At 31.0% G+C, this 129,982-nt stretch overlaps 2 protein-coding genes across 5 annotated transcripts; one reads left to right on the plus strand and one right to left on the minus strand.

The window, feature by feature from the left end:
- Positions 1 to 23,569: 23,569 nt before the first annotated feature.
- LOC142321243 (DNA mismatch repair protein Mlh3-like) lies at positions 23,570 to 36,759 on the minus strand. Its single transcript, XM_075359241.1, has 4 exons — positions 36,670 to 36,759; positions 32,774 to 32,901; positions 26,160 to 26,313; positions 23,570 to 23,785 (listed from the first exon to the last, which is right to left on the minus strand). Exons 1-4 carry the CDS (start codon positions 36,757 to 36,759, stop codon positions 23,570 to 23,572), a joined length of 588 nt encoding a protein of 195 aa, XP_075215356.1.
- Positions 36,760 to 37,841: 1,082 nt separating this feature from the next.
- Positions 37,842 to 117,670, plus strand: LOC142322166 (solute carrier family 12 member 8). 4 transcript variants are annotated; one of them, XM_075360931.1, is made up of 14 exons: positions 37,842 to 38,049; positions 39,467 to 39,700; positions 41,756 to 41,936; positions 43,706 to 43,851; positions 47,161 to 47,395; positions 57,655 to 57,856; positions 71,057 to 71,157; positions 78,220 to 78,353; positions 95,923 to 96,122; positions 96,813 to 96,927; positions 97,484 to 97,615; positions 102,149 to 102,327; positions 107,394 to 107,594; positions 108,650 to 117,670. In XM_075360931.1, exons 2-13 carry the CDS (start codon positions 39,515 to 39,517, stop codon positions 107,578 to 107,580), a joined length of 1,998 nt encoding a protein of 665 aa, XP_075217046.1. In that variant the 5' UTR covers positions 37,842 to 38,049; positions 39,467 to 39,514; the 3' UTR covers positions 107,581 to 107,594; positions 108,650 to 117,670. The 4 variants fall into 4 exon arrangements, with proteins under 4 accessions (XP_075217046.1, XP_075217047.1, XP_075217044.1 ...); XM_075360932.1 differs by having other exon boundaries at positions 107,394 to 107,588; XM_075360929.1 differs by having other exon boundaries at positions 107,394 to 107,562.
- The last annotated feature ends 12,312 nt before the right edge of the window (positions 117,671 to 129,982 follow it).

Consider the following 129,982-nt stretch of genomic DNA (forward strand, 5'->3'; position numbering starts at 1 on the left):
GTGAAAATAGGAGGAGAAAAGATTATGGAGGTAGAAGAATTTTGTTATTTGGGAAGTAAAATTACTAACGATGGACGAAGCAGGAGCGATATAAAATGCCGAATAGCACAAGCTAAACGAGCCTTCAGTAAGAAATATAATTTGTTTACATCAAAAATTAATTTAAATCTCAGGAAAAGATTTTTGAAAGTGTATGTTTGGAGTGTCGCTTTATATGGAAGTGAAGCTTGGACAATCGGAGTATCTGAGAAGAAAAGATTAGAAGCTTTTGAAATGTGGTGCTATAGGAGAATGTTAAAAATCAGATGGGTGGATAAAGTGACAAATGAAGAGGTATTGCGGCAAATAAATGAAGAAAGAAGCATTTGGAAAAATATAGTTAAAAGAAGAGACAGACTTGTAGGCCACATACTAAGGCATCCTGGAATAGTCGCTTTAATATTGGAAGGACAGGTAGAAGGGAAAAATTGTGTAGGCAGGCCACGTTTGGAGTATGTAAAACAAATTGTTGGGGATGTAGGATGTAGAGGGTATACTGAAATGAAACGACTAGCACTAGATAGGGAATCTTGGAGAGCTGCATCAAACCAGTCAAATGACTGAAGACAAAAAAAAAAAAAAATCTGTTCTTTATATTATATTTATAATCTAAATTCATTTTGATTCTAAGTATTTTATCTATTATTTTGGAGATGATGTAAGAAAGGGCAGTTGTGAAATTAATTAAAGGTCGCATAGGTATATCACCAGGTTTATGTATTTTCAGAAGTCCAGTTAATACAGGTGCATTTGGTTCAAAAGGATACAATCTAGAGTGACATGTTAAATTATTATCTTAATTAAAAGTATTCCGGTATTTTGTTATTAGACTTTTAGTTATTCTTAAAACTTTTTGGTGGGGATCATTTATTTCTTTAAAATTATTTTCTACATATATTGTTCCATTAAATTTTTAAACTTTTCAGAGTACATGATGACAGGCAAGTTTGATTTATCTGATTTTAAAATACTATTATTGTTATTCAAATTGTGTATTACTTTTTTATTAAAAACAGGTTTGTAAGTTAAATTTTTATATTTGATATCATGAATTCTATTACTAATGTTATTATGTAAAATTTCTTTATCAGTTTGATTTACTTTATTGATATTTATTTCAAAGTCCACAAAAATATTCTTAATAATACATTCTTATCAACATTATTCAGATTAAATTTAAACATATTAGCTAATATAGACTGTTCCTTACTATCAAGGACAACATTTGTTAAATTTATCAAATCAAGACAAGTGTCAGTAAAGGAACCTGAATTCACCTGTATATCCCCAAATTGCAAATTATCATAGACATTATTCCCCAGCAAATCCCCTTGTATTGTATAATAACCCAAACCCTTATTGTATATTATATTATTTATTAACATAATTATTTTTACTTTTATTATTATAGTTATTATTTGTTTGTATCAAATTATCAATCTTTTTACATTTTGAATCATTAAGTTTGTATTTATACACATCCATATTAGTCCTAATTAAATCAAATATAAAATTTACAAAAATTTTAATAAGTGAAGATGTGCATTAGATAATTCAATATTTACCAAATTTCTTTTATAATATGCAAGTTTTATTTTTTATTTTACCCTAAACTTTTCAGCAAATTCTTTTGTTTTTCATATACATTTATTAGACTGGTAATTTTTTTGTATTGGTTTTAGCATATTTAGGTATTACATTTAATTTAAAGCAAGTTTCATTAAAGCTTATTGAATGTATTATATTGTTAAGTTTAATATGTAATTTGTAGAATTTGATTAGTCATTTTGCCTGGTTGGCATTTGCAATTATTTTTCTAAAATCGATCATTTTGGGAAACATATTCCGCTGCACTACATAAATTATATTAATCTGATCAACCCAAATACAGAATTAATAAAATAAAATAAAATAGGATGATACCTATCTTATTCCATAATCCAAGTAAGAGCGCATTCGCGAGTACCTCACATCATCAGTTGCTCTATATAAGTTTTGATTTAACTGAAAGGGATCTTTTAACTATTTTAAATCTCATTTATAGTATAGGGTTTTTAATTTTAATGTGTAATTTGGAAAAATTATATAGAGCAACTGATGTTGCAAGGTACTCACGAAAGCACTCTTGCTTGGATTATGGAGTAAGGTTGGAGTCATCCTATTTTATTTTATTTTATTAATTCTGTACTTTGGTTGATCAAACTAATATATATATATATATTTATATATAAAGCTTATATATTTATGAACACTAATATTTACAAAAAAAATCAATTTTTTAATAAATTGACCAAATAAGTGTAATTAATAAAATTAAAAAGAGACAGTGACTAAGCATTAGCTATAAGCTAGGGAAATCGGGAGTACAGGAATAAGTATTACTTTTTTGCTGTGCTTTAATAAAATTAAATTAAGTAAACTCAAAATTGCCTTTGCAGACAGCGTTATATAAATATTTCATTTTATTTAGACAAATTCTGATCAAGTTAACTGAAAAAGTTTATAATGAGACCAACGGAGGAGCTTCCACAACAAAATATAATAAAAATAAATTCATTTGTGGAAGAATACGGTTTTTAACACATAAAAAATAGGAATAGATATGAGAACCTCCTCTACTGTTTAGTAAAATCAGTTGAAAAGGCAGCACAAGTCATTATGAAGAGCTTAATGATTAGCTCTTTTTAAGCTGAATGACCTTTTTAAATGATCTCCCCAACAATTCATTTAAAAGAAATGATTTTGTTTTGCAGAAAAAATATTATTCTATCAAAAAAAAATTGAATTTTCTTCATCTTCATTTATTGTGTACAAATAAAACATGCTAAATAACTCATACATGACATATATATATATATATATATATATATACTTACAAACAGTGTCCCATGAACAAACAGAGAAACTTTCAAGAGATGTTCTACTGGTGAAAATAATGAAAAAAAATTCATATAAACATAGGTCTGGAAATGCTTTGTTTTTAAATTACCACTAGCGAATGATTTCGTCCGGGTTTCAGCTCTTCTAATAAAAGGGCCCTACTGCAATTTTTGGGACCCAAATTAAATAGTAAAGTTGGTGGTTTCTTATGTAATTTTAACCGGGAAATAGGGATAAATATAAACTTTTAAAAATCAGTTTTTTATTGAAGTTAAACAGACGAAAAATAGACAGAAAATCATGTTATTCTTTCCACCTAATAAACATTATTGTTAATATTGCAAAACAAAAAAATAAAATACATGAAATGATAACTGATAACAGAATAACAAACCTCAGTTAGAGTACTTGTTCAAAATTTCCTCTATTACAATGTACACTGCACTCTGCCTGACGTAAAATATTTCCAGTGGTTTCCCGTATCATCTCAGGATTGTTTTGCATAAACAATAGCATTTCATATTTAATAAGTAATTCTTCTTTAGTAATAACATTTTGTTGGTATACTTTCTGTTGGTGGGATTATAAACCCAAATCAAGTAATCTTCAAATGGCCTCAAATGAAGTAATCTAGTGGTGTTAAGTCATATGAACATGGTGGCCAATTGATTAATTCACCGTGTCCAAACCAATTTAAGAAATTAATATTGAAGTGATTTCTAGTTGCTAAAGAAAAATGTGTTGTTGCACCACTGAGCTGGAAAATCATTTGCAATCCTGTTTGTAAAGGTACATCCTCCAAAAGAGCCAGGAAATTATTTTTTCAAGAACTGAATGTATGCATCTCCCATAAGGTTTTCATTGAAAACAGATGGTCCCAGAATTTTGTCATAAATAATGCCACACCAAACATTAATGTGAAATCTATGTTGGAAACAAGTTTCCACAGTACCATGTGGATTGTCTTCACAAATGACTATTTTTAGAATTGGAGACTACGTTCTCAAAAAAGTGGCATCATCAGTAAATATAATTGAATTTACCTTATCAGCATTGTTTAGTAACCAATGAAATAAGTTTAACCGTTGGGGGCAATCTGTATCTCCCATAAGGTTTTCATTGAAAACAGATGGTCCCAGAATTTTGTCATAAATAATGGCACACCAAACATTAATGTGAAATCTATGTTGGAAACAAGTTTCCACAGTACCATGTGGATTGTCTTCACAAATGACTATTTTTAGAATTGGAGACTACGTTCTCAAAAAAGTGGCATCATCAGTAAATAAAATTGAATTTACCTTATCAGCATTGTTTAGTAACCAATGAAATAAGTTTAACCGTTGGGGGCAATCTGTGGATCGCAAATTTTGAATCTTCTACGGGGGAAAGGATAAAGATTTTCTTTCTGTAGGATGCACCATACTTTGTTTTTTGGCAAACCAATACAATATGAAATTCATCTTGTACTAGTGCCTGGACTACACTGAATTTGATGATCACACAGTGTTCATCAACACAATGATTTACTTTGGCGTTCAACAGAAAACAATCACATTGGAAATGACCTTTTCATTTGTAAATGCTGATACACCGAAGAATGTTTAAAAACAATGTTTTTAGGTACAGAATGAAAAATACGATTCTGTCTATTTTTCGTCTGTTTTGCTTCAAAATCGATTTTTAAAAGTTTTTATTTACTTTTTATCGGCTGTATTTACATTAATTTTCTCAAAATTAAATTCTCTATAAGTTTTGTTATTAAATCTTCTGCATTATTTTAACAAAGCATTTGTACTATACTCTGTATATATATATATATATATATATATATATATATATATATATATATATAAAATTAATGAAGGTAACATGGACTTTGTGTACCACCTCTGATTAAGATTTAACTACAATTTTTTTATTTGTGGAACAGCACACTTATATATCTGATGTTATCTATGCAATGTATTAATATGTACTGGTCAGAATAAATTATTTATTTACGTACTAACTTAGAACTAAAATATTAACTTTATTTTACAAACAAAATGTTGTGTAATAGAGTAGAAAAAAATCAACTTGAGATTATTAGGTACATGGTAATCACACTTATCTCTTAGAAATTTACCAATAGTCTGAACCATGATTTTTTGACAGTAAGGTATTAAACTAATAAATTATAGTTGATTTCTAATGAACCTTGATGATTGTATTAATTAATGTCTGGAAGAGACTATCTACTAAGAAGCATTTACTAAACAAAAGAAATGAAATAATGATCTTTAATTAATCCATCTTCTATTGTTTTATTCTAATTTTGAATTAAAAAATCTTATTTATTGCTTAAAATGAATAAAAACAAATTACTTTGTTTTGATGTAAATTCTTAGAAATTAGGAATCACTGCTAGTGAATTTATTAAGACTCAATTTTTTAATAAATTAAAAAATGTTGAAATTAAATATATTATTTTTTTTACTGCTATATTAATACAAAAAATAATTTTATAATATTCATTTCTTGGAATTTGTTTTTGCATTCAATGTATAATAATAAAAAAATTGGAACACAATAAAACATCGTAACTTGGAGATTATTTACAAAATATCCACTAAGTAAAATGCTAAACACCAACACTATAAACATCTAGTGTTTACATCAGTAAACACTAAACATCCATAAAATAAATAGAAGATGGTACATGAGAAACTCAAAGACCAAGCCAGATTAGGATTTACCACCAAAGTGAATAATTATACCAAAAACTAAATTAAGAATCTTATGATATATTTTATGACTGACATAATCAATGTAATCTATCATCAAAGCAAATGATTGCATTTAAAGTTGAATATATATTTGTACCTTATTACTTACACAACATATGTAACTTTTTTTTATGATCTCAGATATATTCAACACATGTTCTAACTGGGATGAAATGATCTTGGATTTGATCCTTTTTGTCAAAAATCAATCTCGAGAGAGCTTATTGAAAAGTCAATTATTTACAAATCAGTTTAATAGAACTTTTAATGCATAATATACTTGTTAGTAGATAATACTTAAGACCATTATACTAATTTTATATTAATAATAAAACAAATTTAGACATTGTTTTCCATCAGGTTGCTTCTGCAACTGAATGTAGAAGTAAATTTTAATTTAAAATAAGAGTAAATGATCTAAGAATTGAATGACATTTCTCAACTGATGAATTATTTTTTATAACTCCATTTGATAATTCATTAATTAACATCAGTAATCTATAAAATACACTAGATCTTACAAATTTTTAGAAAAATCTTAAAAAATATTTGTTTTTAATTCATATTAGAATAAAACCCTATAGAATACAGATACAGATCTGAATTTTAAGATCATAACATTCTAAAAGAATTACCTCTGCATGCTTCATAAGATATTACTGAATTGAGAGTATCAGGCACTGACATTCCTATACCACCGGTTTTTATTATATATTCAGTTTGTTCATCCATCAATTTATTAACTAAACACAATAATTTGTTAATAGCTTCGCCAGAATTCTGCAGTAAAAAGAAAAATTAATTATTTTGATATAAAATGAGAATTGAGTAATATACAAATTTAAATATAATCTTTTTAAAAATTATTAATAATATATTAATATTTTACATTCATACATAAAAAAAAAGATAATTACAGTTGTCTCTGTGTGCATCATTCAAAGACCAATGGACTGATTTCAACAAAACCTTGCAGATTTATATCTTAGTGACTTGTTCATTATCTCCAATTAGAATTTTTACTATATTCCTAATGGGGGTAAGATACTAAAGATATTCATTAAAAAAAAAAAAATTAATCCTTTTACTTCTGTAAAATATGATAATATTTTTGTTAATATAATTTAATATTTTATTACTATATTTTTATATAAATATATTTAGTATTTTATTAGTTTTTTATTATTAATTTTTTTGAATTAGTTTTCAAGTCCTTCAATTTAAAAAAAAAAAAGAAAAATGACTTTGATAATTGTTATTTTTATTTTTTTCATGGGCAATATATGTGAATGACTTTGAACAGTCAATCTTTCAGTTGATGAGTTAAATTCATCTACTTTATCTAGTTCTTCATTTATTGGTATTGATAATAAACAAAATTGAGTAACACTATGTTTAAATTATTTTTTTTAAATCTTTTGAATTAATCTAAACTTATAAAATAAATCATTACCTCTTTTTCAGCTCTATTGTATAAACAAGTAGGCACTGAATTGACAATCACTTTTTTATTACTAATTGTAAATTTTAAACCAATCTTATAAAATGTTTCAATAAATTCATTGATTATTTCAAGTTTAGTTTCATTAACAGAAAAAAGTAATGGTGGGTTGATAGGTACACAGCAAAAGCTACCGTCATCATTATTTTTATAACCTGTAATAAGAAACATCAATAATTAGAGAGCAGAAAATTAAAATATTTAACAAACTATGTTGAATTTAATACAGATAAGAAGTATCATAAACTTCATTTTTAATAATTTAGTTCTATATTATATGTTAATGAACTATTTTGAGAAAAATACCTAAATTATGAATAAAAGTTTTGCTCACAAGTAAGTTGTCATATAGCTAAGGGCTGGTAGAGAAAGGAATTTTTTTAGTAGCACCTCTTATAAGCTATCAATCTTGAAGTTTTTCTAGATCATGTCTTGTTCACTACATCCTATTTGATTATCACAGTCACCTAATTACAACTGAGTGTGATCGCGCATATCACCACCTCCTCCTTGTTTCCAAACCTGGTAAGTGTAACACCGTCACCTTGACGACCCAAAGCTACTGCCTGTTACCTACACATCATTATGAATTACAAAATAAAATCAAAGTCTATCATGCTCATCTAACTAGACATGCAAATCAACCCTCCCCACTTGCAGGGGGGCTAAGTAACAGATTTTTGTCAGGGTATCTTAACCAGCCCACCGAGCTGGTCTAGTGGTTAACCCATCATCACAAATCAGCTTATTTCGAAGTCAAGAGTTCTAAGGCTCAAATCCTAGTAAAAGCAGTTACTTTGATATGGATTTGAATGCTGAATCATGGATACCGGTGTTCCATGATTCCGTGGTTGGATTTCAATTAACCACACTTCTCAGGAGTTGTCGACCTGTGACTGTACAAGACTGCACTTCATCCACATTCATACACATCATCGTCATTCTTCCTCTAAAGTAATACCTTACAGTGATTCCGAAGGCTAAACAGAAAAAGAAAGAACAGGTACCTCATCCAGGCCTGTGATACCTAGGTTACATGGCCTAAGCTACTTTGTTGCTGTCAACTCCAGCCATCTCATTGGATTAGCCAAAACTACTCCATTGATGACAAAAGGAATAAACCCGGCTTGTGATACTCCACTATCCGGCAAGGTAGCCCGATCTAACCTTGGGCAGAGGCCAGAATCAGCGCAACACAGTACATAACATGAGCAGTTCAGTTAGAATTTGAAAGGTAGCCTTAATATCTGCTATAAATGACAAAGGGCTACCGCAACACCTATGAATCCAAAATTCAATCTGTTAACAAAGTGAATATTTTACTGTTATCTCTATATAGGAACCCTGCGGTACCATGTTCTGGTGCCAAACACAGCCAGAAACTCTGGTCACTTTTTGTAACTAGTTAAATAGTGAGTCATACAGCCTGAAGCATACTCTTCAAATTTAGTCCCTGTTACATATCATGGTTCCAGTTGGACTAAGGTAGTTAAGAAGTGTATACAAACGAGTATATGCTTCCAAAAATTACAACCAGAGAAAAACCAAAGTAATAAAACCATCAAAGATTAAACTGAACAAAATCTGAAAAATGGCAATAGTTTAACTAAATATGCCTTCTATTAAAAAACTAAAGAAAACATTTTTTTAATGCGATAGATTTTCATAACCAAATTTTAAGAAAAAATTGTCTTTTTCAGTGATAATGCAATATATTTTTTTTAATAGTAGTAATAAATAAATATAAAATAAGGTTTAATAATTAATTTTATAAATTAAAATAAAATTAATGAAACATTTCATAAGAATAAAATAAATCAATGGTCATTACTCCTAAAAAGATGTTCATAACGTATTCGTTCATCAACTGCATGCTGATCAAATATAACAATCAATTTTTCTTCTGAACAACTCATTACTGTTGCAATAAACTTTTTATCTAACAAACCAACAACCTAGAAAGAAAAATTATACTCAAGTTACAAATTTGTTTACACAAAATATTTTATTTTATAATAGATAATTACTCCGTTACTATTATGTGAACGGAGTAGATGTTTGTTAAAAAAATAATAATATGTAAGTAGCCAGACAATCTTTCTGAAGAAACAAGACTGAACTTTATTTCACTCATTATAACTTTGCATCAATACATGCATAGAAGAGTTCTTTTGTGATAAACATGATCTGTAAATAAAGTAATGAGACTGGTTCAGAAAAACTTCTTATCTACAATCCTATACATAGACTCTATTACCTTCGAAATAGTTTCCTTGGGAAGCCACGCAACGCTTAAAATGGTTTTCACATTCTTCATAGCAATGTTGGAACTCAGAAACCAAAATATCCTTCAGATGGTTAATTACATTTTTTTATGCTTGCTACTGTTCCAAAATAGTGTCCTTTGAGGTATTTTTTTATAGTCAGGAACAGGAAAACATCGCAGGGACTCAAGTCAGGTGAATAAGGTGGTTGAGGAACTACAGGGATATTATTCTTTGCCAAAACTCATTAATTGAGAGTACAGTATGATAAGGTCATTGTTATGATGCAGCATCCACTTGACTTTGATGGCTGGCCTCATGCAGGCAACTCTTTTATGCAGTCTTTCAAGAATTTCTCGACAAACAAATTGATTTACAGTCTGTCCTGTAGGCAAAAACTCCTTATGCCATTACTATCAAAGAAACAAATTAATATGGTTCTGATTTTTGATTTGCTCATTTTTTTTTTTTTGGGACATGGTAAGTTGGAAGTCTACCACTCCTTGCTCTGGTGTTTAGTTTCTGGGTCGCATTCAAATACCCAAGATTCATCACCAGTAATGAAATTTTTTAGAAAATCAGGATCAGCTTCAATTCACCCTAAGAGATCACAGCACATTTCCACCCTGTTGTTTTTCTGTTTAACAGCGAGGTATTTTGGGACCAATTTTGCACAAACTTTTTTCATGTCCAATTTGTTTGTCAAAATTTGATGGACTGTGGTATGGTTCAAGTTCAACTGTTCTGCAATCATTTTGACAGTTAATTGCCGGTCGTATTGTAACAAGTCTCTGATATGCTCAACATTGTCATCACCTTTTGATGTTAATGGTCTTCCAGAGTGTGGATCATTCACAATTGATTCCTGGCCATCTGAAAATGCTTTAAACAACCTAAAAACTTGGGCTCGTGACAAAGCATCATCTCCATACGCCCTTTTCAATTTTTAAAAAGTTTCATTAGCATTCTCATTGAGTTTAACATAAAACTTGATTACACAACATTGCTCATAATTAGTATCACTCATTTTTGTAAAGTACAACAAAAACTTGTTTCACAAAAAGTTTATTTACGTCACACGTGGCAACAATAGACACAAATATTAATACCTAATATAAATCAGCTGTTCATATACTAGTAACTTTTCAGTGTTGCCACTTTGGCTGGCAAAAAAAACTAGTCTCATTACTTTATTTACAGTCCTCGAACATACTTGTTATGCGAGTATGTTTTAAAAGAATTAATCAGTATAAAAACTTTTCTGCTAGAAATTTATTTCAAGCCTCAGTGAATATGTTATACTTTGAAACACATCTTTTTGCAACCATGCACAGAGGATTAAGAAGTATTTAATTTTATCATATACTTTTTTTACCTGTTTTTTGCTGCCAATAATATTTATATACAAACTCACACTGAAACATTTTTCTGCAGTTTTAGCTCTGCCACTAGCATTACAATTCATAAACTAGACTTACAAAATTTACTTACTTGTAACTTAACTAGTTGAACAAAATCTATTATGTAAAATATATTTAAACTTTGTCATAATACAAAATAACATACGTTAAAATCAGGCATTTTAAGTTATCCATCATTGAATTTAACAAACATTGGATCAAACTGTTATTTTATTAAAGTAATTAAAAGTCTATTAGATACATTACTTTCGCATTATTGAGATCTTCCTTTGAGAATGAGTATGTTTTAAACAGTGGCACAGCACGTTTGATTGATGTTTTATTAAAAAATGAATCAAAATTGGTGGGGCCATCGTAACCTAGAAAAAAAAGTATTTACTACAATGTATTTCAAAGAAAATGGTTATTGTAAAGTAACAATTGTTAAGTTGCCCCTCAAAAGATTAAACTTTGTAAAATAGAAGAACCTTGGATGATACTACAGTATGCAGTCTACCACAATCATAAAGTCTAAACTGTCCCACCTAATTTATTTTAAATAATAAACTAATATTATAAATTATTTACATTTATGTACCCAATTAATTTTTTTAGTTCGCATACAATTCATTTCCATGAACTGAACTTCATATGACATCAACATAACCTTTTATTTCCCTGTTTAGCCTCCGAGAATTACCATTCAGGTATTACTTCAGAGGACGAATGAGGATGATATGTGTGAGTGTACATAAGTGTAGTCTTGCACAATCTCAGTTTGACCATTCCTGAGATGTGTGGTTAGTTGAAACCCAACCACCAAAGAACACCGGTATCCACGATCTTGTATTCAAATCCAAATAAAAGTAATTGCCTTTACTAGGATTTGAACGTTGGAACTCTCGACTTTGAAATCAACTGATTTGCAAAGACGCATTCACCACTAGACCGACCCGGTGAGTTTATCAACATAATCCTTTCTTTTTTTTTTGAGGATGAGATGAATGATTTGTAGTATGTGTGAAAATGCCATGCCTGACTGGGATTCGAACCTGGGAACTCAGGATGAAAGGTCAAGACGCTAAATACAAAATTATATACATAGTGGTATGGTAAACCGCATGTTCTACAGTGGTAAACCACTACATGGTGATGGTAAACCACATACTAAAGCAGCATCAAACCTTGTCCATGGTTTCCTTAATCATTCGACTAATATAATTAAAAATGCATTGTCGGTTGTAGTATAGTACTGAGAGGTAGTACTAAATATTGTATAAAATATTTTCATAGAAAAAAATGAAGTAGGATGTTACATATTTATATAAACTGGGTTTCAATTGACCACAACACAGGAAGCTGCCAAGGGATTATAACTTACAACCATTCCTTCAATTTTTATTTATTTAGTCATTCGTTGTTAAATTCATTTTTTTTCAAAACTAACTCTGAAATACAAACAACATCCTAGATAGGAATAACTTTTTTGTACAGTAATATCAGATAACAGGCTCAAAATTTTTGGAATGAAGCCATGTTGTTTGGTTGATCATTACTTTCAAAGCTCCTTAAAGTTCATTCAAAAAATTATAGTTAAAATTATCTAATATAACTACTCACTTTCAGATTAATGGAACTTAATCTTCTAAAGGCATTTAAAGATAATTATCAACACTTTCTTCAGTGAAATATCCATTACCAATATTGTTAATGGCACCCATCTGTTAATATGCTGAAACCTCTTGAGTAAGTAATCAAAGAATTATTTTATCTACATTGTATTTGTTCATTTAATAATTTGTTTTTTTATCAGATTTAATGTTTCCAAATTTTATGTTTTTTTAAAAACTAAGATTTTGGTTTTTTATGTGCTATATGTAAAATTTACTTGAGTTTAATGTCCTTACAAATGTCCCTCCTCAATTTCTATGAGGTTAATAGCAAAATTTTATTCTGTTGTGTGTACTAGCACCTGCTGCATTCCTTATACTGTGGATGAATATGCATCCATGTTCAATATAGCTCATTGTGCAATTTAAATTTTAGCCTATACGCCTTAGTTATTGTTTTAGTGTGTGTTTTGTTTTTTCTGTGCAATATATATTTTTTTATCATTTCAAAAGCAACATTTTCCTGAAGATGTTAGTAATTTTGGATAGCTGTTTGTTGATGTAAATCAGTGTTATGTACTTTCTGACCCTAAGTATGTTTTTGATTTTGTTCTGTATTTTATATAGCATGTATAAATGTGTGTGGGAATGACAAACTTACACCAGTTGTTTAATTGTGTTGAGTTCTTCAGTGTAGTGGTCGGCTGACATACATCTGTGATGTATTAAATGATGTAGCATGTATAAGAAAGTTGTATAGTTATGATGTATGGGATGCTATATGTGTGTTTATATAAATTTTAAAGATATACTTGTTATCTATCTTGAATAAAGTAAGGTCAAGAAAGCTAACTGTTTTCTTGTTTTCATATTCTAAGTGAAATGTAAAGTGGGGTGTAATTTATTGACAGATGTTAGAAATACCTTACATTGCCTATTATTTTTTTTCTTGAGGAATGTCATTAACATAGTATATTTTTCCTGTGTTTCTTGCTGAGTCATATGTGTGTCATAAGTGTTATAAAAATACTTCAGCCAGAAGACTAGAATGGATAAATCATTTATTGGCCTCGTTGAATACAATATTTGCTGTTATATATGAAGTACTTTTGTTCTATTATGGATTGTGTTACGATTATTATTTCATTTATGTATTCTGGTGCTGTGTTGTTTATTTGTGACTTAAACACTATTTTAATGAGTTCTTGTACATCTATGTCACATCAAATGAGGTAAATGTGAAATTATGTAAAATGTGTCTATCCTTGATTTTTTTTTTAATTTTCTTTCTGAACAAATTCTTTTCAATTGGTGACAAGATGTAATAGATGTAATGAATCTGTTGATGAGTCAAGGTAGTTTAGGTCTGCAATTAATGACAGACAAGTGTGTGTATTTTGAATTCTGCTTTTTACATAGGTGATAAGGATTGCATTTGTTATAGCGGACATTTAGTTTTATTTAAATTATGTGTTTTGAATTAACTGCTTTATTTTTATTTTTTTTAATTATGTTATAGGACAAATTTTGGTTAAAATATGTTGTTATTTTTGCTAATGGCTTTATGATTTTGTTATGCAGATGTCATCATGTATTATTATTTTTTAGTTTCCTTTGTCAGCATTTTTGAAGGTTAGGTTAATTGAAATTGCTTTTTAATTAATTGTTCATTTTATTATTGTTGATTCTCAACTCATTATATTTATGAGATTGTGTGTGTTGTGTGTAAATTTGGCTGTCTGTAAAAAGGAATCTGCCTTCAGTATTATCTTCTCTGTATCAAGGATGAGTTTAATGTAAGCTCTGCTGTTATTTAGATTGCATTTTAGACCTTTTCCAGGAAACTACGTTTAACTATTGTAAATGCTTTGTTCAATTAAATCACATGGATGACATGTGTACCAGCTTCTATGCGTGGATATTTTTGTTGTAGGAGTCATTTGAGATGAGTACTTCTTAATATGTGTGTGTTACATTTTTTTATTACCAAGAGTTTTTTTGTTATAACAGTTTATTTTTATCTAGGAGTCCATATAATCATGAATATATGATGAAAATTGGTATAGGAAGTACTCAAAGTCTAAAGATGTAAATTGTACAACTGTTTGTTTAGTTTGTCTTTTATTTTATTTTTATTTTAGTTGCATATTTTAGATAAAATATCAATGTAAATTAAATTCTTTTTTCTTTCTTTTTTAATTTTGAACAATTGATTGTGCTTTGAGTGAAAGTTTAGCATATGTAAGTATAAGAATTTGTTATATATATATATCTGTGTGTGTGTGTTAAATTTAATGTGTAAATTCCAACTTAAACTAAATTTATTTAAATTGCAGACATATCTGGGAATGAAGGTACAACTTTTAAAATAAAAAATACACTGGATCATACAATGAAATAATAAAATACACATTGGAAAATACAGCAACCCTGGAATATAGACTACAAATTAAACTGCAATGATTACATTGGAAGCGACACTGGTCAAATTGGAAGTACATTCACCCACAAATTCAAGAAAACATACAGGTACTACATACAACAGATCAACACTAACCACCTTTGCAGATAATCTCATAGAAACAGTGCATACCTTCAAAGACATTATTTACAACATGCACGTTTTACACATACCTCAACCGAAACCAAGATAAACGAAAGATAAGCACAAGTGTGTTTCCCACTTGAACAACATGAAACTTAGGAAAACACTAAATTACTAAATAAACTGAGTAACCTTTTATCAATGAGCCATAAAACATTGCCATTAGTTATTCTATTGAATAAGAACGGTTTACCTCAAAAGATTTTTGAAAGAAACAATTTTATTTGAAACTGTATTTTTTTTTGTTTCGTAGTGTTAAAGCTCTCAAAAAATTTAATGCATTAATATCACTTATGTTAAAGGTGAAGAAATAAATTTTTTTCTAGCCTACTATAACATCCTTGATGATAATGCAGTAACCATGCAAATTAATTAGAACATTCAATTAAAAAAAAAAAAAATTATTTTTTCTTGAAACACAATTTAATATCAATAGAGAATACAGACTTATATTTTAATAGTTGATTAGTCCTACCTTGTACTTTATTATCTTCTGATAATGTTTAGGCATTGATTTTTCATATGTTTTCTTCTCAGTTCATCATCATGAAATTTTATCTTGATTTATTGTTGAAGAAATCACAAAAATGTTTGTTGTACAGTCTTCTTTGGCAAATAGCGTCTTCTTTGGTTTAAGTCTAGTGAGTTGCCAGGCCAAGGAAAATATTTACATCATTTTCCATGAAGAAGTTTTTTCCATTTTTTAAATGTATGGTAAGGTAATTTTGCTGGAAAATTCCATCATCGGCTGGAAACAATCTTTATAATAGTGGAACCTCTTTTCTCTAATTAAAGATATGTATTTTTTCCCCTGTTTAGCATTTAGGAATTATCGTCAGGTATTACTTCAGAGGATGAATGAGGATGATATGTATGAGTGTAAGTGAAGTGTAGTCTTATACAGTCGCAGGTTGACCATTTCTGAGATGTGTGGTTAATTGAAAGCCAACTACCAAAGAACACCAGTATCCATGATCTAGTATTCAAATCCATATAAAAGTGCCTTTACTAGAATTTGAACATTGGAACTCTCGACTTCGAAATCAGCTGATTTGCAAAGGCACGTTCACCTCTAGACCAGCTCGGTGGGTTAAATAAATGTATTTATCAGAATTCATCATTCCTTCTACTGGAACCAATGGTCCTGGTTCATGAAACAGCACCAAAACATTTCCTTTGGAGGATGTTTCAGTGTTTGCAGGAGATGAGAAGTTGATGTAACCTCATTTGAACTTTTGCGTACAAACATTATTTTATCTCCCTGGATTTCAGAATGTGATTAATAAAAAAAGAGAACCATTTTCTAATGTCATACTGCATACTCTTTACAGGTTTTAGCCCATTGCAGATGTTTATGTGCATTATTGCAATAAGCAGTTGATTTTCATTGATAGGTGTGCTCTCTAACCAACTTCCCAGAGACTTCATTTAACAGTACTCACATGGTTATCAACACCATTTTTCTCATTTCTCTAGTTAAATCTACAGCGAATAACTTAAGACAACTCACATGTGCACTGTCTCAAGAAGTGTAACAAAAACGACTGATACAAGAAGCTGCAGTATTGCCAGTTGTCAATTACAAAATTATAGCAAAATTCCCATAGTGTTCCAATTAATTTGATTGGTACTGTACAATCTAGATAATATTCTCACTGAATTGCCTTTTTTTTATATTTTGTATTACAATTCATGTATTACTAGAGAATAGATATATTATAAAATGTTAACAATTACACATTGTAAATTTTATTGTATTGTCTGTTTAATTTACTCTTTAGTATTGTGTTGATTACTGTTAATAAGATGTATATACATGTATTTATCTAGTAACATAAATATAACAACCCTTATATGCCTTTGGTCTGGAAATACCTCAATTAAAAAAAACAGATTGACTAAATAATATAATTATAAATTAAATAATCCTAATTTAAAAATATTTTAATTGTCAATCTCAAAATTATTTAAAACAGCAAAGATAGTGAAAATGCTTCAATTAATTACTAAAGGGAAGAACATCTAAAATAGCGAAAAAAAATGATTATGTAATTAATCGTGAAAAACTAAAAAAAAAAAAAAAAAAAAAAAAAAAACTGATGAATTAATTAAATTAATGATAATTCAAGTTTGAGTGAAGCAAAGCGAAACATGAATTACCATACTTACCAATATGTTTGTGATCTTTCCATTTCAAAAAAGGTGAACCATTTTCTTCTAAATATTTATCATCATTTTTTTTAATTATGTTTATCATTTCTTTTTTCTCTTCTTCTTGTAAACAGTAATTAATTTTATTACTAATATAATTTAAATAACTATTTTGTAAAGGTGAAATACCTTTAGGCAAAAATGAACACCTTGAACTGATATTATGTTTCATAATTTCTTTTGGTGGTGAATAAAAAGACATACCTGAATCAGTATGGATGTAAATATATTTGCCAGATGGTAATTTATGTTCTTTTAAACATATTACTTCATCTTGTAACTGTAAACCAGTCATAATATCATCAGATTTTTTATTAGTACATTCAGATTGAACAGATGAATTTTTATGTGAATTAATATCTACACAATTATTAGGCAAACTCTTACTGATGAAATTTTCATGAACACATATTTTTTTATTATTATTACTACCAGAATTGATTTCATTATCAATTTCAAATAAACATTTTCGTTTAGATGACAGGCTGGACAAATCACAAAGATTTTGTTTTGCATTTCTATCCATTTTTGAAGAAAAATTACAATTTGTATTATCTTCATATACTATCTGTTCACCATAATTATTATTTACAACATTGTCATTGATAATATTATTAGCAGACCGGGCTTCAACAGAATTATTTCTACTTTTTTCTTTAGAAGCAACATGTTTAATATTAAATCCAAAATTTCCAAATAAGAAATCAGTATTACCATAACCACAAAAATTATTAAAACCATTTGATGAATCTTTATCTATATTGATAACTTTTCTTTTTTCAATAGAAGCAATGATAGTTTTATCATTCGTAACTTCTTCATACAACAGTTTTTTGTCATTTTCAGTAACTGTAATTTCATCTCTAATATGACTAAAAACTGGTAAACTTCTATGATCGGGTCCACTCTGTATCATAGAACAATCTTCATCAATTTTATCACAGCAAAATAGATAGTGCATACTAGGGTCTGCTACATAATCTTCATTTTTAAATTGTTCAAATTCTCTCTTTCTATCTGAGTCCTCTTTACATGGAGATTGTATTCTAGGATTAGTAAAAAAATTATTTTGTGTACATATCATTTTAATATCATCATTTTTGTCATTATCAATTTTTAACTTTTCAAAACATTTACTGAGATCATTTAAAATAGAATTAAATAGATCAGAGTCAACTACACTTTGCTTTGCAAAACATTCTTCAGTTGTTTTCTGAGAATGATCAGAACAGTTATTTTTACTTGGAGATTTAAATTTATGTTTCTTCATAAAATCATTTCCATCATCATTATTACTTTCACCATTTGCTGTCTCCATTAACAGTAAATTTTCTCTGGAATTATGGTTAAAAAAATTATTTGTTTGATCTCTACTACTGTAATTGTTTACTGAGACATTTTTATACAAATTGCTGATATCAAAATGTAATAACTTTTTTTTAAATCTTATATTATTATTTATCACAGTAGAGTCATCATGTGAAGAGTGAAGAAAATCTGTTTGCAGAAATGCTTTATTCTCATTTAGTTTTGAAATCATTTTATTGCTGTTACTGAAGTCTTTTGAATTTATTATACATTTGTTTGCATTTGTATTATACAACTTTATTTCATTGTCTTTTGATTTACCATTTACCTCAACGTCAGCATAATTACTGATTTCGACTTGATCAATAGGTAGATCTTTGCAACTTGTTTGAGTGTAGTCATCTACTAATATTTTATTATAAAAGTTTGTATGTGATTTTATATCTTTTGTTTTAATACATGGTGTACTTTCTCTATTATTAATTTCAGTTACATCTGATGAGACTACCAAATTACATTTATAACATTTTACATCACACGGTAATTTATTTTTATATAGGAAAATGTCTGTACTTTTATCTAAAAATTTTTGGTTTGTTATACAGTTGCAAAAACTGTCTACATAACTAGTTTTTGGTGCTGTGTTAAATTTATGATATGTACAATTATCACTTTCATTTAAGTTATTGTATTCCTTGAAATTCTTTTTATTGTTTTCATAAGATTTAGCACAGGACGTTTGACTTTTATTCCCATAATTATTAATGAAATTATTAGTCGATACATTATAACCATCACAATGTATTCTTTTTTTCATATGTTTATACTTAACATCATTTGAATGTATTCTATATGAAGGTTTGAAAAAACCTTTTTGGTGAGTTAAGTTTTCAGAAGATTTATGAGGTACCCCATTGTAAATAGTATTTTCTTTTTTATGACATTTGATATTTTTTTTCAAATAATTGTCATTAGTCTTTTTAATAAACACAATGTTATTATTAAAACGTACCTTTTTATTTTTACTACCTTTTAGTCTGATAACAGTTCTGTTAGTACTACAACTATTATCATATCTTCCATTTTTTCGCAGTTCTTTAACAGAAATATTTTTATGGTAATTTGAGATTATATTCATTGGAGTAACATAAGACATTCGATTATCTGATGTTTTATTAATAAGTTGAAAATTGTGTTTTAACAACAGCAAATTATTTTCATAAAAATCTTTACATACAACTGGAATAATTGATTGATTATTATCACCTGCTGCATTACTTTCCATAACAACATTATTACTCCCCTTCAATAAATAAGGAGTCTTACATTCATCGCATTCTGTTAGTATATGTTCTGAATGTGCAATACTTTTTTTACTCCCAGAAAACATAACATCATTCTGGAAATCTTTTTTGAAAACTGTGACACTTTGTACAGCTGAAGTGTTGCAGTTTGCATCATTTAAATTTAATGAGTCATGACTTATACCCCCATTATTCACATTTATCTTTCTTTCATGAACTACCTTTTTTTTATCAGTATCTTCATCAACAATTTTTACTTGTTCATCTTGATTACTAAAATCATGTAAATCATCTTCCATTTGTAAATATTTACTGACACATTTTTCAATACAAGAAAATAAAAGATCCCAGTCTTTAAATTCAATAAGCTGTTTTTTAGGATCCAAACATATATCATATTCTGAATATGGACATTCAATATTAATAATAAAGATAGCACAATCATCTTTACAATCGGCTGAATCAAAATCTATGCCAGACAGATTTCCTGATGAACATATATGTTTAAATTTACAAGAGACTGTTTTTAAATAAAAGCTCTTCTTTAACTGCTTGTTAACAAATGAATAAAGTTTATTTTTTTTTACATATCTTTTATTTACATAAATAAACTGTAATTTTTTTGTTTTTGCAGTCTCTCTACTTATATATGCAGAAATAACAAAATTATGTTCATTAACAGAAACATAAATTAATTCTTTCTCAGCCTCTTCATTTTCAAAAATCTGATGAAAATTTTGTATTATATCTGTACACTTATCTGTATGTAGAATCACAGATTTTGTAACATCATTGCGTAAAGTAAATGATACCTATAAAGAAAAAGGTAACTGCATTAATTTTTTTTTTTTAAATATATATTTACTAGTTTATTATACAAATCTGGCAAAGTAGTGATCAGAATTTCAATATCATACCTCAGAAATAACATTTTTATATTGTTTTAAGCTCCACTAACAAAGATTTTCATGCAACTTGGAAATTAAATGAATAACTAACTATATTTCATAGCTGACAACAGATTTCAATACCTAGCATAAAGACAGCATAATGGAATTTTAACTGTAAATTTTACTTTTAGTACGATGTTCTAGAAGAATAGAATACAAGTAGAATGTAGATCTGTTTTTCTAAAAAATTTCCTAAAATTTTCAACATACATGAAAAATTAATTTCTTATTTTTTTTTATAGACTTGTTCCAAGAGTAAAATTTCAGACAAGATCTCATTTGGATATACATTAAATTTACCATGCAATTTAATACTAGAAAAACTACATGGCTAGAGATACAGCAATTTTAAAAATGGTTGCATTTTCAGATTAATGTTATATTCAAAGAAAAAGTGTGATATAAAAATAAATTGAAGATGAAATTACTTAAAAGATACATTTCATTTGATCATTCCATAATCAAAATGTTTTGGTAAAAATGGGATTAAACAGGACAAAAACTTTGATGGAAAGGAAAAGTAGTAATTTTTTCATTGAAAAAAATAAAATAAAAAAAACGAATTTTACTTTTACAATTCCATTTCTCTGTTGCAAATATAGACACAGCAGAGGGTGAGCCATGTACTATCAACTCCAAGCTTCAATATTGTTCCTGAAGAAGTGAATAGGTGTAGTATATAAGTCAAGACATACTGCCAATAACAGTACCAAACACACATAAAAATTAGTCAATTTTTACAAATTAGTGCATTTCAATTGGTTCCCCAATTAGCCTACTTAGTTGAATTAATATCAATCACTACAAAGACTACACTTAACAATAACAACAAACACTCCACCACTATTGAAATGACTCACTGCATTTCTGCCTACTACTCAGAGCTCAAAAAGTGATGTCCACAAGAAAACAGACCTTAACTTCCAGAGCAAATTTTAGAGAAGAAGAAAAAATACGAAATATGATAAAATTTTCACAATTTAAAATTTTTTATGATCTTTATTTAATAATGTTTAACATCATTGTTTAGTAACGGTATTTTATATGAGTGAGGATAAGGTATGTTTTAATACAAAGGGGTTGTGTGTATATTATCAATAATAATTTCTTAATAAAAAGAAAATTAAAAATAGAAATTCTTTTATAATTTTATGTTGGTTACTAATGGCATTTTTGTATCAGCTGACATTAGATCTTCATGTATTGATGCATCAGAATCAATTCACGTTTTCAAATGTTCTAAACGCTATTATTAGTTAGTTACTTGGACTTTTACTTTAAATAATTTGGTCTCGATGAAAAATACTTATTCCTCCACGCATATAAATTATTGAAGATTCAATACCGGAGTCCAAACTAAATGTATCAGTATTGTCTGGCGATGAGGCCAGTAAATTATTTGTAAAAAAATTACGACTAGCAGAATTCTTTTTTCAAAAGAAATGGAAAACTGTTCCAAATATAACCAGTTACAGCCACTTTAAACTCTCTGCTGAAAAACTTGTAGTAGATTGCCAACAAACATCAGAAGTAATTTATAATGGCATCAGTAGTGATGAAAAAATTCAGCAAGACTTCCTCAAGATCTGAAGATAACAAGGAAGTATTTATAAATATGCGATAATGAATAGTAAGAGAGCGAAATGGCAGGAGCTGTGTGACCGGCTTGACAGTGACGTTTAGGGCATTTGGGGTGATGTCTACAAAATTGTTAGTGGCAGGTTTGGCAGGCCGTTACCTGCATTGTCAATGAGGTTACTGGAGGACCATGTTGCCCTGTTATTTCCTAGAATGCCCCCTTTGTGGAGGATGAGACAGCCGTGGTTAACATCCCACTCTTCACTCATGAGGAGTTAATCCACGCAGTCTGGTAAACAGGAAGGAAGAAGCGTCTAGGGCTGGATGGGATCCCAGACAAGTTTGTGGTGACTGTTTCTGGGCAGGTCTTTCATGCCTTCAACAGGATCTTGCTGAGTGGAGTGTTTCCTGCTGGTTGGAAAAGGGCCAAGCTCATCCTCTTGAAGAAAGGCAATAAGGAGGTGGATGACCCAGCTGGGTACCAGCCCGTTTGTATTCTCAGCTGCATGGGGAAATTCTTCGAACGGATGATGGTGGAGCGACTAATAGAAGAGGTCGATCATGGTGAAGGTCTCAGCTACAACCAGTTTGGCTTTCACTGTGTCTTCATCACAGTCATGGCTATTAATCGAGTAATGCGGCTGGTGGATGAGATCCATCCTGGCAGTAGTGTTGTTGGACGTTAGCAATGGATTCAACTCACTGCCACTTGGGTGGGTCATTTAGGAATTCAGGCGATGAAACATACAGCCCTACCTGGTCAGGCTGATACAGGACTACCTTAGCAGAAGAATCGTAGTGGGATCCAGAGGCCGTTACTGTTGAGGTTGTTATGCAGGCTGGAATACCACAGGATTCAGTCCTAGGACGGCTGTTCTGGAATGTGGCATATATGGCCTCCTTAGATTTATTATTGGATATCCATAAAGTAAATATCCAACACTATATAAAGTAAAGAAAATATTGGATAAAGTAAAAATATCCAACACTGTGAATTGTTTTTTACTATTTCATCACAGTCACTAGAATCAGTATTTTTTAGCTAAACAGATGTAAACTAATAAGATCATTTAATTTTCTAATTTAATATAAAAAAAGGAGCAGACACAAGTTACGGAAGTAAACTTTATGTAAAAGATATTTTATATTTTCTACAATGAAAATAGACATTTTACCTGGGGTTGTATAAGAGCAATAGTTTGTAACTCATTTTTTACTTGTTCAATTTCGAGCGAATGTTGCAACTGTTTTTGCCTGACAGGAAAATTACTGAAGACATTAATAACTACAACTGTTGTTCCATGACCAGGACGATCTAATTTTGCCTCCACTGCTTTGTAATTTCCATCCTCATTGGGTTTTAAAACCTAAATCATTACATTCACAAAACATTTTCATAAATTTTAAAAATAATTTAGAATAAACTATGTTAGCTTAGCTGCTAATATTAAAAATTTATGGGAGTCACCCTGTAAATAAAGATCCAACTGTTTAACAGGAAGAATATTAAATAATTTTCACTTTTTAGTGAATTTTAAGCACTTATTAAAATATTTTTTGTCGGCCAAGTGTAAAGAAATTAAACCATTTTACTGTTGCTTGATAGTTGAGTGTGTTCTTTAATATTTTTTGAAGCATGTTCTGTATGCAGGAAGAGATTGTTAGCAGAGGAAGTTAATCATCAAATTTAATGCTAGTACACTATGGAAAGGTGTGTTTTGTCGCTGAATGGTTTCGACTGTACGTGGCACTTAACCTTGTAGTAGCCCTGGTATGTTGTTATCACCCGTCCGTGTAGTAGAAGGTCTATTGTTATCATCAATTGGCTTTGATGGATCGTTGTAACTGATAACCTTATGGTAGCCCTGAAAAGGGGTATTTTTGTCATTAGCTCTGAGAAGAGCTGTTGGGTCCAGAAGCTGGTCTCCGGCAAAGTCGGGAAGTTGCAGCTCGTCCATTGAAATCAGACTGGGCTTCCCCTCAACAATAGTTGGGTCCCCACTACAGTGTGGCAGTGGTGGCCCCCAGAGCCCCGCAGTGTCTGGTCGGTGTCCTTTGTCCTTCACCGGTGCAGCCAAGGCGGTTATCCCGAGCGATCCCAGCAAGTGGATTCCTGCTGCTGAGTCCACCAGCGAGCTGGAGCGGGAAGATAGCATCCACATCCAGCAGGCCACAGCAGAGGAACTGTAACATGATAACCTGCCCACCACACAAGGAGTATCTTCAAGGTTCAATGTCTCTCTAAACGGATGGTTACATCTCATCCACAACCCCTTGAGAAATTAAGACATTTTGAACCAGCCTTCATTGCACCAGATTAAACATATGTTGCAATAAGAACTGTTTTTCCTTTACACTATCTTAAAAAATCTGATAACAGGCTCAGCCTTAAAGGGAACACCCTCACTCATCCTCAGAATTGTGAAGCATCCAGAAATATTTTAACTTCTTTCTATAAAACAAATCCCCAGAACTCCAAAGAAGCATAGGAAAAGTAAAAGAAAAACTTACAGCAGTAGTATTACAAAAATATAAAATTATATTTTATTACCACATATATAACAAACTACATTTATGTAACTATTGTTAAAAATATACAATATATTTTAATTCTTCTACTTCTACTGCTATTACTAACAGCAGTAGTAGTTGTAGGAAAAACTTAATGATATAGACAGAAAATGGAAAATTATAACAATGCCTTCTTCCTCCATATGAACAGTAGAGATTAATTTTTACCAAATCATATAACTTTTAGGAAGAGCACCTTTCATATTTTTGTCAATTTGTATTAATGATAAATTAAAAATTGAAATTATTTATTACAAATAATATCATTTAACCAAGGTACTTACAAGGTATGCAAGAGAGAAAAATCATATTTGTTAACTAGTAGCAATTATAATTGGAAAAGAAATAATAGAAGAAAAAACAATATTATAGTTTCTGTAGTAGCAACTGTAATTTTTAACTCAAGAGTAACTGTGGTTGTCTTTAGTTGCTAACTAGTTTAGCTGCCTAATTATTCCCATTTACAGTAAACAGTACACAGTTACACAGCATAAAGCATACAGTACAGTTAAGCATATTTTATTTTACTACATATACGGTCAATTTAGTTGTTAGATTTACATCCAAACTTGTAATGTACAGCCTAATAGGCCACAGCCTATTAGGCTGTATATTACAAGTTTGATGATATGTATCTCCTAACCTATTTTATACTCATACTTCAACATAATATAAATGTTAAATTAAATAATGCCATTAAGTAACCAAGATAGGAGGTGGCCAGTTAACCTAATACCAATAACCAATGTACTGAGTAAACAACAATAATAAGAGTAAGCAATATTGAGCATTATTGTAATGCACTGTCTAAGCATTCAGACCTGCAACTCTCATAGGCCTCAAGTGAACAGAGTGAAAGTCTAATTTGCAAAGCTGAATATTACTTGCATGTCTGTGTGCCTAACACACTTATCTAGAATACTCAGCTCAATGAAGAAGAAAACAAGAAAACACTTTACGCTTCATTTTCCTTAGTAATCATGGCGTATAATGTTTACTCTTGGGAATGGCTAAAAAAACAAATTATTTCAATTACAAGTTATTTCTGGAGAGAATAGCGACTCATGTCATGATCCAACAGTTACGATTAATATGAGATTTAACATACATTCATTACATCAACACTTCAAAATCTAAAAATAAAAGTAAGGATTTGTATTATTTTCTGACCTTAGAATAGGTAACATTTTCTCCTTTTGGTTTTGAAATTATAATTAATGAATCGCACACTTGTTTTATACTTGCTATCGCTTCACCTCGATATCCATAATATTTTAAATTCCCTTGCAAATCAGCTAACGTATTACATTTACTTGTCATGTACCTAAAATCATGTAATTAAAAAATTATATTAAATTTATGAAAAATAGAAATTTGAAAATACACTCAAAACAAACTTTCTCTTGTTATGAGGTACTGCAGGATGTGGGTTAAATTAAAATTTGTTAAAAAGTACAGATACTTTTAATTACAAGTAATCCATTATATAACTCATAATGTCTTTTTGTCATCAGAATACAGTTATCAATATTGTCTCAGAGTTGATAAGTCAGACTGAACATATCAACTACTAAATTACAATTAAGCTTACACCCTGTTTCTAGGTTACATAGCCTTGCCAGTCTCTATGGCGCAAGTGGTAGCGTCTCGGTCTTTCATCGGATAGTCTGATGTTCGAATCCTGGTCAGACATAGCATTTTCACGTGCACAAAATTTGTCATGCATCTCATCCTCTGAAGCAATATTTAAACAGTGGTCCCAGAGGTAAAAAAAAGTTAAATAACATCAAAATAAAATTGAATAAAGAAATAAATTATATAAATCTAATCACAAAATAAATATAAAAAATATAAAATAAAATTATTTTATAATTTTTTTTTTTTAAATAGATTTATTACATTTTCCAAACAAATTTATTACCAGAAAAATATTACAAAATATTAGTTCAGATTCTTTTATTTTCTTTAAATTAGATTTGATCTGATAGGGAATAGGAAGACCTGACTATATCCAGAAAACACCTTAGCCATTATGTTTTGCTTGTTGTACAACCTCAGTTAGGAAACAGAATCCTTAGGCAGCTCTGATTAACAGAGAGACTATAAGATAGATTAAGATAGTTTTCTGTTTTTCCCTGGACCTATAACTTCTTTAACTTAAGTTAGAACTAGCTTTCCTAGTTCTGAGTAAATTTGCAAACTGCAATCATTTACAATCTGCTGGCAAACTCCTGGCCTGTTTTGGTGAATACACCCTGGAAAATTGAACAGTGTGAAGTAATAATGCTGTAATTTGATGTGTAGGTAATGATGATGATAAAAATGTCTAGTTTTCGATATCTTATTTAATAACCTGATTCCTGCAGAACAATAAGGTCGTACAACAATGTGTTGTGTAATATGTCTCTACCATTTATTAGCAGTTAACAGCTATAAATGGCATTTAAGAATAAAATTACTTTTCCAGTAGAATACATATTTTAGCCAAGTATCTGAGAAACAAAATATTATAATACTAAGTGAAGGTCCTTATGTAAGACCAATTAATTGCAACTCTTTAAAAGTTGACCGCTATTTCTGCACAACTGAAAAATCTAAGTAAGTAACAATCTGAAAATTGAACTATGTAAAACTAGGGTAAATGCAACATCTTATGTCTCATTTAATGAATTAGTTCTGGTTCTGGCAGATTCATAAATTCCAACTGTTGAATTTAAGAAAATTCAGCACCATTTCACTATTTACTTTGGAAATTTATCAGTAGCTACCAGTCCCATTAAAACTGATACCACCTAAAATTTATTTTTAAAAAACCCAAGAAAGATTTTTTTCTCAGTAATATTAAATACTACAAACTTAAATTTAAATTAATTTTCTGATACATTAATAAATATCTATTTAGACCATAAAATGTTTTGCGTAATTTTTTGTTGAATTTATCAAATAAACTTTTAGAAAAGATTAATATTTAACAGAATTATGCAACTTTCATTTTACAGTGCAATTTTTGATTTCATCTTCTTAATATTTAATTCATTACCTTTCTTTTTATAATAATTCATTACCTTTGTTCACTTTATTTTCAAATGGAATTTTGTTACTAAAAATATATTTATGTCAAACAGAATTTCTTTCAATTCATCTTTTGTTTCTACCAATTAAATGTTATCATCAGCGGATCCTAACACCATCTCTTGCTGGATAGCTACATTTCAAAAGTAACAGAGGTAGACTACATTTTTAATTTACTTATGTTTGAATCAGAGCAAGCTTTAATCTTCTACTCTAGGTTTTCATCATTGCAAACCTAATTCTTCTACAATTGTAGTGAGCATAATTTTCCACCTTAAAATTCAATCCTACTTAACAAAAACTGTTTAATATCTTGTTCCATTTTGTCTTCTCCAGCATCTACAAATGTAGATTTTATTCTTCTTAAGCCTGTCTTTTGAGATCAGTGTGCGAGTTAAATTGGTTTCTATACCCACCCCTATTCATCAAGGAGGGTGGGTGCAGGTGGCGGATAGTGGACACTCCATCAGATATGGTGAACAGCTGTGAATAAGGGGTGACCTAACTATGCAATCTCAGATCAAGGTGACAGAACCATGAGGAGAGGGGAGGGTGACCTATGGCGGGACATGCCCTTCCAATACTACATAACCTACTGATGGGGCTGCGGTACGGTGAGTATATGCCACCATCAAATAAGCACAGCTTGTACTGCCTTAAACAACTCAAATCAAAGGCATAGGGAGAAAATCCCTAACAGTAAATAAGTAGCAAAAGTCTCATATTGAGTGGTTACAAACAGCATCTGACCCACAGTGGGCAGCTGAGTAGGCTAGACACCTCTACCTGTGGAAAGCAACAGGAAACTACCACACTATGGTAGAATGGTAGAATGTAAGAGAAGGAAGGAAACTCTTAGAATGGGAACTTGAAATGACTAACCTTTCTATAGCGGGGTAAACTAGAAAATGTTAAACAGGATAAAAAAATAAACTTGATATATTAGCAAGTGTAAAGGACAATATGCGGTAAGAATACTAATAAATAACAAACTAAAGATTAAAGTGATGAAGGTTGAATATGTGAATGTAAGAATGATATCACGCTCAGATAAAAAGGTGAACAAAAGGATTTTGTAATAATACAAGTGTGTATGCCAACCAGTCAGCAATCAGAAGAGTTAGAAGAATGCTATGAATAAGTAGAAGAAATAAGTGGAAGAGAAAAAGAAAACGCTTGTATTTTGGTGACGAGGGACTACAATGCTGTGATAGAAGGAAGTGAGTATAAAATAGTAGGAAAATATGGACTTAAAGTTAAAAGCGAGAGAGAACAATTTCTTGTTGACTTCCACAAAGGAACTGCTTGGCAGCAAGCAATATTCTGTTTAAGATCAATAAAAGATGCAAGTACACTTGGAAATCTAGAATAAATGAAGAACATTACCAGACTATATACTAATACAACAAAGGTCATAGAATAGTCTTAAGGGTGCAAAGAGTTACCCAGGATCTGACACATGCTCCTACTCATTGTAGAGTTGTGTGTAGTTTTAAAGAGACTATAAAAGAGTAAGAGAAAAGAAGAATTATGTATAGAAAAACTAAAAGAAAATGGGAGACAGAGAGATTGAGTAAAGATTATCAGAGAAGTTAACTAATGGGAATAGTACAGGAAGCACAGTGAATGAGGGGAGGGAGGAGAACTTCAAAAGTAATTTAAAATAATCAGCTATAGAAGTGTTGGGAACAGAAAGAAGAAGAAAAATAAGAAATGGATAACAGTTGAAATGCTTGATAAAAAGGGAGAAAGGAGGAAGTGGAAAATTACAAATACAAATACAACAAAAGGGGACAAAACTTATAGAAGATTAGAAAACAAACTAAAGAGGCAGGCTGAGCGTATTAACAAAAAGTGGGTCAGAGAAACGTATAGTGAGATAGGAAGACTAAAGAAAACTGAATTTATTGAATGCCTTTATGACTTCAAAACAGACCAGATGAAAATAGCATAAATTTAAAAAATGAATAGGAGGTGGAACAGAACAGAATCATATTTAGCATCTTAGAAGAAGAAATAGAAGCAGCTATTAAAGATTACACTTGGAAAGACACGTTTTCACTTACACCACATAACTACTTCAGCAATGTGAAATAAAATTAAATTATAAACTAATATAAAATGCTGATATGGACACCACAAAAAAATGTGATGCAATGTGGTGTCTACCACAATGCAATTGTGTAACTGTTCACTTTATTAAAGAATTGGAGGATCATATCTCACTTTCAAATGAATTAAGTTTAAATGAAGTGCAGTAATAAATGTCTGTATGTAATTTAATAGGCATACAAAGAAGTCGTATGGTGTCCACATCAGATTTTTTTTTGGGGGGCAAAAACACCTTCACATTATCACCGCCCGTATTAAAATAATAACAAGAGGCTTCTTCTCACATATTAAAATATTAGCAAAATATGATTAAAACTAAGATAATAATAGGAATAACATTGAAACAGGGTAAAAGGAAAGCAGCAATTAGGATAACATCAAAATTTTGACAGATTAAATCTTATTAAGTATATTAATTCTTTTTAGAAGTAATATTACCCATTCTAGTACATTCTTGTCATTCTTGATGCCCTGTATGTCTCTCACCAACTTAAATTGGCGACATAAGGCTGCATAGCATATGCAGTCCACAAGGATGTAGTGCACAGTCAAGCAGCACTCGCATCGGGCGCACAGTGGTGTACTCTCCACTGACATCAGGTGTCTGAGTAGCTTTGGTATGTCCTAATCGCAAACGACACAGGACCACTTCCTCTCGGCAAATTTTCCTACACAAAGAGTCTAGCTATGCACATTGCGTATGAGAGAGATAGACTGATAGGACAGGTGGAACAGTTAGATAGTCATTCCTTTACGAAAATATCTTGTGTAGCTCCTTATACTTACATAGTATGCAGTAGTTGTCAGAGTTTTCAGGATAGTTAATAGCACAGTAAGCCAGCCATCAGCCTATGTGCACAGCAATACACCGCCCACTATAACACTGTCTTTTATGTGTGTGAGTTTATTTTCTGCTGTTGCAGTCCTGTCATCTTGCCACCTTCTTCAAAGTGTATGTTTAATGGAATTGATGAAACTGAAAGTTGTAACTCGAGTGGAAAAAGATGGTTAGCAACATACATCTTTAGCAGAATAATCCGCATGTTCGTTACTCAGGATTCCCACATGGCTAAGGATCCAGTAGTAATTCACCTGTGTACTATGATTATTTAATTCAGCAATTGTATTATGTATTTCAGTGACAATAGGATATCTGGAATACAAATCCTCTAAAGCTCTCTGCAGAGTATTATACGAATCGCTACAGATAAAAATGTTACAATATTTTGTTCTAATGACATTCAAGGCCATTTTGGTGGCGTACAATTCAGCATTGTAGGTACTTGTAATACCAGATAGACCATACACATAAGTTCTGTCATTTACAACAATGGCACATCCTACAGTATCATTCTGCTTCAACCCATTTGTGTATTCTACTGCATCAGTGTTTGTCTCTGATATAAAATAGTAAAATGTTTGCGGAAAGACAAGAGGAGTGAATTTTTCATAATAAACCATGAGATCGTAATTAAAATTAATGTGGTCAAGTCTCCACAGATGATATGTAAAGGGATAGGTTGGGAAAATAGATGGTGGGTCAAAATGTATTATGTAAATTATTTGCCAGTTATGGACATCCGTTGGTGCTGTATTACGTGGATGGTTTTTGTACCACTGGAAATGAGGATTTGCAAGAACTGCTTTAAGAACCGTTTGATTTGGTTATCCTTTAAGACTGGTAGAGTAATATACTAGTAGCTGGTCCTGCCTATCCCAGAGTGATGGCTTGTCGCAGTCAACAAGTATACTTGCAACAGGACTTGACCTAAACTCACCAGTGGCAAGACGAAGAAAAGAGTGGAGTACAGCATCCAGCATCTTAAGCACGGTATGATGTGCTGAAGAGTAGACAATACAACCACAATTTAATCAGGATCAGACTAAAAAATAATAAAAATAAAACGTAACATACAATAATAAAATGAAATATAATTTAAAATAATGTATAAAAAATACATTGATAAATTTAATAAATATTTATTTATTTATATAGCAACAACAGGCTTACACCCACTTACAGTTGCAGATGGATGATAAATGAATTTTGTAGTGGGTGAAAAATGCCATGCCTGACCAGGATTCAAACTTGGGACCTCTGGATAAAAGGCCAAGATGCTACCTCTCCACCATAAAGATTGACATTTATATTAAAAAAAAATTATTATATATTAATAAAAATAATATATATTAAAATATATTATATTAATAATATAAAATATTATATTTATTATTTTATTTTTGTATATTATATTTATTATTAAAAAAAAATAATATAAGTTTTGACTACAAATGACATCAATAATCTTTTGCAATAAACATAGTTTACCAACTTAGTTTCTTAATAAGATTTTCTCACAAACGTCTTCCTTTTTTATTCATCTTAAAATTTAACTTTAAATTTGATCAAATGATATAACTCTCACAATCTTCCTGTAATACACATTTCTAAAGACTTCTATCTATTTCTCTCTGCTTTTATTATTTAAATTTAATCACCTTTAAACTTTTAAAATACATTATTTATCTGTTAAATACCTATACCTACAAAAGCTTACATTGCAATATAATATAAGAGAGCAACAACAGCAGTAGCATACCTGTTACCAATTAGATTCAGCTGTTCCAAATTTAGGCCATACCCATCATCTACCACTTGTAATTCATATTTGCTAAGATCAATTCTAACACCAACACGTGATGCACCTGCATCTAGTGAATTAAGTACCTGTTTACAATTTAATGGTAATGGAAAAATTCATAGTTAGTGATAATTTTGCAAACATAGTAAGTAATAACTAACAAAACACAGTAACAGTCACATAATTAGTTTGGGGAAGGAGAATTTATTTGTATTTTATATACCACTTCTAAACAATGAGAAAAGGAGCTTTTATTGGCTTTAGCCTTTATATTTAAAACTGGTTTCAATATGTCTACAATAATGTTTTATTCTGATGAAGGGATGTGATAAACCCATAACCAGTATTCTTTGAATACTAAACTAAGCCTCAGGTTATGTAGGACTGGCTGTTTATAACAACAAGCATTCCAGATAGTAGTTTGTTATCAATAACACAGATTAGTGTAGTTAATTTATTACTAGCCACAAGTTACCATAAAACTCAGCCTGCTCCATGCTTTAGTTACTGAGAGTGCAAATCAATGACCTGCTAAGGTTGTAAAGTGATTTGAAGAAAAATAGAAAAGCCTCAAAATAGGGAGTGGATTAATTGACAAACATAAACTTGAGAAGAAACTTAAAATAAGACTTAGAATATGAAACACTAGAAGAGGTAAAACTGGTTGAAGAGATACAAGAAATTTAAGTGCATGAAACAAACATGTATGGAGAAGCTCAGAAATACCAGAGTGAAAAGTTGGAATAAAATAAGAAAGATATGCAGAAAGAGAAATGTTTAGAGAAAAGAGACTCAGGCTCTAAGCCTAATACTGACAGAAAGAAGGATAAAATAGGGAAGAAAAAGTAAGATTTGGTGCTAGCGACAACTCTGTCTAATTATCAAATGAATACAAATTTATTAAGTATCTTGTGTCTTCATTACCCAAACATTGTGGTATACTAAGGGTATTATTGTTTGATAAAGTAGACTTATAACTTTATAAAGTCATAAGACTCCTACCACTTCTAAACTTCAATTGAAATTTATAATAACAAAAAATCTAAACATACAAGACAACAACAACTAAAACAGTCACCAGATATTAATAAACCTCATAAAAGAACATCTTTTATTAATGAAGAAAGAGCAATTAAATAGAAATTGATCTTTCCCTGAAAAAAGTAAACTTCCAGTCTTAATGTTATTACCTCTAATCGGCATACACAAATACAAGCACAATGCTTCTTCATCACAATATAGCATCAAGCATAAGCATTAGCATGCCCTTATTTTCTTACTTTGAATGTTTGTAAATCTAAAGTGAATAACATACAAATTGTCTAAAGTAAGCCTTCTCATATGAACTTAATTAATTTCCTCAACCTCATCACAACCAAAACTTTTAGATTTGGAAAACCCAGTACAGTAAAACACCAGGAATGGAATTATTAACCTGATGTGATTAATCTACTCATATTTATCAACATCATAAATACGCATAAAACCAAGAAAAAATCAAAAACATACCAAGTGACATGTGAAAATGCACATCATTATCATTCAAACAACAGTCACACAAATTGTTAACATTATCAGGTTATAGTAACACCTTCCAAACAGCAAAAAAAAAAATCACACACATTACCAATAGAACACATACTAACAAACATAGCATCCCAGGGGTATCAAATTAAACTGCAGTAATTGCTTCTACATTACAGTACAGCTTCGCATTCACCCATAGATACAAGAAGCACATACAAAATTTACATACAACAACATTAAATTTTGCAGATCCACCTTATAAAAACAGGATGTACATACAAAGACCTTAATCACAGCATACAAATTTACATATAACACATAAAATCAATACAACTCACTTGAATAGCATGATGTTTCACACAAAACACACACACACATGTTGTAAAATTCAATATATAAATATATATATATTGGATTTTACTAAATAACATATTAAACAGACTAACAACATAGATTCAATTTATTATTTATTATTCAGTTACATACTAAAGATTTTTTTTTAATATGCACATTATAGAAACAGTGCTAGCAATTATTTCCATTAAGAGTCATTTATATTAGTAAACTTTAATAATTTTAAAGTGCAATCACATTTTCTTAGCATGTTCAACAAATAACTATGGTAAATGATTTTTTTCAAATATCAGATAAGATTACACTTAAATACACGAACAATTTGCTTTGTTTAAAGTGATCTGCAGCAAATAAAAACAGCCAAAAAAACATATTCTCAACTTTCTTATCTGCTTGAAATGGAACTTCTCCAACATGTGTATACTTTTATCTGATTGTTGATAGTAACTAACTCAAATAACCTGAAGCAACCTTTGTAGGTTAAAGAAAATTTTTTTTAGCAAAAAATAAATCACAGCCTACTTTTTAAAAATGAAATTTAGTAACTTTACTTAACCATTTGTTTAAAATTTTTACCTTATACTTAAAAATTAGGTGATGTTAAACTTAGCCTATATTATTTTCCATTCAAAATAAAGACTATATCATCAGAATTCAATCAAAAAATTTCATCTTTTAACAGGAACTGTTCCATATACAAGAATATTAACCTATTCATAAACTTTTTCAAAAGAAAGATTTTCTAAGAAAATATCCCCTTTAACAGGGAATATCATGGAAAATTTCCCTATTTTAAGGATAAACAGGGTTTTGTTTTGGGGATAAACAGGGTTAAAACAGGGCAAAACAGAATTTAACTCTTGTTAAATTCTTCTTTTTAAACAAGCATAATCATCTTTTGATTAATTTTGGTTGATCATCCCAAGATATTTTCCTCAAAACAACATTTATGGAAACCTTACATTATTTTTTCATTTATAAAATTACTATGATTTAAAAATAACTTTAGTATATCTAAGTTAAAGTCAAGTATGCATATTTATTTCACAAGAGATAATAAATCATTTTTATTTCAGCAGAAAATTGCTTATCAAAAACCACTTATATATAAAGTTGTTGAAATTTCATATTCTAATAAATTATAAAGTTGTGAAATTTCATATTTTAATAAATTTCACCTGCACACAAAACTGCAATAGAAACTTATTCAAAATTAAAATTTGAATTAAAAAAAATTACTTACTATTGCTTGAAGAATTTCTAAGCAGCTTTAAGTATGAGCAATTACTCATACTTAAAGCAATGTGTAATTTATATGTATATTTTTTCTTTATGTATCGGTGAGTGTGATTTCTTATTTCATTTTATATCAAATAAATTCCAAGTACAGGAACATCTTTTGCCAGCTAATACCAGTATTATTTAAGATTTAAAATAAAATAAGTTTTTTATTCATAATTCTTTATTCATCATTGTTTCATTACTTATAACATATCTTCATAAGTGTAATTTCATTCCCTTGTTTATTTTTTTTTTTTTAGATTTGATATATTTAACAAACAGAACTAATCTAATAATAATATTATTAATTTTATAATTTGTATAAAATTCATTAAGAAGGGCATGTAAAGTAATGAAGGAAACAAAATTTTGTCAGGAATTGAACCTATGACTAAGTGGACTAGAAGTCAGCATACTTACCATATCACCACTTATTTCTGATAATTGTCTGTGATGGCCAGCATGGAAATAAATTTTTTTTTTAAGTGAATGAGTTTCATTATCTTAATAAAAGATTATGATTAAATAATTAAATGATGAGACTTACTAGACAACTGTAAGTTCACTTATAACTCACTAGCTTTTCAAATGTTAAAATGTACAATATTCAACCTGACTATTAAAAATGATTAGTTAATGACTAACCAACATTAATTTAAAAAATTAAAATAATTTGGTATTCCAAAACCTACCAGTTCAACCACACATTGTGATATACTTGTGATTGTCACACCAGTTCTAATAAATGACTGAACATCTTCAGGTAGTTTAGCAATTTGCATTTTTTTTAAAAAGTCCACAAATAAAAGCGTTTACAACTTAAATAAAACTCATCAATATATTAGCTTGTCAGAAATTGTGTAGTAATTGTTTATTTTAATTTTTTGTGTAGCTTTTTTATAACTGAAAATAAAAATTATTTCTTTATAAAAATTACACTTCCCGCCTTCTAACCTCAACACTACTGACGTAATCTCAACATGATCAGATGCGCGAATCTGAATCATGTCAAAATGCGCGATTCAAATGTTAGATTTGGTTTGAAAGAGATGTATGAATGAACGCCTAAATTACATTTCCTTTGTAAAAGAAATACTTCGTAAGAGTTTAAAAAACAAAAACTAAAAACGGCTTAATATAAAACCAACGACTATCCTGAAAAAAAAGAAATTCTTGTTTGAAAGTAGTGAATTAAACAGAAACGTACATACTGGTATTTAATGATGATATCTAATATGTATTACAGGTAAGTTTCAAAATTTCAGACACAAAATCGACATATATTTACCTATTCTCATAGTAACTATAGGCTGACAATTACAATTAACTTTTTTTATGATGTTAATTCAATTTCTGCAGTGTGAAAACCGCAAACCTGATCGGGATCGAACCCAAACCTTTCAGAAGAATCCAGTACAATGTAAATTAATTTTTTTTTATATTACTGGTAAAATCCCAAATTTTTAAATTCATGCAAGTTAATATTAGTGGACATTTTTAAATACACTTCTTGAATATATTAAATTTTTTTGTTATGTAATTTAAATGAAAATGCAAATAAATGGTGTTTTAATTTATCAAGCGTATATTTAGGGAAGAGAAGTAATTTTTTTTTAATTTACTAAAAAAATTGATCATAACGATTAATCATTTGCATATTTAAAATGTATGGTGATGATAATGTAACAATGCCTTCAACACAAAGTTTAAAAAATATTATGAAACCTACATACTGTGATAGACGAAAGAGCATATAGAACATTGTGTGGGTGTGTGTGTGTGTTAGACCGCTTGACACGGATGGGAAAGGTATGACTCATAAGGTCCTTACACTTTTAAAAACCGAACTACTCGTTCATGAAGACCAATTCTATGAGTTGTGGTGGGGGTCGCAAGCTTGTGGGGTGTTATGACGAATCAAACGTCGTTTTTGTTACATAGTTAATCATTGTTTACGTATGCTTTAATTATCTCAGTAAAGTATTTAAAAAAGAAATTTATCTACTTTTACCTCACCAGTTAGTTTGTAAGATATATCCATAACTACTTCGTTTATCTGAAAGCAATTTGAGGTTAGTAACGACATTTGTCACAGAATTGAATATGCATACATATTGTAAATTAAATTATATCCTTTATTTTAGAATGAGGTATTTTAATCTCGCCATTGATAAAACTTTAAGAGTTCTATATTAATCAATTTTTTTTTTAATTAGTAAATTGAATTAAAAAAATTGTTTGGAAATTCATTTCAGAGGTCTGCAATTCAGCATAGTTGATTAATTTTATTCAGTCTAAAAACGTTTTATTTTTGAATTCTCTTAATTGCTTTTTGATGAAGCCAGAACAAAATTAATTTTATGTTATAAATAAAATCTTTCATCATGATGATTATGGGTTTGATCATGATCAGAGTTTGCGTTCTTCTCACAACATGAAATTCATTTCTCAGGTTAAAAATTTTAATTTCTTAAATGTTGTAAGATAGCCAGAATTGGACATTAGCCTGAAGTTGAAGTAGTAAAATAAATTGTGTTTATTTGTTTAATTATAGTCTTATTTATTGGTTTATTTTATTTTGTCATTATGACAATGATATAACTTCTAGAATATTAGCAATTATTATGATTGATTCATTTTCAAATGCACAAATTGATTTTTCCAAAATTTTTTTATTGTAAATTTCATATCATTGGAACCTGTTCAGATGTTTGTTTAATGTGCTGTGTGAGAAGAAGTTTCATGTTATGATTAATATCTTTGTATGTCAGTTCTATTTTTTAGAACACATTCTCATATAATAATATACTTGTACATTTATGTTGATAACATCTTGTCAGACCAAGGCTGTGCAAGACATTAAACAATTGTTAGCCTAATATAATTTAAACATAAACCAAATGTGTTACAAATTAAACCTTACGAATAAACACTAATATTGTTAATAAATAAATATTTTTAATCTCACAATGTCAAAAACACACCCAATGATACACCAAATCAATAGACACAGTTGAAACTGAAACAGACTTTCAATCATATTTGAAATTTATGTCTTCTTAACTCAAGAACCAGCCACCATAATATCAGGATTACAACAGCAACATAAATTATTGAAATTGGCTGAACAACATTATAACATATATCTTTAAAATGCTATATTTAATAAATTTGATTTGATTTAATTTGTTAAAAAATTGATAGTTTATACAACTTCTACATATGCTCCAGTGACCCCGCTTTTGCCTGCTGCATTAATTTTTTTATATTTGAAATTGTTATTTATCAATTAAGGAATTTTTTAATCAATTTAGATACATTATGTTAAGAACTTTTACATGCAAAGTAATATCCTTTATACTACAAGAGAAGCAAATTTTATGTAACAACTTATTTATTATTTGAATAATATTGTGTATATCAAAATATAGTTTTTCCATTGTACTTGGCATTTATTTGTGGCTATATAATTGTTTTCTATTTGTGTAGTTTTATTTTAGTTCTGACGAATCATCAGTTTACACATATGGAGAAGGAATGGATCAGCGTCCAGATACATTATTGAATGGCAAACAGAAGCCTGCTGTAGATTGGTCTAGATATGGATTATATAATGAACAGCAACAGGATCCAACTTGGAGAAACTTATCTGGAGTCGGAGGTGATTATGGCACTGGTGGCCACCAACCAGCCGATGTTAGTGAACTGTTTGCAGGTGAACAGGTAATAAATATTTATTTATATTAACTGCATGCAATAGTAACCCTAATTTTTAATCTTTATTGTTGTAGAGTTACACTATTTATATTTTTTCTGCTGAAGTTTTTTCATTAGAAAAACTTTAGTTTTGAAAAAGAGAATATCATATATAAAAAAAAGGCAGAATATAGACAAATAAAAGAAATTTTATTAATTATATGCATGGTTATCACTACCGCTTTATTGTTTAATGAAATTCAAATCAGTGAACGCACTTAAGCAGTTAGAAGGCATTCTATATTTTTTATGTTTTTAAAGGTACAACATATACTACCAATATTTGTTATAAACAGCAGGTAGTAATTAATTTTTGTTATCCCTTCTCTTTTAATTTAAATAAGGTGTCCCCCTGGTAGATTCTACCTCCAAATTCAGAAACTTATGTTTATTTTTTTATTTTGTGTAGTAATACTTTTCAGTAGTACTATTATTGGTAATTATATACAATTAGGGACTGATATCCAATTTTGATGAAATTTGGGATATACCTTATTTAGGACTTAAATTATTCATCAGGATTGCTTTCCACCCAAGTTATGTCGCTCGTAAGTTACACAGTACTGTCATCAAAAATGTCATAATTCAGCACTGTGCAAGTATTCTGACTAAATATTTTGGTTAAGTTTATTAATTAAGTTAAAAATGAGATTAGATTCATTTATGACTAAATTAAGTACAATATTACAGTATTTATGTTGTAAAAAACTTTAACTGAAATTTAATTAAGTTTAGGCTAGGTTAGGTAACTAACGATATCTTGTACTGAACTTCATATGATATCAACATAACCTAACATTCGCTTCGGTCGCTAACCTCACCTAATTAACCATAAATATTAAGTTTGCAGATTGTTAGGCTGAGTTTATAATTATATTCAATAATCAATTATTTAGTCTGAAAATTATATATATTACACTTGTATGTAAATAGTAGTTAAATAGTCGGTTTGAAATCGTTTGTCAGTTGCAAAGGCAGTACTAGAGGTTTTTGACCTTCAATTGCTGGAATCTTTATGTACTGTAATATTATTTATTGGTTTCCTACATGCACTGGCTGTTGTTTGATTAATTGTATTTTTATATCTAGGAAGTTAGTAGTTCTATTATTTTATAGTAAATTATACCATAAGTAAATTTTAGTTTTTCATTAAAAAAAAAATTTCATTTATTTAATATTCTGTTAATAAAACTAACATAATTTAGGAGGTATAAAGGAGTTGTAAAATATCAGAATTTAATTTACATATATAACTCTTTAATAGGAAATTGTGATTTGTCCTTTGTTTTATTACTTTTCATTGATTTTTATTTACTCAAAGTTCTGTATTTATGAATTGGAGAACAAGATTATGCTGTAAAACACAATTTACAAAAATTTGCATACTTAAAATTTACACGTAGTTGGCCACTCATCAACATCACTAGATACTGTGGAAAAAGTAGAAACAAAAATAAATTAAAAGGCCTTTACTAACCTACTTTATATTTTCCGAAATAAAAACTAGGTCAATGGGTCATTTATTAAAACACCCGGTGATTAATCTTTAGAAAGAAATATCTAAGGTAAAAACTAAAGGGGAGAAAAGTTAAAATTATGTATGAAGCAATAATTAGAGAGTAGAGTATAGGAAAAAAAAATATTACTTCAGTACAGAAAGCATTGTAGATACAGATCAAACCATCTAGTCATTTTTCACTGATGATAAAAACCATCGTTATTAATAACTGCATCATCTCCACTTTGTTTATGTTAAAATATTATTAGTGTGCATAGTAGAAAACTGTAAACTTTCAAATCAGTTATTTTTCTTGTTGAAATGCTTTTACTATTGATAAATCTTGAAGAAATTTCTTAAACAGATTAACTTAGTCGCTTTACTGATTTTTAGTTTTATTAATTCAAGATAGATTGACATAACTACTTGTGATTTCTTTTGTGAAATAATGTTTAAGTATTTGTTATGTAATTATTTTGAGATTAGCAAATAAATTTGTTGTTTTTTGGCGTGTTTTTTTCCAGAATACTCAACCTTGGTGGAAATCACAGTTCTTCATATCTCAGCCAATTCTGTTTGGTGTATGGGATGGAGTGTTTACATCATGTCTGATCAATGTTTTTGGAGTTATAGTTTTTCTGAGATCAGGTTGGATTGTAGCAGAAGCCGGTGTACTAAATGCTGTACTTATGGTACTTGCTACAGGTTCGTCTTCACATTTTTAATAAGTTTATTATGAGCATTGTAGTTCTATTATTGCTTAAGATTTTCTTACCTATTTTTTCCACAATAGTTTTCTGCTAAAGAATATTGCCTTTGAATATTATCAGTAAATATGTTTTTTTATTTTCTCTTCTTGGGTTGTTGCTCAGATTTTTTGTTTATTTTTTTTGTCTTTTATTTACAACTTATAAAACAAAAAGATAAACTTTGTGCATGTTTCAGTACATTCTGAATTAGAGCCACCTAATTCTTGTACATTATTGTAATAACTCATTTTTTCTACATGTAAACCCCTTTCTTCATTTGTATTTACCTTTATTCTTCTTTCAATTTAACTAAGTTTACCAAATCTAAAAAAATGTTTCAACTCAGACGTTTTTGCATTTTACAGTAATTTTCCCAGAAACCTCTCAAGATACAATCCTAAAATCTTTTTTTAATTGGTCAATTGGTTAATTAGTCAACTGGTATACAGTTGACTAATTTTGCCATATAAACTTTGTCCCAAAAATTTTAGTGTAGCACTTTTCATTTTAGAATATAGGTTAAAATGTTTTATTAACTGTAACTGAACAGAAAAGCAATTTTGTGTGAAAACATAAGTCCTATTCTTATATGAAATGTTGTCTTTATTTTTACCAGTAGAATGAATTCCTTAGTTATCTATTTTCTCATGAGACCCTGTAGTATGTGCTCAGATCCTGTAGAGAAGAATGAAGTAAGTAAGCACTTGTTGGGTAAGCATTGCCTGATCAATTTTGTGGTGTAATATTATTCAATAACATGTTAATCTCAGTAAAGGAGGTAATGAACCATATCAATGTTCACTTTCCTTTCACCAGTAGTATAAAATGCTTGTTATTCTTTAGATTGGATTAGCAATTTTCAGAAGAACTTATGTTAAATCAATTACAACCAATTAATTGCCATCTAATAGATAATTATTTAATCTTATTGTCTGCACCTAACAGACAGTATTGGGAAGACAGAATTGAGAATTGGTGTCATTTTCTGAAATCATTTCCACATTTTATGAAAATGTATATTTTTTCCTTCTAAGAAATAGATTGATTAATATTCCAACCCTTCAATGTCGAAAATGATTCAAATCAAATTAACCGTTTCTTAGCTACTTTTAGCAGTGGAGGTTGATCTTACATAAAACAGAAGGCACATCTGAAAATTAAACATCTTTCTTTTTTTCTATGTTGCAGGAAAAAATTATTCTTTCAGATTCAGCTGCATCTTAGTAATAGTAATGTTCTAAAATAATGAGGTCTTTATCATGCATGTTTATCAGTTACTCATGATAATTAACGGTCTCATTATATATGTAATTGAAGTAACCTTGTGTATGATTTACAATAATAAACAGTTTAGTAGTTTAGAAAGAATTTTTTTTTTTTCATTTTGAAGCAGTATTTAAAAACTTGCTCTTGTAAAACTTTATTCTTTTACTTATTAAAAAAGTTTTCTGAGTATTGTAGATTACAAGAAAAGTTCTTTGCCCATCCCTCTTTTCTATAGCATTTCAATAATTTAAATTACAGATCACCTTTTTCAGTTTTAGTACATTTGTCTTATTATATGTATCCAGTACTTGTTATGTTAAACGTTACTGTTATTTGATCACGGGTTATTATTTTTTAACATCATAAAATTACATTAAGTGAATAAGAAGGTACATAAGAAAATTAGGATAGTATTAATTTTATATTATCATAATTTTTAATTTCTTGTATTCTTAACAGTGGGAATCGCATTGATCTCTGTACTATCTGCAGTTGGCATTTGTGAGAGATGTAGAATGGAAAGTGGAGGAGTTTACTTTTTGCTTGCTCATGTCCTTGGCTCACGTCTTGGTGCAGCTGTTGGACTTCTATATGTCTTCGGACAGGTATCTATATATTTTCAAAGAACTTCAATTTTTGAATATTTTCATATAATAAATATTAACATGAAGGTGGAGAAATACATGAGAATGTGTGAAAGAATTAATTGACCGTAAACAGTGAAAGTCTTCATGAGTGTAAACCCTTTAATTTTAAACAAATATTTTATTAAGTGTGAAGAAACTTATACAAGCAAGGTAGTTAAATCAAAACATACTCAGTTAACAGTTGAACAAACACATGCAAAAAGTTTAATTATACTCTGCCATGTATTTGCGACTCGACCGGGATATTGAGAGACTAACAATTAAAAATGTTTATATAAATATGATTTATTATTCTAAGAACATAGGAAATAAATAATAATATAATAGTGAATAAATTGCATACAAAATACTATTTTAAATAAGGACAGGATTTGTTTAAAGGTAATTAAATCATGAAAACCAGAATACAGTTCAGTTGACTAAAGATGTTATATAACCATTAATATTATGTAAGGTATTGTAGTGACTGCTAATGTTAACTCCTAATATTGCATTAACAACAAGATAAGGTTAGACAAGTCTAAAGTTTATTCAGTTCTATTCTCCGTACATATCTTTGCTGTTTACAATGAAACTACCTTACACTTTAATTTATTTACTGTCACTTTCACTATTGTCTTCCAATAACTCACTGAACAACTTTCTGCATTCACCCACTGTCCACTCTGAAACGCTTGTGACGTACATTTCACTCGTTTTATTATACGCAGACTGATAACACTGTCTCACAATCGTATCGAACACAGTCGTCTCACAGCACTTGCTTATCTTGATTAATATTGACTTGATGGTTCTGAAGTATTTATATCCTCGACCTGCAAAACCAGAACCCTATTGAAGCGTGAGAATTCTAATCATCCACACCATTAGATTTTTCAATGAATCCTATTCCAATCTGGTTACTTCTTATCGAACAACAGCTGTTGGAGGTGTGTCATTGACATTATTACAAAGAACAGATTATTAAATGGACCTGTTAGCCTTAGAAAAGGATCCCTTTTAGTTCCTTTCTGGATTCCTTTCATTGTTATTTTCTCATACTTTCTTCTTAATTAGAAGTAATCCATTACCCAGGTCCGTTATACTGGTCTTGTAACAATACATTCACTGCATCATTTCTTATGTCTTAGGGTCATTTAATAATTTAATTCTTTTTACAATAAAACTTGTGTAGAATCAAATTTTAACCAATTTTATATCTTTCAATTTAGATAAAATTAATTCAAAAGCAATTGATTGTTAGATGGAAGAAAAGTTTTGTAAGGTTAACTTTATTTAGTTAATGGTAATGATAAGTAAATTAAGAGATACGTGAAGAAACTCACATATAAATAAATCTATATAAAGTATTTATCAACTTTATTTTTAGAAAATATCTAATCTTTATGAATGTTATTAATTTGATTTTTAATTTGTAAACACAATTTAATTAATAGATTTTATTGTTAAAATTTTGTTCATTGTATTATTTACAGATTTAAAATAAATTTAATTTGATTTTCATACGTATACATATAAATACAGTGTTAATATTCATGCACAAGCACATGTTCATATTTTCATTTGTAAAATGTTTCATGTGATTTTCTTGGAAGGACAATAATCTGATTGATTACATCTGCAATCATCATGAATGAGAGGTTTTACTTCTTTTTTTTTAAATTGAACATTGTATACCTTTCTTTTTATACTTTTTCTTGTATTCTGATTCTACTGTGTATTTCTAGTTATTCTGATTATATATACTTGTGTATTCATGTGCGCACACACACACACACACACAGTGAAACTTATATAAATGAATTCCTCCCAACTTAAAACCATGAAAGTTTTACAATTCTCACCTTCTTGTAATAAGATCTTATATTAGAATATTTCAAACTGTCAGCAATGTGAGCAACTAATAGGAAAACAAGTCAGTAAAAATAATTTGTTTTTTTTAACAACGATTATAAAATTACACTGTATTGAAATCAGACTGTTTCTAGTTTTTGTTTTTGCTTTATGTTTTTGGGTCTCACATTTCTATATATTCAGATGGGTTTCTGTTGTTGATTTATAGAAGACTAAGTGGCTTACTGCATTAGTCATATGCACATCAGATTTAAATATTAGTTTATTTTACTATAAAAGGATTGAGATTTCATGCATATTAAAAATCAGAACATTTTTGTAAAAGAAATATGATTTCTATCATAAACCAAAAAATGACATGAATTATTAAATGCAGTACATTAATTGGTAGCACATCAGAGAAGCAAAGAAATATACTAAAATTGATAAAAAAATGTGTGTTGTGTATGAACTTTTAATTTATTTTTGAAAATAGTGACAAGGCAGTGATAGTATTTGATAACAAGTATTGTTAAGAATTTGGACAAGTTTCATTCAGCAACAGACATCCATCTAGGATTATAATAGTGTATTGAATCAGTCAAAGATGGCTTAGTTGTTAAGGAACTATTGGTATAAAAAAAAAAGATAATCAAGTTTTCAGATTGTAAAGTGTTTGAATTTTCATTTAGAAAATTAATCTTGTTTAATAAAAAAAATATGTCAAAAACTAACCACAAATTTCATTCTGTTAGTTTATTTTATAAAATTTTTTTTTAATTTTCAGTTTCTTTAATGGTTTGTTGAGTGTGTATAATGCACCAAAATAGTGACTGAACCAAACTTTTACACCACTAAATAGATATTGATCAGAATTCACTGAATGAAATATATACAAAATATTCAAAACGAAGAAAATATTTTTTATTTGTTTAAATAAACTCCTTAAGTTGATATTGAACAAATAAAACATTTTTTATTTATTTTTTCATAAAACCCTGATTTTTAGGGGAAAAAACACTATTTTCTTCCTTCGCTATAATTACTGGAGTCTTGATCATACAAGGAATTCATTTATTCTTAAGAGACTAAATGAAATGAATATATGGGCCAATTTTTGTTGCTCCATACTTATTGCTCTTTATTAGACTATTTGATCCAAAGATAAAACTCTCCCATTTAACCAGGTCTCATATTGTTTTAGTATGTCAATGATACGCATCATTTTTTCATTCTCATTATTCTGGTCATCACATTTAATAGGCAAAGAAGAAAATGGAAATAAAGAAAGCAGTACATGTCTTGTTACTTGCCATGTTTCTTTTAGGATCAATCTAGTACTTTTATAATTATTTTTCCACTTATAATATAAATTTATTAATAGTGTTGTAATGCCTTATATGATCAACTTTATTGTTTTTTTTTTCTTTATAGGCTGTTGGTTGTGCACTGTTTGTTCTTGGATTTGGTGAATCAGTAGCTGAACTTTTCAACTTAGGTTCAAACCGTTGGGTGCAACGAGCTTTTGGCAGTGCAGCTATTCTGTTATTGGGAATTATCAATGTGGCAGGAGTTAAGTGGGTGGTTAAATTACAGTTTATATTGCTGTTAATTTTGCTTCTTGCTGGGCTTGATTTTGCAGTCGGATCATTTATACATACAGAAAGAAGTGAGTGTTATATGAAAATTGATGATATTTGAATTATTATTTATTTTGTCTTGGCCTCATACTATTTTCCAGATGTATTAGTTATTTGAAGCCAGGGAGTACTTTATTTGCTTACGATTGGCCTACTTCAACAAACTGAACATTTTTATTACACACATATAATTTCATTTTAATTAATTACACTTTCACATCTCTTGCACCATTCTATGGAAGATTATCAAAGTACTTAAAATATTGTTTTCAAATATTAATTAACCTAGGTATTTTACTGTTGCAGGACTGTTTATTTTTTAAACAGAGAATACAATAACAACTTTTTTTTTTAATTTATGAAAATTTCATGGGCTTTGATGGCTTATAATTAAGAGAAACTTATATTTTTTTTCAAAGATGAGGTTAGCTTCCATTACTGAAAAAATATAAAATTATTCTGTAAATACTGTTGTTTATTTTTGTTTTTGAAAATTGAAAAAGAGGAAGAAAGACTCGCCAGATTTTTAGCTAGTGTAGAAAGAGAGGAACATTTTGCAATTGTATCTAGGCCCACTGGGAGTTTTACTCGTGCATTATTTCCTGAAGAAATGTAGAAGGTACGACTTTGGACTCCGGTGATGAAAGCGAAGAGGTAAATGAAGGAGTACATGAATTACCAGGTGAGCAAGATGACTTTGTCAATATCAATATTGGTATTACATATGAAGATGATTTTGATGACATAGAATGTATTCCGTTAAAAGAACAGCAATCTGCAATTATTGTAACCAGGCAAAACGAAAATGCTCTGGGACTTGTACCCAAATCAAAGTGCGCAGGCTCAAATGCCCAATAGAAATATTTTGTGGATGTGTGGCCCAAAGTGAAGAAGCCAAGTCTCCTGTTGAGGCATGGAACCTTTTTTCCCTGATGAAACAATCAAAGACATAAAGGCTACACAAATATTGATATAAACGCAAACAAACAAAAGTTTACTAGAGAACGAGACCGCAAAACAACAAATCCAATTGAGATAAGAGCTGTTATTGGTATCCTGCATATGGTAGGGGTAATGCATAGCAGGAATCTAATTCTAGAACTATGGGCCACTGATGGGACCGGTGTAGAATTTTTCAGATGCGTCATGTCACTAAGCCGATTCAAACTTTTATTGAGATGTATCAGGTTTGACGACATCACGACGCAAGAAGATAGAAAGTTAATTGATAAATTGGCTCCTATTAGAGATTTGATTAATGACTTTGTCGAGTTATGTAAGAAACATTTCATTGTAAGTGAATTTGTAACTTTCGATGAAATACTGGAATCGTTCCGCAGTCGATGCTCTTTCAGGCAGTATATGAGAAAGAAGCCCGCCAAGTACGGGATCAAAGTTTATGCAATAGCTTGTGCAAAAACATTTTATACCGCCAATTTAGAGGTATATATAGGGAAACAACTTGAAGGACCTTTTATTGTAGATAACTCAGGCAAAGAAGTTGTTCTGAGAATGACTGAACCGGTTTCCGGTTCGGGTAGAAATGCGACTGTTGACAACTTTTTCACATCCATACCTCTTTGTGAAGAACTTTTGAAAGATCATCGCTTGACACTCGTTGGAACAGTAAGGAAAAACAAACGTGAAATACCAATCGCTTTCATCGATACCAAACAACGTCCTGTAGGAAGTTCATGTTTTGCTTTTAAGAAGGACTACACAACGGTTTCATTTAAAGCAAAGAACAAAGATCTAATCCTGCTGTCATCAATGCATATCACCAATACTGTAGATACAACTGAGAATTCTTGCTCTTATAGAAAGCCAGAAATTAATTTGTTCTACAATTCAAGCAAAGAAGGAGTGGACACAGTGACAAATATAAGGAAAGCTATTCAACTGCCAGAGTCTGTAATCGATGGTCGATGAGGCTGTTTTATACCCTTCTCGATATTGGATGTTTGAATGGTTACATCGTTCTGAAAAAGAATGTAAACCAGACTATCTTTAGAAGAAAATTTATTCAAGAGCTGCCTTTCGCCTTGTGCAGAAACTGAAACTAAAAAATGAAACTACGGATGTGTGAGATTCTGGGTATCAGCAAACAAGTAGATCAACAACGTGAACCACCACCAGATGTAGTCACTTCGGGGCGATGCTTCCTTTGCAGCTATAAGAAAAATCAGCCGTCGAAGACAAGGTGTGTTCAGTGCAAACTTTTCATTTGCCAAGAGCATTCTGCAGTACAGTGTACCAAGTGTGCTGATTCCAGAGATGAAGATGAAGAAATACCGGTAGACAGTGATTCATCTGTCTAAGCTTTTGTAAGGCTTTGCTTTTGGCCAACCTAGCCACAAATGACAATCAAAACAATTAATTGAGGCTGGCTTTATTTATGTTTTTAAGTATTTTCCTTTTACAATATATTTTACCTGTAGTTTTTCCACAATGATATTTCCATGTGTAAGCAATGTTCTTGAATGTACGCCTTAACTTTTTTTTATATCAAGTATATTTCAACTTTTAGCAACATTTACAATTACAAATTTTGTATTTCCTGATAATTATTATTTTTGAATAATTGTTTTAAATCATATAATTTACACTTGCATTTGTAATAAATAAGATTTCTTATACTATTTTCGTACGTAGTGTTTACATACTTTTGTATAAAATATGTTTATTTCATATAATAATTGTAAACATAATTTTTCACAATAACTAAATAATATATACATTTTATAATATAAAAAACCTTTTTTTATGTTATACTGTTTGTGTTAAACATATATCTGGATTTTTATAAAAGTTTGATTATAAAAATAAACATTTTCTTTACATTTTGTACATTATTGCGTAACCCGGACGAAACCTCCGTTGAGCGAGAGTTGGCGATTCAAATTTTAAGCGACCGATAGAGGGTTAAAGCCATATTCTTCATGATTTTTTTTATATTTTGTAGAAAAAGTTCCTTTGTTGGTCCCAAGATTTTTTTAAACAAAAAAATACATTGTCTGTTAAAATGATTTAATTTTTTTTTTATCATTACGTAGAATTGAATTATTATAGCCAATATATATTTACATTAAAATCCTAGAAAATTATTTGGAAAACTTAGGATAAAAAATATTTTTATTCTGCATTTAAATAACCTTAAGCCATGCTTGGTAATGAGTAATGGTAATAACAATTACCATGCTTGGTAATGAGTCTCTTTGCATCATTTTCTCCATTCTTTTTCTTATTTTTATCAAGACCAGGTTTTTCATCTTTGCATTTCTTCTCAATAATAATTTATTCATTCAGGTAATGGTTTTCTGAAAGAATGGTTTGTTTTAAATGAATTGGTTCTTTTAATTTAGCATCAACTTCTAAAAGTCAAAATTTGAAGAATAAAAAAAGTTTTTCAAGTCTGTTATATATTTTTTTTTTACATTATTTTATAATCCATTATTTATTTTTTAATGGTTATTCATATTAAAGTAGTCATATTTTTATATAAAACAAAGTATGTTAAAAAAAAATTCAAATTTTTACAGCTATAAAGTAAAATGTTTATTGGATTAACTGTTGTATAAAGCATGTTCTTTAAAAGTTGCGGGCTAATAACAATCTTCAGAATTACAGTACCATTTGCTGTAGCAGGTTATTATTTGTAATCATTAAGCTTCGACAGCTGGAGTAAATATACGAGGTCTGTAAATAAAGTAATGAGACTGGTTAAGAAAAACTTTTTATTTACAATCCAATTATACAGGACTCTATCACCTTCTAAATAGTTCCCTTGTGAAGCCATGCAATGCTTCAGATGGTTTTCCCACTCTTCATAGCAGTGTTGGAACTTAGAAACCGGGATATCGTTCAGATGGTCAGTTACATTTTTTTTTTTATGTTTTCTATTGTTCCAAAATGGTGTCCTCCAAAGTGGTGAATTGGAAGTGTGCTACTCCTTGCTCTGGCGTTTTGTTTCTGGTCGTACTCAAATATCCAAGACTCATTACCAATAATAACATTTCTAGAAAATCAGGACAGTTTCAATTCACCCTAGATCACAGCACACTTCCACAAAATGTTGTTTTTCTGTTCAACAGAGGTATTTTGGGACCAATTTTCCCCATTTTTTTTTTTTTTTCATTCTAATTCGTTTGTCAAAATTTGATGGACTGTGGTATGGTTCAAATTCAATTGTTCTGCAATCATTCTGACAGTTAATTGCCAGTCATACCTTATCAAGTCTCTGATTCGCTCAACATTGTCATCACTTTTTGACGTTAGCAGACTTCCAGAGCGTGGATCATCTGCAACTGATCCCCGGCCATCTGAAAATGCTTTAAACAACCTGAAAACTTGGCTCATGACAGGGCATTATCTCCATATGCCCTTTTCAATTTTGAAAACGTTTCAGTAGCATTGTCAACAAGTTTAACACAAAACTTGATTGCACAGCATTGCTCGTAATCTGTATTACTCATTTTTGTAGCGCACAACAAAAACTCGTTTCACGAAAAGTTTGTTTACATCTCACATGGCAACAATAAACAAAAATATTAATACCTAATATAAATCAGATCTGCATATATTTACTATTAACTTTACAGTGTTGCTACTTTAGCTGCCAACAAAATAAGCTAGTCTCATTTTTTTTTTTATTTACAGTCCTTGTAAGTAACGATCTGTTATTGGATTTTTAATATAATGAGAATAAGATATTTTTCTGAAAAACATAATGTAGAATGGATTTATGGCTATGATGTTGAAACAAAGCTACAATCATTTTAGTAGTTGACATAAGGATCACTTCGGCCAAAAGAAGTTCATGTGAATTAAGTCAGACTTTAAAGTGGTTTTTAAAATACTTTATTATAGAGGAGAAAAGAAAATTATGATTATAGAGCTGCATGCCTTCCTGAAAACATATTTCAGAAATTAAGAAAGTGGAATCTTTATATTGCCAGTGAAGGGAAAATCAGGAAAAAAAATTAAATTAATATTTTTAATTTGTAGACAGTTTCATATAGTATGGTATTAAGTCAATGGTATGATTTTCAACAAAAAAAAAAAATTTGCCAAGAAATTAAAAAAAGTGTGTATTTGTTCTAGAAAGGCAATAAATTTTAATAATTAATCCATAAGATAATAATCAGTAATTCATTAAAAAACTTTCCTTGTTTGTTACAATCTTTAAATTATAATATTTGACTGTAATTTCAAAACAAATAATGCAGAATTTTATAATTTATATGTGGAGATAGAAATGATCATTGGTTAAATAAACAGAGCATACAAGAAAGTTAAGGAGAATTTTGTGGTAGATAAATTAAAATCTAATAATGTGTTAAACAAAGATGGTACACCAATTTATAATTCAGAAGAAAAGGTCAATAGGTGGCTGGAACATATTGAAGCGTTATACGGATGAAATGAATTAGAAACTGGTGAAGAGGAGGTCGAAGAGGATAAAAAGGGAGAAACAATACTGAGATCTGATTTAAGAGAGCATTAAAAGATTTGAATGGCAAAAGGCTCCTGGGATAGACAAGATACCTGCAGAATTATTGTGCAATGCAAGTGAGGAAGCAATAGATGGATTATACAACTGATGTGTAATGTTTATAAAAAAAGGATATTTCCATCAGACTTCAAAAAGAGTGTTATTGTCATGATACCAAAGAAAGCAGGAACAGATAAATGTGAAGAATACAGAACAATTAGCTTAACTACTAGTGCATAAAAAATCTTAATTACAATTCTGTACAGAATAACTGAGAGAAGAATGGAAGAAGTGTTAGGAGAAGACCAATTTGGTTTCAGGAAAAGTATAGGGTCAAGGGAAGCAATTTTTGGCCTCAGATTAATAGTAGAAAGAAGATTAAAGAAAAACAAATCAACATACTTGGCATTTATAGACTTAGAAAAGGCATTTGATAACATAGACTGGAATAAAATGTTGAGCATTTTAATAAATGTAGGGTTCAAGTATAGAGATAGAAGAACAATTGCTAACATTTACAGGAACCAAACTGCAGTAGTAATAATCGAAAAACATAAGAAGGAAGCTGTAATAAAAAAGGGAGTCCGACAAAGATGTTCCCTATCCCCATTACTTTTTAATCTTTACATAGAACTAGCAGTTAATAATGTTAAAGAACAATTTAGATTTGGAGTAACGGTGCAAGGTAAAAAGATAATGATGTTACGATGATATAGTAATTCTTACTGAGAGTAAAAAAGATTTAGAAGAAACATTGAATGACATGGATGAAGTCCTACGTAAGAACTACCATATGAAAATAAACAACAACAAAACGAAAATAATGAAATGTACTACAAATAATGTAGATTGACCACTGATTATGAAAATAGGAAGAGAAAAGATTACGAAGGTAGAAGAATTTTGTTATTTGGGAAGTAGAATTATTAAAGATGGACAAAGTAGGAGTGTTATAAAATGCCGAATAGCACAGGCGAAACAAGCTTTCAGTCAGAAATATAATTTGCTTACATCAAAAATTAATTTAAATGTCAGGAAAACATTTTTGAAAATATATGTTTGGAGTGTAGCTTTATATGAAAGTGAAAATTGGACGATCGGAGTACTTAAGAAGAAATGATGAGAAGCTTTTGAAATGTGGTGCCATACAAGAATGTTAAAAATCAGATGGGTGGATAAAGTGACAAATGAAGAGGTGTTGCAGCAAATTGAAGAAAGAAGCATTTAGAAAATTTTAGTTAAAAGAAGAAACAGACTTATAGGCCACGTATTAAGGCATCCTGGAACAGTCACTTTAATATTGGATGGACAGGTAGAAGGAAAAAATTGTGCAGACAGGCAACATTTGGAATATGTAATACAAATTGTTACGGATGTAGGATGTAGAGGGTATACTGAAATGAATAGACTAGCAAGAGATAGGGAATCTTGGAGAGTTGCATCAAACCAGTCAAATGACTGAAGAAAAAAAGGGAATTAAATTTTTTTTCTTTTTCTGAATTCCTTTATTTACTTACTATCACCTTCTACAATGAAGCTATAAGCATGTCGTATGACTGACCATCACGTGAAAGGGGACCACCCTATGGTAATGCTCAATTAATACAAAAACAGTAGCATAACATAACAAACATAGTGATGACATAAATAATATAACTTTGATAGTGCCTTTGAATGTCCATTCAAATATCCAGTCAACATTGACATTAAAACAACAAAATAATAACAACTTTAAATAGAAACAGTAAACAAAACAGTAACTTTGAAATAGCCAAGAAACAATAATTGTAAGCACCAAGTCGCCAAACCGGATCATTTTCAACAAGGTCAAGCACACAGACCCTTTTTAGTCTCCTAACATCCATGCTGTTGTCTAGCAGATTCAAAGCGACTTGATTTATATGCTTATCCAATCTGGACACATCTTGAAACTAGATGTCTAACTTCGGAACGTATGGAACACCATTTCTTATCACAGTCGCAGTAACCCCATGCACTCTTCCATCAGGGTGGTTGGTTGTGTATACTGAACAGCCCCTAATTCTCAAATAGTTCCTATCAGTAAAATGAGTTGCCGAAATAAGAATGACATCTAGCAGCTCACAGAAAATCAGTGTCTACAGTTTCTCCCTGCGATTCATTACACCATTGATGCTCCATACAGCAAGTTTCAGGTAATTCCTTATCAACAAAATTTAGAAATCATTGTTAGCAGACCCAGGAGGTTCCCAATCTGTTGAACCAACAACTTAATGTTACTCGCTAGCTTCTCAAATCTATCCAGTGCAACAAAGCCTTATCGATTCCCGCCACTGCCTCAGCAGAGGATCTGGGATGCAAACTCCAATAAATATTGCCAGTGTCACAGTTACTGTTATTTGCATTACTATTGGCCCGTTGACCTAAACTCTGGAAATCATGGCCTAGGTCGTACAACTTGTTGCTTGGACCTCACAGAAGATGCTTTAGAGCATAACTCATCCTCCTCTTCTCTTTCCTTTCAAGGATCTCCTTATAAACCCTGCAACCTTTATAATTTGCAGGATGATCCTGATAGCATAAAGCACAAATTGCCAGTGTGCTGCTCCTATCTACAGGCAATTAGTGGTACTGTGTCTCCCTGCACACTTCACAGAGCGATACGGCCTCATGCAGTTATTTTTGTCTGACCATGCACCAACCCTGAAGTTCCCTTTGGTGTTTCAAACCTAACGCAACAGTTTGCTCTGTACTTTATCCTGAACACCTCCTATTATTCTTAGGTTACAGATTTATGAAAAAGTCACTAGTGGCTCCTTTGTTACTTGGTGGTGTGCATTTACGATGCTCCAAACCTTGTACCCCTGAATCTCAGTCTCATGTTGTATCTCCTGCTGCAACTGGGATCGAAGATTCTTGAGCATAACCCGAAACGCCCTCTCATCACACCTCATGAAGGTATGCCCTATCAGATTATTTTTGCGAATAACACAAATTATTTTTTTGTAGCTTTCAATACCCTTCAACAGCAGCCAAAGTTGTTTATTGTTTATTATTCTCACAGTGCATTCTGCTTTGTTAACCATCAATTCCAACAACTTGTATAGCTTCATGATATCCGAAATACCATACAATACTATTGGAGGTGGCTTAACCTCTTCCTTTTGTGGAGCAGCACCGACAGTCTCCTCCACCGGCAAACCTCAAATCTATTCAAGAGAGGTATGTCAACCCCAGGAGTTGTGTCAGCTACTGGCAATGTGCGTAAAACCGGCACCATTTACCATGCCGGAGGGACTGGATTCAAGTTCATAATATCAGAGTCACTGCTATTACCCAAAGAAAGATATATTTTCAACGATCTCATCCCTTATTAATTTTCCCTGCGACAACTTCCATGGATCCCAGTTGGAGTAATTGAATGGGCCACGTTTTCTATTCATCAACATGTTGTTGTCTACCACCTCGAAGCTGCTGTCCACTGAGTGGTTGCTATATGAAACAGCTGAAAACTGGTCCATAGCAACGCCGTGACTGCTAGGTTATGTAGCCTAGCCTTGGCCTATAATAAAAATAACTAAAATAAAGACTTGTAAATAAAGAAAAACGAAAACCTGAGGAAAACAAACACTTTACACAACTGACAGAATAAAGTAAACTCAAACACACAACAGAAAAAAAAATAACTTGAGCGACTTATAGATCCAAACATTAAAAAAAAATTAAACATAATTTTTAATTATTTGCTTTTTTTATTTTATTACTAATAGTAATTTAAAAATGAAAGGGTGAAGTTCAACACCATATACTACAAAGTTCAAGGTGAAGTTCATAATATCAAGTGCATTATGAAATATATCTTCTTTAAGAAAAGATTCAATTCAATTATCTACATTAAATTTTAACTTTGAAATTAAAATAAAATTAAACGAAATCCTTTGATTGAAATTTTTAATGCTATTTGCTTGAATCAAATTAATGATTTAAATTTATTATGGATAACATAAGTTCCATTTTTTATACATGGTAGAATTATGGCCTTCCATATTTAAGCCTTCGTAATATTCAGGTTAAATATAACAAAAAGAAAATGTAAATTACTGTATAATAATCAAAGAGGAGTTACATGATGTTTGTTGTAACATCCTCTAGAAGAAATAGGAGCAATTAATGACTAAAAAATATAATTTATTACTTAATTTTTTCTTAAATAAGTTGCACAAACATTGATGATTCTGAATGAACCAGGCAACTGTTAATTTTTAACCAATTATTATGTTATTTTATAAAATTATTATTATTATGTTACAGTTTAATTTTAACACATCTACTTCATAATCGTCTCTTCTTAATCAGACTTCAGTACTCAGTGATTTCAATTAGTTCTGATTAGTCCAGGCCACTCATTTAGTAATAGGGTATTTTTTACAATTATTGGAAAAAATATCAAAATTTAAGTATAAAAATAACTTTCTTTTGAATCATTTATACCTGCTTTTTAAAAACCAGTGTTTTGGTACCCCATAACACTAAAACTTACTCATTTACTGAAAATGAATTGAGGAATTATTCATTTTCTATAAATAATTCATTTACTTTGCAAAAAATGTTGCATTTTTATCTGTGGAGTCTTGTATCACTATTGAAAGAATAAAAAACGTAAGTTTCAATTTCATTTTTGTTAAATTGAATATTGTGGTCCCTTCAAATCTAGATTAATTTTTAAAAACAATTGAAAAATAATTTAACATCAAAGTAATATTATAATTTTATCGTAGTACATTAGTAAAATAAATTCATATCTTATTTTACTTTCAGAATTTGGTTTTGATGGCTGGTTTACTGGAAAGTTGGTAGAGAATGCTTTGCCTTCTTATTCTGATGGTAATAATTGGTTTACAGTATTTGGTGTATTTTTCCCTACAATTACTGGTATAATGGCTGGTATTAACATGAGTGGTGATTTACATCATCCTGCTACTGATATACCAAATGGGACTCTCATCGCTGTTGCTACAGCGTAAGTAACACATCTTACATAATGTTAAAATTATGTTAAATCTTTTTTTTTTTACACTATATTTTTTAATGGAAAGTAAATTATAATCTAAAGATAACATAAGTTCCATTTTTAAATAACTATTTTTTTATTTTTTTTTAATAAGAATTGCTTGAATTTTAACAATAAATTTCTTTTATAAGGGCTGGCTGAAATGTAATGGACAGTCACTCATAACTCAGAATGAAAAGAGATAGTCAAATGAAACAAATGTGGCATTTAAAGTGCATTTTATTTGCTACAGAAAATTACATTTATTTTTCCACATATTCACTATTTACAACTATACATTTCTCGCCATAGTGAACCAGTTTTTCTTATTCTACTAATGAAGAATGCTGACAGTTTTTCCTTGATCCATGTTCTTACTGTGCCCTTCATTTGATCATCTGTGGTGAAATAGGTACCATTAATATTACTCTTTTAAGTGCGGAAGTCATCTCCTTTGACACAATGATATTTCAGAAGAGATAATTATCAATTATTTATGTAGTATAGAAAGGAATTTTCTTAACATTCCTTTCATTGTTTTTTTTTTCTATGAGTTTACTTGCACACATCACAAACAGATTTTATAGTAGCCCAGCTGTGCAATAATGTGTCCTACATGTTATTTCATTATGCCTATCTGGGTGGCAATGTGTTGTGGAAATGACTGTAGTATGTGTTGTCTAAATGACTGTAGTATTACAGTCATTTTGAATCAATTCTTCACTTTCTTTAGATGCTTCTCATTAGTCATAGTAACTGGTCTATTTCACTGCAGAGTTCATTCTGTATATTCACTTTACCAGCTATGCATGAAATTCTGTTGCCCACCTTGTCTCAGTACATCAATCAACAGTTTTATTACCATAAACGGCTTTTGAACAATGATGACTGTTAACTAGTGTTCATTTTTCCTCTTTTAAAAATGCTGTGTTTTACATTTTGTTCTCATTTCGTTTCATTGTGTATTACAATTCAGCGTCTCTTGTATGTTATTATTTATTTATTTATATATCTTTCAATAATTAATCTTTTAATTTTAAAATTGTATTTTATTGAATATTATATTGTGTATATTTAGAACTTTACCATTTTATTTTATTATTCTTAATGAGAAAAGTAAAAACAATGTAGTATCATTTAAATTTAAGGTCCTGATTATTGTACTCCTAACATGCTTTCTAGATATAATTTTATGAAATATTAAAGAAGTTTCTCTTCAAGTTGAACTTTTTTAAGCACCGAAAACATTTTTTTTATTTCTGGAAACACTTTGAAAAATATTGCAAAATTATCTTAAATAAGAGACAGAGTCTACTTATGTACTTCAATTTAATATGTAAATTAAGTGAAAAATTATTACTTTATATCTTAAATGTTATAACAAAGATAGTGTTAAAAGTTGCTGTATAGAATCTTCTGTGTTTAAAATGATAAAGGTTTTTTTATATGTATATTTCTTTTCTTTAACCCAGATTTGGTCAACCTTACTTTAGCCCTGCAAGCAATCAACTGTATAGGATAAATCTAACACTTCATAAGCTGTTGTTATTTGCCTTTTAATGTCACTTTTAATTGGAAAATTACCTAATTATTAATTGTTCTTTGTTTGAAAGTTGTTTAACTACAGTTTACTTAATTTTGTATTTTTAATAATAAAATTAAAAAATTGGATTTATGAGTTTTTTATGATTATGTATTTTAATTACCAAAACTACCCTTTTATACTTTCTATGCATATTTCTACACTCCATTCGACTGCATTTCTCGTCAAATCTAGTGCCTCTTGTTAGCTGGTGAAATCTTCTTTTGGGTATCCCAGCACTAGTAATACTCTAGTATTACTAGTGTGATACTAGTGTATACTAGTAATAGTAATACTCTAGTACTGCACCATCATTTTTCCACATTTCAGCAGTGTTCAAATGGTTGGCTTACTTCACGCGTAACTTGTGCAGGACTCCAAAAAATACTAAGATTTCCTCAAAACTTGTAGCTTGGCAATGTAAGATTCCATAAGAGTGATTGGTTAGCTCTCATTTGTAAACTGGACAGTCTTTCTTATAGTGTGGTCAGGAAAAAATATTTTCCAACATTTAAAAATCTGAGTAAAATTTTTGGCAGGAAGTTTTACTCGCTGGAGTTTTGTAAAAATATTTTGTTTTGGTATTTTTTTTTTAGCAGAAACCCATTTATCCACTTGCCATTTAGTAATTCCATCCTTTCCGATGTTCTGCAGTCCAGATTGCACTGGTCTTTTTATACGAACAGCAGTTCCTATTGGTGAAGAAAAACAAATGCCGCTGTGTAATTATTTTCTTGTTCATCCTTACTGTTCTTTCTTATAGTGTGGTCAGGAAAAAATATTTTCCAACATTTAAAAATCTGAGTAAAATTTTTGGCAGGAAGTTTTACTCGCTGGAGTTTTGTAAAAATATTTTGTTTTGGTATTTTTTTTTTAGCAGAAACCCATTTATCCACTTGCCATTTAGTAATTCCATCCTTTCCGATGTTCTGCAGTCCAGATTGCACTGGTCTTTTTATACGAACAGCAGTTCCTATTGGTGAAGAAAAACAAATGCCGCTGTGTAATTATTTTCTTGTTCATCCTTACTGTTTGATTGTTCTCTATCTGAGTTATGACTTGAATATTTAGATAAAGAATCAGTTTCACCATCAGTTTCATTTTCAAGCAGTGCAGCATTTTCTGATTCCATAATCAGGTTTTCTTGCCACAATAACTTTGATTCACTTCACTGATGTAAGTAGTTATAAAAAGTACAAATAATGAATCAACACTAAATAAATTATAAAAAATAATTAATTAAAGGAAAACATCTGAAAAAATACAAACACAATCAGTCAACCGTGTTGAACAACTCAACAGTAGGAGTGACATGATTGGTCAACTGTGTAGGTTGCTTCTAACTACACTGAGATGGGGCACCTTTGTTTCGCCTAACATTGATGCCTGCCAATGTATTGTCATGCAAATATGAAGGTAAAATAGTCATTTAGTCATAGCTGGGGTTTGGGGCCTGTCAAACGCAAAATAAAAAATTTTTTTCAGATTAACTTTTTTCGTTAGGGTAAATTTAACAGGTTGACCGATCGTGGGTTAAAGAAAATCCTGGATCTGCCCCTGAAGACAAAAACAATGGATCCTGTCAAAAACAGTATTAACCTCCTAGTTCTTGACTATTAACAAACTATTGTTTAAAGTTAAATTCGTATACATAAAGTGAGAACATATTGTAGTTGAGAGACTTACCTATCCCTTCATCTTACCTGTTTTTCTCTAAAAATCAAAGACAAAACATTTTTTAAAAATATTATAAAGAATAAGTTTTTGAAATCAGATTTTATTAATTGGACTGCAAACAAAAATAGATGTTTGGATAATAAAGTAATCTGTTGCAAATTCATTACAATTATCTCAAAATTTGTTTTTCAGTTCCTGTGTAGCCTGTAATTTTATCATATATTTATGAATAAATATGTTTTAAAATCTAAATTAATATTTTTTTCAAATGTGTTATAATCTTTTGATAATTTACAGCATACAAAAAAGTAATGATGTATTTATTTCATTGATTTAAATAATACAGAAACCAAAACTGATAAAAAAGTTTAATAAAGATTTTCGTTTATTCTGCTAAAAACAGTTTTTAATTATACAGGTTTTTAATTCTAAAGAAAACAAACTGTAAGAAAAAATTGAAAAACTTCCAGTTTTACCTGTTTCATTATATTCAGATATTTTTATACCTAATTAAAAATATATAGGTAAATTTAGAAAAAGATTTCTTGTATTAAATGATATACGCACTATTTCACCAACCTTAATAAAGAATGAATAGTAGAAGCTCAGCCTTTAATACAGAAGGTTCTGGGTTTAAATCCTGGTCAGGTTAACAGTTTTCACATTCTATACACGTCATCTCTCATCAATGGTAACTGTAATTTGGACTGGAACCAGAAGTTATTAATAAATAGAAAAATTTCAGAACTAATCAAACTTGTGTATATTACTTAAAGCAAATTTAACGTGATAGTAATATGAATTGAACTACAAGATATGTGAACTAAGAATTTTCTATAATGTTGACAGCCAAAAATTAAATCTATGGCTATGAAATTTGCTGACTTTTTTAAATAGTTAGATCCCGCAAAAATACTTCCATTAAAAATTAAGGTAAGATATGACTTACTTCAGTATTCTGTACTTTGAAGTTTTTTTAATAGAATTTAGATATGATTTAACAATGCAGAGGATTAATATGAATCTTAGAAAGATTAATTTCAATAAAATAGTTTTATATATAAATGTGTATATTAATTTAAATTTAATAGATCAACCCAAGTACAGAAAAATTGAAATAGGATGAATTTACCTTATTCCATTACATAAGCAGAAGCGCTTTCGCAAACTTAATTCACATCATTAGCTACATTATATTTATTTATGTATTTCAAAAACCATCAAAAACTCGTTATACATAATATCATATCACTTATTCATTTATATTTTATGTTAAAATTTTTTTTTTTTAATTTACTGTTCCGTTCCACGTTGAGCCATCCGGTGCTGTGATCTAGTGGGTACTAACGCTCACCAGCGAGTTAAGCTCATACAACTATTCTACGTCAGAATCCTGTGCAGTGCACTTGTGTTTTCATTTCAGTCCAAGGGGACTCATAGTTCCTTGATAATGTTCAAGTTCAAGTTCGCTATTCAAATATAACGATTCAAGAAGAACATAGAATTGCTTCATTTCATCATCTACCATCTCATCAAAAATATAGTCCACACCAGCTGTACATTCTACCTACCATTTACTTTATCATACTTTAAAAGCTTATACAAAAATTTAAAAAACTTTAAATTAAAAATTTTTAATTATAATCAAAATAAGATATAAAATGTAAAATTGTTTAAAAATTATAAAGATTAATTAATTTTACATCTTATTTTGATTATAATTTAAATAAAAGTTTTTTAATTTTTGTATAATCTTTTAAAGTATGATAAACTAAATTTAAATTTAATTTAAAAGTTTTTAATAAAATTTAGTTACTTTAAAAAATTTTAACATAAAGTGTAAATGAATGAGTTGATATGATATTTGTGTTGTGAGTTTGTGATTTTTTTTTTAAATATTTAGATAAATATAATGCAGCTGATGATGCGGATTAAGTTCACTAAAGCACTTCTGCTTATGTAATGAAATAAGGTAAGTCATCCTATTTCAATTATTCTGTACTTGGGTTGACATATTAAATATAAATTAATTTGTATTGGTCCAGTTGAGTATGGTTATTAAAGGAACTGATTTAAAAAAAAAAAAATATATATATATATATTGTTATCACAAATTTGCCTAATTTAATATGCAGACAAACAACGTTCAGCAACTCAGATGTGAACTGACACACAGTATATGGATGCACTGATACCAGCATCACTACTGCCACGCAGATGACTGCGCAGTTCTCCCACCTTAGCGGCGCTGCAGTCCTGCCATTCTCAGGCTCCAATAAAAGAGCATGCTTAAGAGTGAATTTTCAATTCATCATCAACCACCACCTGGAGAAGACCAAGAAGAAAATATGGAAAAAGACAGAAGAAGTTTCCTGGCTGGCTCAACGAGGGACCTCCTGGCGGATGCCAACATCCCCACCAGAGCAGCAGGCCTGGCCGACCTCCCAAGAGAGCCACTGGATGCAGACACTACTTTCCTGCTCCAGCTTGCTGGACTTCAAACGCCCTGTCCAGCAGACTTGGCAGCAGTAACCAGCATGGGATTGCTCAGAGACAACCGCCTCAGCCACACCGGCAAAGGACGGCCGATACTGACCCAATACTGCAGGGCTCTGGGGGCCACCACTGCCATGCTGTAGTGGGGACCCAACTGCTGCTGAGGGAAAGCCCAGTCTGACTTCAATGGATGAGCTACAACTCCCCGACATCGCCAAAGACCAGCTTCTGGACCCAACAGCTCTTCTCAGAGCTAACACAAAAAACAGCCTTTTCAGGGCCACCAAAGGTTATGAATTACGAGTCGTCAAAGCTATTCGACGACAACAGCCCTTCTCAGAGCTACTATAAGTTTAGTGAGTGCCATTTGGTGACAATATATACAAAAATAATTTGTGTGTATATATATATATATATATGTACACACACACACATAAATAATCCAAACAGTATTTTGAAAAGAAAAAATCTTTAATATCTTACTTAAATCAAACTTCTCAAATTTAATTGTTTGTGTGTGCTCTTTTGTCTTTGATTTTCTCATTTCCTCTTTGGCATTGATTCCACTAAGGTAGAAGAATGATTTTTGATTTCTTCATTTTAAAACCAAACCTGAATCACTGAACTAATATGGTCAGTTTTTGTGCTAAAATTCATTTTCCCAAGTCTTCTTTTTAGTATGGCCCATGTTTATGCCCATGCGCAAAGTTGCGTTATTTCCTATGAATTCAAAGTTAGGGTTGGGTCTTCCTGTTGCTTCAGGCTTGGTAAATTTATTGCTCTCGTTCGTATGGGCTTGTCATTTGTATACTTCTATAATAGGCTTGTTTTGGTTTTTGTTTTCGTATTCGACATTTCTGGCGCCCCCCCAGACTGTCTGTTTCTGTCATCTTTAGTGACCGAGTGTTTCATTTCTCGCTTTATTTATTGTTGCCTTCACACACCCTTTTTTCTTTTTTTCCCATACTAATACATGCACACATCTCTTGTTTTTTACACACACTCTCCTGTCCACTGCCTAGGCTTGGTTTCCCCCTCTTTTCATTCACGCCTTTTTTTCGGCAGAGTAGATCAGACATTCACCATGTGCAGTCGACTGTGACTTTCTCTCTCAAACTTTGTGATAATTACTTTCATCGTGTTCATACTTATAAACGTCGTGGTCATTCTCTCTTGCTCTTCTCGTCAGCTTTAGTGAATTTTCACAGATTTCTATGTTTCATCTAGCCTGGTCTCTTTGATAAGTTAATTGTCATATTCAGTATATTACATCTCTGATGAAAGTGGTTCAATTACTACAAACCAGCCAATTCCATCGACTCCGAATCTTCTCCAGCTACTTACTACAATTTCATCGATGCAGAATTTCTCCAAACTCATTGCTACAAAGCTGAGACGCCACGTCTCACCTCTCAACCTCTAAACCACATTTTACCTCTATATTCCTGATACACCATTGCAGACTACGCCTAGGATTACTGTATGTATGCATATGTACTTGCACTCACGAGTTCATCCTCTGTTAATATTCATGTGTGATATAGGCAAGTTCAAGTTGTTCATTATTATTTATATTAAACGGTTATGTTATCATTTTTTCATGTGTAGCACATTCTATGTGTTATTAAATGCCAATGCCAATGTTCTTATCAAATCTACTTGTAATTTAAACTACTTCAGAATTATAAAACATATGTGCGATATATTTCATGCATTATTATTGATAACTATTATTATATTTCGGGTTGTTCATCAAAAGTTTGTGTTCAAACATCAGTTACTCAGAGTAAATTACCTTTACTTGAAATGTTTATTGCAATTAACTCTATCATTTAATCTAATGTAATTTTTTGTTAATCGCCGAGATTAATTCTTATTTATTCATGAACTGAATTCATATTTACTTCTTATATTAATCTAAAATTACTCCTGATGTGAATTTATGCTTTTTGACTTTGTAATTTCATCATGTTTTCAAGAAAACTTATTTTCTAATGAACTCTATTTATATGTTTACTATTTCAATTTGATTATTGTAATTAACTCTTTTTGTACTAGAATATTATTGTGGCCTTTTTTCTACACTAAACTAGAATTACATGTTTTAATTATTTAATGCTAAGTTTGATGTTCATAAATTAGAAAAGGCCAGTGCCAATAATAAGATTTACTGTAGTTTATTTTTCTAAGTTAATGACATTTGTTCATTGCTAATTTTTCAATATTACAGCATATGTCAGTAATGCAATAGTTTTCCAGTCATACTATGTTTATTGATGTTATGTTTTTCTAAGTATATAATTGTAAATAAGGTGTTTTATGTTCTCTTGTTTTCAGGCTTTGTTAAATTGTAGATTTTCAAAATGTGTATTTGAAAAATGCATATTCATGTATTTTCTCATTTAATATCATTATTCATTTGTTGATTCAGCTTTCTTATATAGAATTAAGTTATGTTTATTTCATAATTTCTTTTAATTTTTTAAGGTTATGATTTAACATAAGTTCAGTTGTTTTCTTTCTAATTAAAGTCCAATTTCTTTTGGTAAATGCGAGCTGTGTGTTCTTTTATTTTTGTTAACTTTACCCAACAGCCCATAAATTTTCAATGCGATTCAGGTTGGGGGAGTTCTCTGGCCACAAGAACACTGAAATTTTTTTGGTTTTTGAAGAACTCTTTTGCTTTCTTTGACATGCGACATGGTGCAAGGTCCTGTTGGAAAATGAGTTCTTGGTTCTTTTGCATAAGTGGGACTGTTTTTCTTTGGCATACTCATATCTTAATGCATTGGTCCAATTTCATCATTCCATCCACTGACATAAATGCTCCTGGCCCTTCTTCTGTCCCCAAAAAGATGTTTTTGGGAGCTTGTTGCAGGTGTGCTGACTTATGAATGTAGGTTACTCTTTCCCCTTGGACAAAGAAAAGAGTCTCGTCTGAAAAAATACTTTTTTCCACATCTCAATAGTCCAATCTTTATGTTCCTTTGCCCATTGAAGTCTTTTTGTCTTCATAATCTGTGTCAGTAACTACTTTTCAGGTTTCCAAGCAATCCTTCCCACCGCCAACAATCTTCAATGAGCTGAGCTGTCTTATCAGAAACATCAGTTCCACTGGCTCTCTCAAGTCTCTAATAAGGTTTACAGCTGACAATCATGGATTAATTTTGCTTTTTCTTATTAGTAATTGATCCTGTATGGGTATGGTTTTCTTTTTCCATCCACATTTTCCTTTTCTCTTTGGAGTGATGAAACTTATTTCCTTAAACCTTTTCATGATTTCGTTTACAGTACCTCTCTCCCCCTTTTTTCCTGTTTAGCCTCCGGTAACTACCATTTAGATAATTCTTCAGAGGATGATATATATGAGTGTAGTAAATGAAGTGTAGTCTTGTACATTCTCAGTTCGACCATTCCTGAGATATGTGGTTAATTGAAACCCAACCACCAAAGAACACCGGTATCCATGATCTAGTATTCAAATCCGTAAAAATAACTGGCTTTACTAGGACTTCAACACTGTAACTCTCGACTTTCCAAATCAGCTGATTTAGGAACACGCGTTAACCACTAGACCAACCCGATGGGTTACCGTTTACAGTACCTAAACCCATACTACATTCACTGGCAATCTGTCTTCAAGTCATTTGTGTATGTTAGGGCAGAGCAACAATTTTTGACTGCTGTTGTGGGGGTTATATTCATTGTATTGACTAGAAATGAATAACAAACTTATAAAAGAAACTCACGAGGTCACCAAAAATTAATTGACAATTTTAAAAGCACAAAAACCAGTAATTCTGTTTGTATATTAACTAACAACATAACCTGAAACACCAAACAGTCTGCCACAGAATGAAAATTCCCTTCAACAGAACAAAAGTTCCCTTTGTTCGAATTAATTTGTTCACTACTGTATATTATTAACTTTTTGAAAATGCATTAAGATATTAACCACTGTGTTAATAAAATTAAATTGTAAATGAAATTTAAACTACCAAAACACAGTAAATAGATAAGTAATACAGTAACATTAACTTATCTTTTTACTGTGTTTTAGTGATTTAAATTTAATTTAATATTAAATATTGATTATTATATAGATAAGATATATATGGGGTGGGCAGGAAGACTCTTTATGTTGGTTATGAAATTATCAGGATACTTACCTTCTATGGATCTAAAACATCTGTGTGGGTATCACTGTATTCAAAGCATAGTTGTAAACACCTCCATGTCTGGTTGTTCATCTGCAACAACATGTCAGAGGTGATCATTTCAAATGGTGATCAAACAGCATCTTTGAGCTGCTCATTGTTGACGTATTTACATTTTCGGATCTCTTCTTTTACAAAACCCGAGGTCAGGGCTTGTTGCTGGCCAAGGGAATTGAGTGGGTAACTCTTCTGATCCAGCGATTCAGAAAAATTTCATTGAAGTGACTGCAGACATTCAAAGCAAAATCTGCTCAAGCCCTGTCACTAGCATAGTTGTTGAGTGCAGTGAACCATCACTTTGGGATAGACATGACCAACTTTCAGCATCTTACTTTGCCTGTCTTAAAGGGCAACCGAATCACCCGACTTTCACTGTAGTTCTTGTGAATCCTAATTTACAAAGATATGAAAACCATCCACGTTTCACTGCACCTATGGGTGTGTGTACCTAGCGGTTACTACAGCTTTTAAACGTAGACATACCTCCTATTTTTCCAACATATCCCTGCTTATATCCTCCATGGAGAATCAACCATATAAATTTTATTTTTGATCTTACCACAAGAAACAATCAAGACCACCTCTCGTCTTTCAGCAAAGTTTACACCATATTCTCCAAAAGAAACCCAGACGCAATAGTAGACACAGACAGATCGAAACAGAATGACAGCTTTGAATGCACATTTATTCTTAATAGCAGAATCTATATGTTTGGTCTACCTAATATTAGAAGTCATATTTACTGCAGAACTGTACGCCATCAATTTTTTTTTTAATATTGTTAACCCAAAATATGTCTTATCCTTATTTGTAGCAACTCGTGTAGTGCACTCCAAGCTTTAGAAGATTTTTATGCTAGACAGATTTTGTTCACCAAAATCGATAACACAGTCGCTGAGTTGAACCATCATAACACACAAGTGAGTTTCTGCTGGATCCCTAGCCACATAAGAATTGTGAGCAATGAACGCGCAGATTCTGCTGCTAAAGATGTATGTAGGCAACCTTCTTTCACCAATCGTGTTACTACATGCGATTTTATCAATTGTGTAAAACATGCTCTTCAAGCAAAGGTGACTGGACTGCCTAAGTGGATAATAAACATTGATACATTAGAAACACTGTGTTGCATGGGATTTGTCTTTCAGAAAACTCCATCGAAAGGAAGTAGTCCTTTGTAAATTGCGGTTAGGCCATACCAGAGTCACACATGGATATCTAATGTCAAAAGTAAATGCACCAATATGCATATGATGCAACTGCCGTTTGACTGTGCACCACACCCTTGTGGATTGCATTTGATATGCGGATTTGCATCGTAAATTTAAATTGCCCAGGAATATTCATCAAATCCTGGGCAATGATAAAGAAGTTTTGAACCAGATGTTTTTATTTCTTAGAACTATTAGTATTTTACATATTATGTGTTTTTCTACTGTTATATGTTTCATTTTAAGTTTTTATTTTCTTCTATTATCCAAGAAGGAGCCTTTTACACTCCTCTTGGCGTTCTTTAAATTTACTTTAGTTTTATATATATAGTTTTTATTTATTTTTAAGTTTTTTATCTATGATAGTAGTTATATTTAATATTTTTAGTGATATTTTATCTGTGTTTTTGGTTAAGTTTTAACTTTTTAATATTTTAGTTTATAACCTAGGTTTAGTTTTTAAATTAATTTTTTAATCTCATTATCCGAGTTGGGGCCCTTTACACCCTTCTTGGACTTATTAAATTCTTTTTTTTTTTAGTTTTACACTTATTTTTAGTTTTTTTTTTTAAAGAAATTTTAGCTTTGATATTATTTGTACGTTTTTGTTTAATTTTTTTAGTTTTTAAGGTAGTTCTAGTTTATTTTTACGTATTTTTTTTTCTTCTATAAAAATTTTATTTTGGGCAATGATAATACCAAAGTGTTTTTCGCCTACAAAAAAAAAAGAAAAAAGAGCAAAATCTGCTGGAGCACCAACTTGCTGAAGCATACTGATGTCAGCAATCCTTTTTGCTATAAATTCTGGAAGCAACCACTCCTCGATCATTCTTAGATAACTGTGTCAGTTAATTGTGCCATCAAAAAGTAAGTATCAAGGAGATGTTCAGCTTTCATTCCACCCCAAATCATAACATGAGGTAGATGTTCAATTTCCTCCTAAAAGGAGGAAACTGTCTTTTGCCCAGAAAATAATTTCAGTTGCAAGAGCTTTAATAAATCGAACACTCATTTGAGAACATAATGTTCTTTTTATCATTTGTTCAGAAAGAGTTTAAGCAATCACTGACACGTGTAAACATGTTGATCAAAGTCATTGTCACACAACTCATTAACTGTGGTTGAACGAAAACATTTAACTTTCAAGTTTTTTCGCAAATGGTCTTGCATTATCGACCTTGGAATGACTAATTCTGCAGAACATTTGGGTGTTTATTTCATCAGTGATTGTTTAGTTGATGCCTCCACAGCAGCACATGTCTCTGCTCGAGTGCTCAGCCACCCACGCATGGTGCATCAAAAACACTTCTTGTTGCAAAAGCCTTTTTCTTCCACATCAGTAACGTTTGCTATGATGGTCACCATGATTTCCCAAAATGCACAAAGAAGTCATTCATAATGTTCTCCAATGTTTTACCAGTGTGTGGACATTCATGGACTCACACACAAGCTACAAACATTCTTTGACAGCGAATGCACCTGTATTTGCCATCTTTCCACATTTGATGACTTAGGTCATCCCACAATGAATAAACACACTGGATGGTTCCCACTATGGCTTAACCTTCCCACCTTTTTCAGCAGCAGTAGAGCCCAATTAAGCAGGATTTATTACAATGTAAAGAGACTTCTTGTTCACCTCTTAGATATAGATTTTTAAAAACAAGGTTACTTACCATGAACTTCAATTACTCAAGCTCTTTCATTCTTTTCTGTATGTGTCTGTACTTGTTACCACTTTTGTCATAGTGAATGAAGACATGTCTGAATCTTTAATATTATCATTAATCAAATTCTAAATTGTACTTCTCTTAAAACTAATATTAACAGAAATTTCTTTCATCTAAGCATCATACAACAATGAAAGAAAATTTTTGTTAACTACTATTTATAACAAGTAGAAAATTTTTGTGTTTCCTTATATAATGATTTTATTTAATAGATTTTTACAATAAATGTTATAGGTATAATTTATCTTTGTTTACAGAACAGGCATGTACCTAATGTTTGTCCTATTTCTTGGATCAACTTGCACACGACAAGCTTTAAGAACTGATTTTATGATTGCTGCAAAGGTTTCTGCCATACGTTAGTTACAGTTTTTTTATTTTATTAATTTTTTTTTAGTTTACATACATTAGTAGTTTTTTATAGTTCATCATTAGATGTTACAGTCATTGCAATGCAATGAAGTGCTGTTTTATTATACATTGAGAACCAGTATCATTGCATACAGTATAGTGTGATTGATGTGGTGTCAATTACCACATGATGTTTTATAAATTTATTGGTAGTTTTTTGGTTCATAAGTTAATAAGAAACAACTTATTCCTCACTTTTCCTAGTAAACGTAGCATGGGATGTTACACACTTGGGAATGCCTGTGCAATTTTTTCAACTATCTTTACACCCATGTTAGGTTGCCTACAACCTGTTATTTAGTTGTTACTGTGTAAAAATGATAGTATCTTTAAAAACAGAACTCTTATTAGTCATTGTGGAGGAATGAATTATTACTATTTATCAACTTTTATACAATATTCTCTTTTTAAATCAAGTGTTCTGCATATTTTCTTTTCTTTGTTTAGTTTACTACCTAGGAATTTAAAGAACTATTGTAACATTATATATATATATATATTTTTTTTTTTAATGTTGCTCTACTGAAAGAGAGATGTAGCTGGGTTAGCTGAAAGAATGTCACATAAGACATAGTATTTATCTTTCCATAGTTGAATATAGATATTTTTACTATAGATGTGTCACCATCTTAGTAAAGTATTACATGATGTACATTGCAGTTTGTTACACGACGTCTGTAAATAAAGTAATGAGACTGGTTCAAAAAAACCTTTTATTTACAATCCAATTATACATGGACTCTTATCACCTTCGAAATAGTTCCCTTGGGAAGCCACGCAATGCTTCAAATGGTTTTCCCACTCTTGATAGCAGTATTGGAACTCAGAAACCAAAATATCCTTCAGATCGTCAGTTACATTTTTTAAAAATGTTTTCTACTGTTCCAAAATGGTGTCCTTTGAGGTGTTTTTTTAAAATCAGGAACAGGAAAAAATCGCAGGGATTCAAGTCGGTGAATAAGTAGGTTGAGGAACTACAGGAATGTTTTTCTTTGCCAAAAACTCATTAAATGAGAGTACAGTGTGACAAAGTGCATTGTCATGATATAGTATCCAGTAGTCTTTGATGGCTGGTCTCATGGGGGCAGCTCTTTTCCACAGTTTTTCAAGAATTTCTCGGTAAACATATTTACAGTCTGTCCTGTAGCCCTATGGACAAAAACTCCTTATGGACAATGACATTACTATTGAAGAAAGAAATTTGCATGGTTTTGATTTTTGATTTGCTCATTTCAGCTTTTTTTATGACTTGGTGAGTTTGAAGTGTGCTGCTCCTTGCTGTGGCATTTTGTTTCTGGGTTGTACTCAAATGTCCAAGATTCATCACCAGTAATAACATTTTTTTAGAAAATCAGGATCAGTTTCAATTTGCCGTAGAAGATCATGGCACAATTCCACTCTGTTGTTTTTCTGTTCAGCAGTGAGGTTTTTTGGGACCAATTTACACAGAACGTTTTCATGTCCAATTCGTTTGTCAAAATTTGATGAACTGTGGTATGGTTCAAATTCAATTGTTCTGTAATCATTCTGACAGTTAATCGCCGGTTGTACCGTATCAAGTCTCTGATTCGCTTAACATTGTCATCACTTTTTGACGTTAGTGGTCTTCCAGAGCGTGGATCATCTGCAACTGATGGCTGGTCATCTGAAAATGCTTTAAACAACCTAAAAACTTGGGCTCATGACAGAGCATCTCCATACGCCCTTTTCAATTTTGAAAACGTTTCAGTAGCATTGTCACCAAGTTTAACACAAAACTTGATTGCACAACATTGCTCGTAATTAGAATCACTCATTTTTGTAACGCACAACAAAAACTCGTTTCACAAAAAGTTTGTTTATATTTCACATGGCAACAATATTAAAAATATTAATACCTAATATAAATCAGCTGTTCATATAACCATATGTTTACTAGTAACTTTACGGTGTTGCCACTTTGACTGCCAAAAAAACCTAGTCTCATTACTTTATTTACAGACCTTGTAGATCAGAATAGTTCAGAAATTAGTCTTAACTCAGTAATGAAGAATTTAAAATACTTAATAGTATTTGATTCTGTAGTAATCTTCCATTTTATGCCTTTTAATATTCCCTTTTACATATTAAATTTTTCTAAAAGTAAAATATTTTTAATAACCATTTTTTTCCATAGAGAGAGAGAGAAGAAGGAATTTTTATAATCTTGTAATTAGAAGTTAAAAGGAAACCGTCTTTATTACTTCAGTTAATTTTTATTTATTATGTTTGATGACCAAGAAAAAACCATTGAAATCTTAACTGCTAGTTTTTCTGCTTTAATTATTCTCCAATTTTCATATAGAGTATTTCATTTCATTCCACTCTAAGAAGTCTTTAAGAAAATCTTTGAAATTCTTAGATCCATATTTGATACTGGCAGAAAAGCTCTTTTTTTCCTCTCCCATTCTTCTTTTAATCTTGTTCTTTATCTTATCCATAAATCTTTTATAATTTTGCCACCTAAATAAAAGAATTCTCTTACTTCTGTTAACTGTGTTCTATCTTAGTATTTAATTCCTCTTTATCCTCTTTTCTGTCACATTTTATTATTTCTGTTTTAGTTCTATTTGTTGTAAATTAAATTACTATTTTTGCAAAAAATTTGTACCTTTCAGTATACCTTCTAACTCTTCTGTGATTTGTGCAAAATAACTTAACATCAGCTTAACATAATTTTTTCTCTTGGAGTAGTTACTAGATTCTGAAAATTGTTCCTTCAATACCTGTGCTTTTCTAAACAAGTTGAAAAAACATGGACAAACGTTTTAAATTTTTAAATCAGAGGTAGTCTCTACAGCTTTTATAATTGCTACCTGATTCTTTTATACGTATTATGATCTCTATGTTTAAGTCAAAGTTTTCAGAAAATGCTATTCATTTTATTCCATTTTACAAGAATAAAGTCCTTCTTTGGATCTGCAACTTCCATTACATTGCTTTATTGTTGTTAATCATACATCTCAAAAGTAGTGTGAGGATCAGAATTGCCTAAATGTCTTTTCTGAAACCAAACTGTTCTTTATCTATACACTTTCTGTCTTGTGTTTTATTTATCTGTAAACTATTCTAGTGGGGGTTTTATGCATGAGGTGTTAAACTGATAGTGCAATACATAGTTCATAACATTTGTTTGCTACTATTATATTCTTTTTTTTATTCTTGCATTGCTATCTTTTTTAAAATCTCTTGGTATTTCTCCAGTCTCATAAATTCTGAATTCACATGCCCAAAGCTTATTCAGTCATACTTCAACCTTACAGCATAGTATCAAAGATTGAATTTCATCATTTCCTATAGGTTTTTAAGATTTGTATTATAGTTCTTTGAAGTCAATTTTTTCCTTTTCTAAAATTTTACCTGATAATTCTCCCCTAAGTATAGTCAATCTACATACTCCTAATACCCATTAGCTCTTCTTTTCCCTCTGGCAGTAGCTTTCCCATCTGCACCTTTGATATTAATACATTTTGGCTTTCCCAGAGTTTCCCAAAAGTTTTTTCTTACGTTTTGTATCCTGCATCTATCCATAATAGCAATTCTTTGTTTCATTACATCTCTGTATCAGACAATTATCCTTTTTTCTATTTTGCACATTCTATTAAGTTTATCTCTAATTTGTCTACAATTTCCTTCCTTCATCACATTTAGAATTGTTATATGTTCAGTATTCATCCATCACTTCAAAAATGTTTTTTGTCGTCCGTGATTTTCTTGTCAACTGTAATCTTTGTATCTCTTCTTCTGCCTTAATTGTTCGCCATTCATTTTCAATTGAACCTTACTTACTTTATTTTGCCAATATTTAGACTTGTACTAATGATTTGCTTCACTTGTAACTTCACATTATTCCCTTTCATCTGTCTCTACCCTATATTTTTTTTTCCATTTTTTATTATTTCTTTAACTTCAACCTACATTTCATCACAGTAATTGGTCAGAAGCGAAGTCTACTCCTAGGGACACTTTACTGTTACATTTTATATTTTTAATGGTAAATTTTATGAATGGTTTCAAAATTTCTGCGTAACCATTATATACTTGTTACCTTCCTGTTATTTTTTAACCTTTAAAAGATGTTTTCAGTCAATAGTTGAAACTTTGCACAAATTCTGAAGCCTGATTATATTTTTCATATTCACCAACTATTTTCTCTTCTTGTCCTTTATAGCTTTTCAGTCTTACGGTATTTTAAATTTTTCATCTTTTTTTACACATTTTATTCATATTTTTTCATATATCCTTTCTGTGTTTATATTCTTCTGAAAAGTTTGGGCTATAATTCATACTAAAATTGTATGCTTGGGTTTAGAATCTATTCTGACTAATCCATTATACTGCTAACATTCTCTTTCTTATTATTATTTTTATTATTATTATTTTTAGATGTATTAAAATCTTATAATTCCCTGAGACAAAAATCTTATTTATTTTTCCTCCTTATCCTCACTATTCTTGCAGTATCTAGCTCTAAAGTTTCTATTTCCTTTTATTAATTGTCCAGCCTACCATCCTTATTTAACATTTTATGTTCTAACTTGAAAAATGTCTTTTTGTATTTCATGATGACCTCTTGAACAGTTCTTATAAATAAATTTTTAAAAATATACCAAGATCTGTGACTATAATACTTTAATATTAACTTATACAGATTGTGTCACAAAGTTCTCTTGGGACTTTCATGACCTATTATACTTGTGAAAATAATGGAAAACATTTATACAAACATATGTCCTATACTTTGTTAACAAGTTATGGCTAGTGAAAGTTTTTTTATGAATTTCAACTATCCCAGTGTTATAAGGTTGTAGTGAAATTTTTAGGACATTAATTAAAGGGCAGAATTAGTAATTTCTTATGGTTTTTGACCCATAAAATCAAATAAAATAGGTACCAGAACCATATCTGTAGTAGATTTTGAGAAATCTGTGGTGAAAACCAATAAATTGGGGTCAAAAACCCTGTTTTTTATGTTTTAACTTAACAATAGCATTGTTGAATGGGTAATAAATACATAAAATTTTTAAACAAAACTTGTAGAGAATTTAATTCTAAACAAAATGATAATATAAGTTGAATAAAACAAAGAAAAGTTTAAAAAAATTTTATTTTATTTAGAAACATTGTATTACTACAATTGTCAGAAAATTACTTGTAATTAATAAATTATTTTTTGGTGATGGGAAAAATGTGTATAACAGAATTTACTGTTAAAACTTTTTTTTTAAAAATTGGGTATATAATAATAATAGTCAGTTGAACCAATCATTTAATGACCCAGTTTTGGAAACTAAGGCAGACTTCTTTGCTAAAAAGCCAGGTATAAAAATGTTTAAAAGTTTTGATGGCTGATTGTATAAATTTAAACATCATAACCTCATGTTTGGCAAAATTAATGGTAAAGCAAACATCTCATTGTTAACGTGTGGCTTAAATGTGAGTTGACTACAATGTGTAACAGTTATAAGAAAGAAGAAATTTTTAATGCTTATGAAACATGGTTTTTTTTTTAAATGCTGTCATAGAAAACACTACATTTTACAGCTGAAAAGTGTATAGATAGAATATTTTCAAAAAAAAAGAGTAATTGTTCTTCTAGTTTGTGCCAATATAGCAGGAACTAAGAAATAACTATTATTAGTGAACAGCAAATTTAAAAAGCCTTGATGTTTTTGCCTGAGGAATGCTGAAGCAACAAAACTAAATGGATAATGGATCTGATCTTCAAAGAAGAAATACAAGAATGGGATAGTCAATTAAAAGAAAAAAAATAGAAAAATTATTTTATTGGTGGCTTGTATTCTGTACGGGTGCTCAAATATCCAGGAATCACACAAATTAAATTTATTCTACCTCCCAACATTGCAACTGATTGCCTCTCTGAGTGGACCAGAGAGGCCCTTAATGACTTAAGGGCCTTTACTGAAGAAAGTTACTGTTTTAACTTATCAAATAAAAAGAAAATGAAGAAATAACATTTAACCTACATAATTTCATTTGCATTCTTCAAAAAGCTCGGAATCTGGTTGCAGTTGAAACAATAAAGCTCTTATTTTGGTATTCCTGTCTTACTACACAAGAAATAGTTTCTGAAGAAGATGATAGGAATGTCTATCACTCAGCAATGGATTAATTTAATGTGTCATGTTATGTTTATCTGTTATTGACAAATGTCCAAACGTTGATAACAGGGTAGCAACAGTAATTGAAATTGAGTTTATTGTCATTGAAAATTCTCATCTGTAATAACGATAAAATTTAACCAGAAATTCTGTTACCTGCTTCCAAGCAAGGCACTATAGGCTTGTTTCAATGAATTTTAGATTCGAAAGTATCATCTGCTTTCAACAGCCAATATTGAGTTAGAAAATGTGATTGTAAAAGATTATTATTGATCAGAATACAAGCAACCAAAAATTACAAGTTACTTCAGTTCATAAAACAATAATAATTACTAGTGAAAAATACAATAAATAAGGACAGTTGTAATAGAATGTAGCAATTTTTTAAACAAATTATGATTCTTAAATAAATGTGTTGAAATTTTAAGTAAGATTAAACATACACTTAAAATAATTTTAATATAAAAATAATTTTTTTAAACTTTTTTATATTAAAATGTTTTTTAATATAGTGTTTAATATCCAATGTATGTATGAAAAGTGGTTCTCTGCGAACACTCTTGTAAGTTTACGTTTCTAAATTTTTTAATTTAGTCTAATTTAATTCATTTTTTTTGATAGAATAGTTTTCAGGATTAATATACAGTACATTTTAATTTTAATTTAATTTTAACTGATTCATTTTAATAAAATCTCTTTATTTGCAGATAAATATCATAGCTCAGTCAAATTCATTATAGAGAGTGATTACTGCATGTATATGCAAGCAGCAGTAAAGAATATTCATATAAATTGTTATTTTAAAGCCCATAATCCAAAATATATTGAGAATATTTTATCTATGTGTTAATTCTGTTTATTTCTTACAGGTGTAATGTTGTTGGCTGGACTGTACGTATCATCAATGTCTAGTTGTCTCGGTGCTATGTATGGAACTCCAAGAGTTTTACAATCAATAGCCAATGAAAATGTCATCCCCATTATTCAGGGGCTTGGTAAAGGGGTGAGTTTTTAAAATAATTATTAAATTTATCCGACATTAAAACTGTCAATTTTGTTACAAGATATTAGTACACATATTTTATTTGGATTATTTAACAAACAAAATAATAAGTAATTCACAAAGTTTTGGCTTTGGTAATTTACTGTAGCAAAAGAATTTTTTTTTTGAGAAGTGTGTTACATAACTTGATATACTGCTTGATATATATAATAATATCAATGTCATCGCTTATTGTGTAACACAACAGTAGAGTATATATATTTAAATTCTATTAAAATGAAACACCTATTACTGAATATTGAGATGATATATCTTACCGTAATTTTTTCATTAAAATACTTTCGCGGAATCCCATATCCTCAGTCATGATTGAAATAATTTCATTATTGCGTAATAAAAATTTTAAAATAAAATTACTAAAATAATTAATATTGCATATTAATTTTTACAATTGCTGCTATCTGTTGCAGTTTTTATAAGACCATCTCCCTCAAACGCTGACTGTGGTTTATCAAATTGAAATGTTGTTTGTATTTTTCTAATATATTTAATTTTATGTCATCTTTATTCATTTCTAAATTTGTATTAATATCGGAAATAAATTTGTTTATTGTTTATTAGATGGTCTGTCATATTTGATAAATCTAATTTTTTTTTTCTATAATTTTCATGAAATCTGGTATTAAAAAATGTATGTTTTTCGTATGTAAATACAATCACAATCATTATATTTAATTCTATAAATTCCACACAGATTGTTTATTTTTTATTACTATTTTTGTTATTTAAATATTTTATTATGTGGTTATTATGAACCTTATATAATCACAATGATCACCTATGAAATCAATGCAAAAACATTTTGCAGAGATAGGCATTCCAAGATCAACAATGTGAGACCATATGCGAAAGGACTTGAAAGTTAAATCTTTTCATCCAGCCACAGTAAATGAATTGGCATCGACTACTGAGGTCATTAGCCCTCGTCACGTTCTTAGAAAGAAATTAGTATCACCTTCAGGATCGTCATATGTAAGGGTGTAAAGGGCTCTTACATTTTATTTAAAAGTACAACCTTCACAAAACATTAAGACACAAAAGAAAAGGACAAACACAACACTTACGGGGTGTAAAGGGCCCCAATATTAAAATTTGAGAAAAAATACTCAAAGAAGATAAAAGTAAACTATAAAAAACAATACCATACCATTCCATTTATTTTCTTATACCCATCTCGTTTAGTTGTTAATTTTAGGGGCGACAAGAACCGCTGTGAAGCAGTATATTAGTCGCGCCAGGATGCTGTAACAGTTGACTCCTTATAAACAGGCTAATAGGCATCCATTGCGCTTACCCATAGCCTCGCACTCTCAGTCCACCCTTGAGGGTCCCCCATGCCATCATCGGACACACCCCGACTCACTGCTCTTGAATGCAGACGAGCCAGGGTGGCCTAGGCAAGAGGGCTACCTCCCGTCACTATACGTACCACGCTTCGAGACTCCCATATATAAATAAATGAAACTACCTCTTAGAGACTGTTTATTACAGCTTTAATTTTTTCACTTTTACAGACTTCTAAGAAGTCCACTGGCGTGTAAAAATGCAACTATATTCTCTTCATTTCCATTATCCAGATCAGCACTAATATTATTTGTAAGACGGAACCTCTTTCTGAGGTCCTCATATATGGTACACTCTTCTATTAGATGCTTGATTGTCAGTGTTTTATTACAAACACCGCACATTGGTCTCACTTCGCCGGTTAACATATATAAATTTGTTAATAGCGTGTGACTGATTCTAAGTCTGGTCACCGCTACTTGTTCACGGCGACGTCAACTTAAAGTCGCTTTTCCATTTATAAGGAGAAGTTTTTACTGAGTTTAATTTTGTATTTAAACTCCTCCATTCAGCATTCCACTTGTTTTTTACTATGTTTGTTAGACGGTTTTTAACATCTGCCACTCTTACAGGAAATGCATCCAAATCATCGCAGACTGTTGCCTTTCTGGCAGCTTCGTCTGCGATTTCATTACCTGTAATACCAGCATGCCCCGGAGTCCATACAAATACGCATCACTGTCCTCGTTGTTTTAGAACGTATAAAATGGACAGGATGTTTGCAATTAGGACATCCTTAATGTTCTTGTTCCGAATTGCGACAAGTGCACTTAAAGAATCGGAACATATTAACACTCTTTCTTCGCAATAGTTTTCAGTGTAGCGAAGAGCTTGCTGAACTGCAGTGAGTTCTGCCGTGTAGACACTGGCCACATCTGGCAGTTTCCAAAAGTGGGCTTCTCCATTTGCATATATTGAGCATCCAACACCATGTTCGGTTTTAGAACCGTCAGTATAAATTCTAATATGTTCTTCGTAACTACTGACGGTTGCCAAAAATTCCTGTTGGACGATCACTGCTGATTTCTTTTTTATTTCTCCTTGAGAGAGATCCAAACTTGTATTTACCGCTGGCAAGAGCCATGGCGGTATTTCTCTAGTAGAAATTGCTAGTGTCTCTGGTATAGCAATTTCGTATTTTCTTCTTAATTCGTGGTACCTAATTCCGGCTGGACTGGAATAGGTAGCATGATGTTCATATACTGCAGCCATAGGATGATTTGTAAACAATTTATTATTTATATGAGCAGGGAAAGCCCATAAATTTGCTGCATATCTTAACAAAAGGATCTCTCTTCTATATTCCGACTTCAGACATCAGACTAGCCGCCGGACTTGTGCGGAAAGCGCCTGTCACATCTAATTCCGCTATAATGGATTACGTCTAACTTTCTTAAATGCGACTTCCTAGCGGATGAATATACAATACATCCATAGTCTAGTTTCGATTGAACCAATGCCTTATACAGTCTCAACAATATCTCTTTATCTGAGCCCCAATTAAAATTTGATAAACATATGATAATGTTTAGGGCTTTTTTGCATCTAACACTCAAGTCCTGTATGTGTAATCCCCATGTAAGGGATTTATCCAATACTAGTCCTAAAAATCTCACATTGTCTTTATATTGTATTGGATCATTGCCGATTGTCAACGTAGGACTTTGATGAGGAATTCTCTACCTACAGAAAGAACGTACACAGCACGTTTTTTCTGGTGAAAATTGGAATCCATTATTCCTCGCAACTTCATTTAGAGCGTTGATCGCTCGTTGCAATTTGTATTTCACCATAGCAGTCTTGTTGCTGGCATACACAATTGCCAAATCATCAACATCGACGCTTTTGCTGATTTCTACTGGAATGACTAATATCAATTTATTAATGGCGATCATAAACAAGGTACTGCTCAACGGCGAACCTTGTGGTATGCCATTTTCCAAGATTTTTATAGATGAATACGTGAATGACACGTACTTGGAAAGTACGGTCATTCATATAGTTGCTCAATAAGATTGGCAGTCGAATGCCCCATTCATGTATCTGGAGCATTATACCATGACGCCAGGCCATATCGAAAGCCTTCTGAAGATCAAAGAAGACTCCAACACAATGTTTCCTTGTAATAAAGCTGTTATATATAACGTTCTCTAAGTTAATCATTTGAGCAGTGGTAGAATGGTATTGACGAAAACCTCCTTGATGTGGTGATATCAGGTTTTCTTTTTCCAAAACCCAAACGAGTCGATTATTAATCATTTTTTCGAATATTTTTCCTATAGCGCACGTCAAGGAGATAGGATGATAGCTATTGGGATCTGTTAAATTTTTATTTTTCTTTGGTACTGGAACAACATGAGCTTTTTTCCACTGCTGCGGGTACATTCCATCCCGCCATATTTCATGATACAATTCTAATAATCTGCGTTTTGCAGTGGTATTCAGCTGCCTGATCATATTATAATGGTTTTCATCCGGACCAGCATCTGTTTTGCCTGTTTTTTCCGATGCTTTCACGAATTCTTCCATTTTAAATGGTACATTATATGAGTAATTATACTCAGTTCTAAAATTTAGTAGACCTTCATGTTGTTCTTTTTTGGTCTGAAAACCTTCTTCATAGTTGGCCGTTTTGCTGGCCTTCTCGAAGTGTTTGGACAATAGCTCTGCGATTTCGTTTGGAGTGTCTTTAATTTCATCTTCATCTTCAAGGCTAGTTATGGGAGCAAAGTTTTTACGCCAACAAATCGCCTTCACTTTCCTCCAAACGTCTGCTGCAGTAGTAGTTCTGTCAATGGATGACACGTATTGATGCCAGGATCGTATCTTTGAATCTATCATAAGACGTTTTGCATACACCCGGTATTTTTTAAAGGCAATAAGATTCTCTGTGGTTGGACGTTTTTTAAAGGCGTTATATGCACTTTTCTTTCTCTTAATAGCTTCACTAATTTCATCGTTCCACCATGGAACGGGTTTCTTGTTTTCTTGTTAAGTTTCCCAGATGTTTTGGGAATGTATCTCGATGCCGACTCAAGTATCGTATTTGTTATAGCGTCGACATCGTCCCCGATAACTCCAGTTGTTTCAGGGAGTATTGTTCTAGCCGTGAAGCTAGTCCAATCTGCCTTTTCAAACAACCATCTTTTAGAGATGGGATATGTTTTTCTTATAACATCAGTTACAATTTGCACTGGGAAATGATCGCTTCCATGCAAATCGTCTTAAGACATGGAAGCTGTACCTCGGTGCTGTCGATCCGCTTATAAGTGCAAGATCTATACAGGATGTCGATCCATCTCTGACATTGAAAAAGGTTCCTGATCCGTCATTTAAAATAATAAGTTCAGAATTCATCAGGAACCTTTCCAGTTCTCTTCCACGGGGATCTACTCGATCCGATCCCCAAAGAGAATTTTGAGCATTAAAATCACCCACCAATAAGACAAGTGGGGGAAGCTCAGATATTAATCGTGCTATGTCATCCTCCTTCCAATCAAAATTTGGTAACTATATGCTGCAGACAGTGACCTGAAGCGAACGCTTCATTCTAATGGCGACCGCTTGTAGGTTTGTATTTAGATCAACAGCTTCGGTGGTAGCTCTGGTCGATGTTAATATGGCTACTCCACCTCTAACTCTTACATTTGGCGGTTGATCTCGCCTTGATATATCGTATCCTTTTAATTTAAAATTTTCATTTCGGCTGAAATGCGTTTCTTGCAGACATATACAAATCGGGTCTACATCATGTACCAAGCGTTGGAGCTCATGGATGTTTGAAAGACATCCATTGATGTTCCATTGTACTATTGACTCGCTGATTTTAAATTAAATTAAAACACATTAGAGACTAGGTTTTCCTTTTGGCTAACCTTTTTTTCTCTTTTTTTCCATACTGCGAACAGCTTCGTGCTCGCAGATAACGTCGTCGCCCGTATAGCTTCCCGTCTCCGAATCGGAGACAACAGAAGCCGCCGACGACGGTTGGGTTGCCACCTCTCAATCGGCGCCTGCAACTGGCGCCGAGAGAGCCGAGAGGCGCAACCTGGCCGCCCTCCGACATGAGAGTAGCACCAGTCACCGCCTGTGAAAGGGGGACACTCGCCCCCCCTGTGTGATTTTTTGTGGCCGCTGTGGTTTAGAGGCCATCTCAGTTGCGGGAGGCTTGGCAGCCTCTATAATGCACTCTTTCTTCTTATCATGAAGGATCTCGCTGAGACGGACTTGACATTCTGGTTTGGCGTCCGTTTTCTTTTCTACAGGAGCAATTTTTACAGATTTATCTTCAGCAGGCTGTACCACTATCTTTGGCTTAACAAATTCTTTACTGCTGAAAGGTTTCATTTTGTTTTCGATGATCCTTTCAATCATGCCAGCCAAAGCAGGCGCAAGTTTGCTTATAATTTGAGTTTCATCTACAGCAATTAGAGCAGAAGTAGGAACAGCAGCCACAGCCGCAGCCTGAGCATAAGTTGTTGTTGCTCTTGGCTTGCGGGCGTTAACAATCCTCTTTGCTTCGATGTAGCTGACTTTCTGCAGGGTTTTAACTTCCTGCACAGCTACCTCGTCTTTGTAGACAGGACAATTCCTGGATCTACATGAGTGCTGTCCCTTGCAATTGATGCATGTAGGGGGCTCTTTACACGGCTCTCCCTCATGTACCTCTTCACCATACACGCATATTTGTTCTCTCACATTTGATTGCGGTGTGGCCAAAGCATTGGCACTTGAAGCAACGCATTGGCTGCGGGATAAATGCTCGCACATCCAATCGATGTATCCCTGCTCTTATCTTCTCCGGCAAGGTAGGCCAGTTAAATGTGAGAACATGGGAGACTGAAGGTAGGACTTCGCCATTCCTCCTCATGCTCAATCGGCGACACTCTATTACTCCTTGTGATGACAACTCCTCAACAATTTCTTGCTCCGAGCAATTTAGAAGATCCCGACAGACGACCACACCCCTTGAGGTGTTGAGCGTACCGTGGGGATCGACATGTACAGCCAGTTCTCCAATCTTTTTAAGCCCAAGGATCTTTTGAGACTGGGCATCATTTACAGTCTCAACATGAAGTCCCGTGAAGTTTTTCCTTATTTCTTTAACAGGGCCTCCAGCGCATTTGGTTATTTCCCGAGCAATGAGAAAAGGACTCACCCTCAAGAAATTTCCATCCTCCTTTGTAATGACCAAATATTTTGGTTTTGGTACATTACTACTCTTAAAAAAAGCTTTTTGTAAGCTTTTTCTAGCCTCAATCTCAATCCTTCTTGATTCTGCACTCTTCCTCCGTTTCGCCTCAGGCGAAACAGCTGGTTCCAAACGAGGGTGTTTACGTGAACCCTCTGCCACGTTTGATTGTTCAGCTTGCATGAACGGTTGATCCCTTCTGTAGTAAGGCTAGCCGCCGGGGTACACACCCGCTCCAGGGTGGAGCCCTGGACCAACCCTGGAGGTCCGTTCCAGTACTCCGGTGGAACCGGGATATGTCTTGACAGAGAGCGAATGCGCAGTCTCTGCACGGACTCCAGGCCCTTACACACCGAGGAATTCAGGGCTCCCATGCCCCGAAAAACATGGGCACCTTAACTACATGCTTGCCGTCGCGAGAGGCATGTGGACAACGAAAGGCCTCTGTTATACCTGCAAATAACTTCGACCGTGGCCGCCACATCACCAGCTCTAAAGGTGGTATCAATCGATGTCCATAATCGTTAAAAGTTTCGTACCTGCAGGTGGCCGCGAAATCTAGTCCTGAAATTCGGCCTGTAGATGTAATTCGGCCGAAAATGAACATTACCGAGAACAATACTTGGAACCCCGTTAGCCAGCTATATGTAATGTACGGAAGTACAGCTGTTGCCGCCCATAGTGTAAGTATCGCTGTATTATAGTCCATAGTGTATAGTATCATGATCTGCGTGATAAAACTATCACATGGTATTTATATATGTACATATGCATACTGAAATTAATCTTTTCCTCTGTACACAGTACAGAGGAATAATATGATAATAATATATTAATATGAGGAATAATATATTTCTATTCAATCTCATACCATAAAAAAAAAAAAATTAAATAAAAAGATCAAAAATATCATCACTATTATAAGAAATATATGTCAACAAAACAATTTTGAATTTTCTAACAAATATTTTACATAAAATATACATTACCTAATGGGATTTCTACTATCAGCAATTATGTCAGAAATATATTTATAGGATTTTGAAAGGAAATTAGTAAATGGCATCACTCATCCATACGAGGTGCTACCCAAAGGTTCGGGGAATTTGAATTTCGCGCACTAACCATTGCTGGTATGACCTGCTGCCGCTAGATGTGGCTAACAGTACTCTTTGTGAATCAGTGTTCCAACACCTGTGACTGTGAAAGGCTGCATTGTTGACTTTCGTACGGTTGGGTAACGTTGTGTTTTACTGCTTCAGCGAAGTTCTAAATGGCAGATTTAAAGAGCAAAGAACCTGCATCAAATTTTGCTTCATGCTCAAAAAAACTGATGCAGAAATCCATCGCATGCTTGTGGAAGCATTTGGTGACAATGCTATGAGTAAAAGTAAAACTTTTTTGTGGTTCAAACAATTCAAAGATGGACGAACGACAGTCGATGATGATGAGCATTCAGGAAGACCATCAACAAGCCCAACACCGGAAAACATCGCGAAAGTGCAAGAGGCTATTGTTGCAGATCATAGACAAATAATCATGATGTTTGTGCAATCGTACAAATGTCATATGGTTCCGTGCAACGCATCTTGCCAGACAATTTGAAAATGAGACGCATTGCTGCAAAATTCGTACCGAGACTGTTGAACAGCGACCAGAAACAAAATCACGTAGCTGTCTGTAGTGAATTGAAAAATTCAGCAAGAGATGACCCTAACTTCATCTCCAATGTCATAACTGGTGATGAGACATGGGTGTACGGGTATGACCCTGAAACTTAGCAGCAGTTGTCGCAGTGGAAGTCGCCAAGTTCCCCGCGGCCAAAAAACGCACGCCAAGTTCACAGCAACGTGAAATCCATGATGATTGTTTTTTCGACATCAAAGGCATTATCCATAAGGAATTTGTTCCTCTTTGTCAAACTGTCAATGGGATGTTCTATTGTGAAGTTTTGAAGTGGTTACATGAAAGCATTAGGCGCATACGTTGAGATCTGTGGGGTAACAACAGCTGGGTTCTACACCATGACACCGTGCACACATCGCTAGCCATTTGGAATTTCTTGGCTTCCAAAAAGACGGTAGTGATTCCCCACCCACCCTATTTGCCTGACCTTGCCTCGTGCGACTTTTTTCTCTTTCCGAAAATAAAATTTCAATTGAAAGACTGTCGTTTTAACATAATTGAGGAGATTCAGGAAGAAACGCAGAATGTGCTTTGAACACTTACACCTGCAGACTTCCAGGAATGCATGAAATCATGGGAAAAAACACTGGGATCACTGTATCAATGCCCAAGGGGATTACTTTGAAGAAGACAGTGGAAATTATAAGTTATGGTAAGCTATTTTATTTTTATGGTAAAATTCCCTGAACTTTTGGGTAGCACCTCGTATAAAGTTTTAATATGGAAACAGTATGTTACTTATAATTCTCATTATAAATAACCCAGTGACAAATAATAAACATCTGATAATATTAAACAAGTTAAATTCTTACATAGAAAATTAAAAATTCACATTTGAAATAAATAATAATAATAGAATGTTAAGTTATTTAGATGTGAATATCAAAATAAACAAGCACAAACAAATTGAAACATCAGTATTTAGAAAACATGCTTTTAATAATACAAACATTAAAGAAAATCAAAACACCCTTGGTCTCATAAAATTAACACTTATGCAGATATGATTAATAAAGTAATCAAAATGCATACATAATAACAAAGAAAAATTAAATAATGAAAAAACATCATAGAACATATAGCAGTCAAAAATGGATATGATACTAATTTAATTAATAATATTTATAAAGAACAATAATAATATTTATAATCAAAACTCAGTAACAAAATCTACCGTACAGTCAATACATAATAGGACTCAAAAGAGTGAAAACATATACATAAAATATTTATACACTAATAATATCATTGAAAACATTACTAAAACTTACAATAAAGAAATATTTAACCAGCATATAAACTTAATAACCACATAATAGAGTATTTAAAAAACAAAAATAATAAAATAAACAATTGTGTGGAATTTATAAAATTAAATGTAATGATTTTGGTGGTATTTATATAGGAAAAACAAATAGATCCTTTAAAACCAGACTTCTTGTACATTATAAAAATTAAAAAAAAAAAATAGGTTTATTTAATATGGCAGACCATCTAATAAACAATAAACATTTTGTTTCTGATATTAAAACAAATTTAGAAATTAATAAAGATAACAAAAATAAATATATTAGAAAAATATTACATACATAAATAAATGCATGCTCATGGTTCAACAAGAATATTGAGGGACTAATAAACGTAAAAATCTCGTATAAGTACAATTCATTACCTTAAAGCAGTGTTTTCCTATATGTCGGGCACTCCCACCTAGGAGGAGGGCATGATAACACTAAATGGAGGGCATAAGCATATCTATTGAAAGGAAAGAAAAACAAAATACATTCTGACATAATAAATAATAAAATGCACATTTACACTGATATAATACACTTATCAATAGGATTGTATCAGTACTGCACAATGTATTTATTAATAATTAACTTATCAATACTAAATTAAAAACAAGTTTAATAATTATTAATGACTCCCTTGGGCCTGTCTCTTTTTCTATATTTAGCTGAGATCTATGTTTTGTTTTCAAAACAGCCACTTTAAAAATGGGATTTAGGATGTTGAAAATGGTAATATTATATGAAATGCTCTTGTTTTCAGCACAGAAAACTCATCATCCACCCCTGCCCAAAATTCAAAGACTGATTTATTGCTTAAGTATTTTGAAATGGATCCCTAACCCACTTGTAACTTGCTACCATTTTGTTGTCAGCAAGAAAATACTTTTTAAAATACTTTTTTTTTGTCAGCATGGCTAAATGATTTTCAATGGTTACAGAAACAACTTTCACATGTTGTTCTTCAGCCTTGTAAGTTTTAACACATTCATCCACATTTCCAAACATTTCTAGGTTTTTGCTTTAAATTTCTGCTCCACAATTACAATTTTCTACAAAAAGCATTAACTTTGTCATTTGTAAACAACATATGTGTATTTGCTCCTTGTAGTTGAAGATTGAAGGTGTTTAATTTCTCGAATATGTCAACCAAGTAGCTCAATTCCATCACAAATAAACCATTTTGAAACTTCTTAGCTTCCAGTCAGTTTTCCTCTTCTAGAAAAATGGCGATTTCATCTCTTAATTAATAAACTCGTTGCAAAAATTTCCCACATGATATCCATCTTGCCTCGCAATAAAATAGTAACGCTGAATGTACTGTACCCATGTCTTTACAAAGTGCAGAAAAAATTTTTGATTGTAGGGGTCACATTTTTATATAATTTAATATGGTTACAACCGTCGTTAGCACAATATTTAGAACAGGACTCATTTCTTTGGAAGCCAGAGCTACTTTGTGGATCATGCAATGTGTCCAGACACACTGTGAAGATTTTTGTTAAATTGTAAGTAAACTAGTGCTTGTATACTTTGGAATCTTCTAGACATTGAACGAGCACCATCGGTGCATATTCTGACGCAGGTTTTCCTCTCTACGTTTGCCTCATTTATAAAATCATTTGAGGTAGCAAATAATAATGCAAGTGCTGTTGCTTTGAGTTCTATTGGTTTGCTGAAAAGTAGTTCTTCTAATGCGGACATACCATCACAAAATCGAACATAGGCAATAATGAGCATCTTTATTGCTATCTTTTGCCTCAAGCTGAATTGAAAATAATTTGTCATGCAACTTCCTGAAAAGCTGTAGCTGTACATCTTCAGCAATATCACCAATTCAACAGGCAACAGTATCATTTGATAGAAGTATGAACTGCAATTGTTAGGCAAAATTATCTCCAAACATAGTTTCTACAATCTCAGTTATAGCTGGCAAAATAAGCTCTTCAGCAGTGGTGTGAGTATTTTTACATCTGGTTATTTTATATGAAACTTTGTTAGTGGCAAATAAAGCTTTTTCATTTATAGATAAATTTTTTTTTTTAAATTATATTAACGTATTCACTATTAAGCATTTCCAAATGTAGTTTATTAGGTTTCATGCTGTCTGCTGCCAAATGTTTTGAGCAAATGATGCACAGGAGCCTTTCTTTTTCATTTATTTCAGTATTGGTTAACCCAAAATTTAAGTATTCTTGAGAATATTTTCTTGATTTTATTTTCGAAACATGCTCAGTACATTTGTTGATGCTTCACTATCATCTAATGCTTGCTTACACTCACTTAAAAATTTATCCATGATTCTGTATAAATCTATTGCTGTGAATATTTAATACCATGTATTGCAGTTAACACACAAATTACAACTTACACATTCACAATAGATTCGACGACAATAGAAGAATCGACTCGATTGAGACTGGCTGGAATTGAAGGAGGTGCTGCATTTATACACATTTGCACAGACATTCCAGAATATTCAAGACAAATTAGAACTTCTCACGAAACTGGAAGATTGTCCGATATGGTGGATCTAAGACAGAGAGCAATAGAGATGCATAGATTCTGGTTTTGTCAATGCAGTGGATCAGTGTTGTCAAATATCAATAAATTTACTTATTCTTTGTAATTTGTAAGGTTTGTAATTAAGGTCATAGTGTAGCTTTAGTGTCAAAATATTCAAAGTACAATATTATTATTGTATGAGAGGGGGGCACAATGAAAATTATGATTAAAAATTGGGTGCAAATACTGAAAGGTTGAGAAATCCTGCCCTACAGACATATACACAAAATAAATAATAAAAACAATAATAATTACGGTATATATATATATATATATATATATATATATATATATATATATATAACATACAAAAGAGTAATTCAAATGAAAAGGACAAGATTTGTTTAATGACAGGTAAGTTATAAAAAACAAAATATAGTCCAATTTACTAAAAATGTTGTAATGACCACTAAAACCTAATATTGCATTAACAATAACACTACAAAAGTCTAAAGTTCATGCAATTCAATTTTTGCAACAATTATTACTTTTACTGTTTATAAAAGAACTACCCCACACTTTATAAATGAATATAATATTGTCACTTTCACTACTGTTTACACATAACTCACTGAACAACTTGTATTTACCCACTGACCACACTGGTATACTCATGACGTACTCTTCACTCGTAGTTACCACACCCTTGCTGATATCACTGTTAACATCATGTTGCAGAACTACTGACTGTTATCGCTTGTTATCATGACTACACCGAACATGGCCTCGCTAAAGTACTGACCCTCTCTGCTGGTCCGTGACAGTACTTATATCCCCTCATCTACAGAACCAGTACCAACTCATCTCTTTATTTTTTGAAGCATAATAATTTTCATTATCCACATCCTTATATTTTTCTATAAATTCTTATTCTGGTCAAACAAGAGCTTTTGGAGGTCCCTTTGTCTGCATTACAAAGAACAAGTTGTTAGATGGACATGTTAGTCTAAGAAAAAAATCTCTTTTGGTTCCTTCTAGATTTTTCTTTTTCTCTTTTCTTCTTCTTAATTGGAAGAAACCCGTTGACCTGGTTCATTATACTGTAATTTCAATTTGATAAACCATCAGACAGTGTTAAGAGAGACATTCTTATAAAAACTGCAATAAATAACAGCACTCGTGTAAATTACTATGCAATTTTCTTGTTATTTTAGTATTTTTATTTTTAAATTTTTATTAAACAGTAATGGAATTATTCAGTCATGACTAAGAATGAGGAATCTCGCAAATTAAAATATATATTAAATATGCATAATTTATTATTTTTCAATAGAAAGGATTATTTTTTTTAATGAGGTATTCTCTTTAATAAAGATAAGGCCTGGGCAGAATAGTAGGTTATTAGCTACCTTAATTATTATGAAAATAAATATTTATCATCAAGCTGTAGCACACCACACTATAAGTACCTCTCATTCTCATTATATAGATGGCACCTACATGACTTTCAATGGTACATACTGAAATTGAATTGAAATAAATATATAAACAATAAAATTATATTTATGTTAGAGTAGAAAACCATAACTGCATAAATTTTTTTCTATCAAACAGTACAAAAATCTTTAGAATTATTCAATAACACATGCTTATTCTTACTATCCGTATTTAAAAAAAGTGATCCCTTCAGTGCATTGATATACAGATTATTAATATTACTAAGCTCTCGGTATAATTCAGATGAACTCGGTACTATAAAATGCATTAAGGTATTATTTTGTAGCCTTAATATTTTATAGTATTGAAAATTTTTTTTTTATTAAAACTATTATGAATGATTTCAAAGTAAGATTTGAATGTAATTTATCAAAAAAAGTGCAAGTTATAAGCACAAATATTAAAGAAAAATAATAATTGAATTAAACCTTGTAACTAATACTGGAACTGCAACAAAATTGCTGTACTGCTATTGTCATTGTTACTGTTACTGGTTCACCTGAAATACTTGTCATATTAGTGGTTGGTATATATATATATTGTTAACTTTTCACTTATTGGTACATATATCTATATATATAAAAATGTTAAGTTCGTTTGTGTACGCTTCAAAAACTCAAATGTTCTGCACTGATTGAACTCAAATTTTAGCACGATATATAACCCGCATCAAAGATTGTTTTCATCTATTTTTAATAAATCTATCTATCTATTTTTAATTTGGAAATGTAAACAAAGGAAAACCAATCAGATCAATGCAAGATGGCCGCTGTCAAACACAACGACCAAATTTCTTTGAATTATATTTAACAGCTAAAACATCTGTAGTTTATTAAAAAAAAAAAAAGACATGATAAAAAGAATTTTAGCACGATATATAACCCGCATCAAAGATTGTTTTCATCTATTTTTAATATGTACAGTTTTTTAATAAATAAGAGGCTAATAAATCAGATGAACATGAAAACAAAGGAAAACCAATCAGATCAATGCAAGATGGCCGCTGTCAAACACAACGACCAATCACAAAGAGCCCGTATGGCCGTTGCCAATGTAAACAAAATCACAACTGATTAAGTAACACATTTCTTTGAATTATATTTAACAGCTAAAACATCTGTATTTTATCTTAAAAAAACAAAAAAAATCAAAAAGAAAAACCACCAAGAAGGATGACTTACAGTAAATAAATTAAAACATCCAACTTTCTTTTAGCCCAGATAGACTCAAGACTATGCAAACAAAAAAAGTTGAAATAACCGAATACACAGAAAATAATATCCCTACATAATGACAAAAAAATCCTTTGTTAGGTTATTTTTTTACATATATATGACCAAACAATCGTTTTTTGGTCATTTAGCGTTCTTTGCTATGTAAAAGCAAAGAACAAAATTCACAAATAGTAACACTGAAAACACACAACTAAGTATTTGTTTTTTGTTTTTTTCTAACCTCCGAAACCACCGTTATGCATTGCTTCAGATGATGATATGAATGATTTATAGCGTATGAAAATGCCATGCCTGACCGGGATTCCAACTCTGAACCACCGGATTAAAGTCCGAGACGTTGCCACGGAAACCGGCAAACATATTCGTTAGGAGCCGAATAAAAACACGACTTACCAATATGGCGTTGTGTGTCAAACCAATTTTATACGGACTATAATTACTTTTAATACGCGAAACCCCTTGCAATGATTGAACATTAACTTAAACCTCTTCAAAAATTATTCCTTTTGAACTAAGCCACATTTTGATATCATTGTTTTTCTATAACACGGCTGGAATTCTTTTCGTTTAATGATAAGAAGCGTTGTCGAAGACAATAACCGAATTCTCTTCCAAAGGACATAATACACTGCTAAACTATTTCTAAATAATTGAAATTTTTTACGAATCGTGTTTTTATCAAAATCTCATCTTTTTCTCAATTGACCTGCAGGGTTTTGTTTTCTTTGGAGACCGTAATTCATTAATAGATTCATACTCGAGAATCACGTTGTACATTGAAGCAGCACAACTTCTACTTACGTTAGCAGTTTATTAACATCTGAAATCAACGCCGTTTGATTATTCTGTAATTTATAAACATTACTCTGCTTTTGTAAGCATTTCGCCATACTAGCTAACGACAACCGCAGTCACATGTGAAACAATACCTGTTTCCAATTACATTGTTTATTAACAAAAAAAAAAAAAAACGGATCCACTTGCATCTGATTCAGATTATTATACAATCTGAATTAAATATTCACTTTAATCGAGGTACTTTTGTGTGATCGTTCGTGATTGAACTGCGCCTTTCACCAAGCTCTGAATTTATTAGAAAACTAACAATAGTGGGATATATGTATTAATGGCGCGTGCAACACTGCACATCCAAACCAAATTCGCGCATTATTCGCAATTATATTGACCGCTTGCTTCCCTTCATCTCTCACAGAGATATGGTTAAGATATCGATCGCATATGGCTGAGGATATTTTGCATAGAGTACGCCTAGAAAATACCAATATGACCATGGAATTTACAGAAGGCATTTACAACGAAGCATTGATAAATATTGAAGATATTTATCAAGTGCTTAGCTATTGCAAATAAAGTTCTTAGTCAATTGGGAATGCCAACACCCACCCGAGCTGCGATTGCCTCATTTGATGTGGATTTACGCCGTGAACAGAGTTACAACATTGGTGATCTTCAGTCATATGTCCAATCAAACATTCCCAAATTAACGCGTGAACAGAAAGGCATTTATGATCACATAATGCAAATGATAAATGACGGAGTTGGGGGGACCTTCTTCTTGGATGCGCCAGGAGGGGCATTCCTCATTAGATTCTAGCAACGGTTCGATCAAAAAATGACAATTATCCTGTTGTGGAATATTAATCAGCCAAAATTCTGCAACAGCACGCGACTTGCAGTTAAGAAATTGATGAATAACGTAATGGAAGCAACGATTTTAACGGGGCCTTTCAATGGTGAAGATGTCCTCATTCCTCGAATACCCATGATCCCGACCGATACACCATTTTAATTTAAAATATTGCAATTCCCAATTCGATTGGCATTTCCAATCACAATCAATAAAGCTCAAGGTCAATCTTTAGAATTGTGTGGTTTAGATTTAGATGCGGATTGCTTCTCACATGGGCAACTGTATGTTGCGTGTTCCCGAGTTGGCAAACCAGATAGCCTTTATATCTACACAGACAGTGAAAAAACAAAAAATATTGTATATCCACAAGTATTACAAAATTAAACTTCTATGAAACGTATGCTTTGTTTTATTTCTCATCCATGCAACCACGATGTGCCACAGCGAAGCGTGGTGGGTAGAGACACATATATGCCTAGTTTAATATCGGCAAGCGCAATACTAACAGCTCAGATGTCAGCGGGAGTACAGTATACGTATGCGCTTGCCCAAGTGTCACTCCCACCACATAGCTGATCGTACAGATCTCCCACCATAGCGGCGCTGTGGCCCTGCCACTCGCAGGCTCCAATAAGAGAGCATACACAAGAGCGAATTTTCAATTTGTCGTTCACCACCACCTGGAGAAAACCAAGAAGAAGAAGAAGATGGAAGACAACAAAAGAAGTTCCCTGGCTGGCTCAATGTAGGACCTCCTGGTGGATACAAACATAATCAAAATGTTCAGAGTACTGTGTTTATCTCCATTTAATGTACCATTAAATTTAGAAACAGGAAATAATGTGAGTTTTCATGTTATAATCAGTATCATGAGATGTCTAATGGCATAAAACTTTTAAAATTAATGTGTTTTACATTTTTAGTATTTCCTTCATTTTAATCTCTTCATTTATAACTGAACTTGTTTTCTGCAATCTGTCAGTACTTTCCAGCAATCTTTCCTTTAGTTTTATCTGTTGAATAGCCTTTTTATTCCAGTATTTCATACTCTGTAAGTTTCAAAAAAATTAAGTCATCATAAATTAATACTTTATATGATTTTTTTCAGAGAGGTCCCAACAGGGTTCCAGTATATTCTATGGCTGTTGTTGCATTGGTTACTCTCAGTTTCCTTTTGGTAGGTGATATTAATTCCCTTGCACCAATTGTTACCATGCCCTTTCTTATGATGTACGCGGCTCTTGATTATTCATATTTTGCATTGGCTCAGACATTCGATATACTTCATCATCGTGAGCTTCGATTCAGGTAAAAAGCTTTACTTATTTAACTTTAATTTAATTTTATAAACAACTCTAAATAAAAATAGTTTTTGTTTCATGTACGCCTGAGTCTGCATTATTTATATGCTTCTGAATTCTTGTTACCTAATTGGGAGCACCTATGCAGAATTTTTATATAATTACACACGTTATTACTTTTCTTTTTTTTTCATATTATTATGACTCAATGGTGCATTATTATATGCTAAATATATTTAACCAAGAAGATGAATTGTTTGAAAATATATTTCAAATCAAGCTATAATTATTTGCTGCATTTATGTTGTAAGTGAAATAAAATCATCTGCATTTTGCTATGTTTATTAAAATCAGCCAATTTTAAGTCTGTTAGGATAAAAAAAGAAATTAAATTACCAAACTTAACTTTGGTAACTCTTGAAAGTTATTGCTGATAGAGAACTGTTGAAGAATAATTTATTTTAAAATAGCATTATGATTTTTATTTTATCTGTTCTTAGTATAATTTCACTTTTCTTTACCGACTGGAGTATGTATGGTAAAGTAATTAATGTTATTTAAATTGCAAACATAGATTAAGTTTTTATTTTTTATAGTTATCTTAAAAAATAAAGCAAATATGTTTCAGTTCATGTAAGCCATTATAATTTTTAGTGAGTTTATAATAAAAAAAGAATTATTGTAATTTTTTTTTCAGAACTTCACAAAGTAGTAGAAGTTATGGATCTTCCCCTTCTTTACAGCACTCTGACATGAGTAATGACTTAGATTCCTTGTTTCCTGAAAGAAGCCAGCATCGTACTTATACTTCTGTAAGTAAAATATTTAATTAAGTTCATTGTTTGTATAAATAAATTTAAAAAAAATATAAGTTATTAAAAAATGATTTTCCATAATTGTGTACATATGAAAGAGTTTTGATGTAAAATTTTCAGCTATAAAAAAAATGAAAATATGGTTCATTATTAATTCAAGGAATAATTTTAATATTACCAGTAAAAAAAAAATGTTAGTTATTATCATGTTTTGTTTTTTAACTCTTCCTACACTTCTTAAAGTGTATAACAGCAGTTCTCTACAAAACAAAATAACTGTACTATAACATTATAGTTTTGTATAATAGGGATTCCTTGCAATCAGTTTTTTCACAACAGTTGTACACTTTCTGCAACTTTTCATGCTTGTCTTGATATCAGTTAGTAATAGTATATACTGCTGAATCACATTTGATAATTCTTAACTTTCTTTGTTTTTATATTCTAAAAGTATGAGTTTCTATTTGTAATTTCTGCCTTATCTGACACAGCAAACATATTAAATGTTAAAATTAAATCATGGTAAATGAATTGTTTCTTTAATTATTTGTAGATAGCAAGTGATGGAACACCAACAGCTGATGATATACTTCATGCTTCTACAACAGCTGCTAGTAGAATGGTTCATAGCAAGAGAGGTTATTGGTACTCCAGCTTATGCAATAGGTGGTTGTCATTGTTTGGTGTAAGTTTTCTCTCGGTTATTTCTGTTTTTATAAATCTGATAGATATTGAAATTACAACATTTTATGTAGTGAATTTTATCATCCAGTCAATTTAGTACTAGTTTTTCAATTAATCTTTTTGTAGTGTTCTGGGAGTTTACTAGAAAAACCTTGTTTGAAATCATATTGATTTTTTTTTTTTGCTAAATTCATTACATTTTCAATTTAATTCAAGTTTTGAACAGGTTTTTAATATTTTATATTTTTCTTATAAAATTAAAAAAAAATTTGTCTGAGGTCCATAATACGAAAGTAAGTCAATTATTATCCATAATGTAGTTATTAATTTTATTGCACTACAAATAGGAAACTTACATGTACATCATTTTTAACATTGTCCCCTTGCATTTTTATGCACTTGGTCTATTGTTGCACAAGCTTCCTGATGCCCTCATAAAAGAAGGTTTTCGGTTGAACTGCAAGCCAGGAATGCACCGCTTCTTTCACTGTTTCGTCCGAGGTAAATTAACAGCCCCTTAATGCCACTTTGGGTGGACCAAACGTGGTAGTCAGAAGGGGCAAGGTCAGGACTATACGGAGAATAAGCCAGTACTTCAAAACTTAGTTTCTGGAGCGTTTCAGCAGTATGTGGACGGGCATTGTTGTGCAACAACGCAACACCTTTCGACAGCAGTCCTTGGCGTTTGCTTCTAATTGCAGACTTCAGCTTGGCACTAAGCATCTCACTGTAATGCGTACTGTTTATTGTCATGCCCCTTTCCTCATAATGTTCCAGTACTGGGCCTTGTGAGTCCCAAAAAACCATAAGCATCAGTTTTCCTGCAGACGGTTGGGTCTTGAACTTTTTTTGCAAGGTGAATTTGGATGTTTCCATTCCATACTCTGCGGTTTACTCTTCGGCTCGTAATGATGGATCCATGTTTCATCACCAGTGATGATTCTGTGCAAAAAGATGTCCCGTTCGTTACCGTAGCAATCCAAATGTTTTTGGCAGATGTCCAAGCGCGTTTGTTTATGCAACTGTGTAAGTTGTTTTGGGACCCATCTTTGCACAGTCTTTATGAAATCCAAGTCTGTTGTGGATGATTTTGTAGCAGAACTGTGTCTAATTTGCAGATGATGTGCCACTTCATCAATATAGTTACTTGTCTGTCTAAGAAAACCATGTCACGTGCACGCTCAATGTTTTCCTCATTTGTGGCGGTAAACGGTCTTCTGGCTCCTTCGTCATGCATAACACTTGTACAACCATTTTTTAATTTTTCAATCCATTCGTAGACACTCCATTGCGGCAACACACTGTTCCTGTACTGTACTGAAAGTCTTCGATGAATTTCGGTCCTGATACACTCCACAAAAAAAGGATCATTGATCGTTGCTCTTCTTTGGTGCAAACAGAAAGCGGAGCAGCCATGGTTAACAGCAGGGCAATGTTAATGGAACTAACCTAGCAGCATCAAACCTGCACAGACATAACAACAATTAAACCACGCATGCGTCATCTACACAACATAACAGTACTACCAACATAAACAAAAATATAACTAAATTGCGGATAATAATTGACTTACCCTCGTACATCTGAAAATCATCTTAAATTTGTTATGGTAATAGAATTCGCAGAAAATTTTTAAGATCTTTTACTTGTATTTATAGTTTATGATAAAAAGTGATGATTTGTTAGTGATTTCAAAAATCTTTTCTTTAAAGTGAAATAAAGTTATCTTTAGTTCTTAGAATAAAAATTATTTTGCTGTAGGCTATGCTAACATACTCGTAGATTGTGAAAATAATAATAGGATTTTATATTATTTCATTGTAACTCATTAATAATATACTTCAAAAAGTGTTACTCCTTTAATTTTAACTTCTGTTTTTTTAATATTACATTAACTATAATTCTGGTTAATCATTATAAATGACAGCAGTTACCTGTAGTTTATCATTTTTTATTACTGACATCACCAAATTTACATAAAGTGGTGTCAAAATTTCTTATTTGTAATTATCAATTTTCTTTATATGAAGGCTTCTTCCTCACGATACCAACTTGCCAAGTTTTTCCCCCATTAAGGCTTTCACAGAATGTTTCATCAAAATTTGTAAAATTATATGTTTGATTAAAAACGTATCTTGAAAAATTAAAATATAGAGAGGTATGTTAACCATTTCAATCATTATTATAAAAAAGCAGTAAGTACATGTTAATTAGATTTTATAAATAATTATGCTGTGGTGCTAGGATGTAATTTAATTATCTTATTAATATTTATCATAACATAAGAATAAAGTCAACCTTCAAACTTAAGTTATACTTGAAAATAAATAGAGTTTATTGCCAAAAATTATGTTCTTTCTCAGTGTTACAAAGTATTGTTTCAGTAATAATGATAGGAGATTGGAATACCTTGATAGAGAGCTGAAGAAACGGGAAAAAGTTGTGGAATATGTAACTACTCACAAAAACTAAAGAAAATAGGCTTTCAGAATTCAGTATTTAACATAAATTGTGTTATTAAATATAATTTTTAAATGTCATTTTAAAAACAAAATTAGTTTTATAGCACAACGTAAATTATTATCATTACCGCCAGATATAAGATTTAGAACTTTTATAGCAATTTTAACTTTGACTTGAGGTACCACTGAAGCAGTTGAAATACATATAGAACTGCAAGCGATTGCAATCAGAATTTAGCATCTGTTACAGATTACTATCTGCTGAATTTTGATTAGAAGAAGGATGACATAATTCAATTAATTGTTAATTTTTTTGATTATTTTGAATTTCAGTTAATTGCTTCCCCCATCCATATAATTAATGCGCACAATCCTATTTAGTGGTTGCATCAAATAAATCCCCAGGGAAGAGAGTTGGAAAAGTTCCTTTTAGATTCTGACTTAGTTATATTAAATAATGGCTCAGGAACTTATTCTAATGCCACAGATGGATCGCTGTCCTATGTATATTTAACATTAAGAACTTCATAGAAGTGACCATTTTCTGCACCAGACTTCAACTTATACTCCAATAAAAATATCCCATTTCTAAAAAATGGTTGTTCAGTGAGGCAGATTGGATGCTTCACTGGTGACACAAAACTATATTGATGTAATAACTAATGTCTTATTTGTTACTGGGATATATTCCCAGAATATGAAGGAAACTCAGGAAACTACCATTTCCGTGGTGTAATAATGAAATCAGTTTAGCGATAAAAAGGAAAAAAACCATACAACACTCAAAAGTTATCCAACATTAGAAAATCTAATTTACTTTAAAGACACTGGGCACATGCAAAAAGACTTGTAACAGACTCAAAAAATAAGATTCTGGCAACAATTCTTGTCATCCAGACAGAAATTCGATTGCAGCAGATGTCTGGAAAAAAGTGAAGTCCATCTGTGACCATAAAACTTTATCCCCTTATCTTGCCATCAATCTGAAGACAGTTTAATAATTCACCAAATGAAATTGCTGTATTATTATTCAATTAATTAAAGGTGTCACTATAATGGCTAATTGTGATTACTGTTTCAAAAATCAAAAACAGAACTTGCTTGCAACTTGGAACAGAAATGAATCTTCTGTACAATGTATCTTTTAAAATAGATGAATTTAAGAAATCATTGGAGGAAATGGGCAATACTGCACTTGGTCCAGACGAAATGGTCTGTCTATACTTTAGGCAACTAAACAATATATGTGATAGATCACTCACTATTAAGCATCTACTTGAAGAGTATACATTTGACCACCTCAGGAAGAGGTATGGATTGAGAAATTGAGGTAAATTAAGAGGTATGGATTAAGTATTAAGTATATTGCTTCTGATTTGGAAAATAGTAAAGAAGAAACAATAGTTGCTTACCTTCATCTTAGCAAATTACTAACCTCTAATCTGTTTGTAGTAAGTTTTTGATGAAATAAAGATTTGTATTATGTTTGACTACCAATCACCTGTGATGGCCCTTATACCCTGAGAGCATAGTGTTTCTTCTTTCTCTCTTTTTTGTCTAGCAATCTATGTATATTATCTAAATGGTTTTAATTTTAAGTTTAAAATTGTGTTTTATTTAAATGTACACCCTTTTTTCTGACAATCCTATTAGTGATTTTTCTTTATTTTTGAAACATATTAATAACCATTTTAATATCATCACTCTATCATAATGAATGAAAAAATATTTGTTGTAATAAAAAATTACAGCAATGAAGTAAAATTTCTTCCTTTACTTAAGTTTTCTAAATTTGTATAAGATTTATCTACATTACTTGGAATGTTAACATACATGATCAATAATTTACAGTAATTTAATACTGAGAAAAGATATTTGGACAGATGTCAATGTTAAATAAATTCTCCATTTTTTATAGCTCTACTTACTGTACATAATTTGAAATTTGTCTTGGTATCATTAATAATTAATTTTACATAATTTTCTGCAAATAATTTCCAGTGATACCTCATTCGTTTTTATAATAATAATAATAATAAAGAAAAGTTTAATCAATTTTTGTTTTTTAACAGGCTATTCTAAAACTTGGCATGATGTTCCTTGTTCATTGGAGTTATGCTCTGGCTAATTGTGGAGTAGTGTTCCTTATTTGGGTATATGTTGGCCTAGCCAATCCTGCCGTTAAACCTGGAGTTGCTACTCACTTTAAATTTTTCAGATGGCTTCATGTCACTCTTCTTCGGTTGTGTGGGTCAGTTTTATTGTATATTTTAATTTACTCTGTTAAGTCAATTAAAATGAATAATTATTTATATTTATGCTTACAGTTATTTAGTATGTACTTATTACCCAGTATCCTGGGTTGGGCAAAGAATTGTAGACAACCATGTAGTTCTATCCCTTCACCACTCCGCTACACCCTTTCTTAAAATATTTTCTTTTACCTTATCTGTTTACTTGTTGGTCTCTTAACCTTAAGTCTTCTTGTTGGTCTCTGCCTATGTACTTCCTAATTCAACATTCAATGCTGTTATTTTTTCCCTCATTCTCTCAATATCTCCAAATGATCTGAGTCTTGTCCTCATGATCTTCAGTATACTCCCTTTATTTATAATTACAGAATTTAATTACATTTGTAATATGATTAATTATTTTGGGAAAATGGTGACCATGATAAGTTTTTGTTATGTGAAAATATATTTTATCATTTTAAGGTTAAGACTTAGTTTATTTATTTATTACAGAAGAATTAAATATCCTGTAACTGTTGTTTTAGGAATTAAATATCCTGTAACTCTTCTTTTAGATTTTCATATGCAGATGGTAAAATATCCTTGTCACATGAGGCATCCCTCTATCAATTGACTTTCTCTATTCCTCACTTTCCCTTTTTCCTTTCCTATGATCCCTTCTTCCTTGAATTAGTAAAGCTGTGTCCACATCAGCTGCTTTACTTCCCTGAGGTAAACAGTTCTGGTTATGGGCTTATTCAGGAACTTTATATCCTATCTAGAGTTGCTGGAAAGGCTTAAATGACAGCTAAAGTATTTATCAGTTAAAGTCAGACCTACATCATGCAGTAATTTGGCTATAAATTAAATCTAAAAATTGTATTATTTTGTCTGCAGCAATACCTTTTGCTATACTAACAAAATATTAACGTTTCCAATGACTGTAGTTTTGCAATCGCATCTCAGTCTTGTATCTCAAAGGTTCCAGTTCAAATTCTGGTCAAATATGGAACTTTTCTTAAAAAGTTTTCATTGTTATATTCCCTCAGTAGGATGTTATCAGGACAACCGTTTTTAAAAAGTTTGTCTAATCCCCAATAAATTAAAAGAATTATTTAATAAAGACATAAAAAATCATAATAACAAACTATAATTATGGGATGTAATGAATGGTCATAAATCTTCAAATCAACAGACGTGGCTATATTACTGAAACATCAAACTGAATTGACATAGATTAGGTTACATCAGTGGTCACAATTTTGAACACTCATAGTAATTAATTTTAGAATTTTTACTTTTTAATTTTGATCAAGGTACTAAAAAAATATATTGCTATATGAATATTTCTTGTGAAGAGAGAAAGTGAATAATTGCAAGAATAAACAACAAAGGGAAAAAATACCTTCTTTCTTTTCATTCTAATATTCAAAATTGAACTACCAAGTATCTCCAGTTACCACATTTTACTGTCCAAAAGGGAAGGAACCTTAAGTCAAAAACCCAAAAAATATTTCATACAAAAATTGTTACAAATTTTTTTTCATTTAATTATCCTCCTGTGAATCAACAAAAGATGGTCCTCTCAAAAAGAGGTGAGAAAACCCCCATTTGAATTTTCAGTAAAGCTTCACAGATAATTTTTTTTTAATTCTATTTAGTAAAGTTTCATAGTGAGAAGTAAAAAGTTTCATAGTGAGAAATATTTCAAGTTGGAAAATGGCAATGTTGTTAAGGTTTCACTCATGTAAATTGTTATTTTTCAAATTTTGTTTACTCTATAGATTTTTCACTCGGTTATGCCACTACAAAGAAAAACAGATGTAAATCAAGGTCACAAATTTAAATAAACTAAAACATAAGCCTAAGCCTTTTGTAACATTTTGAATACACACATTATATTGATCACACATTTATAGATAGCATTCGCTACAAAAAAAAAACTGTATTCTAGTTTTTGTGTTACATAAAATATTCAATTAATTCATTGATATCAATAGAATAGTTTTATAAAATTTTTGAATAGTGAATACAAAATAGAAATCAGTACATTTTCTAAACTTCACTTGCAGGTACACCATACTTCTCATAGAGCATTAGTTAGTCAGCAAATCATTATATTACTTGTACTATACAAAATGATGCAAAATAATAGCCCACTTTCTGTTTGAGATTATTGCCCACCCAATAATGAATTATCAGATGAAGTAAATTTACATTTTAAAACTATCCTTTACATAATCTAAATGTAATACACACAAAAAAATCATTCAGTTTGACCCAGTGGTTCATTAGTTTGTACAAACAAGCAAACAAATTTACAGATATTCTTAATAAAAAATATATATTGAATTAATGGCAAACTTTAAAAAAGGCCAATATCAATTTGATCCATATGTAATTGTCTGTGTAAATGCTTTCAAGTTTTTTTTTTTTACTTCCTTGTACAAAGTAAAGGAAGTATTGTGATCGCGAAAAATTTTGGTTGTCAGATTTCGACGGAAATATCCATTCTGATCATACCTGAATTCCACTAGTTTTGGCGTGACATCTGTACGTGCATAACTCAAAAATGATTAGCCGTAGGATGTTGAAAATGTCGATTTAGGACTGTTGTAACATCTAGTTGTGCACCTCCCCTTTTGATTGCAATCGACTGGACCAAAATTCAAAAAATTTTGATTTTGGACTTTTTCTTAACTGCTGTAACTTCATTGAGAGCTTTTCAACAATATATTGTTACCACATATATGCCTAATTTAATATTGGCGGACAAACACAGTAGCAACTCTGAGATGTGAGCTGGTGCACAGTTTAGACGCGTTGATACAAGCATCACTTGTATCCGCCGTGCAGATGACCATGCAGTTCTCCCACCTTAGCAGCGCTGCGGCCCCACCACTCTCAGGCTCCAATAAAAGAGCGTGCACAAGAGTGAATTTTCAATTCATCGTCGATCACCACCTGGAGTAGACCAAGAAGAAGAAGTAGATGATAATATTGATCACTTAAGTGAAAGTTTCAAAACCAAAAATTGCATAGTAAAAATAATATTTGAGGGGATTTTTATTGTCATATTTTCTTAGTACAGATTTTATATATATATTGTTTTGTGTATGTGTGGGTGAGTGAGTGTATGTATACACATACATGTGTAAAGTTTGTAATTTAAGATTCATATAATTCATTATTTTTCTGTATATAACTTACATAAGAGTATATATTTTGGTATTCACTGTACTTTCAGACAAAATTGTAAGAAAAGATTGAAAAATTCCCTTTAACATTTTTTAAATTTGAAAAGAGATTAAAATAACTCAGATTTAAAATTTAAAACTGTTTTGTTTGACTTTATATTAATATATGAATATTGTTTTATTAACTTATAGTAAAGTTATGTACATTCTTTCATTTAGGGACCCTTTGTTTACACTAGGTAGTAGGTGGCCCCTAACATTGTTTCTCTGCATTCCTTTTTTTTATTTTTCTCAAAATGTAAGTTTTTCACTTTCACATTTCTTGCAAACTCTTTTCCATTATGCAAATACATCCATATTTTACAGAAAATAGATTTTTTTTTTTATTAAAAAGCTAAAGGAAAATAAAACCAATTTTTAAAGAAATACAAAAAAAATAATACTTTTAAATTCTTCTTTAAATTTTGATATATTATTTTTTTATATTGTTTAGTTATTTATTTTAATTAGCACAACTTCAAGAAATTAAACATCAAAGAAGGATTTTTAGTGTTCTTGTTAATTTTTTTGATATATTACTACATGCATAGTATTTTTAAATTATCTGAATATCATATTTTGCTTTAATGTTAATTTCTATTTAATTGAAAAAACAGATTTTTTCTTTTTTTTAAAAAACATTCATGTCACTAAAAACAGAAAATTGAATAATGATAAAAACCCATAAGTCTGTTTAAATGTTTAGAGTATCTTAAAGGTTATCAAAATATGAGGGTTAGTTGAAATGTAGTACACAAATACATTTAAATAATCGTACTATTAAATAATAGGCAAATGAAACAAATATGGCATAAAAGTACATTTTGTTTGCTACAAAAACTTTTTTGTAGCAATTTATTTTTCCATTTAGTCACCATTTACAATAACAAATCTCCCAACAGTAAACCGGTTTTCTTATTCAGGTAGTAAAGAATGCTGTTGGTTTTTCCTTGATCCACAACCTAATTGCATTTTCCAGTTCATCATCCTTGGTGAATGAATATCCTTACTCATCTTTAACATCTTTAATTATGGAAAGAAGTTAATTATGGAATTCACTATGTGCCAAATCTGGTGAGTGCAGATAGTGTGGAATAGATTAAAATTTCAACTTCATAAAAGCCTTAGCAGTTGCACATGTGTGTAGCTGATAATTATCATGTTGCAAAATTATTGTCTCCATAGAATGTTGAACACAAAAAATTTACAATCAATCCAGCTTCCAGGTAGTCAGTCACATTCACGTGTTTGGAATCCCAGAACACTGTCAAGAGAATTTTTTTTTGTATCAGATTATTATGAAATTTTTTTGTTGTGGCAAACCATAGTGCTAGTATTCTATTCTCTGTCATTCTTCTTGGTCTTAATTATTCATCCAGTTTCATTTCCCGTCACTATATTGAAAAGAAAGCCATCTTCCTTCACGATAACATCTTAGAAGTTGTTCATATTCCTTTCATTTTTTTTTTATTATTTGTGACTTCCCAGCAGAATTTGGCTGGAACTGGATTACCTTATCTCTATGTCCAAGGTGTCTCATGAAGCTCCCATTGAACTTATAGAGAAAAATATTAAAATGTTTCCTTTAATTTAGCACTTATTTCATGTATCTACCATTTTTCATCCCAAAGTTGTGATAACTGAAAAGCTACCATTGGTCTTTACTTTACAGATTACAATACTATAACATGTAGCACAGAGATCCCATGAATAAAATCTTAACTCTATAGTTTACATTGCTAACTTATCCATTTAGTTAACAATTTTTTTTTTTTTTTTAATTTATTTAATAAGTCTTTTAATAATGAAGGATATTGTAATTTAGCATGTTTTTTTTTTTTAATTTTCAGAAAACGTGGGACTGATTTTGAAGAGATAGTTGTTGCACCGGCTACTCCTGGAGTAATGTTATCACCATCACAACTCACTGATGAAAATGAAGACTTTTCAAATAGGCAACGGTTTCACCAAACTGCCACAATTAGACCTATGGTTGACAGTGATCCAACATACAGCGATGTACAAATTCTCAGATAATCATGAACGTATATGTATATATATAAACTTTTCTTTTTTTTTTATTTGTTAATGTTTAACATTTATTTATTAATTTAATGTTATTTATTTATTTATATAGTTTATATATTTATATACATTATTTATTTTTATATATATATATTTTTTTTTAGTTTTATAGATTTTTTTAGACTTACTTAATTTTTAAAAAAGTAAAAGTTGATTGATCCTGGCCTTATCATAGGTTAAATTGTTTTAGTTTTCACTACTATTTTCAGTTAAGCATATTTATATGTAAGGAAATAATTAGCTTTTCACATTAAATTTAGAATATCAATATTCAGTAAGTAACACTATATTATGAACTCTGCTATCAATCCTGATTGTATCACCAAGAAAAAGGAGTGCTACAAGCCACTAACAGCCTGAATTTAATATTTATTTGTGGGCCTCTATATGTGTTTGTTAAATTTTTTTAAGATTATGTTCATAATCTTAACAGTAAAATTGTTAATACAATAAAATTTTGTTAACAATTGAAACAAATAAGGTTTACTTAATCTGTATTAGGAGAAGTTAGAATTTTTTTTAAAAATACAGTGCATAAATAAATAAGTCATAGATAAAAATGAAGTTTTGCACATGAATACTCTTATTAGATCATAGCTATAGCTTATTAGATCATTACTGTTCTACCAGTAAGCTGCTTCACAAAGCCTTGACACCAATAGAAAGGCCAAGTTGCAGGAAAGGTTCCTATATTCAGTTCCTTTATCTCATAAAGTTAGATTCCCAAATCAAATTTTACATTCTAAGTATCTTTATTTATTTTATCCATTTGGAATTATTTATTTATCGAAAATGAAATGTTCAATCGTTTGAAGTGTTAAATGTATTCTGTAGAATGATTCACATATTCACATTGCAACTTTTTGTTATAAAACCAATAAAAACTGCTGAGTAGCTTATCATACACATGGGAACATGCTGCAGAGATTTCATCTTTGCCCCCTCAAACAACATGTTAGCCAGAAACATTTGAAGACCTCCCTGAAAGAATGTTTTATATCGTTTTTTTTTTTTTTTTCAGGAAAGGAAAAAGTTATTTAGACTGCAAATTATCACAATCTACTACAATTTTATATAATGAAATTAAGTGTTTTAATATTCTTAACAATATTTAATATGAAATGGTTAGTCAATAATTTAATATTTAAGTGGTCTTTAAAAAATTCATGTTTCCCCTTTAATTTTCTGAAAGATTGTTGTACATCCTGTAATTTAGAGATATTTTAATAACATTATACATCAATTAAAAATAGTTTAGAATAAAACAAACTTTATTTTGGATTGTTAGTAACTTGTACATAGCATTTATTATAAAATGATTTTAAAGAAAAGTTTTACGTAAAAATAAAAATTATTAGAACTGCCAGTAAAAATGCCTTCTTCTAAAACTGGACTTATTCACGAAGCAAGTTTTCATAAAAAGTTTTGTTATGTTCTCCAATGAATTCATATGTATCTCTAAGAACCTTTTTCCCCCCTTTAGTTAAGGGAAGAAAAGTAAAGGGAAGTTTATTGGCAGCTTTGGAATAGAAAATAATTAACCACACCTTTTATATTTTTGAACTGAATGTCAAACCCAAGGCTGCAATGTGTTGCGACTCTTCCTTACAAATACTGCATTTAAATCACCTGATGTCAGTTTGAGTCATATCACTGATGTTATTTTTAGAGTTGGGTGCCGTTTCATGGAGTTTTCTTACACATTAAAATTATAAAACTTATCTTGATCCATATCAATGATAAAAAATTGATTATTTAAAGAGGCCTGTATGATAACATACTTCCATTCTGAAGACACAAACACATTTATACATCGCCTCTTCTTTTTATTCATTGCAAACGTTCTGTGCCAAGGCAAAAAGCTATCCCCTGAGTCTAAAAATTTCTGTTCTATTTCAGTAAAATATCCTCTTAAATCAAGTAATTGTATAAAAGCAATATTTTTCAGTTATTGTTTTGGCCTACACATCGATCTCACCGGACAATTAATTTTTTTTCTTTACCAGAAGGCAAAACTTCAAAATGTTCTCTAATATAACGTAACATATGTGATCAATTTCAATTGAATCACTCTTTGCTTGACATTCATGCCACAAATGCATAGTGGTCTGATTACTTCCTACATCACATACTGCAAAGTAAGTGGACAACTGTCTTTGATAATACATACTTGAATGACTAAGCGTGGGCAAGATAAAACCTGTTGCTAGTTAACACATAAAACTATAGTATTCACTTTATTTTACTTTTTCAGTGTCACGTTTAAAAATTCTATATACACCTTCAGCCTTAGAGTGAAGAACGTTACTTTGTATTTTTATTTTTTTCACATTGTTCTTCACTGTCACCTAGAATAAGTTTTAGATACAACTGGTCACAATATTTGCAGTTGTTCAATCGAGGAACACCAAACTAAATTAAATTCTGAACTGAAAATATCCGGATAAACATGCTGCTTAACATTATAATCCAGATATATTTCTATAAAAAATCTGTATTCCTTGGTTATATTCAAATCACAAGACAATCACATTACGGTAAATAGTAATTTACCGTAATGACTTGATTGTCAAGGAAGATTCTGAATATGTTCCCAATTTTATTTTTTACATCAATTATTGTAATATGTGGACGATTTGAATGCTTGCTTTGTTCATCAGTTATTATATCAACACCAGTTTTAAGGTTACTTTTCAATACTTGAACTCTGCATGGTGTTATCAGATATGTGTCACAAAAGGTTTTTAAACAAATATCAACATTATTACCTAATGGATTTAAGTAGTAGTGAAATGTTCACTGTTGACGAGAAGTTGCATCATTATTCTAGCCTCTTCTTTTTTTTTACTTAAGAAATTTTTATTTGCTTACTTAACAATACTGTTTGACTGTTACAATCAATCTTATAAAATGCAGTAAATAAATTAACCTTGGTTTCTTTGTAAATTATAGCACAGCCTTTCTTAAAACACCCTTTAGGATTGCATATTCTGTCCTTAAAAAAAATTTGTTTAATCTGTAGCAATTAATTTGAACATAAAATATTCAGAGTAAAAAATGTAACAAATTTATACAATATTATAAATTATTATTTATAAATTAATTGTAATTTATAAATATTAATATATATAAATTATAAATTAAAAGCCTTAAAAAAAAATTTACTATACTGTCTGAACTCTATAACTAAGTTTTAACTTGTTAAATGCCGTTAACCCAATAACGGGGATTTGAAAGGCTATTCTTTTGCCGCCTGTAAAATATGAACCGATCGTTCTATTCATAAGCTGTTATTATCGTTGGAAAGAACAGATTTCAATCTTTAACGTTATGTAGTTTGTATCTGTACATTGTAAAGGGAAATTTTGTTATAGAAATTTGAAGTTGCATCACTGCAGCCAGCGGAGGAAGCCAGTCGTGTGAATATGCTATGAAAAACATCTCCCATTGCAACCTCGTACATTAGCTTTGTATTCAGTTTGAATCGTTCGTTTTCGTAAAGCGTAGCGATATCGGGATCATTCGGTTAGTGTTATTTCTAACAGAGTTGGTAGAGTTACAAGTGGGAGGGGGATTTTTTGTCAACGTTTACGCAAACTCTTGTGTAGGCTTAGCCTTTTGTCCAAGAAGCTTGTACCATTACTCAATGTATAGAACAAAGATAGGAGAATGAGAATAAATTGTCACTTTATATCACTCCAGCAGGGTGGGGCCGAATTCCATCATTTTCGCATTGTTGCCAAGCGACCCCAAGCGTCCCGGTCTCGCCATTCACGTTAGTTTTCATTTTATCTTATTCAAATTTGGCTTGATTTGGACCAAATTTATTTTTTTTTAATCTGCGAAATGTGCTTTATAAAACTGTATAAAAAATTTTTTCCGATAAAAAATTTTTACTCTGGAAAGGGTTAAACGAAGAAAGTCACGTATTGTTTCCGAATTTTTTTATGCTTGTCGGATTTTCAGCTGTAACATACGTAGAAAAAATTGCACTGACATACGGTTCAGTTTTTTCTAATCTATGAATCTTTTTCTATAACCTGTATTTTTTTCTATTTTTTCCGACTATAAATGAATGAGTAGTGACAAATTACAATTTTTTGCGCATGTAATTAGTAACTTGCGAGAGAAGACTCGCGACCCATGCAGATTTAGAAAGGTTAATAAAAGGTACCATACTGATTTTATTAGATTAGGCTATTGTGGAAGAATGATTAGAAAGACAGTTTGTCACCACAATAATACACCTACTACTACAGACTACAACGAAGAAGTTAACCTCACTTATATTTACGTTTTTATTATATTCTATATAATAGAATTTTCCTTAGTTTAAGTAACATTTTTTTAAATATTATATTATAAAAACATTCTATAAAAAAATTAGTAATTTCAATAAAGTAGTTTTCTTGTACTAACTAGTATCTAAACCAACTATATCCAACCTAAAATCTTTACCAAGCCAATAAAATACTAAGAATGTGAAGTGAGCCGCAATACAATAAATAAATTTAATAATAATAATCCTTGAAACTCTCTGCAAAATATTAGGTTTAATAAAATTGCAACTCTAATATTTTTACATACAGCTATATTTAAATGTCTTTATTATTTTATAGAAAAATGGTACATATTTATAAAATTAAATATTAATGACAATGCAATATCTTTGTATGTCACTGTTAATTAAATTGTAATTCTTAACTAATCAATGTGAGGTTTGTTTTTTAGTTTTATCCGCTATTATTTTTATATTAACTGGTAATTTAGAGGAGACACAACAAAGTTGTTTTGTTAAATTCTCATCTGAAACTTTGTTGCGATTTTTGGACTTCACAATTTTCAGTTTTGAAGAAAAAAGATTCACATAATATGTGGTTTCCATTGTGAATTACCTGAAGCATATTATCAAAATTGTTTGGAAATTAGTAATGTAGCAGTGATATGCACATTGTAAGACAGACTGTTATTAACAGCCATGTACTGATAATAATCAGTACATATTCTTTTGCAATACCAGGTGGGCAAATAGTTTTCAAGGCTTCTGACTAAAGATTTATTGAATAAAATAAGTAAATTTGGATTCATAAGGGTCTCAGAATCCATATTATTAAAACACAAATTTTTCTGTGGCATAAACAATATGGTCAAATTCTCACTAAATAACTGGTAATCAAAATGGATACTTGTTCTTAAATATAATTTCCCTGTTTATTAATAGATCTAAGATAATATTGATATAGTTCAACATTAGTTTTCCTAATGAGTGTATAAACCGTTATCAGTAAGCTTTAGAGGCATCTCAGTTCTCAATTATCAGTGTTAAACAGCATTAATATGTCATGAACATTCCAGTACTGTTGGCCAGTTACTGGTATTTTACCATTTGGTCACAAAAAACCGTGAAGACTGCCTTTTATACAACAGAGATATTCATACATACTCACTTTGAAATGTAAATTTTTTAGTAAAATAAGTTTGAATTAACTAAATCTGAAGAAAAGTATAGAGATAGAAGCTTTCATAGAAAATGATGTTGCATTTCATCAAAATTCCAGCCTTTGTTCTTTAAATTAAATTGATAGTGGACAAGAAGGTACATAAATTTGTGACTATAAAATCATGATTTTATGAAGTTATCTGATGTTTTACGTGGTTATATACTCATAAGTTATAATGTCAAAAGTATGAACATGTAGAAATTCCAACTAACCAGGAAAAATCTGGAAGTAATGCAGGCAGATATTAATAAATTATAAATGAATGATACATGACTAAGGCAAAAATTCAATCACACCCTGAAGAATATATCCCAGCACACAATCAATAGCGACAACTGTTTAAAGTTTTGATTTCCGTACTGCCATAATGTCTCGTGGCAATAAGCAGAGTGTTACATTGTGTACTGCCATATAATGTCCCTAAAACTACCTTTCATAGGCTGCAACAGTGTTGGGTAAGTGGAAAAAAAGAACTTACAAAAATATCTGTAAGGTACCTAATGAATTTGGTATAAGATTTCTATTAACTATTATAATTAGATTTTGAGGAACCATTTCTAGAATTACTAATATGTTTCCAATTCTAGATATCAGTTGCTGGATATCATTTGGTATGGGATCCATAGACAGCTGCATCTCTTGGTCATGTTGAGAGTGTACCTGTAGCCAAGTTGGATACATCAAATCTGGTTATATTACTCATTAAAAAACCACCAGTCAATTGGTGGCTGGAAACAGATTGAGGAGTTATTGGCAATAAATGAGAATGGTTCACCTGGGCCGTAAATTATCAGATCCCAGATAGGAAGGCTGATAGTAATTACCATTATACCATACTGTACTTCAGTTGGAGACATGTAGGATTTCAGTGTTGTAAAATGTAATTTTTTGGTTAAAATAAATCCATTTTGCAAGGGTTGTTAAAACAAATTTTGCCCAAAATGCATAATCCCTTTTTTCTTCTTTTTTCCCCTGCCCTCTGAAACTGGACCCACATTTAAGCATCAGCATAGTTCTGGGAGGTGCCTGTGCCTGTAGTCACCAGATAGAAGTAGTGCCATTCCCCACCAGGAATCTGTCTTTTCAGCTTGGGGGTTCAAGAGTCCGTGTGCCTCATCACTACTACCCACCCATGCTAGTACAGACAAACTGCAGATCCACAGAAGGCTGTCACTGACCCCCTTGCTTCCCAATCCTTTACTTGCAGAATCCTCACCACAAATCCTTCAGTAATTTCAAGATTCAACAGACTTCCAAGCATAGTATCGATTATACTTCCCACGTTGGGCAGCCTGGTGACTACAGCACATTCATGGCATTCTTATGAAGCTACCAGTACAGTCGATGTTTCATCCAGCACTTTTCGGATTTTCAAGAGAATGGCCTTGAACAAACCTGCTCACCATCCGCTGATGCCTAATGAATAGTGTATCTCCTTCCACCAGCAGAAGAGGCACCTCTCCCCATGACCTCTGTGTCATCCTCGGTCACGTCCCATGCCTTAACACTATGCTGTCGTAGAAGTTCCATAGCCATCTCTGCCTTGGAAACCAAACATCCCTTGGTATGCCAGATGGAGAGATAAAAAATTATCCAAAATCTCTCTCAACATTGGATATATCCTCCAAATGCCTCAAGGTTTGAGTTGTTTCTTGTGACCACCTTCTGCCGTTAGCCAAATAAGTTCATCATAGTCAACCATCTTGCTCAAAACTTTAAAAAAGTAGGTCATCACCGCTCACTCGCCAAACAATCTGCAGCCTGGTCAACTCGCACCGTATTTTCAGCTCTACAAACACTGCAGAGGTCCGTGATGCTAGTCCATCAGCCCGTTAAGTTGATTCCAGTGCCCTGCTCATCTCCACACCCTTGTGTTGAACCACCTCACCAACCAACTTTGACAACTCCATCTGGAGAGCTGCTTCCTGTATTTTTGTCGTATTCTTCGTATTTTTATCCACTGCCTTGTGGAAGAGTTCACTGACCCTCTCCAAGTTCTCAATCAGCGCCACCAGTTTGCCCCTACTCAAATGTTCTCCTTGTCATCACTCTGTTTACGTTTCTGTTTCTTCCCTTTACAGACTGGCTCAGCCCACATATCGCGTGACCAAGCCAATGGCCACTCCTCACCTCAAACATCTTGACTCACCAGAGGGGCCAAATCAGTTCTCATTTCCTCTGAAAAGCCACTCTCAGGATCAAAAAAATCGTCACAGCCATCATTACCTGCCAGACAGGAGGTAGCCGAACCACTCTGACACTGCATCAAGTGCTTTTCAAACCTGTCATCCACCCTCTTCCCCCACATGCAAAAATTAAAGGTCGATGTAAACAAAAATAATCGGGCACTTGTCTACCAAAATAAATAACCCCTAGCAACTGCTTTTACAATGATAGGCTACTATGAAAATAGTTACATTATATGTAAATTAACTACAAATACTGCAACTAAACACACAAAAAATGTAAATAACATCCAAAATATCAAACTGTAGTAGATAATACCCAAAAAAGTCACCACAAACTTATGGAAAAAAAAACAAATTCAGAACATAAACAGTAAACAATGTGTAGCAATGGAGTAAGTATCCCATAGCAACCAAAGACTACAAACAAAAAAAGCAGTAAATATAATTTAAATGTAAATACTGCACTAAATCACAACAAAAATACTAATAAATATCAGAAACCTGTAAATCACTAACGATCTGCACAACAAAAACAGCGTACTAATGCAAAAAAACAAAAAGCAATTGCTTATTATTAATGTAATAATAAGCAATAGCCTGAGTATATGGCTACGTAACCAGGTTACCGCGAAATAAATACTGAAATTCAATAAAACAAAACAATAATGAACAAAAAACATAAACAACTAAGAAAACAACAAACAAACACCAACAAGACTAAATACATAACCAAAAACAACAACCATGGTAGTGAAACACAGAACAGAACAAGACATGACCGTACATTACTGAATCTTAAAACCAACTACATAATCCCATTTAAACAAAAAGATAAAACAAATTGAGCAAAGGAATTTTGTTAAAATTTTTTTGAAACACCAAGATAACATGAAATAAGGCACAGTTTTAACATAGGTACTAACAAAACTATATAACTACACAGCATGTAGGTTCACTTAGGTAGATAGCACAGATGTATATCTGCTTTAGCAGATAGTAATTAGCATTCAGATAACTACAGAAAAATGGGAAACTATAAAAAAAATCTTGAAAATTACTTAATATCTATAGAATGGATATAAATTGAAAATAAAGAGAAAATTCATACTATTTTAAATATCATTTCTTAGAATCATGAAGCTATTTGTAAATGAATACAACTTAATCAGGGGCTGAAAATAACTCACTGTTACAAAGTTTATTTATTTTTTATAACTTATCCCCTGCACATTTCTCAACGGAATCTAAGATTTTAATGTAATTATTGAAAAAACTTTTGCCCTTGTCTGCATAAAACCATTATTAACAATCAAATTCTTCATTAGATCTGTAATTACTTTCATAACCATTTTGGTTTAGATGCTGATGCTGGTGAGTCACTTCCTATTAGAGAGGTGACATACGTAAGTTATAATACCAACTCAGGCATGATAATCTACATTTATCTAATTTATTCTTTTGTAAATAGCTGATTTTTTAATAGATAATTATTTAAATACTCTGAATTAAAATGTTATTTTTTATTTTAAGAAAACTATATATTTATTTATCTTAATTTTATTCATTCAAATTAAAGGTTAAAATCCTTGAAAAATCTGTTGTAAGTTTTATTATAATCACCTAACCTGTTAAAACTATAAATTTTTATACTTGCCAATCTCTGCTTATTTAATCTAGTAAAATTAAATGTAAAAATAAATTATAAAATCATATAATAGCTATAGAATCATCTATTTGAATAGGAATCATACATATATCTAACATAAATATTACATACTAGTTTCTATTTGTGAGCCTTCTTGGGAAGAGTAAAATATATTCCTTTGTATAAATACATACTTTATTTCTCTATAAATAATATTAAAAGCAATTATAAAAAATTATTGATCACTTTAATAACATCAGAGTCTTGTTACTTGATATTTTTATACTGTTTATATATATTTATTTATAATATTTTTTTCATTAATAACAAATTATTACACTCTCTTAATATATACTCGTAATTATACTCGCTATAGTTTTTATTCTTTATTACATATTCAATTAATGAATTGTGTCTTTTTTTTACTACAGATATTTATTCCAGATTTGTATTTATTATAGTTTTTATAACATGCATTATAATTAAACATATGATTATGTGTGAGTAAATATTCTGTTATTATTAAAGATCAAAATATGTAAATAGATGTCTACTATGAATAATTTATTAAAATTCCACATAATTTAATACTGTAAGAAATATTTGGAGACTGATAATTATGAACAATCCATTTTGCTGTCGGTGATGTAATTGTGATTATTACTGTATTTTATTAATAATAAAATGAATATTTTTTGTATCTTTGACAGATGTTCTTTTATTTTTTCGACTGTAAACATTTTAGTTTTGGATCTTTTCCATTAACAGGCAGCATTTCAGAAACTACTGAAAAAGTGTAAACATGCCTGTTAGACCATACAGTCACTAACATAAGTTGCTTCGCACATCTTTTACTTTTGCTCGTTGCTGTAAGTTAATTTTTATTCCCATTCTTCAATCACATTTTCTTTTTAACAAAATCGTACATCCAGTACAACGATATAAATGATTGACTCCTATCTTGATGAATTTATGTGGAGCAAACAATACAACAATGCTGTCAGTTTTTTTTTTAAATACGTAATATTGCAGAATATTTATTTAGTTAGCATAAACCTAAGTAATTAATCACGTAAATAAATGTTAAAATTAAAAAAAAACTGGCTTTGCTGGGAAAGTTATGCAACTCTTGAAACCCTTGACAGATTACTAGCAAAATCAAGTGGAGCATTAAAAAAAAGTAAGTATGCAATAAAGTATTACATAAAAATTTTATTCTACTCCGAGTAAAACTGAGAAACAAAACCCTTAGCCCATAGAGATGATATCTCCCATCCCTTAACTAATTTTAACCAAAATTAAGAGGATTCATTAATTATTACAAGAATATGACTTTGAGTCCAGAAACGACAAAAAAAAAAGTTTTGTGTCTCCACTTTTATTTGGGTTTGAATAAGACCGAATGTCATCAATATGTATCTTAGCTACCTAAGTGCCAATAAATTATGAGAAAAAATCTATAAAACTTTTCAGTAAAATTTTGAGATACAGGACTTGTAAGGTCTTCCTGTTCCCCTGAACCAAAATTAAATAACATCAATATCCCAAATAAAAAATCATTGTGCCTAATTACATCCATTGCAAATCGATCCTAGAATTTTTCAATATTGAATTTTTATTTTTTGGTTAGAGGGGGTTATGAAAGATCATACCTGCAAAAATCCTGACATTCAAAATTTGAACTTATTAGCATTCCCTTATTTAATATCCTAACCCCATAGGGGAAACACACCTGTCTTGTACCAATCACAGTCACCGGACCACCCCCTTCATTCCTAGCCTGATGGACTTTACCGGGGTCATCTTTTAGACTCACTAGAATATCACTTTACTAGTATAAATTAATCTCATTCAATTTGGAACTGTCTTGCATTGATTAATATAAGACTGGTTGATTACGAGCAATTATCAGAAGAGTAACTCTGTTTTGTAACTCGACTTGTAATTTATTAAGAGACAGTACAAATCAAACAAATTCCACTTTGATTTTATTATAACCGTTTAAGTTACACTTAAAAAACTTGTTTTTTAGTTGAAAATTTACAACTGGGAGTGTAAAATAAGTGTTAATTAATAATTAGTTCCTTTTTGAGCTTAGTGAACTGAAAACAAAAAATAAATCTTTGACATCATAGAAGGTGATAAAATGAATTTAAATAAAAGAAAATAAAAGTCACTCTTTGACATCATAGAAGGTGATAAAATGAATTTAAATAAAAGAAAATAAAAGTCACCACTGTTATGATGTTACCTATCTTAAAAGTGGTCTGGAAACCCCTTAATATGTAGTCAAATAGTTTATTTACTCCACATGATGTTTGTATATGTTTCAGTTTGTATATGTTGCATTTTGTCAAATTTAGTGCAATTTTAAATTCCATTCTGTTCCATCATATTTGTAATTACAATAACACACTATATGTTAAGTTTCCTGTTATGGTTAATATCTTTGTTCATTAGTTTTGAACCTGTAATAGGTGATTTACAAAGTTTGATCCTGATATTAATTGTAATGGTTTTTAAACAAGAAACTTTGGCATCCCACTATGTTTGCTACCCATGGGTTTAAGGACTTAGATGGTGTTCAAAAAGTGAACTAGAAGCGTTCAGATTTCGAGTTCCAATGGTATGGCAGGAACCATGGCATCATACCAATGATTGTTACTTCTGTTCGATTGGTGTTCACAACTTTAATTTGAAGAATAAAAAAAGAATCATCTATCCAAATTCCATTTGCTTTACAGCCGGTTCCTTATGGTCTAGACATATCAGTGCCAATTCCACCAGAAAATTAACCTGAAATAGATGGTTCCATAAGTGATTTAAATGAAGATAACATTGAGGAGTACAAACCTGGAGATAGCTGCGCACCAGAGCTTTATTCACAGTCTGAACTAAACGATTTTTCTTTGATCACAGTCTGATCAAACAAAATTCAGAATTGCTTGGTTTGATGCTTAAAGAGAAGAACCTGCTAGCAGTCAGCACCTTGTTTTCCTGGTTCATATACAGAAAAAAGGATTTTCTGCCATATTTTTTGGAAGAAGGAGAATTAGTCTTCTGCACTGATGTAGTGGACTTTTAATTGATTTAACATTCCATACAAAAGTACTGATTGGAGAGTGTTAATAGATTCATCCAAAAGAAGCTTCAAAGTTATCTTTCCTCACCTTGAGAATACGTGTCTGTCAATACCAGTCAGACATTCTGTCCATTTAAAAGAGGATTACAATGATTTGGAATTCATTCTCAATAAAATTAAATGATATGTGTGTGTTAAGGATTATGTGCGGCAATCTCAAAATAATATCGATGCTCTTACAATAGCAAGGAGGATACACAAAGTTTCCTTGTTTTATGTTTGAATGGGGTAGCAAAGACAGAGAAAATTGTTGGATAAGGAAAGATTGATCAAATAGAGCTTTATTAGAACCTGGAATCAAAAATGTGCTCTGAAAAGTTCTCATATACCTGAAGAAAGTTCTTCTTCCATCTCTGCATATCAAGTTAAATTGGATGAAGCAATTTGTCAAAGCCTTACCAAAAGAAGGTAAATGTTTTAAATATATCTGTGACAAATTTCCAGTCTTATCAACCGCCAAAATAAAGAGGGTGTGTTTACTAGTCCTGACATTATAAAACTTCTTAAGGTGGTAATTTTGAGAAACAAATGAAAGTTTCAGAAAAAAAGCCTGTGGAGCCTTTAAAGACATAGTAATCAAGTCTCTGGGCAATAAGAAGGATCTGAACTTCAAATTAATCATTGAAAACTTGCTGTAGAAGTACAAAAGTTTAGGATGTTCCATGAGCTTGAAGTTTCACCTCCTAAATTCACTTGTGGACTGGGACTATTTTCCTAAAAACCTGGGTGTCATTAGTGAAGCGATGGTGAGAGATTTCATCAGGAAATGAAAGAAATTAAAAGAACGTATCGAGTAAAATTTAGCCTATTGCTGGATGTTATACGGAGATGAACCCTATAGAGAACATAGAAGGAAAAGTGTAAGCCACCCAAAATAAACTTCAACACGTGGAATACAACTGTAGGTATTTTACATACTTCGTCATTAAGGGTGGGTGAACAGGAGGAGTAGTTTATACTTCATCATTAACATTAATTGAAGAGGGGGAATATTTTCCTAAGGCATGACATACCTCATAAAAATGAATTAAATAAAATAATACAAAAAAATTAATTTAAAATGCACTATAATAGAAATTAGGCTTATTTTGTGGCAATTTTCATTAGAAATAAAGGGGTCAGTGCTTGCCCTATCAACCTCTTCAACCACTAACTGTTCAACTATAAGAATGCATAGTATAAGCCATGAAAGTGAATATATTATATTTATTTATTATAAAAAAAAAGTTTTATATCTATTTATTTGTATCACATTTTCACAATTTTTCAACTTTTTACAAATCTTGAAATTCATGATTGCCAAAAAGCCCGACATAATGAAAAAAAAAGAACGTTATTTTCGGATTCACCGCTAGACAATACATAAGAATCGATTATCAAAAACTAAAAAACACAACTCATCGCTGGCTTGTGTAATAAGAATATAAAAATAATAATAATTACAATTAAAATTACTACATTTATTTTGCAGACATTTACTTTTATCTTAAATTTTATTTTTCTTATTTTCCTTTGGTGTTCAGTGAAGTCTTCACTTTTTATTAACCAGAAGTAGTCAGTCACTCTTCATAGATTCACCCCATCTGCCTTGATAACCTTATTCTATCTGCAATATATCTTGATGAAAACTTTCTTCTTGTTCATCGCTGATGTCACCCAAGTTTAAGGGGAAAAAGTCCAAATGAGAATAAAAAAATCAATTTTCAATGACATTCTGCAGCCTAAATTTTTGTGGTTGAGTAGGAGTTTATTTATAGGCCGCTCATGGTTTTCAGCTGTTTTGTTTCCAAGAAAACCAGTAATGACATCTTTGAATAACTTCCATGCTTCTAGTTCATGATTCAGTTTGCTGTCAAATATATGTTCAAAAATAATTTTTCTATTTGTGGTCCAATGAATATTCCGTCTTTTAATTTGGGTTCACTTAATTGTGAAAAAACCTCAGCTAAATATTTAAAGCAGCATCTATTTTTATCTAATGCTTTTACAACATTCTTCATTAGGATTCCTAATTCTAATTTAGAGGTGGTAATGTAATTTACCACCTCTAAATTACATTTAGAGGTGGTAAAATAATATGATCTGCTTCAATAACAGGAATATTGACAGCATTTTCCTTTTCTGAGGTAAACTGATTTCTTTTTGGCCAATCTTTAACTGCATAGTCTTTATCTGTAGCCTGACTATCCTAAAAATACAAGAAACACATATATTTTGTAAAGCCACTCTGGAGACTGAGAAGAAACTTTTATAGGTCAGCAGTGATTTGCCATTAGTGTTCATCATTAAAAGCTTAACAGCTTTTAAAATTTTTGACATACTTTCATTTGTTTAATTCATTCTACAGCATGTGCTACTGATGTTAAAGAAAACTTATTTGAGTTATGCAAGAACACCTTTAAGCTTCTTTTTGATGAGTCTATAAATAAACGCCAATCATGAATAACATATTCAATGTCCAGTTCAAATGTTAGCCCCTTAACATCATGGCAGTAACAAACTAAACCATCTCTTTTAAAGTATTTCAGTAAATTTTTGTTTTGATTTCCATATACTGAATTTTCTATAATTTCTATATACTGAAATTTTAGTATCCTTGTTTAATAGATTCCACTCTTTAAGACATGAACCTAGAAGTTCTGCATGTTGTTTTCACAAATATAAGTTGTGAATTAGGTCGCTCAGTTGTGCTTATGAGTTGAGGTAAGGTTCAGTATTTGATTGTTCTGGAATGAATAATATCTATTGAAGTTCAGGATTCATCAGTTGAGAAATTTTTTTCCAAGAAGTTAGAACAATTGGAATCTGTAAATCAACACCGTGAAGAAACAGTCTCATAGCTAAACAAACATTAGGGTATGCAATACTGCTTTTATTATTTGAATTGAAACAAGTAACATTTATTGAGCAAAAATAGCAGTCATCGTATGGTTAATAGGCTCGCACCAACTCATAGGTACACCAAAGACAAATGCTCTTTTTTTCCTTTTAACCACTGGGTTAGTTTAATGTAGCATTTCATGCATGCTACATGTTAAGCCCAGGATTTAACTTGTCTCCCAAGGGACAGTCAAAATAATGTTTATAAGCAGTTTTCAGCAGATTCGATCTGGTTTTCATTGACTTATTGTGGTGAATTTTCCACAAACATAACAAAAAAATTTGGAGAATTTTTCCAACCCTGATTGTTTTTTTTTATGCTTTTGTTTACAGTCGCATCAACAATTACAGTCATTAGCAACTAAAGTAACACTATCATGTAGTGTTACATAAAACAACAAAAATAAACAATAAAGAATAAACATAGACAAGTAATATCAAAAATACAAACTAAAATATATAAATCAGATAAAAACCACTAAATTGTATTCTTCATTCCACTGTAGGAGAGGAACTGCAACAGACATTTTATACCATCTTTCTGGTTTAGTAGAAATTTCATATCTGATCCCAGGTCTAGGTTTTGTCAAATGGTTCCAAAGATTAGGCAATCAAAGAGCAGATGGTGCACAAACCATTTGACCTTGCAAGCCTCGCAGATCTTCTGAGGAGAGGGTAAGCCTGGGTAAGTGGGTAAGCCTGGTGTGTCCAATCCTTAGCCGTGTTAAGATGATTTGGTCTCTTCTGTTGCTCGGGGAAAGAGATTTCTTGGACACATTATCCTGGATGTTATGTAATGACATGGGAGGACTCAGCGGCCAGAACCTATACCATTGAGCCCACAATTTTACACAGACTCATCTCATGAAGTCTTTCTCACATGTCGATTGTACTCAGATCCCATTTATTGCAGCTCTCTTGGCAGCCTCATCGAAAAATAAAAAAAAATAAAAAATGTGTGCGTGTGCGCGCGCACGCACACATTTTTAGATCAATATTACAGTTCCTGTACAAGATTGAAAAAGCATTTACGCAGTTATAAGTGTTATATACAGAGTGATTTTAAATATGGAAAAGGTTGTATACTGCATACCTGTGAGGTCATTGGAGAAAGAAATGGGGTTCACCCAAGTTAAAAAAAATCTGAATTATGATGGGTTTTAAATTTTTTCCGCCATATTGAATCAAACTTAATTTTTTAAATAGGAAGGTTGACGTATGATACATTATTTCGGTTTAAAATTTTACAAATCAGTGGTGAACGCCGTTTTTCTGTTAACGCCTTCATTATCGAGTTTTAAGCATTCAAATTTGGAATGATGGAAAAATCGTGTTAATAATAAAACGCGATGAATGATCAATTTTATTGCATTTTCCATTCATAATACAGACAATAGCAAAGCTGTAATATTGGTAATAATAAACAATAATTAATAATGAAACGACAAATTATATCAACTGATATTATTTTCAAAATAAAAATTAACTTCCTCTGCTAATATCAGCTGATATTTATAAAATGAAACAAATCAGCTGGAAATACTTTAAAAAATTGATGTGGACCCCACATCTCTTCCTTGTACGCCTATTAAATTACATAAATTACATTTGTGTGTGTGGTGTGTGTGAATTAAATTTTTTTCTCTTATTATTATAGTTCCACTGTTAGAATGTGACGGCACACTTACCATATTTACATATATATATTTGAATATCATTGTGTGTGTGTGAATAAAAATTTAGACGTACCTCGAGGATGTTTCTGATCGTCGTGGCGTTTGCAACAGGAGGCGCCACCCGCCACTCTAGGACCCCGACGGGGCTCGTGCACCAGGAGGCGGCGTGTGCGCATGTATTCGCGTGCGTGCGTTGACGGAGTGGCAGGGAGATGTTTAGCGTTCGACTGAAGAATCGACCGACCGTCGAGGACGTACCTCGAGGATGACCGTGGTCGTCGTGGCGTTTGCACCGGGAGGCGACGATTGCGAAATTTTTTTTTAAGATTCCCACCATTTTGTCAACCAATCAGAGTGCGCGATACTGCGTGTGCATTGTGCGCGCACCCTCATCCATTCTGTAAAAGAAAAAAAACCGTTACATTTTAAGGAGATACACAGTTGAAAGTTTGATAAAACATTAACAAAATGAATATTACAGAACTACACAAAATTTAACTTTCCACTTTTTCCTTTTTTCCCGCACGTAAATCAGGTTGGGTTAAAAATGACATTTTCATTGTATAAATCGTCACAACTATACTGTCCAAAAAATGTTCCCGTTAAAGCTCATCAGGGCTATGAATGGGTGGGGGTGTGTGGCAACCGGAAGCATAGAATGGATGGTGTCTTCCCCTACGGGGTTGGGATGTCTACAAAATGACAATAACCATTTTTTTTAAATTCCAAAAAATTGTTCAATATAATTATTTCAATTTTAATGAACTTTTTATCTTATAGAATTTTAATCAAATTTCCTGACAGATCACACGATTTAAAATTATTTTAAACTTGCTGGCCCATCTTGTATTGAGCACTGTATTTAGGAATAAATTTATTTTGTTCAGTCTTATTGCTGTCTTAAGTTTGTTAACAGTGCAGTGTCATAATGCCTCAAAATTGTGTAAGTGATGTAAATGCCTTTTGTTATGTATGTGGTGAGTTTACTGTAAAATCAAATAGAAAAAACAATACACCTTTATTTAAAAAAAGCATCATTTGTAGTTTCAGTGGAAAATTAATGATCAGGATATCACATAGGCTCCTCATATGGTATGCACTAATTGTTCTGTATATTTAAGAGGATGACTGAAAGGTACACGGAAGGCTTTGCCATTTAGTGTATCTATGGTTTGGTGTGAACCAAAGGATCATGTAACCGATTGTTACTTTTGTTTAACAAGTTTGTCTGGAATTTCAAAAAAATCTAAACATACTGTAAAATATCCTTCATTGCAATCTGCAATCAGACCTGTACCTCACAGTGAAATTATTCCAGTTCCTGAGCCATCTGTGAATGTATGTTTCAAAAGCAGCGATGAAGAATCAGGCAGTACTGAAGAAGACAACAATGATTTTGATTTTCAATTGTCTTCCAATAAGCCACATCTTATATCACAAGGTGAATTAAAAAACTTGGTTAGGGATTTAAATTTATCAAAAAAGTCCTGAATTTTTGTACATCAAGCAGAAATTTCTGAATGTAAGTGAAGGAAAAATTAAAGAAGGAATATTTGTTGGTCCTTAAATAAGAGAGTTGGTCATACTGAAGAAGACAACAATGATTTTGATTTTCAATTGTCTTCCAATAAGCCACATCTTATATCACAAGGTGAATTAAAAAACTTGGTTAGGGATTTAAATTTATCAAAAAAGTCCTGAATTTTTGTACATCAAGCAGAAATTTCTGAATGTAAGTGAAGGAAAAATTAAAGAAGGAATATTTGTTGGTCCTTAAATAAGAGAGTTGGTCAAAGATGATGTATTTAACTCAATGTTAAATAATGTAGAAAGTGCAGCTTGAGCTTCATTTAAAGACATTTGCAATAGTTTTCTCGGCAAATAAAAAAACAAAAATTACGATGATATTGTTAATCAACTTCTTACTTCATACAGAGTTATGGGATCTAATAAATTTGTCTTTAAAAATAGATTTCCTCCACTTGCATCTGGATTTTTCCCCGGACAATTTCAGAGACATAAGTGAATTACTACCATGCTAGCCAATTACTGTTGAACACTAATTCGGGATGTGCCTGAGGCTATTTATAAAAGAAAAGGCATCAGCAAAATCATTCTAACACAGGTATGGCCATGCAAAATTATAAATTTTAACTATATTTTACCTTAATTTTTTTATTTTAAGCACAATTTCTTTAGAACTAAGGGTGATAAAAAAATTGTATTTACAGATCTGTAATGTATGCAAAAAAGCATTTCAAGAAATGGTATCACACTTAGAGAAACATTAAAAAAGATTTTTTATCTATCAATGTTATTATTTTATAACTATGTTCCTTAGCCTACCTCTTGGCATAATCATTATTATTAATATTGACATATTTGTCACAGTGCCATAGAGTTTCAAAATACTTTTTCATTTTCTATTGCAACTCCATTCAACAACTGCCTGACAGCTTCTTTCAGTTAATCATCAGAATGCATAAATTTGAATTGATCAGCTGCAGATTGTGCTTGTTACCACGCAACAAAACATCCTTTTTCAGCAGTTTTCATTTTTTCAGATGCAATTTCCTAAGCATTTCACAGTGTGCTTATTCAATATTCAAGACTGTCCCTTTTTGCATGAAGGCAATCAACAGGATATTGAAAAATCTTCCCCATCAACTTCTATAGAAGATTTTACTTGCATTTTCCCAGTGACAGGGTAGCACAACTTTAAAGTTACAGATGGTTTGTCTCTAGATAACTGTAAAACATCTTAAGTTTTATTACACATAACAAATTAATTGAGAAATTAATCATCTTTTTCTATATATTATCTATTTAAGTTGATGGTGATGTACAAATATTTTCATCGATTAATACTTTGAAATGTTTTCTACAAAACGTTTTTGATCATGAGTGATTGTTACTTGTCATAAAAATGATACTTTTGTTGTAATTTAAAGATGACTTTATTTGTATGTATCAAAAACCAATTTTTATACTAGTATTTATTAACATGCCAAACTGAATATTAATACCTACACATGATGAAATGTTGTATCTGCATTTCATCCGATAGGTACTTAGTTCAATCCTGGTCAGTCTTGGCATTTTTCATACACTAACAAAAATGTTCCTCTCTATATTCTTAAATACAAGCTTCAACCTTACGTTGAAGTGACTGTAAAAAAATTTCTCTTCACTAATGCCATTAATACTGCTTCTAATAAAGATTAGAAAAGAATATATATAACTATTTACTGATCTATCATAGATCTATCAGAGAATGTACAAGACTACACTTCATTCACACTCATACATATCATCCTCATTCATCCTCTGAAGTATTATCTAAAACGGTAGTTACCGGAGGCTAAACAGGAAAAAGAAAGGAAAGATCTATCATAGTAAAAAATATTAAATAATGAAAGGATTTCCAGGATTCTAAAATGTAATATTTAATTAGGAATTATTTAGTTACTTGAGCATGTCATACAAATCATACCGTGAAACTTTTAATCTTAAACAAGTAAATATTCTATTCAGATCACATAACTATTCATTATATAAATTAAATCAAGAATTATTAAGAGTACTATTCCACAGATAAAGAAATGAGATTGCTTCAAAATCTGGCTAAAAGGGTAAAGGAAAACTATGGAAAAACCTTTATCAGAACAAAATTACAAAATATAAAACTATTGAAAAATAAATAGAAAATAATGGATATGACTGTTCAAATCAATATATAAGAATTATAATTTGAAAAAGGTAATAAAATCAGTACAGAATAACTTGCTAAAAGTACTGAAAACATTAATTAAACTATATTTGAATGGCCTTAAATACTGTACTGTGGTTTCTCAGATCAACAAATGCTTTTTCTCTGTTATGAAGAGCAAGTTTGTCCCACTGTAATAAATTAAATGTGGAATTACACTAACCTATATTGATTATGGATCCCAAGACAGTTCCTGTGTCAAGGTTGACTGTTACTTCTCTACAACTGTTAACAGTATTATTATAAAATGTAATGAAAGATATAATATGTAAACAATATAAATGTAGTATTATGAAAAATATGATTTATTGAGTTTATTGAAATATTTTAATCTTAATCATATGTTGATATGTACAATCTGTTAGCCAACTTAGAAAACAATTTAATGCTTTGTATTGAAGCAAGAACAATAGTATTATTAATTTCTTAGAGACTTAATAAATACAAATGAAGAATATAAAGTGTAAGTATAAAAATCTAGAATTCATTCTCTATAAAAAAAGAAACTAACAGTAATGTGGAATTCAGGGTTTTTTATTGGTAGCAATAAACAACCTGATTTTGCTTAATCTAATTCAGAGATCCAATCACAAAAATTCATAAAAAATATTTTACATTAAAGAACATTTTAATATAAATTTTCTTGAAAATTCTTGCTTATAATTGATTAAAGTATTTACAAAACAAATTTAATTTAAAATGGTTAATCAAAACCCTGTAAAAAACAATATTACAAAAATTTGGTCTCAGCCATAGTTGCTATAGCTGTTGAAGATCACCATAGGATCCAGCTCACAATGACATAACTTAAATACTTGACAATCAAGTGGATGTGAATAATTCAAATTATTTTAGTTATTAAAGGCCATGTAATTAAAAAAAAAAAAAAACACGTATATCCTCAAGATTTTATTAGTAGCATTAATTGAAATATTAATTTTTTGACTGAGTTCAAATTTTAATATTTTTGCTGTCAAAGGAGGTTTAAACTTTTGTTACAAATCATCCATCTGATTTTAGAAAAGTATGTGGGTATTCAAAAATAGCCATAATCTGTACCTGGCATGCAATCTAAATGCAGTTGTGACTTCTGCCACTAAATTAGCAAGCTTACAGTATTTTGTGACTGCCAAGCACCTTTGCTCTGTTGTTATAAGGCACTGTGTCATTTTTTTTTGTGCTAGCTAAAGTTGTTCTGCCATTTTTGTGATGGATAGTCATAAAGAACAGAGTCAGCATTAAATTTTGTTTCCTCTTAGGGAAAATGGCTGCTTAAATAGTAATGATGTTCAAAATGCTTTTAAAGAGCAAGCTTTAAATAATGTGCATGTCTAAAAGTGGGTTTCACATTTGCAATAAAGGGAAAATGCCACTTAAAATCTAACCAAGATCTGCTGACCTTCCACAGTTAGGCATGACAAAATTCTTGAAAAGTTCACAATGGAGTTCATGAAGATTGTCATTAAAGTATTGAAGAGATTTCTAAATTGAGTTGGAGCACAAATTTTTGAACATGAAATACATTGTTGCAAAATTTGTGTTTTGATTGCTC

This window comes from Lycorma delicatula, chromosome 3, assembly GCF_047948215.1.
Source record: "Lycorma delicatula isolate Av1 chromosome 3, ASM4794821v1, whole genome shotgun sequence".
In the NCBI taxonomy this organism is placed as follows: Eukaryota; Metazoa; Arthropoda; class Insecta; order Hemiptera; family Fulgoridae; genus Lycorma; species Lycorma delicatula.

Coding starts and splice junctions, on each gene's coding strand:
- LOC142321243 (XM_075359241.1), bottom strand. CDS start 36,759: ATGCAAATTGCTAAACTACCTGAAGATGTTCAGTCATTTATTAGAACT. Junction 26,314..32,773: donor CTGAATCTAATTGGTAACAG/GTATGCTACTGC, acceptor ACATGATTTTAG/GTACATGACAAGTAAATGTA. Junction 23,786..26,159: donor AAAATGTTACCTATTCTAAG/GTCAGAAAATAA, acceptor GTAATGATTTAG/GTTTTAAAACCCAATGAGGA.
- LOC142322166 (XM_075360929.1), top strand. CDS start 39,515: ATGGATCAGCGTCCAGATACATTATTGAATGGCAAACAGAAGCCTGCT. Junction 96,928..97,483: donor AGCATCGTACTTATACTTCT/GTAAGTAAAATA, acceptor AATTATTTGTAG/ATAGCAAGTGATGGAACACC. Junction 97,616..102,148: donor GGTGGTTGTCATTGTTTGGT/GTAAGTTTTCTC, acceptor GTTTTTTAACAG/GCTATTCTAAAACTTGGCAT.